We start from the raw sequence: 144,179 nt of genomic DNA, 5'->3' as shown, positions 1-144,179 counted from the left end.
AAGAAAAACTTTAAAATATATATTTTAAGTAGCCTGAATAAAAAACGAACACATTTTGGTGCAAATTGCTGCCATTGCCTGGATTGACATTTTTACACTTGCTAAGTGTGCCCAATCGTGTGAATAATTCTACATACACGCTTGAGATCTTCACACCGACTAAAACACTTGGTCCAAACACAGGATATACATCATGTTAGTAGTTAAGAGTTAAGTGGTCAAGTGTAAAGACTACAAGTGTGGGTATGTGGAAGCAGCCCAAGTTTTGGTAAACCATTCTTTGCAAGCATGTGAAAAAATAGGTCAGTGAAATTTGGCTCCCCTTGTGATGTCAGATGGGGATAAGACCGCCCCTAATCTGCACTTTCAAACCATGACACTGCCATTTAGTGCAGAGATAAACTAATTTGCATTTAAAGAGACACATATTTGCTCACACCTTCAACTCTGCAATTTTAAACATGCTATAATAAATTATCTATGGGGTATTTTGAGCTAGAACTTCACACATGTACTCTGGGGACTTTTTTATAAAAAGCCTTGTGAAATGTCCCCTTTAAATGTCCTAGGGGCGGTTTCCCGGACAGTGATTAAACTAGCTGTAAGAGCTGTCTAAACTAAAAAACAACTTGCACTGACATATCTTAATATACATCAAGGCCCTTTGTTTTGCCTCAAAATGCACACAAGTAATGTTTTTAGTAAGGCATGTTTGTTAAAACTGGTTATATTTCCTAATTAAACTAAGGCCTAGTTCTGGTTTAAGATAATCCCTGTTCGGAAAACCACCCCCTAATATAATAAAGGCGTAGTCCTGAATTAATCTAAACCCTGTCTAAGAAGCCGCCCCAAGTGTTTAAGATTAGCACAATGTAAATCACCATACGCTTTTGTAGATATATACACAAAAAAATGCTGGGTTATTTTCAATGAATTTATTTTCCATTTAAAATTAACCCAGAAAATGTTTCTATTTGACCCAACATTGGGTTAAAACAACCCATCATTAGTACACTTTTACATTACCAGGGCAAACATTATATAATATAAACTCTAAAAAAAATGGTGCTATATAGCACTTAAAGTGGTTCTTTGCTTGTAATCATAGAAGAACCGTTTTTAGTGCCATATAGCACCGGTGAAGCACCTGTGTAGAACCATATGGGGGCCATATAGCACCAAATATGGTTCTACATGGCACTATGTGGTTCTACACAGGTGCTATATGGCACTAAAATCGGTTCTTCTATGATTACAAGCAAAGAACCACTTTTGGTGCTGTATAGCACCATTTTTTATATAATGTTTGCCCTGGTAATGTAAAAGTGCACTAAAATACACTTTATTAATTAAAGGCACACAAGGCAAGTCTGAGTATTATTTCTCTACTAGCTCCCCCTAGTGTCTGGGAGTGAATGCGTTCTATATCTAAGACTATACGAGACTGAAGGACACCGGGTCGGATACAGCGAACTTGCAAGTGGGGTATTCTTCCTACAGATGGTAGGGGCGGGCGAGAGAGTCTTCATTCGTCATGTAATGAGTCATTTAACCATATACCGACTTACGAAGATGATTTATTAAAGGGGGGGTTTAATGGTATTTCAAGCATTCTGACTTATTAACACAGTTATAGAGTTGTTTCCTCATGCTAAACGTAGGCAAAGTGTCAAAAATGCAGTTGGGCGTGTTTCAGAGTATTTCTGTGCCGAATGCACTTCGCCAGGGTTCGTACAAGTTTCGGCTAATTTTTTTCGATTACGGTTCTAACTGAAGTTTCAGGGGTTTTCGATACGTATCACTTCTTTATATGGGCTTCCGCCGGAAAACTTCACCCGGAAAACCCCGCCCAGCCGTCAGTCAGCGGGAGACGCTAGAGCTTGCTAACAGCTTATTACGCCACTCAGCTTTGTTTAATTTCAAAAGTCAACAATGGCACAACAAGAAGTGTGTTTTTGGATGTAAGGAGAAGACATCCAGCCTTATGGAAACAATGGATATAGTTTATTATCCGGATTAGCAGCGGAGTTTTGCGTGTGTGTTTGATGACGAGTTACACGTGGTAAGTAAGACTTCTGTCTTATGTTGGAAATAGGCGCGTGTATATTATATAAATGACACGAACATGTAGTGAATCATAAGTTAAAACAGTGTTGTATAGTGTTGCATGACTCGTACTCGCTCCTCCCGTGTTATAACTCCTCCTTCTTCATTTTTTCGTACGTTATCGGAAAGATTCGGTAAAGCTAATCTTTCTTCTTTAAATCTGATTAAACTAAAGACTCTTCAGAGATATAAAGGATGTCATACTACTCCATAGGTACTCCAGATTAATATCAGAAATGCAGAAACAGCGTGTGTTACGTGAGCTTTAACATAAAAATGCTGCCTTGTGTCCCTTTAAAATATGCTAAGTAAATATACTAATTTCATGCACTAATTTTATACTTAATATCCAAAAATTGAATTTAGTACTTCTAAAGATAATCTTAAGGGGATGGTTTCCTGGACAGGGACTAGGCCTTAGTTAAATTGGGATATTTAAATCATTTTTAAAAGCATAATTTAAAAATAAACCTGCTTCTAGAGACACTACACTCACACTGATATATTTTAAGAGATGTCAGAGCAAGTTGTTTTCGGAAAGCCGCCCCAAGAACATCTAAGGTAGTCTGGGACTAAGCTTGAGGCCTGTCTGGGAAACCTCCCCAAGAACATTTCAGATACCGTTCATATTTAAATCTATTACTTGTTTTAGCATACTTTTTTCAAGTGCACTAAATGACGTAGAACTATACATTTAATTAGTACTTGCTGGTATTCAAGTATTTTTTTTGTGCTTAGTTTTATACTTTATTTTTACCTTTGCATAACCATACATTGTGGTACTGAAGGAGCTCATGAAAACATTAAACGTCCGATATACTGCAAATTCAAAAATGATGAGAACGAACACTATCGAACGAAAGTTTTTATTCTCTGAAAATCCTTTTCAATGACTTTAAAATAAAAACTAAATAAATACAAGTAAACTTTAATATTAAGGCACGTTGGTATTAAGATTGTCACAGTACAGTATGTGGAGTGGAGTCTTGACGAGCAGGTTTATGGGATCTTTCTTGTCCATTAAACACTGTTTGTGCATCCCTGAATAATTCTGTTTTTAAGGTATGTCTATCAGTCTCAAATGTCCTTGTGCATCCAGAAGATGGGCAGACCTCTGTTGTCCGTGTATGGCGTTTGTTCCAGAGTCTGGTTAACTGGAGTCCAAGACATGGGAGGAAGAGACGGAGGTGGTGGAGGAGAAGAAGTGGAGTTAGGAGGAAGTGGGGGTGGAGGAGGACAGAAGATTGTAGGAAGAGGAGGTGGTGGTGGTGGTGTACAATTGCTTAATGACTTCGAGGACACTTTAGCACTCTTCCTCTCTTGCTCCTCCTCTTCTTTCTCCTCATTCTCTCCTGTCCTACAGAACTTGTGTAGCATCTCCTCAGGCATGAAGGATGCCAGTGTTCCAACACTTTGGACCGGTTTAGACAGCACAAACCCCAGATGAGCGTAGAAGTGTTGCATATCGTGGGTAGTTAGGCACAATCGGGTGCAGCCCCGCCCCCTGGCATATCGTTCTACACCTTCCATCAGGACACGCCCGTATCCCATCCCCCGTAGGGTGCTACACACCACAACAGACTCCACGAACAGGCTACGACTTCCCAGTACGCGGGACAAACGGGCGTGGCCGATTAGTTTCTCATCTTGACTCCCCCTCTTCCCATTTAGTAGGAGGAGACACACAGGATAGTTGTGACTCGATTGGCGGAGGGAGTGAATTCGAGCTCCCGTGCTGCGTTTCCACTGGACATTTAAAAGCTCTGAGCACACTTCCACCAAGTCCCAGCGCTCATGAAGGGGTTCAATTCGAACAACTGCGCTGCTGGCATCACCATCACACCTGTACACACGCCAAGGGCAGGAGTCAACAGAGATCACTCAGTTTTGCTTTAGATACCACATGACTGGACAGCTAAAAAGTTGTGTAGTTACTTGAAAACTTGCTGGAAAAAAAATGTACAGTGATATTGCATTTTAACATGCACATAGTCCGCCCGTCCAACTCCAGCAGTCAGCAGTGCAGGATGCAGAAATGGATTTCAAAAACAGTCTGCAAGCAGTATCCTCAAACAATTGTGACACAATATGACACAATAGCTGTCTGTTATTTCCAAAACACAGCAGGTCAGTGATCATCAAGACATCCACGTCATTTTCAAAGGCAAATGTTAGATTCATAAAAAGGCAATTTAATCTCAAACATATAGTTAAATACACAGTGTGATCGTTTTTTTTTCACAGCATTAAAGCACAAGCAGGCACAAGCAAGATCAATTGCAACAGTTCCTTTCGTAGGTACTAGACTTTTTTTCAAACACCATTGGGCGGAGACAGAGTTTATATTAATCCAGGACTAGACCTTAGTTTTAGTAGGACATTTAAGTAGTTTTTCAAACATACTTGACAAAAAATTAATACTGGCGTGCATCTTGAGACAAAACAACGGCACTGATATATGTTAAGATAGGTCAATACGAGATGTTTTTAAATTAAGGCAACTTAAACATGCATTTTAGTCTCACACTATATGCCCCCATATAAAATACATTAGCACATTCTTTCTCATGACGTGTATCAGAGGAAACTGTGGTGTGAATGTGTGGCTGTTGGGTTTTTTAAATGTGTGATACCTCGGCTTCTATTAATATAAAATTTCATATAGCAAAAAACAACTGATGACATCTCGAAATTAAAAGCAATATAAATGACCCGATAACTTTTTTAAAGGGAGAGTTGACCCAAAAATGAAAACTCTGTCATCATTTTCTCATTCTCATGTTGATCTAAATCTGTATGAATTTCTTTTTTCTGATGAACACAAAAGAAGATGTTTTGATAAATGATGGTAAACACACAGCTGATTTTAACCATTGACTTCCATAGCAGGAAAAACTAATAAAAAGGAACTCAATGGGTATCGTCAACTTTTTGCTTACCACAATTGATCTTTTTCATCATTTATCACAATACTTTGATAATATTTGTTTTCCTACTATGGAAGTCAATGGTTACAATCAGCTTTGTGTGCAGGTAGATGCACACAAAAATAGGTGTCACGTCATATTACTTCAAACCATCTTACACGTATAAACATAAATACGATTAAGTGTAAGAACCGCGCAAGACCCTTCAAAGTTCTGTTTCAAATGCACAATGTTAAATAAACATTCACGATAAAAAAAAAAAAAACACAAATCTACTCAAGTAACACAGTGTGTAAACACAAGCAAGTGTGTGATAAATTAAATAAATAACCAGCCTCACCTGCGGAGTTCAGAGAGACAGAAATGCCAGTTAACAGTTTCAAAACTGACCCTCATGCAACTGAGGGTTAAAATCAGGAAACAGCTGCTTAAGTATAAGAATAATGATTGTAAAAAGACACACGAACACTGACCTGGGATCAGTTAAGTGAGCTTTCTTGTATTAGTGAGGGTGGTTCTAAGTCACCAATGAAAGGAAACTGCTTTTAACAGTTTTTTGTGTTTGACAAGTGTGAATGCTGACGAGAAGTTTGTGGGTTTACTTAAGTTTTAAGGCACAGTACAAGATTGTGCTGCTTATATGGTTTCTGGTCAATGATTATATGATTCATGTTATATGCTGATGGATGGACAGCCAAACACAGAGAAAAATAAATATATATTCATCTCGAGTGTTGGAGCAATACTTACATGATGTGTTCGACTTTGTACAGTGCTGCGCAGGCCAATCGGCGTATGACATCAAAGTACCGCGATAACGATTCGAAAGCTATGCTCTCGCGGTACTTTGATGCAGGGTCTGCGCAGCGCCCCATGAAGTCGAACACACCGATTCATTCGCCACAGTCCGCCTGACTAACGAAAGGGTGTTGATTTAACATTTCTAAACATACCAGACACGCATGTGCTATTATGTGCTATAAGATTGGCGTGTATCTGCGAAATACATTTACAGCATGCAGCAACACGAACACACCACGACACACAAACAATCCGGAAACCAAATTCAGAAAAGTATGCAGATAAACTAACAACCACAGCAATGAGGGGTTAAACCGATTTGGATGCTTTTGAGAGACACGTGCATTTCTATATGTGAGTTAAAAATAAGTTGTAATCATTGATACCTACATGGTGTTAAATTTCACGCAGACACAGCAGAGAGAGCTGTCTCTTCTTCTAGTAGGATTGTGAACCGCATTTATCATTGTGAGGCGCTTTACTGCCCCCTATTGCACGCGTTCAGTTCTATCCAATGCTAAAGACGCCAGTGGTCAAAATAAGTTTAACATTTTCTTACAAACTTCTGTAACACTTCTATCTAAAAAGGTCAAGATGCTGTAGCTGTCTGGAGATTTACCATAAAATTGACTTTATATAGTTTTAGCGTATTTAAGAAATTATTCAAAACATTAATTTTTAAACATTATGTCCAACAAATGAATTCAGTGTATCTACACACATGATGGTTTTTATGTGACAAAAAATCTTTAGTTTACTCTAGCAGGGTTCTTTGTTCAAATTTATTTAGGTTGTGAAAAGGAATAATAATAAACACTTACCATTATTAACCCTTTAATAGATGACCAAACAATACCACTGCATTTTACCTCACATAGTTATCTCCTTACACTCCAAATAGTAAAGAGGTCCTTTGTGCATCACCACTTTTGTCAGCAGTTTTGTTAAAAAACAAAACACTGCAGTATTTTTATGTACTACCCCTTACGATCACAATCACCCAATCAGATAAATATATTAAGCCCTTCCCTAAAAAAAACACCCATTCCAAATAAATGCAGACACTCTGATTTACTGATTTATCCAAAGTTTATTAAAAGAACAATCAGTAAATGCTATAACTAGCCAACTCTCAGTGGTGATAACCAACAAACAATAACTAACTTCAATCCTAAATGAAAATAAAAGAACACTTTATTAATAAAAATATGCTTAGTAAATATACTATTTTCATGCACTAATTTTATACTTAATACAAAAAAAATTGTATTTAGTGCTTCTTAAGATAAACTTAAGGGGGTGGTTTCCTAGACAGGGACTAGGCCTTAGTTAAATGCGGATATTTAAGTCATTTTTAAAAGCATAATTTATAAATAAACATTACTGGTGTGCATCTTGAGACACAACACTGGCACAGATATATTTTAAGATTTCAGAGCAAGTTGTTTTCGATCAAGACAATACTAACATTTAAAGCAACACTATGTAGTTTTTTTACCTTTAAGTAATTTCTCTAAAATTATTTCAGTGATAGAACAACTTTTAACTGGACAAATTGTAATGTTGCTGCAACCTGAGCAGCCTCCTAGCTGCTACAAGCACACTCTGAAAGTGGCGGTGGAGGGTAGGAAACACAGCCCCGCCCCTCCCCCTGCCTGCAGAAGAGTGTCTGATACCAGGCACTGTTGCGCTTTTCAACCACATGGGGGAGCTGTAAGTCATTTTTACATGGAAAATACATAGTGTTGCTTTAAAGTAGTCTGGGACTAGGCCTCAGCCCTGTCTGGGGGAAACCACCCCAAGAACATCTAAGTGTACTCAACTGTGCTATTTTCAGATACCATTCATATTAAAATCTATTACTTGTTTAAGTATACTTTTTTCAAGTGCACTAAGGGATAAATTACGTAGAACTATACATTTAATTGGTACTTGTTGGTATTCAAGTATATTTTCAGTGCAAAAACAATCACCCACAAAGAAGGGGCTGGTGGGCTATGGCGTTCAAAACAGTATCCAGAATGTCAAAAAAGTGTATATAAATCAAAGGTGCTTTTTGGTAAATAAGCAAAATATCAAAAACAACAATAGGACACCAAGGCACTCTTCTTAATAATAAAACCGCATTTTATATTATATATACATATAGGTATATTTTAAGTTCCATTATGAACTAGCACCTTTATTAATCAGTTTTATTATTAAGAAGAGTGCCTTGGTGTCCTATATTTTTAGTGCATAGTCTCATACTTTATTTTTTTACTGTGTATAACCATACATTGTGGTATTGAAGCTCATGAAAACATCAAACGTCCGATATAGTGCAAATTCAATCTTCCATTAAACACTGTTTGTGTATCCCCCAATAATAATTTTGTTTTTAAGGTACGTGTATCAGTCTCAAATGTCCTTGTGCATCCAGAAGATGGGCAGACCTATGTTGTCTGTGTATGGCGTTTGTTCCAGAGTCTGGTTAACAAACGTGGGAGAAAGAGACGGAGGTGGTGGAGGAGAAGAAGTGGAGTTAGGAGGAAGTGGGGGTGGAGGAGGACAGAAGATTTTAGGGAGAGGAGGTGGTGGTGGTGGTGTACAAATGCGTAATGACTTCCAGGAAACTTTAGCACTCTTCCTCTCTTGCTCCTTCTCTTCTTTCTCCTCATTCTCTCCTGTCCTACAGAACTTCTGTAGCATCTCTTTAGGCATGGAGGAGGCCAGTGATCCAACGCTTAGGACCGGCTTGGACAGCACAAACCCCAGATGAGCGTAGAAGTGTTGCTTATAATGGGTACTCAGGCACAATCGGGTGCAGCCCCGCCCCCTGGCATATCGTTCTACACCTTCCATCAGGACACGCCCGTATCCCATCCCCCGTAGGGTGCTACACACCACAACAGCCTCCAGCAACATGCTACGGCTTTCCGGTACGCGTAACAAACGAGTGTGGCCGATTAGCTTCTCATCTTGACTCCCCCTCTTCCCTTTAAGTAGGAGGAGACACACAGGATAGTTGTGACTCGATTGGCGGAGAAGGTGTATTCGCTCTTCCATGCTGCGTTGCCACTGGGCATTTAGTAGCTTTGCACACACTTCCACCAAGTCCCAGCGCTCATGAAGGGGTTCAAATCGAACAACTGCGCTGCTGGCATCACCATCACACCTGTACACATGCCAAGGGCAGGAGTCAACAAAGATCAATCAGTTTTGCTTTAAATACCACATGACTGGACAGCTAAAAAGTTGTGTAGTCACTTGAAAACATGGAAAAATTTGCTTATAAAAGTACAGTGATATTGCATTTAAACAAGCATAAAAAGTCCGCCGTCCAATTCCAGAAGTCAGCAGTGCAGGATGCAGAAATGGATTTCAAAAACAGTCTGCAAGCAGTATCCTCAAAACACTTGTGACACAATATGACACAATAGCAGTCTGTTATTTCCAACACACAGCAGGTCAGTGAACAACAAGACATCCACGTCATTTTCAAAGCCAAATGTTAGATTCATAAAAAGTCAATTTAATCTCAAACATATAGTTAAATACAGTATGAGTAAAAAAGATCATTTTTCACAGCATTGAAGCACAAGCAGGCACAAGCAGGGGCGTCAGACTGGGGGTAAAACCAGTACTGATTACCAGGGCCCCAAGGGAAGAGAGGGCCCTTAAAAAGTCTGGAATATATTATGAGGGTGGGGCATGGGGGCCCATCAAGATTGCCTATGCATAGGGCCCAAGATCTTGTGCAATGCCCCTACACTCTAAAAACAAACGGTGCTATAAAGCACCAAAAGTGGTTCTTTGCTCGTAATCGTAGAAGAACCGTTTTAAGAGCCATACAGCACCGGTGAAGCACATCGTACCGCGATAACAATTCGAAAACTATGGGAAGCCTATCTCATCAAAAGAAGGACAAAACTGCGTCACTGCGCTGACCAATTATATGCGCGGCCCTATGGACAGAGCCGCGACTGTCTGGATAGCGCAGAGATGAGTAGTTTCCTTGCGCCACCCGATGGATAGCGCAATCCATATTGCTAATATCGCAACTGTTACCAACAACCAAGCACTGCGATATAGACCATTTTGCAAGTCGTAAACAACACTGGTCGAAGCTCTTCATGTTTCAGTTTTTTAACACTAACGTTGGAATAAAATACAACAACCAACAGATCATATAGAACTGAATCAAAAAGTTAAACAAACATCTTTAAAGATATATGTGAAATAAAGAAAACAGTTAGGGGAGAGTGGGGTGAGTTGTGCCAGTTTTTACTCAAAGTGACTTCAAAGTGAGGCCACGACAGTAATGCCTTCAACTAAAGGATATACATAAATTTCAGGATGTTGTGCATCCCTGAGAACAATAACTTTAGATCTGAAATAAATTGTTTCAGAAATATAGCTTTTGGGGAAGAAGTAGTCTTGTAGCACAACTTGCCCCTGGTGCAGGGTAAGTTGTGCCTTTAGGGAAAATAAGTTGGGGTAAATTGTGCCGGTGATTTCTGAAGTAAAACAGAACATTTTTATGTTATAAACTGTAATGCTATATTCAAGCAAGACAAATTCAATACACAATTACTCAATTAAGGTTTATTTAGATATTATCACTCTATTAAACTGTTGGAATAAGTCATATTCTGTAGTTTTTGGGAAAACACAACTTAAATACACAATATGATATTTCTGAATAATTGCAGGCAATTGTATGCCTGTTGACATACACAGAACGCTGTCTGTCAATAGTGAAATATATAAGAATAAAGTGACTAGACTAATTTCTAAACATCCTATTGTGACTTGGCCACTTAAAAACTTAATAAAACTTCTCTTTAATAACATAGTGCAAACTCAAAACTGAAATCAATGTTAGCTAAATGAAACAAATGGCATAGGCCTAAGCCAAACACTGATGAGGCATGTCCATCTCCTCACTTCTCCAGATTATCCCCTGTGAGTATGTAGGTCTAGGTGGTCTGGATCAATACTGCAGGGGAATATAAACTTATTCTGTCTTATGGCTGTACCACCAAGTTTTTGGGGTGTGGGTAGTTTCTTGAGCACATCACCTCTGGCACAACTAAACCCAGGCCCTTTGGCACAAATCACCCCAGACCTACAAGTCTGAACAATTAGCATGATCCAGCAGTTAAGAGCTTACATTATGCTAACTGTATAGACTCAATTGTGTAGCTTGCTAAAGCACTAAAACATGTGTGAAATATTTTCAAACCTATCTATAATTGTTCAGAATAGTTTGTACTCATAGAAATTTTACTTTGAAAGGAAAAAACTGTTTTTGGAGCTAAAATGTTCTTACCTTTCATGCCATGTGTCTCTCTCTTTTTTGAGGATAAGTAAATAGTCTTGTTCAACTTTATGCGCCGCCGCAAGAACCGACAGGCGGATGACGTCAAAGCATATATATCTTTAATATGTAATAATATTTTGACAGCACTAACACTCTGCTAAAAACCAATAGACACCATCACAGAAATTCTATTGGTTTTATTGGGAATGTTATTGGTTCTAATGGAATATGGCCCAAAACACACTAACGTTACAGTGTAGTGGTTTAATGGTAAAAGCTATAGCTGGTTCCTGTTGGTATTTTAATGGAAAACATTAGAATTTTCTGTAATGGTGTTACTGTTTTTTCAGCAGGGCACTGTTTTGTCCCACTAGCAGAGAATTGTGGGTAAATTACTCCAGTTGGTCGCGCAGGTTTGTGGTCTGAGCAGCGCTGTCCAAATTGGTCCGCGCTGCGCTATCCATCGGGTGGCGCAAGTAAACAACTCATCTCTGCGCTATCCAGACAGTCGCGCGGGTCTGTTGATTGGTCCGGGCATATAATTGGTACGCGCAGCGCGGATCAATCGAGTGGCGCAGTTTCGTCCTTCTTTTGAGGCGATCGGCTTCCCATAGCAGAGACTGCGCAGCGCCTCATGGAGTCAAACACATCTACTAATTCGCCACAGTTGGCCCTTCTAAGGAAAGGGTGTTGGTTTAACATTTCTAAACAAGGCTGGGCATGTGTTATTGTGTGCTATAATATTTTCGTTGGTTTTATCTGCAAAATACATTTACAGCATGCAGCAACACGAACCACGAGCTCCGGAAACCAAATTCAGAAAAGTACGCAGATAAACTAACAACCACAGCAATGAGACGTTAAAACGATTTGAATGCTTGTGAGAGATGCATTTCTATTTGTTAGTTCATAATTTGAGTTGTAATCATGGATACATACATGGTGTAGAATTTCACGCAGGCACAGCAGAGAGAGCTGTCTCTTCTTCTAATCAAAATTTGAACCGCATTTATCATTACGCTTTACTGCCCCATGTTCGCGGTTAGATGCCAACGTCAAAATAAGTAAAAAAAAAAAAATTGGGTTAAAAATTCTGTAACACTTCTATCTAAAAAGGTCAATATGCTATAGCTGTCTGGCGACTTACCATAAAATTGACTTTATATAGTTTTAGTGTATTTAAGAAATTATTGATTTTAAACATTAAATAATGTCCAATAAATTAGGTGTATCTACACACAGGATGTTTTTTATGCGACAAAAAATCTTGATAGTTTACTCTAGCAGGGTTTTTGTTTAAATTAATTTAGGTTGTGAAAATAGTAATAAATACTTACCATTATTAACGCTTTAATAGATGACCAATCAATACAATCACCGCATTTTACCTCACATAAACTCCAAATAGTATAAAAAGATCCTTGGTGCATCACCACTTTTGTCAGCAGTTTTGTTTAGTAATAAAAAACACTGCAGTATTTATTTTTTAATGTACTACCCTTCATTCACAATTCATCCAATCAGATAAATATATTAAATAAGCCCTTCCCTAAAAAAACACCACCCATTCCAAATAAATGCAGACACCCTGATTTATCCAAAGTTTATTAAAAGAACAATCAGTAAATGCTGTAACTAGCCAACTCTCAGTGGTGATAACCAACAAACAATAACCAACTACAATCCTAAATGAAAATAAAAGAACACTCCATTCTAAAACACTTTCATGGTGCCTCCACTTCAAGGTTTACAAACACCAAGTTGACTCCTGACATTTAAATGGCACTGTTCATGTAAATACAGACCAAACCTTTCATTGCACGCACACACACAGGTTACCAAAATGTCTGCTTTATTTATTTTTCAGGCTGACTCGTTCAGAAAGAATAAAGGGAAAATCTGCAATATATTTTGCCTTGCATCCTCCAATTTGGGGGGGCGGTGTAACAAAAAGTCAACCTTCAAGAAAATAATATAGAATAATGATGATGATGATGATAATAATAGTAATACATTAATCAATACAACGTGGAGTTTAAATGAGAAAAATCTGTCACTGTGGATACCACCTGCAAATACTTTTATGCACCAACAGCAGGGAAGGAAATGGGTCATATTTAAACAAGAGTTTATCAAAGCTTTGCATTACCATAAAATGCTCTAAAACTTTAAAATTTTTGCACTTTTTTGCATTTTTTTATTGAAAGATATCAACTTTTCTCGTTAAACATAGATTTTTGTTTCTTTATCGCATCACTTTTCTTTGTTTTGACTGCAGGTGACCATGATGAAGGCTGAGTCCTTGGCTGGGGATTTTTGGTGTAAGTGAATGTGTGTGGGTGTGTGTATGCATACATGTCCTCTCCAGGCTGTGGTTGGTTCAGGGTCACAGCAGTTAGGTTGGTAATGCTTGTTTCATACTGAGCAGCTGACGCAATGAAAGTAGATGTGTGTGTGAGGTATGATTTAAGTGTGTGTTGGCTGGAGTATGAGTGCACATAAAAAGGAATGTGTACCTACAAAATGTTTTGAGTGTGTATAAACTTGTGTTGTATTTTGTGGGTGTGCGTGTGTGTGTGTGTGTAAGGCACGGCCAAGTCTGTCTCAGTCCCGCAGGTCAACGCTGGATCCAAACAGAGCCACCAGCTGCTCCTCATAGTGGGCGATGTTCCGCTTCATGATCTCTTTACAGGGCCCAAACAAACGCTCGAAGGCTTGTACATCGATCACTAGAACACAAGACCACGCACATCAAACTACACGCGTAACAAAAACGTGGCACATATTGTATATAGACTAAATATATAGTCAAGCACAGACTTACCCAAGCATTTGACATCCCCTATAGCGTAGGCTGAGGCAGCTCGCGGTTTATTGGTGACAAGAGCAAGTTCTCCAAAATACTGCCCTCTACTGCAACGAGCGATCTCAACCTCAGCGTTATCCTGTCTGTCTGCTTTTGTCTGAGAGAGACAGAATATAGATAAGAGTTTCAAATGAATGAACACACTATATATAGTAAATACAAATCTGAACAATTTTCACTTAACCATTAACAAACAAAGCAGATAAAGAGGTGAGCTTTAAAAGAGGTGATAGGGAAAAGGAGCAATAAAATCACTTACTTTGCTCTTCATCATAATTTTCACTTCTCCAGACTCCACAATGTAAAAGCAATCAGCCTTATCGCCCTGGTAAAGCAGCAATAATAATGATGATTAATGATACAATAGCATCAGTCAGAGCTCTTATCTGCAGGCCCGCTCGATTATTAAAGTGCTATAATTACACCTGTATGTGAGTGTGTGTGCCTGTATATTTAGTTCTGAACAGAGGATATTAAGACCTGTACCTCCCACAGATTCACTCAATAAATATCACGTTTTCACATTAACAATTGTATGACTTTATGTGAACAAAGTGTTAGGATACTAAAAACACACTTAACTCTTTTTTTTTAAAAAAAAAAAGAGGGAAAGAGTTAATGTAAAACTTTCCATTGAGTATATATTAATATACAAGTCACCTGCATAATGATCCTCTCGCCATCATGACACGATTTCACACCCAAAACATCGACGATCTTCATCCTCTCTGACACCTACAATAGAAAAGTTGATATTTGTTAATTTTATTGCCAGTCAAAGTATGCAACAATGACATTTTTTCCATTGAAAAAATGTGCTTAAAGGGATAGTTCACAAAAAAAGAAGATTCTGTCATCAATTGTTCACCGCAAAGTTGTTAAAAGGGAGATATTTGAAAAAAAGTGTTTGGGGCACCATTGACTTCTACAGTAGGAAAAAATAATACCATGGAAGTGAATGGTGCCCCAGATTTATTTGGTTACAAACATTATTCAAAATATCTTTTGTGTTCAGTAGGACAAAAAATGTATATAGGTTTGAAACAACTTGAGGGTGAGCAAATGACAGAATTTTCATTTTCAGTGAACTATTGCTTTAAAGGGACACTTCACTTTTTTTGAAAATATGCTCATTTTCCAGCTCCCCTAGAGTTAAACATATGATTGTTATCGTTTTGGAATCTTCGATCTTTGGGTCTGGCGGTACCACTTTTAGCATAGGCTAAACATAATCCATTGAATCGGATTAGACCATTAGCATCGCGCTCAAAAATAACCAAAAAGTTTCAATTTTTATCCTATTTAAAACTTGACTCTTCTGTAGTTACATCGTGTACTAAGACCGACGGAAAATTAAAAGCTGCGGTTTTCTAGGCAGATATGGCTATGAACTATACTCTCATTCCAGCGTAATAATCAAGGACTTTGCTGCCGTATCGTGGCTGCAGGAGGTACAATGATATTACACAGTGCCTGAAAATAGTCCCCTGCCATTGAAAGTATTTTCAGGTGCTGCGTAATATCATTGCGCCTCCTGCAGCCATGTTACGGCAGCAAAGTCAATCTGTCAATCTTAGTACATGATGTAACTACAGAATGAAAAATATGGAAACTCTTTGGTTATTTTTGAGCGCGATGCTAAAAGGTCTAATGGGAGCTGAAAAATGAGTTTCCCTTTAATAGTAACATGGCTATATAGCTGTAAAGTTCTGATACTCGTTCGCACATTGTCTAGCAATCACATGAATAAATGTTTTCTGTTTTACCTCTAGTGACTTGAGCAGAGGGATTGATTCGATGAAACATTCATACATCCTTCTCTTCTTCGCATTATTCTTCACTATGAGTCTACGGAAAGTTGCCCGGTCCTGAAACACACATATAGAAAGTCCAAGTGAAAAACTATTCCAAGATCTGAATGTATGCTTCTCTCAAACTCATATTTAGATTTTATGTTGGTTCGAAGTAAAATACAAACTGAAGTTCGGCTGTGACAATGTGGTAATTCAGCGATTTAACTTTATATCCACATGGTGGTGCTGTTGTACAGCAGTAAGTTGTCTTGCTCTTTCACAAACTCACCAGTCCCCACAGCGCTCCCTCCTCTTTAGCAATGATGGTTGCAGCACGTGGAGTGTTGTACATGAGGGCCAATTCTCCAAAACTGCCCTTATTATTATACTGACCCACACAGTCTTTCTTTACCACAATATCATACACACCCCTGCAAAAACACAAAAGCTTTACATGTAAACAACTAAAAATCATTTGTAAAAATGTTTCACCTTTACAAATACCCCGTTTTATTAAAACACACACACACCTCTCAATTACATAAAAGTTATCCCCATCGTCTCCCTGGTCAATGACATGCTCCTGCGGCTGCACAAGTACCTCAAACATGGCGTCCAGCACCTCTGAAAACTGCTCCTGTACAGAAAGAGGAAAAAAGGACAGATTTGCGAAATGTATCTGATGTCTATAAAGTACAATGCCAAAAAAACTTTGACAGTTTGATCTATCATTTATGAATTTACAATCACCGTCTTTATTAATATACATATCATATATGTTTAAAACTTTCAATATGTGTATATTAAACCTAGTCCTGCCACAAGTTTTGATGTACACATCAAGCGGCTCAAACAAACAACAATATTCTTATAGCACTACAGCGTTTACCTACAAACAGCTTAAAAACCCCCACAATGAACATGTTCCTGTAGCATAACTGGTAGAGCATTGTGTTAGCAATGGCAAAGGTCATGGGAACACATGTTCTGATTAAAAGTATAGCTTAAATGCACTGTAAGTCGCTTTGGATAAAAGCGGCTGCCAAATAAGCCAAATGTGATCAGCCATCAAACTGCACCAAACCTGTTTGACTGATACGACCTGGATGTCGACAGTGTGTTTACGACTTTACAGCCCTTCATATCTACGTGCAAGCTTGTACCTGATCGAGGGCCTTGAACAGCAGTATGTCCTTGCAGGCCTCTTGTAATCTACAACGCTGTTCATCTGTTTTTGGATGCACGACTCTCGGCTCAGAGTCTTCCTCATCTTCATCGGGATTAAAGGCCTCCGCACATACTGATAAAATATTTTAGAAAAATAACATTTATTGACTTAATCATTAAAAAAGTGGTAACACTTTCCAATGAGGTTGTATTTGTTAATAAATAGTTAATGCATGAAACTAGAAGTATAGTTGAGTTTTTATGCCTACACAAGGGTCTGCATACAGTACAAGTCGTGTACTGCCAGATTTATGTAACCGTGCATACAGGAGCGTACAAGAGAGAGTTTAGTATGTAGCCCAGTTGATGAATTGCATTATGTCGCAATGTGAATGTGTTTGGGCTGCATGATGACAAAAATCATAATTGTCTATGTTTCACCTTGATATTGTAATTGCAATTATTATTATTGAAGATTAATAGACTTGAATACACAAAAAATGTTGAAATGTTTTATACATTTTTAAAATCAATACACCAAAAATGTTAACAATAGTTAATGCACCATGAACTAACTTAACCTCGCAAGAATTAAGACATTTTTTTGTTGTTGGCACCATGATACTTTATTCTGTATAACTTGAACCTCTTTTACACAAATGTGGACAATTACACTGCTTCATGTTCAAAGAAAAATATTTGGTTCTTTATATTTATTGGTTCTTCATAACCCCAAATAGCTAAAAAAAATTTGATAAAAAGACAAACCAAAGCTCAGGCCTTAGGATGTTGAAGAAAAAATTTAATTTATTAATTTAAATTTATTCTGTGTACAGCACCTCGTGAATGTGTTAGCATTTAGCCTAGCCCCGTTCATTCCTTAGGTTCCAAACAGGGATTAATTTGGAAGCCACCAAACACTTCCATGTTTTTCCTATTTAAATACTGTTACATGAGTAGTTACACAAGTAAGTATGGTGGCACAAAATAAAACTTTTGTTTGGAGCCATAGCAATGAATGGAGCTAGGCTAAATGCTAACACATTCAAGAAGCGCTGTACAAAGATTAAAAGTGCACACATTGAAAAAAGACAGGTATGTATTAATTAATCTAAGTTGAGGTAAGAACATAGTAAAATATTGAAAAACGGTGGTGTTTTCCTTTAAGTAACTGTATTGACATTAACTAACATGAACAAAGATCAATTAATGCTGAAAATTTTTTTGTTAACGCATTTACTAATCTTTACTAATATAACACTATTGTAAAGTGTTACTAGTAAAGTGTTAGTATAGAAACACATTTTTAAACTTTATAAAACCACAGACCATAAAGCTGTCAAACATGCAATTTATGACACAGAGGACATAAAAAGTAACAGAGAGAAATGGGAACGAAACTAAGACTGGATAAAGTTTTTTCGTAATCAGGTGTTTGAAACAATTTGTTACACACAAACTTTAACCTTTATCCGAGTTCACAGGTGGTATATCTTGATTTTTCAATTCACGTGGGGGGCTCTGCTGACAAAGGGACTTTAAAAGTGGGGAAATTTACTGTAACATAATTGAAATGGGCATGGGGGAAAATAGAAAAAGTGGGCAATAGAGTCTGAGTGGCGACAAAATTACTATAAACCAAACAACAGGGGGAAATGACGAAAGACAGGGCACTTATCTGACACTTGCACACATTCACTTTAAACCACATGATTAGTCCAATGACGTCAAACGAAACTCACCCGACACTCTTCGGTTAAATCTGCTGGGGGGAGGAGCTACAAGGAGAAAAAGAGACAGAGTGAGAGAGTTAATGAAGGTTTAAATTCTCATGTGTTTACTGTGAGCTGTAGACCACAACTGAAAATACACAAACACACACACACACACACACACACACACACACACACACACACACACACACACACACACACAAAACTCAGACTATGTTAATGATCAAATTCAGCCTCAAAATCTCACACGTGGCCTACGGTAACAGTGTGGGTGTGATAAATATTCGGTAAGGTCAGTCAAAGGCCTGTCCTACAGGCAGTACCGGTTTCAGGAGAGGTGATTGTGTTTTGTGTGTAGTACACAATCACAGCCGAGTGCACTCGCACAACTGTCAGGAACTCAGCCTTGCAGGTCTGCACATCCCCTCCTCTCTCACTGCACTGTTACAATCCATCAGTCCATTAACTCTTTGGTGTAAAACTAGCACTAACCTCTTTCTTACGTTCATGCACTCCCTTGCTAGTGAACTATGGTCTTAATAATCGCTCCTGCTCATCATATCTAACAGCTCTATGACAAATACACATAAGCACATAGATTACATGTTTGTCCTCCTAATGTGTCTCGAATCTGACCATCATTTTTCAATATGAACCTAAATTCCTGAAACAAATATTACACAGCATTTTATTTTTCAGTACCGTGTGTGTGGCCAAATACGGTGGTGTAATACGCAGATGCGTTGGGAGGGGGATCAAACGGACGAGTGTGTATGATGAGATGGGGTTCTTCAACCTCACGTGAAGGGGATATCAAGTGGCCGAAGTTGCCATGACAACAACATACAAGAAAAACCTCCTCATCACTATAACAACTACCCCCCAAATACACACCCACTCATGCTCATTTGCCAACGAGAGAGAGAGAAAGAGAGAGAGAAAGAGAGAGAGAGAGAGAGAGAGAGAGAGAGAGAGAGAGAGAGAGAGAGAGAGAGAGAGAGAGAGAGAGAGAGAGAGAGAGAGAGAGAGAGAGAGAGAGAGAGAGAGAGAGAGAGAGAGAGAGAGAGAGAGAGAGAGAGAGAGAGAGAGAGAGAGACTGGAAAAGAGAATGAATGGTTGTACGTTTTGGTACAATCTGCTTCCACCCATCCCAGCGAAACTGCGTTTAATGGCGGGTTAGGTCTCATTAATATTACTTTTCTAATAATCGCATAATTTTGTACGATTCAATACATGTTAGGGATGTCAATTTATGCAATTTATTCCCATATTCGATGATCGCTTAAATTAACGATCAATCAAACGAATAATCGTTAACCGCAATAAGCCTTTACAGCAGTGGCATATAGCCAATGGGCATGAAAGGGTGCGTAAAAACACCAGCTTCCTCACGCGAAATAAAATAAAAAAATAATAAAAAAATTTTGTATAAATAACATGCTAGTGGGATTGTAAAATTAACCGATAAAGTTGGTGTTTTGATAAAAATCATCAATTTTATCTCGTAATGACTAATAGACACAGTATAACTCTGCCTCATATGGAAATTCCGCACTGTCGCATGAAAGTCCATGCGTCCATGACAAAATAAAAGTTTCATTATCATCAATTGTTATTTTTCTAGTTGTTCACCTCGCTTTCAGAGATGTTGATACACTGTTTGTAGTAATTATATCCAAGAAGCACATGATGGGCATTGGCCACTTTTCCCGTTGTCACCTCAGCTTAGACCCGCGGCGTACTTTCAGCAAAGATGCTTATATTATGAAGGTTTCAACCTTCCATTAGAAAACCTGCAAAAGTGTTTAGCGTGTAGCGCCTCAGCCAGTAAATAATTATCAGTGATATATGTTGCGGGCGTTCAGAGTGTAACGACATTTACAGTTTACATTTTACAGTTTCTTGCCAGAATTTAAGATTACATTTTAATCTGTTCTTTAAAAATGGCTTCTGGTCTGCTTCCCTGTGTATAGCAGCATTGCTATGCTTATTTGCAGGCTTTCCTAAAGAGGGTCTTTGCTTTCAGTATCCTAACCGTATTTGCATTTTCTGTTTCAGACCCTATCAGATCCATGTTTGGCATCAAGCATCATTGTAATCATGGTTAGTTTAACATCTGCGCGCGCGTTTCATTTTTTTTACCGGCTGTAGTGTGCTTGCTTATTTGACAATCGTTAAGTTTTATCGATTTAATTCTTATTGACAATCTATCAACCTAGAAAACGTAAAATAATAACGACCCAAATAACTTTGTTTTGGTAAACAATTTTTTGCAAGCATGTGAAAAATTACGTTGTTCAGATTTTACCTGTTGGGTGACGTAGGTAGCAAGGCCAATTACAATAATACTGCCTCTTAATCTGCACTATCCAGCCACAGTAATGCCATTTAGTGCAGAGAGAAAGAGAAAAAAACAATTGAAATACTAAATAACAAAAAAGACACTTACAAAGTGGCAATTTTAACATGTTATAATAAATTATCTGTAGGATATTTTGAATTAAAACTTCACATATGTACTCTGGGAATACCAAATACATTTTTCACATCTTAAAAAAATTCATAATATGACCCCTTTAAACAGTAATGTTTGTAACAAGTGCTCAGAATAAAGACGGCGAGGATGACTTTTAGATTTTCCATTTACAGTACGCTACGCTAGCGGTGCTCATCCCTACACATTACTGCCGTGATGCAAGGATGTTATGAATGAATGTCACTGTGTTTTGGATGGTTGCTTCCTGTCATAAGTCAAAAAGCCCACCTCCTATACGAAACCAGTCCCTAATATTGCGTAGGTCTCTGCGTAGGTTAAATCTATGGGATTTTTGTTGTCCATTTATCACCAAGCAGTCAAAAATATGTTGAAAAAAGCAAAACTAATGTTTATAGCACAGAATGTATGGAATAAATAGTATAAATATAATCTCATAGGCTACATACCTACATTCTCCAATACACGCCTGCACAACCTACAACATACCTGGGGTTTCACTGTGCGTATGTGTAAAAAGTGGACCAAATTTCTGCCTTCAGGCTTAGTAGATTATTCAAACATCTAAACACATAATAAATATCAGGTTAATATTGCTGCTTGTCTAAGCTAAAGTCATCAACTATAAACTACAGTGAACCGTGAATTACGAAACTCATCTTTCAAAGAGTTGTCTCATCTCTGTCTTTTTATCGCCCTCTATGTAATTCTTGATATCCTCATGCACACAGTCTTATCACTAACTCAATGCTGGCAAATATTAGCCAGAGACAGAGAATTGCAAGTCTAAAAGTAAACAGTGCACAAGTGTGAGATCTCTGTAATGGTACGGTTTAACTTTCTGACCCATAATGCACTGCTCTTTGACTGAAAATGAGCCATTTAGCACAACATGGTGTTTTGGTGGGATTTGCATTTGTCATTTGAGAGTCAGTAACTAATTCACAAGCACTTTACACTATTAAAAATAAGGGTACTTCACAATGATGCCATTGAAGAACCATTTTTCAGTTCCTCCAAGAACCGTTCAGTCAAAGTTTTTTTTAAAGCACTATTTCTTTCTTGCCCTTTCATAACCTTTTATAAATCACTAGATTTACTACAAAGAACCTTTTGATGTAAATACTGAGGCTGACATACTGTACAATCAATACTTTAAACATGTCACACGTACGTCGAAGTCTACACTATACAACACTGGCATATACAGTACGTCCGCCTAACTCATACATGCAGAAAGCTGTGGAGACGATTAATTAAACTTTTAATAAACAAACACAGATGTCTTCTGTTGTGGCCATGTATTTCTTGCTCCTCTGGGGTTTGCGAAGGTTTGGATTACAAGATCCCACTATCCTACAGAGCTTGCTGTATTTTCTCTCCCCATCCTGCTGTAAGCAATCAATCTTGATGTCTTTATACCCCCCTTGCTCTTTAAAAACTTTGTCTCCTTCTGCTGTGCTCCATTTCTCCCACTCTCCCTTTATCCCATATAAGGCATTGTGTATCAGTCCAGCTCAGCGCCTGTAGATTTAACCCTTTGCAGACAGACAGAGGATTAATTAAAGCACGTCGGACACAGGAGATCAAGAGGAGCAGTTGTTATTTTGATGTACATCAATTTATGTGATATGACCATCAGATGCGAGGTCACTTCTGTCTCAGATTAGACAAGGCCACCCCCTTCAGCTTAATCTACATGCTGGCTGGACAAGGTCACTGTCTGTTCTTTTAACTCCACTCTGATTGGTTGATAAGGTATTACAGAATGCTGGTCGAAGGGCAAGGCACATCCAATCAAAACATGCACCTGTGTCTTTTCATTGGTTACGGTCTTGTCCCAATGACCTATTCTTCTTGGGCCACATCTGTTAGTCAGACTGACCCGAACATAACTTACAAAGTTGCAATGTGTGTGGTGTTGTCTCTAGAAGAAACGCGCTGCTAAAGGAGATCACAAAAGTTCCCTGCTCTTTTGCCAACTAAGAGTGGGAAAGTAAAGAGAGGGAGAGAGAGGAAACTAAAGATTACACTTAATAGGAGACTAAAATAGAATGGGCAACAATGTAGATATGTACAGCATTTCCACATCCTGCCTAACCTTTGGCCTTACCCACGATGCCTTGAGACAGCTCTGCTCTGAGGACGAATGAATCTAAGCATTTAGTTAAAGGATAATTCCGGTATTTAACACTTTGAGTCTCATTTCTGGTTTGTTTTGGATGAACTACAGTGATGGACACAGAAATTTTGACAATAGGTCGTGTCTTGACTTTTTGACTTGTTTAGAAGCGTCTCTTGACTGCTTCAGAATGTAAGTCAATGACCATGCACAAACATGTCATTAAAACAACACTTAACGTTCATTTTCAAAACTGTGCTACTCACCGAGTGGTTTGTGGTGTTCGTTGATGATTAAAAACAAATATATTGGCGCAATCTATGATTTCAATCCGTGTTATTTGCTATAGTGGAACTATTTTTTCAGATACCTCACAACCGCGTATATACTTCCGCTCTATATTTGTGTCTGAAGCGTTAGCACACTCCCGACCACTTGATGGCGACAACCACTTTGCCATACAAGTACGCTCAGTGTCTAGGGTATAGACAGTCACAATCGAGCTCAACTTCAAACCTAAAGCTGGTCACTGAGCCATCAAATATGGGAAAAATTTATTCTGAGAGAAACCGAGCAAAAATACTACAACCACATGTAAACAGACCCTTTTCTGTTTCCCGGCAGCGGAATGATACATTAGCGAGCAATGAGTCTTCCAAGAGAAGTCAATGGAATTTTACAAAATGCCAAATAAAACACGACAGAAACTGTATTTCGCTACACAACTTGTTTTTAATCATCAACGAACACCACGAACCACTCGGTGAGTAGCACAGTTTTGAAAATGAACGTTAAGTGTTGTTTTAATGACATATTTGTGCATGGTCATTGACTTCCATTCTGAAGAAGTCAAGAGACGCTTCTAAACGAGTGAAAAAGTCAAGACACGACCCATTGTCAAAATGTCAGTGTCCATCACTGTAATTCATCCAAAACAAACCAGAAATGAGACTCAAAGTGTTAAATACCGGAATTATCCTTTAAATACTAACCTGACCATCTATATCTTCTTAAACTCTGCCCCATTCTTGGCTCAAAAACAATTTGGACATCTGGACATTCCCAATAACTAAATTCAGCCCCAGGGGTCTGTGTGTGCTTGCTATGAAAACACCAAGGTCTTATGACCACACTACAATGCTACAAAAATCCATGACCGTTGGTGGGAATAGCAGGTAGGTCCAGGGATTAATTGGTTATTCGCTGACAGAGACACGATGAGAAGGAAGTGCTAAAGTCTAGATTCTTATCAGAAACCCTAACAACGGAATCATACAGGTATAGACACACCCAGCATACTACACAAATAAACAATACACAGAGAAAAAACAAAACAAAAAAAAACTTGTTAAGACGTACTCTCTTTCCAAGCAGACAAAAACCTAGCAGCAAGTGTGATTTTTTTACAAACGCAAAAAAAAATTATTAACTAAAGTGAAAATTACAATTATTTATAACTTTATTATTAGTTACCAAATGTTTTCGCCTAGCTGCCAAAGCATTGCTCTGACTCTTCGTGGCATGTGAAGGCCATAAAACCTGCTCAGATAAGCACTGAACTTGCAGGATCGGGAAATATTTAAAACTCTCATATCAGGCACAAAGCCCTAAAGGTTTAAAGTTCTGAGTCTATGCCTTGACATCTGCTTTAAAATCAGGAACACATGTACACGTCTAGCAGTACAAAACACTCTTTGCCATACTTTACATAACAGTACACAACCAGTGACCACATGGTGGTTATGATGGTAAATTACCTGTCTGTAAAATTACAGTTCCTTGTTTGTGTTTTCCATGTACATTTAAACTTAATGGTTAGTTATTTTGCATTTCACAATGATGGCAATTCTAAAACAATATAATTCATGTCATGTAAGATCTAAAAATCGATGGGGGGGGGGGTTAACGGTATTTCAAGCATTCTGACTTTTTATCAGTTTAAAGGGCCGGATATATCCTTTGCCCGCACAGCTTTCTAAATATAATCGGCGCGTTCGACACGTACACAATACAAATTATTTCTTATTCAAATGATTACTCTACCAGGTCTTCTGGGCAGTGCAGATTCGCAACATTTATTGTACATTTAAAAAATTGTGGGAATCAAGAAAAATAGCAAACAAAGTTTAGAACAAGAAAACAAAGACCAGGAATCAAAGGTGACAAAAATGGTCCACAGCTTTCTGTTCTTGGAAGAAGTAAAAATAAAAGAAGACGATGGTGTTTGTGCAAATGCGGTCTATATAAATTTTTGGCAGCACGCGGATGGCCACAGACCATCCTGATGACGAAAATGGCGTCATGCGGACAGCGCATGTACACGGACGTCCCTAGTATATTTTCGGCTTAAGAGTTGGTTTCCTCGTGCTAAACATAGGCAAAGTGTCAAAAAAGCAGTTGGACGTGTTACAAAGTCTTTCTGTGCCAAACGCACTTTGCCAGGATTTGTACAAGTTCAGAAAGTTTTTTTCAAATACGAAGTACATCTTACGTATAATTTATTTTTATGGACACTACCCCCAGAAAAGCAGAGCGAGAACTGAGGACTCACTTCAAGCGACAGCTTAGATTTATACCAACACTCAAAAACTGCACACAAAAAAAAAAGAAGTGTGTTTTTGGATGCAAGAAAGCCAGCATTATGGAAACAATGGATAAAATTTGTTTGTCCGGGGTAGCAGCAGAGTTTGGCGTGTGTGTTTGTTTAATGCTAGATTTCGTTGAAAAGTCCCAACCGGGTCATGAGTTGCATGCGGTAAGTAAGACTTCTGTGTTATGTTGGAAATTGGCACGTAAGTGCATATAATGTAAATGGCACGAATATATAGTTAATCACAAGTTATCCAGTGTTGTATACAGTGTAGCTTGCCTCATCACTCGCTCCTCCCGCAGCTCGTGACTCCTCCTTACGAATGTTTATTTGCGTTTTCGGAAAGAATCGCTGGAGCTGATCTGTCTTTAATAAATCTGATAAAACTAAAGATTCTTCGAAGATGTGAAGGATGTAACACTACTCTTTAGGTACTCAAGATTAACATGAGATATGCAGAAATGCGTGTGTTATGAGAGCTTTTAAGGTTTCGTGACCAAGCGCACAGCAACATGACGTGGGCACGTAACCTCGATAGAGATGATAGAGCAAAATCTCTACCGGTTGACAAATTTCTACCGGCTTATCGCCCACCCCTAGTGCTCAGTACATTACATTAGATCAATAGGCAGAGAGTAGGTGGTCTCTTGTGGCTTCTCGGACACATCTGGTCGAATGCGTTTTCGAATTCCTCTGAATATGGTTGAAAGTGGAACTTGTGGTCACAACGTTTCACACCTGTATGTAGAGTCGTCCACTTGTCATCTGATATCTTCACGCATCTTAATACGAAGTGTAAACAGCCTCTTAGAAAGAGGGCATTTGGTTGAGTGTATGTGGCCATGCATGCACTCACACTCGTCTAATTCAGTTGCTCGGTTTGGCAAAAGCTGAAATAAAATCTACGACATCTTTATTATATAACTACAGCAACAAGCTGTTATACAATATCTAAGAACTGGAAGAACAGTCATAGCGACGGCAGTCAAAAAACATCATGATGGGATGGTTTCTTACAGTGCGTTTGAATACAGTGGAACCATGCCCCAACATGCTCTGGAATCCTCAGCTTACTTAAAATCCAGCTTACTGGAAAATCTTAAAGGGTTAGTTCACTTTATATCAATGTTTACCAGTATGTTTGTGTTTATGTCTACTTTTTGGAATTTTGAGGACAAAACCAGTGGCTTTGCATTAAATAAATCACCAAGGAACACGATTTCAGTTAAAACATTACTTTTCTGTTCTGCTTAAGAAACCCACATTATGGATGTGTTGAGGGTGAGTAAATTATCAGCAAATTTTCTGGGTAAACTAATGCTTTAACATGTCTGTCACCCATAATACATCCTTCCCTCTTCTCTATTCTCTCCTGCACGCTGTTCTGACCACTCAACTTCCTTATGATGTTCTGCATATAGCAATTTCTCTTAAATTGACTGATTTCCAACAACTGAATGATTAAAAATTTCCCCACACCTGTGTCTTCCACACACAGCTACAAGTGGAAAGAAATTAGGCGAATACGCCTCTGAAACCTTAACAGAGTCTGATGCACCTGCTCACACCCAAACCACTGAAAGGACATACAAACACGCATAGTCGCACACTGATCTGAGATCAGCTTTAGCAGACAGACTGACTGTGACATTCCCTTATGATTGAATAAAAAGTATAAAAGATACAATAAATATAGAATTACTATTAAACTAATTCAGGAAAATATGAAATAAACACCATAATCCACTCAAACCTAATGAGGTATTCGATATTACACAATCTTATCAAATATTTATGATTAAATAATTTGGACAGGTGTCAAAATCCTCCTTATCCATAGACCAGATCAATATTTTCAAAATTATAAAATACTGATGTGGCTTTCAAAACAACCTAAGTTACATCTACCAGTGAATCCTCTTAGTTCTTAATGCTAGATTCATACTATAAAAAGCACAGCTGCTGTGTACTACATGAAAGGAAAGGGGGGTTCTTTGATGTGCGCGAGCGCACCTCTCTCCATTATGAAAAATCCCTGTTAGCATTCTCAATGGCCGCTCCGCATCCATTCATACAACTAACCAACCCATACAGCCCTGCCAAAACGATTACACATCACAAACCTGCATTTAACAAGGACACATCAGTATCAATATTAAAATACAAACGTGCATCTATTAACTGGGTGTTGCAATTGTGCAGCCTACACCATCTCACATTTGCATGCATTAGGTGGCTGGGGATGCCTCTTGCAGGCTGCTGGTCACCCTGTCAATCAACCGCGTGGATAAGAGCTCGAGCGAGTACCATGGAAACAGCGCGAGGCTTTGCCTAGACCAGGCTCGTCCCCTACTCGAGCCTTTCTCACGTTACCCATCACGAGCGAAATCTGACACTCTTGTTATCAATGCAATCACACCACAGCATTCACAGCCCGCAAAATAAACATATGCACACTATAAACGTCATATTTTACAGGTGCCGCCCCGCCCACATTCATCAAAACCTGAACGTTTAATACGGTGCACTTACGTTCAAAATCTGAGTCATCGTCCTCGTCATCTTCGCCGTTCGACTCTGTCTGCATCGGCTCGCCATCAAACATCACCCCTTTACCCCCGGTTTTGGCGGCGGCTCCAGACCCGTCTTGGCTTCGGGTGTCCCGCAGGCGGGTGAAATACTGCACGGCAAACTCCACCAGATCCGGCGGTCTCTGGCGCAGCACCTCCACGGTGTAGCCTTGGAGCAGCTCCGTCAGGCCGACTGGAATCTCAATACTCATGGCTAAACAGTAGTATGGGCTTCTGCGGATATCTGACCCTGATCTATATGTCTCCTGAACTATGATACAAAAATATAAATCAAGTCTTTCCCGTATCAGTGCATGCAGCTTGTTCCGGACGAGTTGCAGCAAGAAGCACGCAAGGGACTTAATTTGGTAATGAGCAAAGGTCAGCTGAAACCAGCCCAAAACATAAGATTTATTTTCCCTAAACTAGGAATTAACAGAAAATCAGACTGAACGGTAGAAAATAAAGGCTGACAACTCTATTTCCTTCCTTCTCAGCAAGCATGCCAATGATACTACTATGTTGTACCAATATCTCACTAAACTAAAACCACTGAAGTACAGTACAAACCAAGTGTTGAATGAAAGTCAAAAAGTGCACTGTTAATAAGATTAGAGGTGCCGATTAAAGCCAGGCTGAGAGTTAGCGATGGAGCTATCGGAGTTAGCAGACGAGGCCTTGCCTTTGCACAAAACGTGCCTAGTTTATATGTTTGACGTTTTGGTGTTCACAACTTAATAACAGATATATGCAAGAAGGAACGCGACACTTGCATGTGAGATTAGACTCAAAACATGTAAATTTATAGAGCAACGTGTTTTTCTGCTCTGTCTAAGGTTAGTTGCTGTATGACAGCTCCGTGTGTCTATATCACCAGGGCACAGATCCGACTCTCTTGTCGCCGTTTTTCCACCGATCCTCCGTGTCGGTCGTTGTAAACACGATGGGTCTTCTTTTGGAGTGTGTACCAGGATGACTCTATATCGTCGCCGGGGGGTTGAACGAGGCCGTGTCGGGGAAAGTGTGCAGCCGGCCTGTCGTTAAAAGGGACACCGGGCGAACCGGAAAGTAGACAGAAGAGGTCTTGTGCTGTTCAGGAACGGAACGTACGAGTGTCAACAGTAAACACGAAATGATGCCCGCAGAGATACACCGGTACTCACGCGACTCCGAGCACGAATCTGCTATAAAAGCCCTCAGAAAACCAGGCAAAGTCCAACAACTGTGAGATGCGGATATTCACTTCGCCTGTCGCTGTCAGAGCCGCGGTCCGAAATGGATACGTGTCGTGGCGTCGAATAAAGCAAATTTCGCCATGTATCGGCTAAATTTATCGTTTTTTTGCTGTGAGAACAGACCGTTTGTGCCTCTAGTCGAGGCGCGCACTCCCTCCTTCTCCGCGAGCCGCTGAGCCTCGGGGGCGCGGTCACAGAGTTCCAGAACAGCGAGACCTGATTGACGTCTGAATTGACCAATAGCAAAGCAGTTTAACACCGTAGTTGACGCCTTTTAAAGCGCCTGTGCTAGATTTAGGAAGTAGGTGACGATAAGTTGATCAGTGACTGTAGTGGTGCGGCTCAGAACCAAATTCTGACCTCAGGCATACACTGACTGAAGCACTCGTGTAATATATAATAATATACTTTTGATAAATAAGCCCCTATTTGCGATCTTTTACGTAAAATCAGCACCACTTTTTAGTAAACCATCATGTATCATTATATAAATCTGCATTTCTTTCATAGCACAAGTTAAATCCATAATTGCGTTATTTATATTAAATAATGGCTAGCATTTAACTATGTAAGCCCAATTGTGGGATTCCCAGAAGGTCTAAATAAAAGCCGCGAAACATAGGCCAAGAGAGACGGAGTTCCCTGTTGCGTGTGTCAGTAAATATAGAACAGCCGATCTATTCTCGGGTCTTCATTCAGGTCGCAGGTAAAGCCGTTGCCATGGCCACAGAGAACCTACCCTTTAAATCCTCCAGTCATCGCTTTTTCATGAGGGTCTATGTGCGCCCTCTGCCGGGTGAAAACATCTCACTGTGACATGAGGAATTCCTTTTTTCTTTACAAATAAATACTGGGGTGGTGACATCTGACATGCCAATCGCTCTGCTATTATCAATTATAAATTTGAGAAACATGTGAAAATGACAGTCCAATGTCACTTTACACAACTTCTAGCAAAACCTTTCAACTGCTAAAAACTAAAATATTTTATGATAAACAGACAAAATATGAAAACTTCAGCTTCCTTAGAAAATTTTGTGGACCCCTACTTCAGTTTAAAATTACTGGTAAAGGAATAAAAGAAATTATTTCATAAAAGAATAATTTCATCACATCTTTTATTTTTCTTACATTTAAACATGCGGTGTAGTTGATTTGTTCAGCCTGAACAAGCTCTATAAATGGCATTTAATGGACCACCCAAATTCAAAAATAGTCCAAGTCTCTTTCCTTAGAGAAACTAGGACAGAGGTGCACCATGGGAAACCTACACATTGGAATAATAGATGTGTGACTTTTTCTAGAACAAACTGGTTACTAAAAGGTCCATAGTAGTGCATTTCACTGGATACTATAGACTTTTCCAAGCAAATTAATTCTGACATTTAGATTTGAAAGATCCTAAAATATAAGCTCAGCCCTTCAGCAACAAACATCTTTATTTTATATAGGTGGATTTTATATGCTTTAGTTTAAAGGAGTGAAACATAATTCGCGACAATATCAACAAAATCCATCTTATGATACATCACTGGCTGAGGGAAATCACATGAATAAATGAAAAATAAATAAATAAATAAATAAAATTATATATATATATATATATATATATATATATATATATATATATATATATATATATATATATATATATATGTTAAAAAGGACACTGAACAACAAAGATGAATCCAAAACCAGTTTTCAATATCCATTTAAACTTTATTGTATAGCCATAAGCATCCATAGCATTCATAAGATACAATAAGTTAAATAAAACAGTTGTTTCAATCACGTAGTATTGATTTTTATATTTAATATATTACAGCATTTAGGCATTAAGAATTTAAAAACTTTGTAATTTTAGAGCTATGTGCTAGAACAGCGCAACTTTATGAGAGGTATACATACATAAATCTTAATGTAATAATGCATTATTGCGTAATGTAAAAGTCATTACCTTTAAGAACATTGGAATACTCACACCTTCATTCACAGTGCTCCTATTTTTACAACAGTTAGAAAAACAGTCAAAGTCACAGAAAATCACTATAAAGATTTAGTTGCCTTGTTATATAAATTATCTTTATATGTTATGCATGTTTTATACAACCAAATAACAGCATATTTGACATCTACATCTGAGATGAGATTGTAAATCTAATTTGTGAAAGCAAGACTTCCTTAATAAAACTTATGACATATAAAACAAATATCCAAACTATATCACTTCTATCTACATACATTTTCCTTCCACGATGTATGTACAATATTGTGCTAGACATACCATTAATGCACTCAAATCACAGATATTAGTGTTATTCTTCATGGCTCATTGACAATATACAAAATTTTAACAATACTTGCTGTGTTTCTTCTATTACAAATGTGCCAAGTTCAGGAATAAAAAAAACTTTATTGATTCACATTCATCGATAAAATGCCTCTAATCATCGCAGGCAAAGTAACAAAAACCCCTTTTGTCTGAATCAGAACAATTCTCAGACGCCTTAAATGTTAAGCTGGTATGAAAGACTGACCGTTTACAATTGAATGTTTATTATAGCTACAAACCCCCATGAGCACCCTGGCTGAGCTCTCTTTAACCCTGAGGTCACAAAAGCTATTGTGAACATATTACAATTTTAACAGTAACTATTTTAGTTTCAGTAAGTAATAGAGCCGTCCAAACCATGGACAATAAAAGAATGGGTATCCCATAAGGAAGTAACAGCTATGATTTAATAAGAAGTGGAACAGTCTATTTAAACAGTCAAACCACAAAAAGAAACTCATAAGCCTTTTTATACTCTCTTGTGTGGGAATCAGTAACCCCTGCATAGAGATAGTCAGAGATAGTCTGTTTAATCTCTGTTAGTGCAGTGCTAAAGTTGCCTGGCAGACATTAAGGACAACACATTACCATCTCTTTAGATTCAATTTGTTTTTCTGCCAATGCATAGGCAATAAATCTTTAAGTTGCCTTGGTAACTGAGCTCAAAGCAGAATGTAATGTTGCTGTTGTCCAGCAGGGGCAGCACTGCATCTCTAATGAGCCCTGAACATGGCAAAGAGCAAACTGCAGCTGTGTTCAATAACCGTGGCAACACGCAAGAGAGCTAACTGGGTTCATTATTTTCCTCATTATGATTGCTATGTTGACACATGAGTAATGCCCTGCAGTGCTGATGCCTTTGAAGTACGGGTGACTGTCTCAAAACAAACCTTCACAGAACCCTAACTTCACCACACTAATTCTTTACAGAGCTTTAGGGTTAAAGTTCACCTACCAATGACCTCTTCTCCTAGATGAATCATAATGAGTGTAGTTTTGCTGGCATGCAGTGCAGTCAGACATCCCTTTTTTCAGTACAGTGGGTGGGTTTTAGGCAAATGTGCATGTAGTGATCGACAGCTAAGGCCCATTGGGAGTAGGCAGCCTCTCCAGAATCCAAGCGCTCACCTCCTTCAAGACGGATTCACTTGTTTCGGGTAAGTCGTGATGTAGGGCGTGGTAAGCTCCTTCATATACCTGTTCATCACAGATGCACAAACACAGATCTGTGGGTTAGCAAGCACACTGGGAAGGCACTGTACATTCAAGCATATGTGTATGTATGGAGTGAGAGGTATATTATTTTATTATAAAATAGTATAAAATCTGCAAAGTGCTTTGCTGGAATTGGCTTTAGTTATTTACTGGTGGTAGACATACCAAAAGTATATTTACATTTGGATCCATGCATTTGGCAAAGCTTTTATCCAAAGTGTTCCCTGGGGATCGAACCTATGAACTTTTGCAATGCTAACACAAGGCTCTACCAACTCAACTACAGGAACACATAACTCTGAGCTATAATTCTGCCCTAGGTATGTAAAATGTGTGGTGAAAATTGTCATATAGTGGATGACAACTTTATTGTTCAATAGTTCAATCCCAGAGATGTTTTTTTTATTAATAGCTAATATAAAGTGGTTTTCATAAAAATGATCCCTGACTCCCCACAGCTTCATTATATCTGATTGGTTTATATTTTAATGCAGGGGTGGGAAATCATGGGTCCTGGAGGGCCACTGCCCTGCAAAGTTAAGTTCCAACCCTAATCAAACACAACTGCATTTCAGACTTTGATTAGATTTTTCAGGTGTGTTTAATAAGGGTTGGAATTAAACTCTGCAGGACAGTGGCCCACCAGGACTCCCCAATCCTGTTCTAATGTCTTATGCATTGTTTTAGCAAATTTGTTGTACAATATATACACATGTGAAATGGATAGTACATTTTGTTTGTGTGTGTGTGTGTGCGTGCACATTTGATTTACCTTCAGTTTTTTATCAGTGCTCTTGGCCACATTATACATTAGATAAGAACCTTTTATGTCACAAATATTGTCAGCATCGCCATGAAGAAGAAAGAAGGGCCATGTGATGTTAGGCAGTTCTCTCTCAATGCGATCCGCCGCATCCATCAACTGCATCCCAAACGAGACGCGCACGCCTCCGTGATAATTTAACTCATCGGTGTCATATGCCTCCGCCTACAAAAGAATTCACACATTTGGTTTTACTCAGTGTTCAAGATTATAATTTAGATTTGCACAGACATTATAAATGGCAAAAAGCCATTTTGTGTAATGCTGTAATGTAAGGCAACAGATGTTTGTGTGACAATAACTGGGCTGAACCCTGAAGAAAAATTCCATTCATTGTATCGCTATGCACATGCGTCACTCTGAAAGAATAGGTTTACTGTGTAAATATTGTTTAATCAGTAAACATTATAAACATCTCTACAGGATTACGTACTTGAGCCTATTAAAACACATACTCTCAGTGTGAAATATGCTTTACACACACACACCCACACACACGTCAGATTTCTACAAAACATCTTTCACCTGTTTGGGATCCCGTGAAACCCATCTTGATTCAATTCTGCCGAGAGGGAGCTTTGGAGCCAACCGGTTTAAAATTTTAGCCACAAAAATCTGTAAAGATGGACAATGGACAGAGACATTTTCAGTTTAACAGAAGGAACAAAACTTTTTCAAGCATTAGACACATTACTGTGCATAATTAATTGCAGTTTAGAGATCATTTTTTTTACATTTGCGAAAAGCATGCATGTCATAGGATTAAATAAAGCATAATGCAACCAGAGATTACTAATACATAACATTCTCTTAACCAGTGTTTACTTTTATAATCTTTATATTTGTGTAATTAACAGTGGCACTAAAGTGTATTTTGACATTTAAGCCACACTTAAAATGCACAACTGTGATTGTATGGTTTTTTAGTAAGAACAAGTTTGTTTAAAGTGATCAAACAGTAAACAATACAGTTCATAATTGAAGACAAGTATTTAGACAATTTCTGGTTGTCAAACTAAGTAAACATATCTATGTGATTAACTACACCTGTTATGACTTTGCAACCACACCTGTGAACTCGAGGGCACATCCATTTCAGCTTTAAGGCCAATTGGTTTAAATAGCATAGTTATTTTGTTTTTTGCACATACGCTTGAATTATACACCAAACTAAATATATTGATCGAACAAAAAGAGCTGCAGTCATGACAAAAAGAACTGCTGCTGTTATTGGAAAAACTGATATTTGAAAGCTATTGTTAATTCATTAGCTCGAACAGCAGGGGGCAGCAGATCTGACTGGCAGTTGTGAGAGATAGGGTAAATTCCAGACAGCAGTTAAGCTTCCTTCAGGAAGGGGTTCGTAGCATAAACGGAAAAGAAGAAAAAGATGTTGTTTTCATTGCTCTATTCGGCAAGTGTTTTTTAATCAGCCCCAGAGACACAATTGCGCCACTCTCCCTTTAGAGTTTACACATCAGAGTTGTGATACTTACACATTTTGTCAATTAAAGACACACTGTGTAATTTTTAGGAGGATCTCTTGACAAATTGTTTTTGAGATATGATGACGTTAAAGCAGAGTTTTTCACATCCAACCCTGAAGAGCCGGTGCCCTGCAAAGTTTATCTCCAACCTTATTCAAACAAACGTACCTATGATTTTCTAGAGATCATGAAGACATTGATTAGCTTGCTCAGGTGTGTTTGATCAAGGTTGGAGCTAAACTCTGCAGGGCACCGGCTCTCCAGGGTTGAATGTGAAGAACACTGCGTTAAAGGATTACCCCACTTTCTTAAAATAAAATCCAGATAATTTCCTCACCCCCATATCATCCAAAATATTGATGTCTTTCTTTGTTCAGTCGAGAAGAAGTGACATTTTTGAGGAAAACATTTCAAGATTTTTCTTTAATAGACTTTATTGGACCTCAACAGTTTACAGTTTAAATGCAATAAAAATTGCAGTTTCAACGCAGCTTCAAAGGTCTCTAAACAATCCCAAACGAGGCATAAAGGTCTTATCTAGCAAAACGATTGTCATTTTCGGCAAGAAAAAAATGCAACTTTAAACCATAACTTCTCGTCTTGCACTAGCCGTGTGATGCGCCAGCGCAACCTCACGTAATGCGCAATCACGCTGTAAGGTCACGCATGACGATTTGTGTTTACCCAAGATCTTATTTAAGGCATTTAACCAACACCCAATTCAAAAAACGTATTGACTACTTTGGGACGAAAGAACCGGAAGTGCAAAAAAACTACCTTTCTGGGTTGTGCCTACAAAAATATGTCATCCCTGCACTTCTTTGTTAGAAGTCGAACACTGGGAAGAATGTTGAACATTAAACATCTAGGAAGAATGTCACTGGATTGTGTTTAGTTTTGTGTGTTAGTCTTTACCTTGAAGGGAGTAGCAGACTCAGCATTCATTTGAACCATGGGGGCGATAAGAACCACACCTGCAAAGTCCTGCGGCCTCTCACAAGCAGTCAGAATAGAAATGGCCCCTCCCTGTAATGACACAAACATTTACTTTTATATTTGGCAGATGCTTTTATCCAAAAAGACATTTTTTGAGCATTCAAGCTATAGATTTTTATTGGTTTGTCTGTTCCTGGGATCGAACCAATGACCTTTGCAGTGCTACCACAATGCTCTACTGCATGTTTTTTTAAAGTAATATATTATTTGTTAAAAATATTTAAAACATTGTTTTGAACACTGGTCATGTCCTTAAACAAATTGTCAGTCACATGAATGGATGAAAGTATATAGTTTGACATTTTAACAAAAATATAGTTTCCCAACACTGGTCAGTTTAAGGAAGTAGCCTCTGATTATTTTCTGCTCAGTTCCTCTGGTTTCTTCATCTTCTGTTATACTATAAACCTTATGAATATTCATGAGTGGAGAATAGGCCAGTTTTTCTGAAAGAGGCGGAGAGATTAAAGAACAGTTCCCACCACATTTCCAAAAGACTCCATTAAGAGACTGTTTTAAATTATGCACACACAAACACCATCATATTCAGTCTGGACATACAAACACACACTTCATCTAGATCAACAAAACCAAATACACAAAAACATTATATAAGACAACTGCTTTTTATGTAAAATTTTCCATCCCTGGGAGTAACTGAGAGTCAAATGACTCACAAACAAATAAACAGACCAAAACACAATTATGTGTAAAACTATTACACGGAGAATTTGTGGTAAGTGTATGTCATCACAAACACACACAGATTCCTCACAGTCAGTTCTATGGGAACTACAGACTGCATTGTTATGGTAACTTCTTCAAAACCTATGAGTGTGATTACATAACCAGCCTGAAACTAGTTCAGAGATAGCGAGTGAGAGAGAGAGAGAGAGAGAGAGAGAGAGAGAGAGAGAGAGAGAAGAAGGCAGCAGAAACTAGAAAGACGTCTCATTATTTGGATTGAGAATCTCCTCTGCAGAAACTGGAGAGGTGCATTATGGGTAGTATTACACTCTTAAAACAAATATGCTAAAATAACACATCTAATGTGTTGTCCTTAACTTAACACATCCCTGTGTTATTTTTGGAAACAACACACTGTGTGTTGTTTTAACACATCTTGTGTTGTCCATTTAATTTATTTGAACTCAAAATCAACACGAAGTGACACATAATATATTAAATTGAATAACACAAAACCATGTGTTAAAATGAACACATCCTTTCTTAGAATTAACCCAATCCTAAACCTAAGTCTAACATACACCCTTATCCTAATCCTTCGATCTGAACAATGGCGTTGATCCAGGATCAAATCTTACTTGGTGAAATCAAGTTCACCGTATTGGTCCTGGGTAATCTCAAATTTCCTTGCACACACACGCACGCACGCAAGCACGCACGCACGCACACACACACACACACACACACACACGTTGGCATATGTGGTTTGCATTTTCTACTGTACAAACTGTATATTCTCTTTCCCTAACATTCCCCAGTCCCTAACCCCAACTATCACAAAAACCTTTATCTATGAAAATGTAGCATTTAGTATGGTTTTAAGACGTTCCATTCACGGGGACAATAAACCATGTTTATAGCATAATTAACATGTCATTATACACTATTCCCCGTAAACCACATATACCAATCCCCCAACAAACACACATGCATCACAAGTATTGAACATCTTTTAGGCATTAGGCATGTTCAATTAAAAGCTGTTGACTAAAAACAAAAGTGAAGAATTCCAAAGTGAACTGAACATTGGAAATAAAATTAAACATGTGGTCTCCACCCTATGAATCACTTACAGATTAAAATAACAATGTTTGCTCATTTCATCAACAGTTTTTGGTTAGCTTTGAACAGTCAGAATTAAACTGTAACTATTAGTATGGAAGTTTCCTAGCACTCCTGAGCTATTAACATTTGCAAATTTCTTCTTAGGAAGAATGTTAATACTAATGTAGGAAAATGTAAATATAAATGTTGGCCGGCATGCTTGCACACATAAACACATGAAGGCAGAAAAGTAGTATTTTACAGCATTGCACAGACAGAAAAGATGGAATAAAAAAATGGAGGCCTGCTTTTGAAGGCAGGACTTTAAATGTATCTTACCATTGAGTGGCCAACAATGAAGACCGGCAAGTTCGGGTAACGCCCCTTTACGATGTCGATGTGTTGAAGGGAGTCTCTGATGTAAGTCTGGAAGTTTTTAATAATCATTCTCTCACCTTCACTCTTCCCATGACCAACTGAGAAAGGACACAACTAACATTAATCTAATAACAAATTATTAGAGTAGAACACTAAAGGCAAGTAGTGTTAATATGAATTCACACATACACATTCAAATGGCACGCTGCACTAATAGAGATACTGTTTAGCTCAGATGAGATATGAGATAAGAAGAGATTCATAAAAAGATTAAGAAAGTGAGAGAGCGAGAGCGAGAGCGAGAGAGAGAGAGAGAGAGAGAGAGAGAGAGAGAGAGAGAGAGAGAGAGAGAGAGAGAGAGAGAGAGAGAAACTGGGTGCGCAATGGTTTCTGTTTGATGTATTTCAATAGAGCCAATTACTCCCAGTCAAACTCCAGACAGTCAAATCACACAAACCCAATTGCTCATAACAAGGCAGATTGCTGTTTCTCTGTATGAATCATACTGAGTTACCATGGCACTGCCACAAAAATGTCTTCACTATTCTGTACACATAGCACCTGCTCTTTTCTATAATATATACTTGTTACATTTTATAAGTTATTTCTGCTTTGTAATAAACATCTGTTATAAATGACAGGAATACAGGGTGGTCGAACTACTAGGAATTTGGGAGTAAATATATTTTTTTACAATCCAATACACCCATATAAAACACGCCCTCATACAACACCCAAAACATTGCAGCACTGTTGCTACCCAACAAATCTGCGACTGGATGATGCGAGTCATTTGATCAGTAGTCTGCCACTCACCATGGTCGTGGGCGAACACCAGCATGCCATGTTGGGTCAGACTGTGAGCAATGTCGGCATATCCCCCACAATGCTCTCCTGCTCCATGGGCAACAAACACCAATGCCCTGACAGAAAGAAGCAACCATGTTAATGACAAATACAGACATGCACACACACCAGAATTACAAATTACATAATTTGTGGCATACACAGTGAAAATGAAAAGAGAAAAAGACAAAGAGAATTATTAGGCCCAAACTTCTGCCAATGCGTGGACCTCCATGCAGCCTGCATCAGTGACAAAAAGAGTCTTTGTAAATGTATAATGGCTGCACATATTCAGAGGACGGCTATGGGCGACTGACAGCGAGTAAAATCCTTAAAGTGATTGTATACCCAAAAATATTCACCCAAGAATGCTGTTCATGCTTTTTTCATACAGTGTAAGGGACTTAGGTTGTCAGTCCCATAACATTCGGCCTAACATTGTGGCATGCAAAAGACAAGTCACGTAACTACTTAGTAAGAAAATGATGAAAAAATTTGCATTTTTGGGTGGCTTAAGTGTACTTACTACCATCTGCAAAATATGCAAATACGTTTTACTTGTTCAATCTCTCTCTCTCTCTCTCTCTCTCTCTCTCTCTCTCTCTCTCTCGCTCTCTCTCTCTCTCATACACTTGACACTTGGCAAACTAAATGCACTGAAGGAACTCAATTGACCTGTTAACAGTAACAAGATGTGTGTAAATACATGTGTGTGGTTGTGATAGTCCTCAGATCAAACAGCTTTAGTCTTTGAACTCTGTCAAAGCAGAGAAACAGACTGCTGTTCGTTTTTGCTGGTGTGTTTTTGGGATTTCAAAGAAAAAAGTACAAATAAGTATAAAGGACAGATTAGAGTTAGTTTAAAAATTAAACACTATAAGCATGTGTGTGTGTGTGTGTGTGTGTGCTGTTTGACATTGCAAAGTATAAATATCCAAGTATGCTAAAGGAATTTTCCTCGAAATGTCATAAACTCAAGTTTGACCCAGTAAGACCCAATTTAGCCTGCGGACTGTGTGTGTGCCATTTTTCTGGGGTTTAATGCACAGATTATCTATTGAGCGATCTGTCAATCATTACGGGGGTCATACAATGAGCTACTGTGGTCTTTTCAACTTTCACCCACTTCTTGTGTCTCTGCTAATGTCGCAGCATCAGCACTGGACATGTATGTGAAAAGACTGTAAATAGACAGTGCGAAATGATGTCTGTACTACTGTGTGAGCAGAGCAGATCTGCTGTATGTTTATATAGGCTTCGGACTGGTGAATTTGCTGACAAAAATGTATTTTTAGCTGAAACTGTTCTTGTCGGACATAGCTTTCCTTTTCCCCAAAGGTTCAAATTCCTACAGACAACTTTCCTATGTTCGTATTTACTTTCAAAGGTTGGTTTGGCAGGGATGTCACCTGACAGTAATCCAGACTGTATAAAATAATAAACTACGTTCTATAAAATGTGTTTTAAATATGAGCAGGATAAAAATATGTGTACTACATAAACCTGTATATACTAAGCTGTTATTTTCATATCATTATACTTAAGAGTGAAGAAATTTTCATGCAGCTTATGCTTAAGATGAGTTTAGACTGACTGTTTCTTAATAAGTTATAAACAGGCAGTAAACATTCAAGCGATCACTTTCCAGAGATCAAACGCAGGCTAAATATTTCACTATAAACAGAATGACAAAGTGCAGAACTGGAGGATCCTGGTGGCTTTTTTTCATGTGTTTGAAATAAACATCTCTCCTGGGTGCACTCATGAGTATGTCTCATCACTGCATTAGCTTTCAAGTTCGCTGCTCCGAATCCTTCCGATTCAGTCACATGGGAGATATTAGATCTAACTGATGCCAAACCAAAAATAACTGCAGTTTTATTGCCTTTAACTGAGAATTGCACTGCCTGTGGTTTACTGGTTCACTCCTTAACTACTAAATATGCACATGTACAGGTGTGCATTTACACATATACACTCTTATATATGCACACATTTACACAAACACTTGTGCACAATCATAATTAGCCTAAGAGGTGGTGGTAGCTATGGTAACGACACGCTCCCTGGGCTGCACTACGGCCTCTTCAGGGTGAGTACCTGATGGCAAACCATAGGCATTGGACGTTAGGGTTTCACTCTTAAACACACACACAAATATGCAACTTTAAATACACACTGCCTGTCTGAGTGACTGTGTAAGACTCTATCAAAATCCCATGCTCAGGAACCAGATGACCTATTATTAAAGTAAAACACTCAAACACATGACATATAGAGTAAAATCGTATAGCAGATGCATACTGTGGGAATATGTTTATGTGCATATGTGGCCATTAGGGGCCATAGGCAGGGGGGTTAAGACTTCAATTCCAAAGATTTAAAAAAAACAGGGCAGCCCCAGGGAGAACTGGACACTGATTGGGCCCTTGAGTCATTCAGGACTGTGTGGTGACAAATGTCTCTAAAAAATGAATAGCAGTGTTTCTATAGCTCACTTCATAGAAATTACGTTAGCAACGCATACGGTCATGGGGTTTGTTTACAAAGAAGACACATACTGATAAAAGGTAACATCATTGTAAATCGCTTTGGATAAAGCACCTGCCAAATGCATAAATGGTAAAATGTAAATTATCTAAATAGAATTTATGTAAATCAATGTAAAACTATTGCAGCTGCAAGCAAGATATAAAACCAGTTATTCACATGATTTTAAAAACTTCCTCTCTTTCCTGAGTCTCAACAGAGACATCATGTAAGAGTGCTGACCATTTGTAGTCTGATAAAGAGGAAACAACAGAAACCACATCCAACTTACTGCTAAAGTTTATGGTATACGAACCATGTAAAATGTTGAAGCAATTGTTTAGAGTCTGGAATGAAAAGTATGCCCTTTAAAAAATGGATAGAAAGTAGGTAAAGGATGGCTCACCGATATACTCCCTGCCGATATACAGAAAAAAACATATGTGCTAAATACAGAAATGCAAATATGTCTCTCCCTGGGGATTCATTTTATGAATAACCATTGACCACGATTTAAGTTTAAAATCTTCTTTATGGTTCTACTAAAGAAACAGTGTCAAATATATTTTAGTTGGCCTGAGAGTGAGTAAATATGAACAGCCAATTTTTATTATTGAGTGACCTATCCCTTTAATGTTTACCAGCCCTATGTCCTGCTCTCTACCGGACTGTTTCCTTTATCCCAAGAGGCTAATCTCTCTTTATGTACAACTGCACATCAAAAATAAGCACTTACTTCGGTGGACCGTCGGGCTCCCAGTAATGGCAGAACAAGTACAGTCCGTCGGCATTGACGATGTGTGGTAGGTCGGTGTAGGGGACACCTTGCGGTGATCGGCGGGTTCCCTCAGGTTCCGGCATGTCCCCGCCGAGGCTCGAGTCTGCAGTAAAATAACGGAGTGCAGTCAGGATCACATCGCTGTACCAATAAGAAACAGCTGCGGCTAACAGGCAAGTGGCTATCGCGTGCATTCCGTTCGTTTCATTCATCTGACGCGGCGACCGGATTGTTTTCAATGACAGCCGCTGACGTCAGGGGAGCTGTAGAGGAAACACTGGATGTCCTGAACGCGCGCACGGACGCTTTGAAATGCGTTGGGTCGACGGTTGAAAAAACTCTGATGACAGGAGGAAAATAAAGCCGTACTGCGGGACTGTGTGACCGCCAGGAGAGCTGCCAATGCGTCGACCTGCCAAATGTATTTGGGTCGATGAAGAATCGAGGACAGCACTGACAGATACACAGCCACAGTTCTCAATTTATCACTGCACGACAGGACGCGCGTTTAGATGTTTCATGCTCTAAAAGTTTAATGTTGCTATGTTATGATTATGTATTTAAACATGTTTAACGAAGAGATGAGGTTATAATTTCCCAAAAATGCTGAGGTAATTGTTGAGTAAAATATATAGACAAATCCAACCATTAGGTTAAATTAACCCAGAAAATGTCCCTTCCTAAAATATTATTTTTTATGAAACAAATATACTCCATCAAACACATAGTTCACTCAGCCAGAAAATGTTTATTTTCAAGTCTCACGCACTTAATTAATATAGTGCAATTAATTTCATACAATATTTCATATTATGAAGAAATAGAATAGAAGCGTTTAAGTGGACTATGTTTTTTTTTTAAACAAATTTAACCAGGTGCTTACCTGTTGCCGTAATGATGAAAGATGAAACAGTCAACTTTCAAAGTCAGTGGTCCTGTAACGGAGCCGCTCGTTCACAGCGACGCGCACTCTGCCGAGGTTTCTCCGCACTGGGCTCGACCCTGATGCGCGCACCCAACAGATGCTGAATGGCCGCCGTTTGGGTGGAGAGTGAAAGTGGAGCAGTGTGAGAAACCGACACCACACACACACACACACACACACACACACACACGCACACACACACACACACACACACACACACACACACACACACACACACACACACGCACACACAAACTCTGTAACACTCTCTTTTCTTTCTCCCACTTATACAGTTGAAAACGAAAAAAAAACAGGTTTATCTTTGCATGTCAAGTTTAACCGAGTCTCGGTTTAGATGTTGTAGATAAATGTCACAAACTAGCCTACGTTACCTAAAGTGTTTAACTGACCGCTGTCTCACGATCCTCCTTAGTTTGAGAACCAAATGTGTTTTTGAAAATTAAGCTAGTTAATAACAGCTTAATGTTTTCCCCCAATCTATATCATACACATTCTTTCTTATTTACCAACTAAACATACAGTCGATACTTTGCACGTACACTGTAGTTTGTGATTATGTCATATGTAAACTTTAATGTCTTGCTTTGCACGAAACAATGCTTAGTAGTTCAGCAGGTTTTAGTAGATTCATCCTTGCTGGAAATATGCTGGAGTGCTCAGACCAGTTTCTGCTCTTTGATAACTTCATAAGAATACCCTGGAGAGCAAACCTGCACTTGCAGAAAAACAATAAGCCTACAAAGATCAGAAACAATAGGCCTACAAGGTTTTCTCAGGAAAGATCACACCCATAAAATTCACAGGAAAACAACACCCATTAATTGAAAAAAACTTTTAGATTTTTTTACATGAAGTAAAATAAATGTAAAAAATAAAAAAATAAAAAATAGCATAACATTTTATTCACATTCTTAACTTGAATGATGCTATAAAGGAAAAAATACTTTCTAATTTCAAAAACACACATTTTAAATATTGCTTATTAGCAGCTTAGACTAAGGAAGACTTAGACTTTGACTTTTTTTGTGTGTGTGTAAAAATAGTCCTTAAAGTAATAAACCGGATGTATAATTCAACATCCTGTAGCATTGAACAGACATACTCACAGAAGTATAAGAAAATGACTGTTTATTTAAGTTAACTTTATTCTTAATACACATGCAAACAAAGCTGCACAAACAGCACACATAACTTATACTCACATAAATGTAATTTTATATCAGCTATTGTCACACGTTTTTGTATACAACTTTCCAGTAGTGTGATTACATTGTGAGAGAAGTTCAATATTTGTGTGTTCAACATTACATCTCAACAACTACACATTCACATAACACTTAGAAGGTTTACAAGACATTGCCATGATCTGGAATAAGATGTCTTTATATAATTTATAACAGTTGATTTACATTATGCATGCATAAGACAACTATTTTTATATATTTCTTGCAAAACTTTTTTCCAAAACAGATTATTCTTAAAAATACCCTTTTCTATCTCACAATGAACTTAAAATGCTGTACTGTTTGCATTATAAATAACAACCCACCCAGCTTTTAACTGAACTTTCCAGTGTGTAGTAGTCTGTCTCTTGAATTATTGTCAATTTTCCGTTTTCTGTGTCATATCCTGTCTGGGTTTAAAAATATGTTTTCGGCATGTCCTGCATTAGAAGAAAGGCAATGTTTTATGTCTATCTGCTTGTTTCAGAGGAACACACAGCACACATCCAATATTAACAATTGACCAATCCAAACACGTATTTAGGAAAAAACTGTACCTCCTCATCACTTCCTTGCTGGCTGTAAAGAACAGCATCGTGTACTGATGAGAAGATAATGGATTTGGTTACTTTTTCATTGAAGAAATCGCCCTTCTCCATACTCTCTACCACACCACCTAAGAGAAGGGAGTGAGTGGAAAAAGAAAAACATGAGATTATGTGATGACTAACATCTCGACTTTCTGCAAGATGATTCTTAAGTGGAATTCCAGACATCATGGAGAAAAACATGTGGAGAGTTTTGTAGAAAAAACATGTTGATACACTGTCAGAAATTAAGGTACATATCTGTACCTTTTCTGTCACTGGGGCTGTACCCTTTCAAAAAGTACAGCTTTGCACCTAAGAATTTCATTTCAGTACCTCCGAGGTACATACTGGGACCAAAGAGAGCTTATTAGTACCTCAAAAATACATATTCGTATTTCAAAGGTACATATTGTTACTAAATGTTTACATATCTGTACCTAATGGTCCATACAATTACCTTCTTAAAGGGTGCTGCTCCACTGACAGCTAGGGTACAAATTTTGACTTTTTTCTAACAATGTAGGTCCTAAAGGTACAGTAATCTACCAAAAATTGTATTCTGTTTTTTATTCATGTAAAGGTACCAAACGGAAACTTAGGGTACAGCCCCAGTGACAGAAAAGGTACAGTTTTGTACCTTTATTTCTGAGAGTGTATCTTTATCAAAGGTAGATTGCACAAATGCACAAAACGAGTGTCTATTAGTGACTTACTTTGACAGCCGCACAAGTACACCTTTACACCAGCCTCTCCATAATCTTTGTAGATCTGCATGTAAAACATAGTCTTATGGTTCCACATGTACACAAAAAAAAGATGCTACAAAATGCCATGGAAGAACAATTTTTGCTGTAAGCTGTTATAAAAAACTTTAAAGGGTAAAAATCTGACTTTTTCCATGTTTAAGTGCTATAACTGGGTCCCCAGTTCTTCTATGAACCTTGAAAAGTTGAAAATTATCAACCCACTAACTTAGTTTTGATAAGCAATTCTTTGCAAGCATGTAAAAAATTAGGTAGTTCAGATTTTGCCTATTTTGTGATGTAGGCGAATTACAATACACTATCCAACCACGGCACTGCCATTTAGTGCAGAGAGAAAAAATAATTGACAGCACAATTGAGCTTCAATTGCAACAAACCACTATCATTACGATCAGTGTTTGCATTTCATCAGCTCATTTGCATTTTAAAGGACACACCCAAAAGAACAGCACATTTTTGCTCAGACCTACAAAGTGGCAATTTTAACGTGCTACATTAAATTATCTATGGGGTATTTTGAGCTAAAACTTCACGTAGGCATTCTGGGGACACCAAACACTTATTTTACATCTTTAAAAAATCTCATAATATGACCCCTTTAAAATTGGTACTTTAGGGACCCAAAAATGGCTCTTCTGACAAATGGAATCACTGTGAAGAACACATGTAAGCATCTTAATTTTTAAGATTGTAATAAGGCATTTATAAGCACAGATGTTTTTGGTGCCTCACATTACGTAAAGTCTTCACAGCCACTGTATCCAGGAAATTGACGGGGCTCAGATCCAGAATGATTGCTTTTGGGAGGTTGGAGTCAGGGTTGTGGCCTGCCTCCACAGTGACCACATCCTTCTGTCCTTTAACTGACAGCTCATGCATGTTTCCATTTGCCTCTTGGTCTGAAAAATCAAGCTCATCCCCATTGTCCTCTACGTCTGACAACTCTGAATCCACCTCCTATTTAAAAAACAAAACAGAAAATACAAGCGTTATCAGGATGTGAGCAAGCACGAAGGGACAATCATATGCAACTTTCTTACATATATGCATACAATCTCTTTCTTTAAATGCAGACGCTACCTGATGCTTATCGGCTTGACTGGCAGCTTGTTTAGCTCTCTTCTTGGCCTCCTTCTTTGCTTTCTTTGCTGCTTTCTTTTCCTTACGAAGTCTCTTGGCTTCCAACTTCTTCTTATGTGAGAGGAGTTTAGCCAAATCTACCCCAGTCTGCACACCAACATATATTAATGCTTAACATCCAGACTTGCCTCACATCCCAACTTGCATACTTTTTGCACTAAATAGTCTTTAAATTAGAATTAGTATGTCACAAATTGTAGTATGTTGAAATGAGTATCATTGAAGTATCTGGATGGTCTACTTTTTTGGTAAACATTTGAAGTGCAGACACTACATGTTAGTATGTATGTAATTTATATACTTTCCCTTAATAAATAAAGTACATATTTATAAAGCACAGTATAAGTAGGCTAATTGAGGAACATTATTGGAATGCATTGGATTATGCAAGCGTATGTGATCTGTTTGGTCTAATCTTATAATAGTTGTTTACATGATCTCTGCTGTAGTCTGCATGTTTGACACAGCCAATTTAGTTTTAGCTGTAATTGCAGCTTGTGTAATGCTCTTTGTGTGTGAACGCATATGTGTGTTCATGTTGGTATTTGATGACGTTAGTGAGTGTGTGTTGTATGTGGACCTTCTCGTAGAGCGCATCGATGTACATTTCAGCATTGGCAAAATACAATGTTGCAGATGAGCGGAAAATCGCTAGGCCAGGAATCTGCAGAACCTGAAGGTGTGACAAAAGTACAGAGAAATTATATTTCAATTAAAACATTGGTATTGCATAAACAGTACTGTCACAATTGGTATTAAAACAATTAAATGTAAGATTTGAAAGTAAATGGTAATGTTCTTTATTCAAGATAAATTGATAAAGATAAGTTAATAGGAGGTTTTGTCCAGCTACCTAAGTGTTTTAAAGTTATTTTCATATATTAAAGGGAAAGTATGTAAGAAATTTATATCAATTAATCATAAAATGGCCCTGATATGTCACTAGACATTAAGAAACCATTTTCTTTTCAAATACTTATATCACTGACAACAGTGGTCTGGCCAGGATATTGTCATTTAAAAAGTTGTCATTTTGTGTATTGGCCACCAGTTGTATGATTGCAGTACCAGTTTTGGCCACAATCCTACATACTGTTCCTTTAAATAAATGTTGTGATCAAGGACAAATCAAATGTTAAACTCTATGTTGGTAAGTATTGTTAGTTGAGTCCAAAGTGCCTGTAAATTAACCAATTTGTTTACCCTTTATACTAATTTCTAACTACAAGTAACTTTGCAACTACATGTCAACTAACTCTCAGTTTATGAGTAGACTGTTAGGGTTAGGATTAGTAATAAGTTGACATGTAGTCAGTACACTTTCAGAAAAAAGGTTTAAAACTGTACTAAAATAGATTTTTGTCATTCAGAGGTTCATTTTTGTAACTTTATAGTTAAGGACCTATTGTGTACCTTTAAGGACCAATTTAGTACCAGTTAAAGGCGGGGTGCATGATCACTGAAAGCCAATGTTGACATTTGAAATCACCTAAAAAAACCTACCCCTACCCCAATTGAATCTGGACCTTCTTTTGATAGACCGGCCCCACACATACGCAACCCAGGCAACGATGTCGGTTAATAGACACGCCCCTTACTGCTGATTGGCTACAAGTTTTGGTACTCTGCCCGACTCCCTTTTCCAAAGTGTTTTTCAAAAATCATGCACCCTGACTTTAAATGTTAGGGGTAGAAATCATTTAATTGTACCTTTTAACTCTTTCCCCGCCATTGACGAGATATCTCGTCAATTAAGAGAAAACGCTTCCCCGCCAATGACGAGATATTCCGTCTTTCCGCAATACCGCTATTATCCACCAGGTGGCGCCCTTCCGCAACTTTTTAAACCCGGAAGTATTGCCCTATGGCATACTGCTGCATGTCCGTGTCTGTTTTAAAGATTGCTCTGAATATGATCTCTATGAAAAGTCCGTCATAAAAATGGAATTATCTCTGCTTTTTGCTCAAAATATGGTGTTTTTGCAAAAACCTACCCATATTCAAAAGCTGATTGCAAAAGAACCACTAAAGGTAGGATGAAACGGTTTTTTTTGTTTGAAGGCAGAGGGTCTGTTCTTTCATTTGGTATATTGTATGTTTATATATTTAAAGAAGAACATTTTCTGGAAGGCATTAAACTTTGGTGAAAATCATGAAAAATGCTGGCGCTGGCTGGCAACTTTTTTTAAAAACGCTGGCGGTGAAAGAGTTAATGCACACAAAAAGTCCTTAAGGTACAGTAATGTATGCAAAAAGGTACAACACTTTGTAGTATGTTTAGTACCAGAAAAAGTACAAAACGGATTCTTAGGGAACCACCTAAGCGCCAAAAAAAGATAACGTTTTGTACCTTTTTTCTGAAAGTGTAGAATGTCTGTTTAGGAATCATTACAATAAATTCTTATAAAATATATAAAGCAAAGTTACTAATAGTTAGTAAAATGTCTAAAGTGGACTGTTGAAATAAAGTGTGACCCAAAATGTACTCAACAATACCATGACAATATCTTACATCTAAAAGCAGGTCTCAGTTACAACACCTTTATTGTTACACACAACAAACAAAACTTCACCACCCACTTGATAAAACTTATCCTTATACTTCTAAAGCAGTATGTAACACAATTATACAAAAACAAATAATACGCTTTCCTTCATATCAAGATCAACAGTTAGCATTCCACCAAGTCAAGATAAAACACACTTGCTTTGTGTTGGCAAAGTTATGACAATCGTTCATTAGATTATATCAGTCCTTTACTGAGAAATGCAGGAGTGTTTTAAAAATGTTGTTAATCAGGTTTTTTGCCATGAATCACGTGAGGCCACACGGTTCAACAGCTCAACAACAATTTTACTGCACTATAGCTGCTAGACCTGGCACAGGGATTTTTATGCATTTAACCTTGCAAAAATAATTAACTTTATTTTATTAATTTATTACTACTACTGTTATAATAATCTGAATAAGCTTAATTCATCCGGCAAGCAGTGAAGTTCATTTTCCTGTAGTCTGTTTGTAGTTGCTAGGCAACATATTTGCCTCATTAAAACAGAATGTGATATGGCAGGTGTGCTTTTATACGCATTTTACTGTTAGGCTTCAAATGAGACTCATGCATTTGAATGTGGAGTCTGTTTTTATAAATTGTTATGCTGGTGTGTGCTGATGGGTCATGGTCACCTGATTGTAGTCCTCGACTGGTTTGTAGATGTCAGTGCCAGGAAGCTGACCGAGGAGAGAGTATTTTGGTCTGTTGCAGACAGGAAACGGGTAGAGAAAAGCGTTCAAAGAAAGAAGAAACAGATGGAGAGAAATGTATTTAAAAACTGCAAAGAAATTGACGCTGTCAAGAACAGGGATTTGATTTCAGCCACAGAGCTGATGGTACATATGGACAAGCTTATAGAACTCCAAAGGGAAAACAATATGGCATTCAAAACAGCTTCCCTTGAAGCAGGAGTTACGGCTTGAACCAGCTTGGCTGCACTATAAAAGTGCTATGTTCTAACCAGTTAAGAATGTAAATGTTTTGGTCATTAGATAAATGTTTTTGGTATTGAGGTTTAAGTGAGCGAACGAGTTACTCAGAGTTCAGGGTGTGAATGGTTTAAGATTCAAAAAAGGGTGTGTGGTGTAAAGTAGGGCTGTGTATCGCCAACAATTCCCCGATACGATACGTATCCCGATACAAGGGTCCCGATACGATGCGCATCACGATACAAGACTATTTTGAATTACATTTTTGTTCAGAATTTAGTAACATTATTAGGTAACACTTTATTTTACGACCCGCAAAGTACCGCGTAATTAAACCGAATTTACAGCGTACCTATTTGTAACAACAGGGTAGGTAACCTGTAGGTATAAGGGAATAATATTTTAAGTTTGGGGTAAGGGGGTAAGAATATGAAGAATTATAAATTATTTATACTCTAAGTATTTTATAACAACAGGGTACCTATTGTAATATTACGTGGTATGTATGACTTAGTCAAGTCTATGGGGAAATTATGTTTTATTTATTTTTTATTGTGAATTTTTCATATTGACTACTGAATGTTGTATACAGTCAATGTCTACGAGCCACATCGGCAAATAAATATAACAGCATATCACTTTTATTTTAGTAGCCTATATTACTTGCTTTTAATAACAAAAGTCAAGCTGATTTAATGTGGTTATCTTTTTTTTAAGGTAAGTACAATAAAAATAGCAACTTATTCCCTATTTACCAGGAAACTCCTACATTTGCGGACATATTTGAAGTGGTGCTTTGCAATTTATTTACTGTAAACACAAGTATTTTAGCCAAATATAATTTATGCAATGGCAAACCAGAATGAAACAACAGCAGATATCAGCTCCCGCTAAAGCAAAAGACGACTACATGCGTAGGCTACTGCGCAGGTGTAGAGCGCGCGGTCGTCTGCAGGAGGTTTGCTGGAACGCGATCCTGAGGTGAAATTTCTTTAAGAGGTTTTAAAAACGTTCTACACTGTGGAGTACAGCTGCGAGTGATGTAAGCAGGATCCGCATGCTGGATAAGGTGACTGGTTTTGTTAATACATGACTCACGCATTTCAAACAATGTTTTTCAAGAAAGTTGCTAGCTAACGGTAGCAGGTTAGCTAGCACATAAGTAAGCCTAAAATTTATAAACGTAACTGGCTTAGAAAACTCTGTTTCTGTCAAGGCATAGGGAAGAAACATTTACTGAAGGCTTTCATTTATGTTTTTTATATGTAATGCAGAACAGCATTTGTGAGACGACATCAACTCATCATCCGAGTGGACAAGAACACCAACAGAGGAAGCCAAGCCGCAAAAACAATGAAAAATTGTCATGACTTTTTATTTTAAATAAAAGTTATGTGATAATAAACATTAAGTGTTGGCTCAATTATAGTGTTTTAAAGATGTTTTGAAATAAGTTGTTTTAAAATAAAAATAACAATATTCTGTATGTTTTTGGTATTTACCCTATAACATTTATTAACAAGAGGTGAACAAAGCACCACTTTAGTTTACAGCCCGCAAATATGAGAGTTACCTGGTACATACACAGAACAAGCGGGGAATAAGCCCCACTTCAATTTACAGCCCGCAAATATAAGAGTTACCTGGTACATACACAGAACAATCGGGGAATAAGCCCCACTTCAATTTACAGCCCGCAAATATAAGAGTTACCTGGTAACTCCTGTATACATATACAGATCAAAGAGGTACAAGTTGCTATTATCTTTATTGTGTGTTATATTTTATTTGCCGACGTGGCTTGTAGACATCAACTGTAGGCTATACAAAACACTTCATCAGGTAAGTAGCAAATATGAAAAAAAAACCTATTACACATAGACCATATTACCCATAGACGTAAGTCATACATACCACGTAATATTACAATAGGTACCCTGTAGTTATGAAATACTTAGAGAATAATTTTCCATATATTCTTACCCCCTTATTACCCCAAACTTAAAATATTATTCCCTTATAACTACAAGTACGTACTGTAGAGGTACTCTGTTGTTACAAATAGGTACGCTGTAAATTCGGTTTAATTACGCGGTACTTTGCGGGTCGTAAAATAAAGTGTTACCCATTATTATTATTTTTTTTTAATTATTATTTGTTTATTGTATATTGAATAAGCAGTGTTGTAACAGTTGTGTTTTTGCCATTCATTTATTAGCTATTAGAAATATTAAAAATCCCAGAGTTAGTACTTAACTTATGTTTTTTTAAAAGCAGTTTTACAAAGAAGGTGCCTTACTCTTGTCTCTCATTATTCTACATCTATGAATATATCTATAAACATGCAGTCAGACTTAATACTATTTAATAGAAATCAGATTATTAATGTGACAGTTATAGTTTGAAGTAGCTCTGTATCTCTTCTCTAGACGTACACTTTCACATGCAAATCTTTGTCGTGTTTCTTCTCAAATGCGTTAGTACTGTTTATAAGAGCATGGCTAATAAAGCCCTTTGCAGTAGGCTAAGATATCTGCGCTTTCATACTGAACTCATTGACTTTAATGTGAGCGCGAGAGAGAGAGCGCGAGTACGCGGCTCACTATGCAGACACGTGCGCCAGCGAGACAGACACGCAAAGTGAAAGTATACCCCGCCACCTTTAACTCTACGTACTCTGCGGGACACATGCGTCCTTTCCATATGGATCACGGATCAACAGCAATTCGTCACGTTACTTTCAAAAGTACATCCGAATCGATATGGAAGGTGCTGTATCGATGCGCGCATCGTCAGGCGCCCATGACAATGTATCGTCGTATCGATATTTTGAACACAGCACTAGTGTAAAGACATCATCCAAAAATGAAAATTCTGTAATGATTTTCTCATCCTTATGTTGTTCGATACCTGTATATATTTCTTTTTTCTGGGGTGAACTATCCCTTTAAAGGGGATAGGGGATAGATTGTTGATGTCCCCAGAGTATATGTGAAGTTCTAGCGCAAAATACCATAAAAATCATTTACTAGAATGTTAAAAATGCCACTTTGTTGATGTGTGAGGAAAATGTGCTGTTTTGGGTGTGTCCTTTTAAATGCAAATGAGCTGATATATGCACTAAATGGCAGTGCCGTGGTTGGATAGTGCAGATTAAGGGGCGGTATTATCCCCTTCTGACATCAAAAGGGAGCCAAATTTCAATGACCTATTTTTCAAATGCTTGCAGAGAGTGGTTTACCAAAACTAAGTTACCGAGTTGATCTTTTTTACATTTTCTAGGTTGATAGAAGCACTGGAGACCCAATTATAGCACTTAAACATGAAAAAAGTCAGATTTTTATGATATGTCCCCTTAAGGTCGATTGCGTATTAGTGAATTTATTTATTTATAAGATTTGAGGGATTTAATACTTACAGCTGAGTTCTGAATACAACAGTGAGAATAGAGAAGGCGATGGATGCGGCCAGTCCCAGATCCGGATTAAATAATATTGTCAAAATAAGAGTCATCACCCACACCACCTAACCACATAAAAAAGTGACAAATTTAAGTTGGCCTAAAGTGTAATTCACATTAAATTTTTCACTTAAAGGAAGAACATTTAAGTTGAAACAAGTTATTTTTTAAGTGTTTAAGGCATATCCAACTTTATACAATGTAGGGGTGATTGAGTCTACGTGAGTATTTTGTTTTAATATTCTTTCATTTATTGATTTGATTATGTATGTGTATTTTTAAGCTTCGCTCTATTAAACTCCCTCCCCCTGCTCTCACCATATCTACTCTGTTGGTCTTCCAGAGAGCACAGATGTCTCCAAACTGCTTCATCATGCCATGTAGGTTTACATAGATGATAGCAGCCAGCACCGCCTAAAGAAACAGCTTTCTTTACATACACACAAAAGTATTCTACAGTATATGTACATACTGGACATTTTAACACATATATCAAATTTGTCTGATGCAGTGCTGACCTTTGGAAGCTCTTCAAAAAGTTCTCCGATCTTCAACAAGATTATCAGAATTACTACAGCAGAGACAGCTCCAGCAACCTAGAGATAACAAAGTTTTGAGGTTTCCATTTTTTTAAGTTTCTGTTTTGACAAATAAATCTTTTTAATGATTTAATCTAACAGATACTTCATCCACTCAAAGCCATAGTCTTCTAATTATATATATCAAGAGGTTCCTAAAACTTTAAAGAGCAATGGTGTGCAGTTTGCCGATGTTCTCACCTGGGACTTTCCACCTGTGCTCACTTGCACCATACTTCGAGACATCGAGCAGCTGATTGCAAAACACCGAAACAACCCACCGATGGCATTAGACAGACCCAGCGCTATAAGCTCCTGATCCAGGGAGGAGACATTAAGAAAATATATACACATATATATAGACAAAACAAATAAGTGTTGGTTCTTGGAAATCACAAGTGCACAAGCACTTTTTCATACACATGTATGTCTGATAAAGTTCAAAACAATGCTGGTAGGGCTTTTTCTGGTTATATAAAAGATCCTTGCAATATTAGTACCTTAAAAAATGTAAAATCATCTTTTCACATTCTACTTCTTAAAGGAAAACACCACAATTTTCCAATATTTTACTATGTTCTTACCTCAACTTAGACAAATGAATACATACTTATCTTTTTTCAATACATGCACTTTTAATCTTTGTACAACGCCTCGTGAATGTGTTAGCATTTAGCCTAGCCCCATTCATTCCTATGGCTCCAAACAGGGATGAATTTAGAAGCCACCAAACACTTCCATGTTTTCACTATTTAAAGACTGTTACATGAGTAGTTACACAAGTATGGTGGCACAAAATAAAACTTTTGTTCAAGAAGCGCTGCACAAAGATTAAAAGTACATGTATTGAAAAAAGATATGTATGTATTAATTCTTCTAAGTTGAGGTAAAAATTGAAAAATGGTGGTGTTTTCTAGGGGTGTCAACAATAATCGATTCGGCAATGCATCGCAATGCGCACATGCACGATTCAGCATCGATGCAGCAAATGCCATAATCGATTATGTCACTGTTTATTTTCTGGAGATGACCGTGATAGACGGGTAAATAAAAGCGCACCCTTTTTCATGGAAAGTGGACATATGGGCACATTTCGGATTCTATGAAGTTAATGGGGAACAAGACTTACGCTGTGTGTACAATTCTCATCTCGGGCAGGGCTCGCAAAATCGCTAGCCCGACGTCGCGTTTCTATTGTGAATTCCTGTCGGGCTACCAAAATGTATCTCCACCCTGCCTGTCGGGCTATCTTGGGGAGGAAATAATATTTTAATGTTTTTGCTTTGTCTCAGATTTAGTTAGGTCATATTGCATGTATTTCGGTGTCCTCTTGTCAGTCATTATCCTCACGTACCAAGTGAAACTGTCAGGAAATGAAGTGAAAGCATAAATAAACTCATCCTCTAATGTGCACGTCTGATATATGCGCGCGACCCTCTGCACGCGCTTCTACCGGCTAGATTCTTCACGAGCACCTGCTTGCGCGAACTCAAGTCATTTAATAAAATAACGTCATTTCATTTTTACCTCATAGACTAACATTGTTTTATCGTATTTTTTTTCTTTCTTCAGTTAGTAACTTAAATATGTGAGAAGGAAAATATGTTTGAGTGATTTACGTCTAGCCTATTGATGTAGCTGATAGGTGACTAAACAGCAGTGGTAAGATATGTTTACCTAAAGCGAATAGAATGTGTGTTTGTCATTTCGTTTTACCTCAGAGTCTAACATTAGGGGAACATAAAGGGAATTATGTTTATTCCTTTTTAATAAATATCTGCTTTAAGTCTTCTATATTGTGTTAAAGTCACTGGTTGTTTATATATTTGATAAAATACCATGTTATCTAAATACAATGTGTGATGTGTTGAGGTATTTTTTTATAAAAAATAACCTGTGTTATAATACATTCATATAATATTTCAGTAATATAACAATTAAATTATTTTAACGTTAGGGGAACGTTAAAATAACCTAAAAATAACATTAGGGGAATGTTTATTTTCTTAAAGAAAACATTCCTGGCTAACCAAAAACCTTGGAAAATAGGGGAACATTTTGGGAACCAAATTGTTAGCTGGGATGGGCAGGAATATTTGGCTTACATGGAAATCCAGGATTTATCAATATTCTACATTAAACAGTGTATTTTTTATTCTAGCTACTTATATTCATTTTGGGCTACCAAAAATTAAAGAGTGTCTGCCCGAAGGGCTACCAGGGATTTTAAAATTTTGCGAGCCCTGGTCAGCTTTCGTTTTTGTTGAGAATAGTTGCACTTGAGTTTACTACTTGACTTATTAAAAATTTGCCTTGTTGTGTACAGTAGAATTCTGATGCATCGCAATGCATCGTAGAATCGAATTGAATTGAATCGTTACCTGGTGAATCGTAATTGAATTGAATTGTGAGGGCAGTGCCAATGCACACCCCTAGTGTTTTCCTTTAATATTTTGCAATTAACATATTTACCTGGTTGCTGTCGACTTTGTAGGCATATTTTAGAGCGAAAATTCTACCGAGTGAAATAGCAATGCCGTATCCAACAACAGCCAGAGCAAAAGCATCACCAACCATTGAACCCATCAGGTTAAATGCCGGCGGCACAGGAGCCTGCAGCCTAGAATGTAAGAAGGAGAAATTAGTGTATTTTTTTAAGTTTAAGAATTTTTCTGCGACTTGCAATTTGTGTTGTATAGCTGTATACATGAGCGTGTGTAAATTTGTCAGACTGTGCAGTTGCATGCGTGCACAGCTAGACTCACCCTGATGGGATTTCGCCAACGACTTCCACTTTGTATTTGGCATTTAGATTAAATTGCCATGACACCACAGTCGCTATAATGATCTGTATATGCAAACAAAACGAAAGTTTAAGAAGCCAGTCACAATGGTAAATAAACAGGACTGTAATGATGACCCGTTCTGATATATTACATTTATTACTTAGGTAAACAATTACATGTAAACAATTAAAGAAAAAGTTTACATGTACAAAAAAATGAAAATATTGTCACTTACATTGTTGAAAAAGTGACAATATTTTCATTTCATTTTCAAATTAAAACTGTTCATGCTTGTGTGTGTGTCTGTGTGCATGTGTGTGCAACTGTAACTGTGTGAAGTAACTCACAGTGATGAGTTCAACAGGAATAGGAATAGGGATTTTCCGGGCTGCCAAGGCGCTGAGTTCTTTTGCGATGATCAAACCAAAGATGGTTACAATGCTAACTACCAGAGTACCAATGTTAGTTTCTCCAAGCAATGAACAAATGTCTATGATTGTCTAGAGAAAACAAAATAAAGGTCGGTATTTTCAGTAAGAAGTCAAAAAAGCCATAATCCCCACCACTAGGGGACACTAAACACAACATGCACACAAGAAGAGGAGTGAGATTGTTGTTGTTGTAGGTGTGTGTTCATACTCACATATATAAGTGACAACGGTCCACTGTATCGACTTGTATTGATGCCAAAGGTATATTTGAGCTGGGAGACGATAACATGGATGGCGGCCGCTGTCGTATAAGCTCTCACCAATGGTTCTGACAGGTACGTCACCACGAAACCAAACCGAACCAAACCCAGGAGCAACTACACACATGCATAAACACAACCACCACAGAAAAACACTTTTACATTTCATTAACATTCACAACTTTAAAGCATACAAAGTTCTTGAGAACACACCTGAAAAATGCCGGATAAGAAAGTTACTGTGGCCGCGATCTTCACCCTCTCCAAATCACGGCTGTTAGTATCTAAACTAGTGCTGTTGGTGTTGTTTATCTGCACCATGAAGTCTGAATCTGGAGCCAAACGCTCTGTCACGCTGCCAATCATAACACTCATTACTGCATATGTACCTATAGACACACATCAATGGAAGAGTATTTGTGCAGGTCAAAAAAAGGTCAATAGCTTGACAACAGATCAAATGGAAACATTCATCATGATATAGAAACAGGTTTGTAAGTGTATCTTTGTATGAGTGCTTACCCACGGAGATGTGTTTGGATGTTCCAAATATGAAGTAGACAAGAATGGGATAGAAGGAAGAATAAAGACCATACACTGGAGGAACTGCAGCCAGTAAAGCATATGCCATACCTGCGCACACACACATTTAAATTTTTACAATTTTCACCTAAATCCTCATAATGGAGTTGTGTATAAATAGCACTAAGTGTGAAAATCATGCAATACATACGCCAAATTCCAATTATTGGAAGTTATTTTTCATTTGCACAACTAGGAAAATTACTGATCTCTTTCAAAAGATAACAAATGTGATTTTGCACCTCAGTATTTACATTAAACATATTTTCGTGGTTTCTTACATAGATTATACCCATCTCACGAAATGAAAAGTTTGGGAGTTGTCCTTTGTATGCAGTAGTAAGGAACTGTGCTCTGTGTTTTTAGGTTAGGAAATACAGTTGAGTTTTTAAAGGGGAAACATCATGAAAATCTGATTTTTTTCCATGTTTCAGTGCTATAATTGGGTCTCCAGTGCTTTTATCAACCTAGAAAATATATAAAAAAGATCAACCCAATAGCTAGGTTTTGGGAAACCATTCTCGGCAAGCATGTGAGAAAATAGGTCATCGAAATTTGGCTCCCCTTGTGATGTCAGAAGGGGATAGTAACTGCCCCTTGATCTGTACTATCCAACCACCATTTAGTGCAGAGATCAGCTCATTTGCATTTTAAAGGACACACCCAAAAACAGCAAATTTTTGCTCACACAAAGTGGCAATTTTAACATGCTATAATAAATTATCTGTGGGGTATTTTGAGCTAAAACTTCACATACGTACTCTGGGGACACCAAAGATTATTTTACATCTTAAAAAATTCTTGTGAAATGTCCCCCTTAAGGTGTATCTAGGTGTGTCTTTGGTAATACAGATGTGCATGTGTTAAACCTTGTGGCAGGTGCATGATTCCAACACTGACTCCGGATATCAAATCTCCAACAGCGTTTTCTTTGAATGGGTATCGTGGCAGCCATGACAGGAGAGGAACAAAAGAGAAGAAACAACTCTTAAACTTTGGACCTGTACACCTGATACAAAAATAAAGAAAGAGAAGATTACATTACAGAATAAGCTCTTTAATAGGCTTAACATAGACCTAACCGTACAGCCATAATCAGAAATCAGATACTGTAGCAATTACATATCAACAGTACTAATCTGAGATAACTACCTTTCATAATAATTATCAATACAGAGGGGTTTAAGAGTCTTACATGTGAAAACTTTATCATTGACAATAAATGGAAGTATTTAAAACATTTTAACGCAAAATTTGTGACATTATGTTAACAATGTTTGTACAAAAGTACATTTGTTTGCTTCAGACTAGATCAGGGGTCTTCAACATGGTGCTCACAGAGAGACTGTAAGGTGCCCGCCAAAGCACATTCTATTAATAGTCTCAATTGTAATATTTATTTATTACATATTTTTATATTATCTGGGCTTCTTTTATGCATGTTAACATTTTAAACAATACTAAAACATATAAACAAGTCAAATAAAAAATATCAACAAGTAAAACAAAAAAAGTTTTCAGTAGACTATATCAAAAAGTACCCCTCCAGACTGTTTTATCCATTGTGGTAGACCTTGCTCACAAAAGGTTTGGAGACCCCTGCATGAGATCATTTAAACCTGCATAGTCATGTTAGCACAAGTGCATGCTGTCAATAAAACCAAACGCATCTCATATCAAGTACTAACAAATGCATATTTTACACTTCACTGAATATCATTTAAAATCTGGTTTTGCAGGTTAAAACCGTTTTCACACTTAGACTTATTAAACCCCTCACTGTGAAAATAATGCGGTAAGGTTAAAACAACTTGGTTTTGCAAGTCAGTTCAACCTACGATTTTAAGTTTTGACTTGTGATAAGTTAACATAACTTATAAAAACAAGTTGAAATGGTTCAAATTAAGCTATATGTTGATTTGATATCACTACCAGTGCACATAATATGTTATTATCTAAAAATTAGATCAGTAGTCAGACTCTTAAATGAAAGTCGCATTGACAGACCTGACAGCATCTTTTAACTTTTCTTTCATTGAAACATTGAAATTGGACTTCTCTGCCACTTCGTCAACCCCGAGTTCATCCAAAACATCTCTCTGGACATGATACTTCACTCTTTTCCTGGGCTCGGTTTCCTTCATCTCTTCGTCCATTTTGAATCACCTTTACCATCCAAATCTCTTCCACTTTTACGCTTATTCCAAAAATACGGTGTTCTTGAGTGATCTTGCCTCGTAATAAAAATTCAATCCATGTGATGTCTGTCTGGCTTCTTAAGTGAATTCAGTATGAGAGCTTCGAAGGTTTGCTACAAGTGCTAGACACAGTGGACTGATTCACTTTGTCCTCCAGTTGTGTTGCAGGCTGTTAATGTGTATCGTGTCCCATCTGATGCTTATTTGATCCATTCACACATTCACTGATAGAATTCGAATGTCTTCATATGGTGAGCAAAGTCCTGTTGGGGGAGGTGAGGGGTACTTGAAAGCTGAAGTGGGGCACTTCCATAGTGGAGTCCTTCGTCATCTTATCTTGGTCTGATTAGATAGGAAACTTCATGTTCCATGTGATTTTTGCATGGTTTATCATTAGGGTAAATGAAATAAAAACTTTTAAAAGTGAAAAGATTCAAACATCATCTAAACAAAACTACACCAATAGGTGTGTGTATGTACTTAGCTATAGGGAATGTGTGTAAAATTCAAGTAAAGCTCTCAGAACCTGCTTTATAGAGATTTGAGGATGTCCTTTTAATTTAATCTCAAACTCAAGAAAAAAATTACAAATATATATGTATTTTGTATAACATAAGAATGCATTGTATGTTTGTAGCAATAATCAGGACAGGTATGTTAAACTATTAAATATTAATGTGACCTCTCCCTAGTTCCTGACTGGTGAACAAAGTCTCTTCTAATTACTTTCACGGTTAATAACACTGGGACTTCAAACAAGAACATATCAGTCATGCCTTGTTTGATTTTAACACATAGTAAGTTTGTCAGTGCAGACTGAACTGCACAGAACCGGTGCAGTTTATCTATGTGTTAATCACATTTATATTGTTAGATATTACCATATACATTTTTTACAATCTGCAACTGGAAAGATTTTATAGTGAAGATCATGCAGTGTATAATATAAAAAACATGTTTTTTCAGTGTTTGGCACTATTTTAAACAGCTTGAGTGTCAGTCAACTCTGTTAATATATATAGAAAGACGATTAAACAAGACAAAATTAAATAAAACAAAACAAAACAAAATTACATACCAAAGAAAAACAGCTGACATCATCACCAATCACATTCACATGAATATTCTGGGCATGGTGTCAAGTGTAAATATACCATAATAAATAAACTGATTGAATAAGCCTTGTTCATAGCCACTGTGAAGCATATACGTACACCTGCACATGAATATAATGAATATTACCTTAAATCTCTATAAACAAATTTTGATTTGGCAGAAAAATTTAGAAATGTAAGTAATAACTAGTGTTAGGGGTGTAACGATTAACCGTGCAAATGCAAGTTTTCTCAATGAATGAATTTGAATGAATTACGGTGAAATCCCGCCACATGCAGAAACTCCCTTTTTGCCACAGAAGAAGCATTACAAGCCAGGGATGTAACCATAGATATGTATAAAGGCTAGATGTCTTACGGCGGAGTCTCTAACGTCCTCACCTGGCGGCCATCTTACCTCAGACAGCTGGCTCACTCGTAGCATTGAGTTTAATGTTGCAGGTACTTTTAAATGACCATAACTTGCTCAATTTTCTACCGATTTTCAAACGGTTTGGTTTTTTACAAACATTATTAACGTGGCTATAATTCTGGATGCTTTAACATGTTTCATGAATTTTTTATTTATTTTTAGTATAAGTATGCTGTGTCATAGGTACATCTTGACGTTTATAACAAACCAAACCGTTTGAAAATTGGTAAAGAATTAAGCAAGTTATGGTCATTTAAAAGTACCTGCATCATTAAAACTTAATGCTACGAGTGAGCGAGCGCCCTGTGGTAAGATGGCCGCCAAATGCGGACGTTCCACTCAATTGGCCAGCAGCGAGGGTGAGTATAAATATAAATATTCCTGTAGACATTTCCTGGAATTGCGTTTGTAATGCTACTTCTTCTCTGGTACAAAGGGAGTTTCTGCACGAGTGCCCCTTGGCTTTTGGATGTGCCGGGATTTCACCGTAATTCATTCAAATTCATTCATTGAGAAAACACGCATTTGCACGGTTAATCGTTACACCCCTATTACAAATGCTATTTCAGGAAATATCTACAGTAATATTTATACGCTGTTCTTCAAATTGTTGCAGGTATTTTCATGATAATAAAAAATATTTTGAATGATTTTTATTTAAAGAGTGTTGCTTTTTTAAATGCACGTTATAAACGACTCCGACTCATAATGATTTTAGATTGATAAGGACTTCCTACTGACCAAATGCCATAGTACACGCACAAGCTGTGCATGAAACAAAGAATCGTATCGTAGCCTTGCGATTCAGAATTGATTTCAGACCCCATTTTAAATGGGGACCGCGATTGAATCGTTACATCCCTAACTAGTTTATTGCTGTAGCTATTGCTTATTAAAACAATAGGTCATATTCACATGAGTTCAAGGTTAACCTTTAATGTTAAATATTTTGCTTATCTGAGACCAAAATTCATGAAGTGGGGACCTGATAAGGGTCATAGCTCAGTAACTTCCGTGCCTGTGTTCTGTAAAGAGATAATAAAAACAGAAAAAGAAAATCAGAAAACAAACATACTCACAGCACAGCATTTTAAATGTATACACACCTGTAGTCCCTGGTAATACAAAAGAGCATGGTGCACTGAAGGGAAAAATGAAGAAAGAGACAGAAATTCTGGAACTAAATTATGATTCCTCATCTGGGACAGTAAACCATCTAGAGATACATAAGTAAAACATAAATATGTAAAATAAGACAGTATGCATATTCATATATTAAATAACTGGTGGACCTGATTTTGCCAAGTAAGATGTGTTCCTGAATCAACATCCTTTACTAGTCCTCAAGCAATATTTAACTTTTAAAATTTAAGAGCGAGTTAATAGGTTAATATGCATACCCACTGAACATAACTTTAAAACTAATTGGTTCACAGGAATGTTGTTCCAGGACTTGATTATATCCAGGAACATCTCCTACTTGAAAAAAATCATGTGCACTATATAAGGAAATATGTCTTTATTTGACCTGGACAAGCGGCACAGAGAAACGTGGTCTGAGTGTTCCCAAAATCTCGAACGACCTACGACCCACAGACACACAAACTGAGTAAGACACAAATCTGCACACAAACACGAGCGTCACGCAGAATACAAACAGTTGTTTATTAGTTTGTGATTAAAAGAAGGTCATTAACAGGTAACATATTTGTGTTCATCTTCTGTAAAATATCAACAGGTGTACGTGTTCTAAGTGTGTTTCACTAACTGCTTTAAGGGAACAGATGGCCACCGAGTCCATGAAGGTGACTCCACTGAGCTCCAGAATGACACAGTGCTGAGAATGTTGCTCTGGAGATCTTCCTGCTGGATTCTCCCCTATATCTTTACACACAGCCTACATAGACTAATCAAATATACTCAGATTCTGATATTTTGAGAGTTAGGAGCTTTAATGGAGGTTGTACCTGTCTGAGTGATGCGAAGGTTTGGTCTGCATTGGCGTAGTAAAGCGGATTACAGCAGGAGAAAACTGTAATTCCAGGGATCTGCTGTGCCTGAAATCACACAACAGAGTCGGCTATATGCACTCGAGCAGTGTGAGTGTGTTTTCCTGCCAAAAACCCAAACTGAACCAGCTTTGGATGGCAGGTTTAAGTTTGTCATTTACAATCATTAGCTGGTCAAAACCAGTTTATGTCGTAGAGCCAGATCTTGGTTAAGCTGGTTAAAAATGTCCAAAAACACAGGCTTAACAGTCTGAACAGCTTGACAACCTTATGTTAGTAAGTAGTATAATATGGTTATAACTTCCATCACATTTATGTATACACTGTTAAAAAAAATTATTTGTATCAGTCACTAGGGCAGTTCCCTTAAAAAGGTATTAATACTGTACTATAAACAAGGTACAGACATTTGGTACCCATATGTACTTTTGAGGTACTAATATGTACTCTTTGGTACCAATATGTACCTCTGGGGTACTAATATGAACTCTTAAGGTGCAAAGGATTTTCTTTTTGAAAGCCGGTGACAGCTTATGACAACTTTTTTGACGGCGTATGTGTGTATAAGTTTTACCTTTGAATATTTCTGCAGGTCTCTGTAACAGTCTGTGCCTGCAATATGACCAAGAACAGCAGATTTGGGCCTGCAAAATTTACAGAGGGAAATAATAAATGTTACTAGAAATTGAAAATGAAATAAATAATAGGCATGGCAAAAAACTCACTGATGCATCCTGAAGACGACAGTCAGGAGAGAAAATGCAATTGCAACACCAAGCCCGAGATCCAGGTTAAACACCAAAGCACTGAGAAGAGTAACAACCCACACAACCTGTAGCGTAAATGGGGAAACACCATGAATTAGAGGTCTATGAGAATTTAAAATATTTTTAATGAATTACTTTTCACTTAGAGGGCACTGAATGGTTGACAGGAATGCTGTTGTAGAACCAAACATTTTGTTGATTTATTATAAATCATAATAAATAGGCAAATAGATCAATATATAGGTGATATGATGTGATTAGGTTGGTTTCCTGAGTCCTGAGTTAACGTCCTTTATTAAAGTGTAACTAAACCCCTGGTCAGAGCCTGACTCCGCCCACTGGCAATATTTGAAAAATGCAAGAAAAGTGGGAAGATCCCAACGGAGATAGAGGGGATGAACTAAGCTCCTACCAAGTGTGTGGTGAGATCGTAACAAGGGCGTGGTAAGCTTGCTTGAATCTGCTTACGTCACGAGTCATTTTTTGGACCCAACATCCAATAGGAAAATTCAACTGCAGTAGCCACCGTTCAACCTGAAGAGGGCAGCACTCAGTCGTTTTTACACCATATATATTGTAGTATTGAAACACTTTATATCCAAATGTCAAAAAACTTACTAAAATCAATGAACAGCACTAATAAAGCAGCATTCTTACCGATCATTAAATAAAAAAAGTTGGTTTAGGGTTTAGTTACTCTTTAAAAGAAATGTTGGTGGAGGAATGTTATGTCATTAGGTCAATCACATTAAGATATGCATGAGTTGCTCTCACCAGGTCCAATCGATCGGTTTTCCACAGTTTAGGTAAATCTTTGACTTGTGCAAAAACCCCTTGAAGATTCACCAGAATAATGACAGCCAAAACTGTCTGTAACAGGCACACATATACATCTTTTAAAACCACTTTTAACTCCCTAATCTGTTTAATATATTCTTGTAAGGATGGTTTGGGACCTTTGGTAGCAGTTGAAAGAGGGGACCAAACTTCACCAGAATCAACAGAATTATTAGCGCAGACACCAAAGAGGAGACCTGTGAGAAGACATTTTTACTTTAATGCTCTAGACCGTGTTGTAGTCGCCGCCTAAACCTAAATTAATTCATTACAAAATTGTTGTTCAGTTTCTTATCACTTTTTTTGATAAGAATGACATAGATGTTTACCTGAAACCTAATAATTTTTCAGATGTGACAAATTTTGTTGATTGCTGGAATGAATACAAGTAAATGGCTGCAGGTGTTCATACCTGAGTTTGTCCACCTGTGCTCTCCTGCACCATACTACGAGACATGGAGCCACTCACTGGAAAGCACTGGAATACCCCTCCAACTGAATTACATAGACCCATTGCCAACAGCTCCTACAGTAGAAGATCTCGTTTATGATGTAGTCACGAGGTGGATTGCTTTGGTGGATTGCTTTGTGACTTTTTTATTGCTCATGCACTGTATGAGACTCACAGAATAACACTCAGATAATATCCCACATTAGTGGTCGACCGATATGACCGATAGAGACCGATATGTGGCCAATTGGATGATATGAGGCAGATAAAACACAAATGTAAATGAGAAACAAACAGAAAATCTGATTGGTTGATTTAAATGTTGTCCCAGGGTCAACATAATGTTGCCCTGAGGACATCAACCACTTGGCAAAATCAGGAGAGCCATATCGCTCTATCACTTTAAACTATATAATTGTATATCACCATAAAAAATTGTAACGTGTAATGCCAATGCTTAATTTGTCTGTTACCTGGTTGCTGTGAAAGGGGTACCCATGTCTACGAGCAAACATCATACCCAACGAAGCTTGGAAACCATAGCCCACCACTGCAAGTGCAAGAGCTGACAATAAGATTTCTTGAGAGAAAGAAAACGATGGAAGGGAAGGAGGTGAAAGCCTACAGAAAATCAGTGAGAATAGGTTTTTTAAGATAAATTTAAATATTTAAAAAATTTGAATTATATATAAATCTATATTTTGCTGACCCGGTTGGTATGGATCCAATGATTTGTATTCCATACTGACCAGACAAATCAAACTGCATTGAAGATAGAGTGGCAAAGATAATCTAAAGATATGAAAGAGTTACTGTTGCAGAGAAACACATGTGAAAAAATCTTGCTTGACAACCACAGTCACTATTTACTTACATCATATGAAAAATGAGCGTGTGTTTGTGTATATGTGTGCGCGCTCTCACCAGTACTAACTCCCATGGTATGGGAAATCGAGTGCTCCAGCACGAGTTCAGCATCTTTCCTCCAACTAGTATCACCACAGAGATAATAGAAACAACCAGTGTTGCTGGCAATACACTCCCCATTCCAGACACAATGTTTGAAAACATCTGACACACACACACACACACACACACACACACACACACACACACACACACACACACACACACACACACACACACACACACACACACACATAATACATACATAGATTCAGTATCTGGGATAACCAGAGTCTACAACTCAAAACATACAGATCTCATGCTCACCCAGACCACAGAGAAGATGCCTCTGTATCTGATAATGGAGATTCCCATCAGTAAAGGCAGTTGGTGAACAGTCACATGGACAGCAGCTGCTGTAGTGTACCCACTAACCAAGGGCTGAGACAACCAGCGACACACCCCTCCACAACGCAACACATATAGAAGAATCTGCATGCAAATAAACAGTTAAACGTAATACATACTTTTTGTGTGTACAGGCTTGACTTGTGAAGAAATTCATAATTTGAAAGGCTTGAAAATGTCTATGATTTAATGTCAATGGTGTTAAGGTAGTGTTAGGATTAGGATATAATGGGAAATATTATTTTTGCCTGTGGAAACCAAGCTAAAGTAACATCTATGTGATCTATGTGAAAATCATGCATATTGTAAAGAACATCCTGTGAAAATATTTAATATTGAGTAAAATCCTGTCAAAGATTGACATTATTGAGGGAAATCAAATTAAGGTTTATTTTACTCCTAATCTCATTATTAGATTATTATATTTAAGCTTGGATTTCACAGCCAGGGTCACATAGTGATCCTTACTTTGTTTCTTACCTGCATCAGTCCACACAAAATGGTCAATTGAGCTGCAAATGCAACCCTAGCGTTTTCTGCTTCACTCTCATCCATCTTTGCTCCGCTGCCTGGCAACACCGCATCACCTGTCACAGTACCAACCATGATGGAGAGGACAGAGAAAGCACCTGTGAATCAGACAGATCATCAGCCATCAGATCATTCATCAGATCTAATCTAAATTGCATTTTATGTTTTCTTAAAAGGAAACCGCTTTTCAATATTTTAACATGTTACTATGCAGTAATACTGACGGAAGTTTGAGTGAGAGGGGGAGTAGTCGGGAGTGATGATGTTACTGCGTGCCGAGGTCGAAGTGCTGAAAACTAAGTGCTCTTCCGCCACTCGTCACGTTTTATTTTGTGCCACCATACTTACTTGTGTAACTACTCATGTAACAGTCTTTAAATAGTAAAAACATGGAAGTGTTTGGTGGCTTTTAAATTCATCCATGTTTGGATCCTAAGGAATGAATGGGGCTAGGCTAAATGCTAACACTTTCACGACATGCTGTAAAAAAATTAAGTGCATGCATTGAAAAAAGATAGGTATGTATTAATTAATCTAAGTTAAGGTAAGAACATAGTAAAATATAGAAAAACGGTGGTGTTTTCCTTTAAAAATTGGCATGACAACTTTGTATGCACTTGGAGTGTATCTTCTACGAGTGTTTACCTACAGAGATGTGTTTGGTTGTTCCAAATATAAAATAGGTAAGAACGGGGTAGAAGGAGGAATACAGACCAAACACTGGAGGAACTCCGGCCAGCAGAGCATTAGCCATCCCTACAGAGAGAGAGAAAACATCAGATTCAAACAATCCATGTCTAGAGGAGTGCTTGTTGTTTAGTACAATACAATTAGTCACTCCATTCAATGTATTTGTCTGGTTTGGCTCTGTGTCATCAGTCATAGTGCATTGTGCATGTGCTATGAAAATTATTGGCTGCCAGGCGAAAACAGATCTGTCGATGTCTTGGATGAAAAAAATGAGCAAAGAAAATCACAATGGACCCATCTTATTCTGGTCAATAGCACTGTCTTCACTCAATGATGATGATGATGAACAAAGAGAGAACTTTTCAAATCTGCACCAGCACATCATGCAGTTACCTGTATGTAAATTAGGTGCATGATGCTATAGCTCAGGTAATACAGGTGTGTCTGTTGCATTGGTAAGACATATGTGCACGTGTTAAACCTTGTGGCAGGTGCATGATTCCCACACTGACTCCTGATATCAGATCTCCAACAGCGTTTTGTCTGAATGAGTATCGTGGCAGCCATGACAAAAGAGGAACAATGGACAGGAAACAGTTCTTTAACCTTGGACCCGAACACCTGAGACACAAACAAAGAGATTAATGTTTAATGTATGTATTTGTTACAATTTGTGACTATTTTTAACGTTTATAAGATGACTATGGTGACTCATTTCCTAAGAAAGAGAAGTCTGGGAAAGACGCTACAAAAAGCTCATTCACCCCCTCCCAAAAAAAGCCTTTAGTTCACATCGCAGCCATTCACTGTAGCAAATTATTAGTGGACTTACAGGTATAAATAACCTACTAGACAGAAACCATCCATACTCACCAGATTTCTGTCCTTAGCTTTTCCCACACCGACCGGGACTCTATTTCACTGTGCTGCCCCAGGATATCTAGTTGTGCTTCATTCACACTACCAACGTGATCAGGATTGAAATTCTCATTCTGTGAAAGCCTCTGATTCTCCATCTGTAAGAATAAAAAAGAATTCAAGCACTCTTATTCCATATAATAACATTTAAGTCCATGTGTTTTCCAATATATTCTTGTTAGAAAGAAACAATATTCTCCAATAAAATAAGTGTGCGGGATTGTTTTCTGTGTGGTACAATATGGAAATGTATGGATTTACATTTTAAAACAACAATTAGAAGACAGATTCGTGCATTTGTTAGATCAGTCAAATGACTCAGAGGAATGAATTTACCTCTGGATTCGCTCTGTTCAAAGGTTGAAAGATTTCAATCTGTCACTGCTGACAACTGAGAACATATTTCACAATATCCCACAGCTTTTGTAGACAGATCCGGTACTATTTTTGCTTACTTTCAGAAGAATGATTACATGACTTCCTTATTGCAGGACGTACTGTATTAACCAATATACAAAGTTATGCAAGTCTGCACCAAATAATGTAGTTGATAGTTTATTTATAGTTTGTGGTACCGCACACACTGAAAAGAAAAAAACTGGCATGCATCAGTGTATTTGCAATGCTTTATTTATTCTGATGTATGAGTAGAAACAAGTCATCAACAAACAGATGTTAAACAATAGAATAGAGTTTTCAGACGTGATTAATACACAACAAACTATTTAATGAATGCATGTGAAATAACCTAATGAAGACTTAAGTCTTTGATATGTTTGTATATGTGGGAAGACATAAGCAGCCACAGTCAATGCTGATAGCACATCAAAGCTAAGATTTCTTATCTTGTAGAGACTTCAATGATTTCTGTTATATCATTCGACAAGGATATCAGGCTGTTATGACCTCAGGTCATAACATGCATTTCATTTAAATGTCACTCTTAAAGTGTTATTGATTGTTTTTCGTTATTTAAGGGTCTCTGGTATCCCCGAAATGTGTCCGTAAAGTTTCAGCTCAAAATAAACCACAGATCATTCATTATATGATGTTGAACCGTATGCAAAGTATGGGGTAAAGCGCTTACACATGTGCTTTGGACTACATCAAAACATGTCTCTACTCAAAAAAATTATTCAATGGATTAACTCAATAAAATTGTGGGCAGGATTTCCATCCAATGTGAATGTGTACCCCTAACTCATAAAAAACTGCTTTACACAATAAAAATATATTGAGTTAGTCCAACTCAATTTAAAGTAAATGGCAATACTCAATTAGATGCCTCAACTCAATTTAGTGTAGTCTGAATAACTCAATTTAGCGTAGTTTGAATAACTCAATGTAGTGTAGTCTGAATAACTCAATTCTGTTATTTAATATAAAACGTTTTTATGTCATACTAATTAGCATAAGCACATATTAGCATGCTAATAATAACATATGATACTTTGGATGAGCATTTGGGAAGAGACTGATCTCCAAAAAGGCATTAACACAGTTAGTGCTCATTGAGAGAAATACGTCACATCCACAACCTAACCACAAGCGCCACTCTTCTACTAGATGGTAACCAAACAATTTGAAAAAATATAACACAAACACTTCTAAATCAATAAGATAAACAGACATTAAACACTATTAAGTCTTTCTCTTTACTTAAAATAACACTTAATTAAAAAAATTACTCTCCAAAGCATGCTGGGAAATTATTTTCCCAGAACCCAAACTCAAACTAATTGTGTTAACGCAATTAAAAAGAAATCAATAAATTATAGTACATATTCATTTTGTGTTAGACTAATTAAATATATATACTTATTGCTCTTAATGAGGTATTTTAAATTAATTGAACACAATTTTAATCATTTCTAAGAAGGGCTTGAATCATTTTTTTAACTAGATGCTCATAAGGTGGAGTCTGTGAGTGGTCATGGGTGGGGTGTAACAATGTGACATCACATTGACAGGGGATCCCCAACAGCCTGTTTTGTTTGACTTTTGTGGTTAAAAGGAGACTACACAAAGATGGATTTGTATAATTAAAAGATGTTTCTGCACACACACTGGCAACTCATTTTCAGCTTGAAACACATTTAAAAGTGCATTTTCTAGGATAGGGGGGCTTTAAAGGAAACATTTTATAGCATGGACTCATATAACATTTACAACAATCCACCAAATATACAAATCAACATTACTCTTCCCAACTTTGTGCTCTACTGGATAACTTACCAATGTGTAACCAATAAAATAGCTCTGTACAAACACAAACCCACACATTCCCTATATATACACATGTAACATTTAATTTTCATGAATCTAATATCAAACAATATTTTAAAGCCTGATGTGTTTCCTTTTTGTTGTATAAAACACAGCAGGGCATTGCACATTTATTTATGTTACCATAGAGAAGTAGGGAGGGAGAGACCCTGACTGGGACTTTACCTCTAAAAAAAGTTTTACATACTCGCATAACAGCACTTCAAACAGGAAAGCAAAAACTGAATCCAAGATCCAAAAAAAACCCCATACATTTACCCTTGGGTTCAATTTACAGTACAGTACAGTACAGTGAATTTTTACCATGTATTTCAGAAAATATAATCAACCAAATTTAATTTACCGTGTTTTTCCTCAGTACTGGACAACATTAGTACTGAAGCTGCTTCATATGAACGGTAAGATCTTTGAGTCTCTCCGCTCTGCTCTGTGCAGACTGATGAACCGGCAGCTCAAAAAATGAAAACGTGAAGCTACGAGAGAAGCTAAGATTTGTGATTTGCCTTAAAGGGGGTAAACGTGGAGGTCTGGGTGGGTGTCTTGGTGGAAGAGGCTTACGTTTTATCATGACACCCTGCTCATTCTCTGCCAAAGTATTTTTGATTTGAGAAGGGGGTGGTGGGGGGTGGAGCTCGGGCACTAAGATTGGCTTTTTAGAGTGGGCAGGGGGTAGGGGTGAAAGTGAAGGAGGGAAACTGGCAAAGGAGGACTCGGAGTGGGAGGAGCCTTCCCAGGATGCCATGCCATCAGGGAGGGCAGCAGTGGACATAGGGGGACGGCTGCGTTTTCTTGCCCCAACCTGAGGAGTGGATGGAACAGGCCTAGCTAGAGACAAAAAAGGCAAATAAATATAAAAATAAATATTTAGGGAAAGATGGATAGAGATCTAATTCTGTAGGCTATCTTTAACATTATCTCACAGTTTTGTTCAATTCAAATTATCTCCTCTCCTGACATGTCCCATTATGGTATATCAATAATAGCCATTTAATTAGGCACCTCCCTTGTGTTTGTACTTGCATTGTCTATAGATGAGCTCAGGTAACATTGTGTGGACAGGAGAAACAAAGATGACACACTTTATACTGTACGTCACGCACAAGAGGTTTTATCAGTATTATTTCACATGCAATTCCTCTTGTACACATGATATCCTGTCAGTTCAGCTATATTATATGGCATTCAACACCATGCTGTTATATACGACAAAAAGCTAGCATGTTGTTATATTAATATACCACACACCTATTTTTTGGTTTGCTCTAAAACATAAATTATACAGTGTCATACCTCAAACATGAATTTTTAAACCGCTGTACGCCTTAAGTTACATGAGGACTATAATAAACACGAGGATGTCAATTTACAAACTTGATGAATCGGAAAATCCTTGTTGTCTTGAAAGTCCTGGGTTGTTTGAAGAACAAAAGGTACAAAAAGGTACAAAAGTTGTCACTGGGAAGTACACTTTTGCACCTAAAAGGTGCATATTGGTACCTTAAAGCAGTGGTTCTCAAACTGGGGTCAGGGGCCCCCAGGGGGGGGGGGGGGGGGTGCGCGAGATGGTGCCAGGGGGCCCCAGTTTTATGACATTTTATAAAATACATTAATTTATCATGAATTCTGTGTAATTAAACCTTAAAAAATAAGGCTACTAACCAACAGCACCACTTTGTATAATTTAATATGTTTTGTTTAATTAAAATGTTACCTTTTAGAACAAATTTCTCGTACATTCTCTTTGGGGGGGGCCGCAAAGGAATGCACCGTACACAAGGGGGGCCGCACACTGAAAGTTTGAGAACCACTGCCTTAAAGGGATAGTTCACCCAAAAATGAAAATTCTGTCATCATTTACTCACTCTCATGTTGTTACAAACCCGCATAAATTTCTTTGTTTCTGATGAACACGAAGGAAGATACTTTGAGAAAATTGAACATATTAGGACATTTTAAAAGGTACTGTTCTCAGTGACAACTTTTGTACATTTTTCTGAGAGTGCATGGATGAGTAAATGATGCGACTCTGGGAAATCCAGGCTAAAGTCTAATTATGCAATTATAGGATTAGGAGCATCAAAGTTTGATTTTACATTTAATTCAATCTTTAATATTGACTGAGTTAGGTCATGTCAAAGATAACAAAGTTGCATGTAGAAAACAGTTTGACATTTGTGATGTTTGTTGCACGTGATGTACTGTATTAACTTTACCTGCATTTCTGCCGCCTGATGAACCAATCAGAGGAAGCCTATCTCTTGACATCATCCTTCCACTGCCCTGCAAAGTCATAACAAAAAATTAAGATGCGGTTTAAATGACTGTTATTAAAACTACATTGTATAATCACATAAACTTAAATTATTAGATGCATTCCTGTCTTTGTAAATGCAGAATTATGGTTGGGACTACCTTACCTTCTCAACTTCAGCATCTTTATTCTTTCGTTTTTGAGGCATCTTGTGGTTCTTCTGATGTGTCGTCTTTAACAAGCTCCCCAGAAATGTGACATCTCTAACCATGAATCAGAACACAGTGCACCCAACATCATTTTAAATTAGCACTTTTACATCACCGAAGCTGTTCTCCAAGACAGTTTATGAATTCCCCTGGATTTAAATACATGACCTCAGTAACCAGTTATAGTAAGATTAACTGCACAACATTCAGACAATTCATTATCATTGCTAATGTAGGATAGCTCAAGAGTTATTCCATACTTACATTAGTCTTCAATCCATTCATCTTTTCACAGAAAACTTTTCATATTGCATTACCACTTTTCACACCAATTTAATCCAATTTCTCTTATAACAATATTAATCAGATTTAAAAAAAATAATCAGAATAAAAATAGCATTTATCCTCTTTTATATTCTGGAAACTCTATAGAGGGCTTTTAAAGCTTTTATCTCTCTGACGTCTTCTTTCTCTCTCTGGCTTTCATTCGTTCTGCTGTGGATTAAAGGGGTTGGCCATCGAGCAGCTAAGATTAGGAACAAAAGGGAACTAGAGAAGGAGGTGAAATATTTATACTTTGTTACACACCCAAGCCCCCCAACACTGTGTACCCTCTCTCTCTCTCATATGCATATTTACCTGCTGGCCTGAAGCCCAGAAAACCAGTGACACATTATACAGCTATGAATAAACCTACAAGTCATGGGACACACACACGTAAAAACGCCCAAGTGCAATTTATATACAGTACATAACAAAAAAGTAAACAAAGCTTTATATTCATGTAGCTTAAAGGGATAGTTTACCAGGCCAAAACTAAAAAAAATCTGTCATCATTTACTCTCATGTTTTTACAAACCTTTATAAATGATGAACACAAAGGAAGATAATTTGAGAAATGTTTGTAACCAAAACGATCGTGGACCCCAATTTACTTCCATAGAATTCTTTTTTCCTACTATGGAACTGAATGGAGTCCACGAATGGTTTGGTTACAAACATTTCTTAAAATATCTTCCTTTGTGTTCATCAGAACAAAGACATTTATAAAGTTTTGTAACAACATGAGAGAGTAAATGATGACAGAATTTTCATTTTTGGGTGAACTATCCCTTTAATGTAAAAATGTCCTTTTTCAAATTAAAAAGTGTTCATAAAAAAATTCATAAATGCATATTCGTATAAGTTGTTTACTAAACTAATTTGAGGTATTTAATTGTTAAAAATATGTACAGTAGATCGGGTTGACATTACTGAATCTATTGTGTCCAAACCTCGATGGTACTGTTTTGATCTCCATTGAGTAGCCATGCTGTAAATTAAACAGACCCCACAAAAATGCAAACCAAACATATCTTTCCACACTGAAGTAAAACAGTAAAAATGTTAGACATTAATACACAATTTTTATTTGAAAAAAAGATATACTTTACAATTAAAATTCTTTGTTTTTTATTTATTTATTTATAATTAATTTAAATTAAAGCCAGCATCAAGTCCTCGAAAAACAATGTGAAAACATCACTTTCCTTCTCTCATCATCTTTATCCCTCATGTCAACAGTTTCACCTGTCTCTCCTTGGCTCAACTTAAACAGCTGTAAGCCCTGTCCACAAACAACAACCCATGCACCTCCCACTGGCCCAGCCCCTAGCCACGCCCATAAACCAGCAGCATCTGCAATGTGTGAGAATGTCACCTTCTGTGGGCGTAGCCCGTCGCTGCCCGTTTTCCACAAACACATGCGTTGGTCTGGTGATGTGGACGCCAGTAGGGTGGGGCTTACCAAACATAAACCAGTGAGTGGGGCAGAGTGTGCTAAGGGAACAGACCAATGAGAGAGTAGCTGTACAGACATGCCTCTATTCTCCTGCTGTTTATGCTCCACCTTGATATAATGCAGAGACAGCTGTCCGTCATCCCCACCACTGGCCAATGAAATGAGGTTGTCCTCCATTTGTTCAGGCATTTTCAACTGTGATAAGGCGAGAGAATTGACTCCACTTTGATGAACAGGTATGGAAAAGAATGGGGCAGATGGACCTAATGCACACAAAGGAACATTAATATTAGCATACATGTAGCAAATGTTTAGCTTTAAAGCTAATTTTTAGGACTTTAATGCAGAACAGATATGCATAGATAGATAAGACAGACATAGAAAGAGAGAGAGAGAGAGATGAATAGATCTGACAGATAGAAAAAGACAGAGATGGAAAGAGTGTAGCTGATAGGATAGAGTGATAGATAGTGTGTTACTGGTTAACCCCTTTTCAGACAGAGATTACAAAAAAAATATACAGAAAATGCATCCGTGATTTTTCTGGGATCATTTGATTTTTGGTTCATTCACACTGCATGATTTTCCAGAATTTGTGCGTGCATTCACACACATACCTTTACGATCACGTAAAGACAGGTGATGTATTTAAAGTCCTGCACAGCGTCTGAAGTTTGCCAATTATCTGTGATTTCCACACGCGTGCATTTTTGTTTATGAAAAGATCATAAGGAGCGCGTAATTCATTGTTCTGTTATGCTAGTGAATGATCTCAGTTTCAGCGTTGATAGTTATCTATGTTTTAGTCTGGTTTGGCAAAATTTCTTGTTGTGAATGGTGATTTGCATTTAAACTGAAGTGCTGTGTGGACAGGAGATAGACAGACATACAGAGGGTTGTTGTGTAAACATAGCCAGTAAGTTAAGACAGTGTCTTAAGAACTAATCTGAGAGAGCGAGAAAGAGAGCGAGAGAGAGAGCGAGAGAAAAGAGTGATAGATGAATAATGCGTGAAAGAAAAAGCACACGAATCAGAACATCACTTCTTCACATACATAAATCCTACAAAACTGAAATAAAAATATTCACTTCAAAAATTCAAAAAGCGGTTATGGTCTTGTGTGTATGTATGACTCACCCTGCCAGCTGACACTGGCCTTACTGTCCAAAACTGCTGTTAAATCCCACACAGATATACAACCATCTGTAGTGCCACTGAACAGCAACAAAAGCCTGAGAAGGAGAGAAAATATGTGTGAGGAATTTGTTAAATATGGACTTACAAATTTTTAATCAAAGATATTTGATAAATACAACGTGTTTTCTCACCTTTTGCCCTTGGAGTCCTCCAGCATGTAGGTGGCGACGCTGAGCACACACCTCTTATGATAAAAACACTCCCATAGCATCTCAATCCTTCTGCTGCTCTCAATCACACTGAACAGCCTACAAAAACAACACAATATATTAAACACTAATGCTAAAATGCATTTTATGAAACTCTTTCTTTAACTCATATGCTTAAAAACCAAGTCACCTCACTGCACCATCACTACAGCCCAAAGCCAGCAGGACACGTTCAATCCCATCATGCACCACAGCCATAGACATGTACCTGCAAAAAAAAAAAAAAAGATTTGTACATATTAAAATGCCCTTTAAAAGGAAAATCACCACAGTGATGAGTATTAAGATGCAAGAAGGTACTTAAGTATTGTCTGACCTCTAGTGTTTAGCGGCTGATAGCAAAAATCCCTTAAAGGGATAGTTCACCCAAAAATTAAAATTCTGTCATCATTTACTTACTCTCATGCTGTAATAATCCTGTATACATTTCTTTGTTCTGATAAACACAAAGGAAGATATTTTTAGGAACGTTTGCAACTGTTTATGAGCCCCATTTACTTCCATAATATTGTTTTTCCTACTATGGAAGTGAATGAGGCTCATGAACAGTTTGAATCTCAAAATATCTTCATGTTCATCAGAACAAAGAAATGTATACAGGTTTGTAACAACATGAGAGTGAGAAAATTGGTGAACTATTCGTTTAAAGGAGACATATCATGAAAATCTGACTTTTTTCATGTTTAAGTGCTATAATTGGGTCCCCAGTGCTTCTATCAACCTAGAAAATGTGAAAAAGATCAACTCAGTAACTTAGTTGTGGTAAACCATTCTCTGCAAGCATGTGAAAAAATAGGTCATACAAATTTGGCTCCCCTTGTGATGTCAGAAGGGGATAATACCGCCCCTTAATATACACTCTCCAACCACGGCAGTGCCATTTAGTGCAGAGATCAGCTCATTTGCATTTTAAAGGACACTTTGCATTTTTCCTCACACCTACAAAGTGGCAATATTAACATGCTATAATAATTTATCTATATGGTGTTATGAGCTAAAACTTTACATATGTACTCTGGAAACACCAAAGATTTATTTTAAATCTTAAAAAAGTCTTGTGAAATGTAAGTTTAAGTTTAGATTACACTTATAATCAAAATAAGGAATTTTATAAATTTAAGCAATATGTTGCATTAATGTGACAAAAATGCCTCTAGGTACAAACCTAGTCTCAGGGTCCATTTTGACGGTCTTGTGTCGGTTGCGCTTCCGTTCCCACTGCTCGTCCAATCGATGACCAGCAATCTGAGTCACCTGACAGACTGGCTGATGCAGCTGCTCATCCAGACGAATCAGGAGCCTGTAACACTGGAGCTGTGCCCGCCCTCCGGCTGAAAACACCAGAGAAGAGAGGGCCGAGGTTCCTGTGCTATCATCCATCCCACTTTCATTAGCTTCTCCTCTATTGACAGCAGCCAGAGTGCGGACATTTGAGATGTGGTCCGTCAGAACGGCGAGCACCTTCACCGCTCCACTTTGCGGTTTAATGGCAAGTACACTGACAGTGGTATCCTCCCCACCACTCACAAAAACTTCCCAAAGTTCAGACGACGATCCAGTGTTTGCAATACAACCAAGCCGACAAACACAGCTGATGCCTCGTCCATGAAGCCCCTCCTTCAGTGTGTGTCCATTCACATCGGTTTCTGCGGACGCCAAGGAACGAGACGCAATGACGGCTCCTTGCTTAATGAACACCAGGGTTCCCTGTGTGAGCTTGTGTGTCGGGAGGCTGTACACCCAGGATCGATGGCCTCCTCCACAGGTAACCGATAATAGCTTCTCTTGTCTATGAGGGTCCCATATAACAAAGTGTACAGAGTGGAAGCCAACCATGACAAACCGAGCCTCAGCTATGCTTTCATTCTTTCTCACCTCCGCAATCTCTTTTTCAATGTTTCTCTGATTCAGCCCCTCTCCTTGTAGTCCTTCGGAGTCCAAAAATAAAACCTTCTCCAGCCATTCCATCCCTTTGCATGCCCGCTGAACTCTGCGTACTGTGAGAACATTTTTTTCAACAGTTAGTATCCGTACGCACCCATCTCGACCTGTTGTGTAACACACACCCTGATGCTCACACACAGAAGTCACACCCTGCTTTCCATGGACACCAAAAAGGGTGCTTATGGGAGACAGAGATTCAATGTTTTCAGTTACAGCACTCTTGCTTCCTGTGTTCTTGTCAGGTTTCTCTTGGTCTGCTCCCAAAGGCCTGTTTTCAGTTTCAGTGTCATTCCTTTCCATTTCAGTGTAGAGAAGCAGTGACCCTCTGCGATCACCACACAGGTACAACCCCTGACTGTGGTGTGATAGGGTTATTGCAGCAGTCAGCCATCGCTTTGCACAGGGCGGCAGTAAAAAGGGAGAAAGCATTTTTTCTTCTATACGCAGGCCTTCTATCACATCTATTTTCCACCTATACACAAGCCCTTCAGAGCCTGACACTAAAAGACACAAACCCCAGCACCCATCAAACAGGCCTTTAACCCAAAGCACAGAATGAATTTTACCCTGACCAGCTTTTAGCAACACACCCGCATCCGGCTGCCCCACGGGAAACACTTGGACCCCTCCATTCAGATTACCAACTGCACACACCCATACAACAGAACTGGATTGCTGAACTTGTATACTTGTGACCTCCATTACACAGTAAGACTGGAATTCGGCTCCCCCTTGCCAAATGACATCCCATGTTTGACTCTGATTTAGACACACCTCTCCCTGATCAGTACAGGCCAGAATTGCATTCGATGTATCCTCACCCACTAATCTGATTACTTTAGGGCAACCTTGTGCTTTAAACCCCAGATCCACCTGAGACTCCGTCTGAGCTTCTTCGCTTTCTTTATTCTTCTCCTCTGCCACTCTCCATACTCTTATCTCACCATCTGCCCCTCCAGTTGCCACCAAGCCCCCTCTACAGCTCATATTTCCCTCGCTGACAGCCAGAGCCCTCACTCCACCTGACCTATGCCCTCTAAAAGTACGCCCCACCTTTCCTTCACCTTCCCATTCCCAGAGTAAGCATGCTCCATCTTCGCCTGCGCTGAATATGCGGCTGCGCGTAAGCCTGACACAGAACACCCGCGCCTGGTGCCCGTACAGCACCCGCAGACACTCGGGTGATTCCTCTCCACAACCTGCATCTCCACCCAGCCTGCCAACTTTCCACAAACGAATGCTGCGATCATCGGAAGCAGATGCCAGACATCCAGATTTTTCAAGGTAGCAAAGGCTAAAAATGACTCCACTGTGGCCCAGCAAACGGCGTTCTACCTGGGATTGGCCATTAGGTTTGGTTCCTCTGGGCCTCCAAAGCACAAGCTGGTTAAAAACAGTTCCACCCACCAGCACTGAAGAGTCCCAGCTTGAACCAATTATAAGTGCTGAGTAGAGAAGGCACGTCTCTACACAAGAGTAGAAGGCAAGTATGTTACAAGAGTCTGCGTCTAGGAGCAGCAGGGCATTGTGGGCCAAGGATATAGCCAAAAGTGTATGGGCCTCTGCTTCTAGCCAATGAATGTCTAGCACCCAATCTTGTAGCTCCAAGAGAGGGCCAATCGGCTTCAGGCACTGCCCACTAGAGCTAAAGTTGATAAGCCGCACTCCTTTTCCTCCAAAAACAATTAGCTCTTCTTCCTTGTCCCAAACAGAATGTTCAGATGAAATTATGTTGTTGGTTTGTTCTCCAGATTGCTGTTTCTTTCTAGGTCGTATTCCATGGATACGGAAGTTATGGAGAACATTCAAAGATAAGCATTTTGTTGGAGATCCTTGAAGACTGTACACAGAGAGGATTGGTCCTTCACCTGACAATTAAAAGACAAAAAAACACTCATAATATACAATATACACATTTCTGTATGCAGTATTGAATATAACACATTCCAGAAAGTGCATTTATATAATGATATAATTATATTATAACTAACTAAATAAACTAAATTATAACTAAACACAACTAGAATATCCACAATCTGTGCATATAAAAATGGTGGTAAGCATTCTGTTTGGTGGAAATTACATATCTTTAAACATTTAATGTATATAGACTTTGTTTTGCAAGATGAAAACAGCACTGAACCAGAACCACTTCATGTTTCAGTTATTTAAAACTTCATAAACGTTGGGATTAGTGATGCACTGATGTATCGGCCGATTTTTGATGAATTTGAAACCATCGGCATATCGGCAATAGCACGAGAAAGGCCGATACCGATTGTTTATTAATTAACTGCATAAAGAAATCCATTATAGGTAAAAAATGAGTTAATGTTCTTAATAAAAGAAATGCTGAATAGCAAAAACCACCTTTGAAGGTTGTCATGTTGTCTTGTTATATTTGTTTTAGCTTAATTTGTGCCTCTCTTATTACGTTGGTCAGTTGAATGTTAATTAGATCCAATCCATGTTCAGTAAAAATAATTGGATGTAGAAATAAACTAGCTAATAGACCAACTGTATAGGATTGTACACAAGTGTTTAATATCGGTATCGGCCAGAAGTTGTCTGTTTAAATCGGTATCGGCCCCAAAAAATCCTATTGGTGCATCCCTAGTTGGGATAAAATACAACCAACAGAACACATCGAATGGAATCAAAAAGTTAAATAAAAACATCTTTAAAGGGTTCCCACAGCTTAGTTAACTTCAAATTCAAGGACCTTTCAAGGACTTTCCAGGTCCAATACCATCAAATTCAAGGACACATGGGGGGGACACATTTCAAGTGAGAGCAAGGTTACATCATGTTACCTTTTAAGATACATTGTTACAGTTCCCTTTCGAGGGAACAAGCGCTGCGTCACTGCGTTGACACTTTGGGGATGCCTCCAGGGGTGAGTGCGTCTGAATGTGTACATCAAATTCAACCAATGGTGAGGCTTAACAACAAAGACAGGGTGACACAGGAGCCAGAAAGTATATCGCTATCTGAAATATTGCCAAAGACGGTGTTACAGGGACGCAGGAAGTATGGCAAGGGAGACGCAGCGTCTCGTTCCCTTCTCAGGGAACAACAATTACATACGTAACCAGAGACGTTTTCATGTGTCAAACACAACAAAAAAGCATTTTGGTATGAATTTGCATACAGAAGATATGGATTTTTTTCAAGAAAACGTTTTGCATAAAAAAATTCAACCACTTTCAATGACCTGTATCTATGTATGTATGTATGTATATTTTCAAAAAAATTCCCAGGGCTTTGAATTTTTCCCACAGATTCACAAACTTTCAAGGATTTCAAGGACCCGTGGGAAGCCTGTCTTTAAGATATGTGTGAAATAAACAAAAACAGTTACAAACTGAAACAGGAAGTTATTCTGGACCAGTGTTGTTAACATCTTGCAAAATGGTCTATACATACAAGATACAGCCTATACATTAGATCTTTATACCACATATTGTATGTTTAAAGACTATTTCAGAAAGCTGTCCAATAAACTGTAATATAGTTGTCATCACCTGTCAGCAGGAATTCATCGCCCAGGAATTCCAGAGCAGTCACTGGAGCAACAAGCACTGCAGACTCCACAGGGAATGCCATCTACGCATCTAACGAAAACTTCAAGATCAAAACATTAAATGTATTATTGTACAGTACAGTCTATTTAAGTATTATTTGTACAGGTTGAAGCATTATAAATAAATCTATTTTAATACACACAGTTCTTTCATGTGAAATTTGTACATAATCAGTTACTTTTCATAATATAAACCCAGTGTACATATTCAGACAAATTAAGTGTTGAACTTGATTTCACTTAACAAACACAATTAAAGCAAGTTTAAAAACCTTTTAAAATCACTTCAAAGCCACACCTCCTCATATGTCACTCTCCACTGAGACAACATTTTGTAAGCTCGACGTTTAGTTTAGTTATGCAAATGCAGATTCATAGGTTGACAAAGACATCCTTATATCCTAAATATATATGTTAAAATTGAGACTTTGACTATATTTGACTATTAAATTACTGACTATCGGGATGTGGGAAAACAGTATAAAAAACTTAATGAAAAACACTGCCTACCTTAGCTTTAACTGAGCAAACCTTGTATTACCCTGTCTAATTCTCCCTTTTTTAATTATAACGCCTTCTTTATTAGGGATCCATTTTACTTACGCCTTCCCTGTAGAGATCGTGGCTTTATTCGGGGTTGAGATTAAACGAAAAACGTGTATATACTCTCTCATGTCATCTTCATCATGTTGTTTCTCACTGCACGCATGTGTTCTCGCTTCCTCGTTGACATCGAGCTACGTCCAATCGCGCTGCACAATGTAGCACACACCGCACCATAGCGCATGTCTATTGGACGACACGATCCGCTCTCTATACTGATAAAACGCAGACATTGGCGCATCTTGCCTGATGCATAAACCATATGTACACATCAGAACTCATGAAAATTGTATACAAATCATATAAAATGCCCAGACTACTGATCTGCCAATTTTATACGCCCGGAGCGTCATTTTGCGCATGTGTCTCCTGTCTGTTGTTTAAATTTGTTACAGACCGCTCAAACCCAGGGGGTGGGGAAAAGTGTAACATTTTCGGAATAAATCTCTGGGCTGATGATTACATGTAAGTAAGGCCATGATAAAATATAATATAATATAATTTGATAGACAGTTATGTAAATGCACAGGAGATTTAAGAGCTGTGAGCTCGAGCTTTGGTCTAGACCGCAGCTCGGGTTCACTTCTCTAGTGCGATGCACGGGTTTAGCGCGCTGGCTAACACGCGGGTGTATAATAATAACGTTAAATCCATTCTTTAACATGTGCACCTGTGCTTATTATCTTACTTGAAATAATTTCAAATTATTGCTGTTTATATGTTGATTCTCTCGCATTAAACCAAAGCGCGTTATACGTGTAAATTCTTGATGGACAGCGAGCCCATGGAGGCTTTGTTCCCAAAGATCTATTATAAACTCCCCCGAGAGGTGGAGCAGAAAATGGATGGTCTGAGTATTTGTCTTCTGATCCTTTGAAATTTCCATCATTTTTTCTTTTAAATGCTTTCTATCTGCTACATCACAGACTGCACATGTGTGCCCGGTGACCCTTTGCGCAGCAGGAGGACGCATCTGTTGAGCACCGATGACCAAACGACCTCACACACCCACATTTATGTGTGGAATCCAAAGTTCAACATATCACTGGAACACTAAAAAAACACGACAAAACCAACCTCATCTTACAGTAAAATGCTAAAACTAAATGAGAAAAAAATGAGACAATGTAACAAAACCAGCCAAGCTGTTTCAAATGTTACCACATAAGACCACACCACTGAAAACTAAAAATAGACTGTTATTTTTTTTAACAACATTGTGTTTTCTTAAGAAATAGTATTATTTTATAGATTTTTAATAGGTCAGTACTTAAGTTAACCAATTACCTCAACACAAGCCTTCAAATAGACATCATCTTTAGTCACATAATCACACATACTGATGCTGACCACCATGACGTACCGCATGCCAAACTTCACCTTGGAACAGAAGCTGTTCCTGCTACAAAGGATCCATGCGGTGGTGGACACAGTTCAGGACTTTCGGAAAGACACCAACACCACTGTGCATAGAAACGCTGTGTGGGCAGAGCTGGCTCAATCCTTCAATGCAGCGTTCCCTAGTCGACCCCCCAGTAGCATTGGGTCTCTGAAGACACTGTGGAAGCGACTGAAGGTGGAATGCCGCGTGGCTCTACAGAAACGACAGGAACAGCAGGCTGCTGGGCTACCCGTGTCTCCACTTACACAGGTAAATTCACCCTCTACTGGAATTTTCCTTTTTATATGTTTTGTTATATTCTCCTGGCATTCCAAGAATTTTCCATATTTTTCTTCTGTCTTGCAGTTGCAGAGAGAAGTTATTACACTGATACCAAACCTGATATCCAGTCTCGAAGAGGTAGATGGAGATGGCAGCTTTGCTTCGGTTAGGAGTGGATCACCTGGAGTAGGTAATTAATATTCGTTTTTTTTACAGGATTAAATGCTACCGCTCTTCCAAGCTGTCATCTCTGTAATTATAGGGGAGATTAATTGAGTCTTTCTCTTCTGTAGTGTCGGGGATCTCGGGCACTAATGGAAGTGAACACGAAAATGCTGAGCAAAGTCAAAATAGTGTAAGACTAAAATACCCCTTTAATACCTAGCTGATAATTTTTTTATATGTAAGATTTTAGAGCGTGTACTTGTAATATTGTATATAATGTTGTTTTACCAAATAATGAAATGTTAATAATACAATCTGATAAACTTAATGTTAAATGTTAATCTTACATTAATTTTACATGCACATTAGAGCACTAATCCCCCCACCAAAAAATGTACGTTATTTGCTATTTAATATAAAACTGTAGTTCTGGTTAAAACAAAGCTCCTAGTATCCTAAAATACACAATATAGAAATATGAACACTTGTTTATACACTATTTATTATTATTTCTTTGTAAAACAAGCTTCCTTTTTTACAGGATGTGGACAGCAAGGAGAATTTAGCCATCGACCTTGGCCTGGCCTTATCTACACGTACACGAATCAACTCTGGGATTCCCCCTGGCCCTGCCTCCTCCCCACCCCCTATGCGGATCCGGTCACATTCCATCACTTCCAGGTCCAGTCACCATAATCTCTTTTATCCTGGTCATGCAGGAAGCATCTCGGGCCAAGCATCAGGGACCCATGTCTTAAATTCTGACACCGTACACAGAGATTCTGCAGTCCCGCCTGCTGCAGGATCAGCTGAGAATTCATTAACGGTGACAGATTCTTATAACACAAAATGGGAGACACGTCGACAGGAACTGTTCGAACTGGAGCATCAGCAGACAATGAGCCTGTTGCTTCTGCAACAGTGTGTGTGGGAGGAGAAGAGGAAAGCTGTGAGACAGAAAGAGAAAGCCGCACGGGCCAAGAAGAGATATTATCGAGCCAAACTACAGAAGATTGGTGCAGAGGTTCCACTCTCCAGCAGTGAAAGTGAGGACCTAGACTTTCCACATTTATGAACTCAGATGTTTGTCACATCTCTTAGCTCTGTTAACTTTCTTTTGGAAAGGCTTTTTTAGTCAACTGTTGTTGTTGTTTATTACCAAAACAATTATTTTGTCATTTTGTTTCGTAATGTACCATAAAACACTTTGTTTAAAGGAATATTCCATTTTCTTAAAAGAAAAATCCAGATAATTTACTCACCACCATGTCATCCAAAATGTTGATGTCTTTCTTTGTTCAGTCGAGAAGAAATTATGTTTTTTGAGGAAAACATTGCAGGATTTTTCTCATTTTAATGGACTTTAATGGACACCAACACTTAACACTTAACTCAACACGTAACAGTTTTTTTCAACGGGGTTTCAAAGGACTGTAAACGATCCCAAACGAGGCATAAGGGTCTTATCTAGCAAAACGATTGTCATTTTTGAACAAAGCACAACTTCTCATCTAGATCCGGTCCAGAGCGACCTTATGTAAATGCGTAGGGAGGTCACGTGTTACATATATAAAACGCACATTTGCGGACCATTGTAAACAATAAAGTGACACAAAGACATTAATTAGTATCAGTTGACATACAACAACGTAGGAACGGTCCTCTTTCTCAACACTAGTAAACACTGGGGCGGAGTTTCGCTTTCGCCCTCTGTGACCTCTTGACGTCATTACGTATTGCGTGGGGTCACGCTGGCGCATCACGACCGGATCTAGACGAGAAGTTGTGCTTTAAAAGTGTATATTTGTTATTTTTCAGCTCGCCTAGAATTAAACATTTGATTTTTACCGTTTTGATTAGATTTGGCTGATCTCCGGGTCTGGCGGTACCACTTTAAGCATAGCAGTTTAGCATAATCCATTAAATCTGATTAGACCATTTAGCATCGCGCTCAAATATAACCAAAGAGTTTCAAAATTTTTCCATTTAAAACTCGACTCTTCTGTAGTGCCCAAAAATAGTCCCCTGCTATTGAAAGTTACCAAGGAGACTATTTTCGGGCACTGTGTAATATCATTGCGCCTGCTTCTAGTCCTTGATTATTATGCCAGAATGAGAGTATAGTTTCTAGCCATATCGGCCTAGAAAATCGCAACAAATTTTCGGTCCTAGTACACGCTGTAACTACAGTAGAGGCAAGTTTTAAATAAGAAAAATATCTAAAATCTTTGGTCATTTTTGAGCGCAATGCTAATGGTCTAATCAGATTCAATGGATTGTGCTAAGCTATGCTAAAAGTGGTACCGCCAGACCCGGAGATCAGCTGATTGAATTCCAAAATGGTAGAAATCAAATGTTTAACTAGGGGAGCTGGAAAATAAGCATATTTTCAAAAAAAGTGAGTGTCCCTTTGAGTTAACAGTTTGCCAGTAGCATAGGAAGCATTACAAAAATTATTCTTAATGGGGTTGTTTTCCAGATAGGGCTTAAGTCTAGTCCAATTTTAACATATATCAGTGCCATTGTTTTGTCTCAAGATGCACACCAGTAATTTTTTGTAAAGTTTGTTTGTAAAAGCAACTTAAATGTCGTAATATAATGTAAGGCCTAGTCCTGAATAAACCTATGCCCTGTCCGGGAAAGCGCCCTAATATCTTAGATTAAATAATTAAAGTTTAAGGATGTTTAAATATTTTTACTGGAAAACTAAACAAAAAGAAAAACATAGAAGAATAATACCCAGAAAATTATTGTTCCACTGTGTGAAGGGAATCAGGTTCTCCTAAACCCATCAGAGGTCTCATCTCTTGTTATCCTCCCTGTCATCAGCACTAATGCTCAGACAGTCAGGCCACAGTTGCAATAAGGATTTGAAATCAGGGGAGAACAATTTAAGAGATCTGTAATACTTCCGAGAATATTATTTAATGCTTGTTTCAGGATCATACCAAAGATGGATTGTGGTCCTCTGAGGCACCAGAGACAGTACCCTCTTAAAAGATATTGCTTATTTTTAATTTTTTTAATAAAATTATATCGTAAATATGAAGAATATAGTTTAAATTGCAAGTAAATTACCAGAAATTGAATTGCATTCATGAGAATGATCTTACCATGTGTGTCAAACATGTTAATCCTAAGGAGGGGCCAAGCAAGGTCCATAATCTGTCTCTGGATCATATGTGTCTTGAGGGCAATTACATCAGGACCCTTCCTCTTAGATTCAATATACTGTTCATTTATTTATACTATGCAGATTTTTCAGGTGAAAAGGTGCTTCTCATTGACTTTCTGACTGTATATTTAGGCTCAGTGATTTTCATTCACTCATCTTAATAAATGTAAAATCTTGCATCATTTACTCACCTTCATCCCTTTTCAAACCTGTGTTCAAAGTCATACAGGTTTGTTATTACATGAGAGTGAGTAAAAATATTTATTTTGAGCAAAATTATCTTTTAAGAAATGTTAGACTAGTCTGGATATAGGATTGTGTACTGCAGATCACATAAACAAAATGTTAGAATGAATAAAACTAGTGAAAACAAGAATGTAAAACATTGTACCTTTCGTCTATTTGTGTCTTATGTATTCACAAAAAAATACAGGAGCCTGGTAGCATTAATCTGTTTTATTAACAACCACTGGGTCTCTGGTCTTATCCCCCACTGGTAGCAGATTTTTTTGAACCCCCCCTAGCATACAGCATGTCTTATAATAAACATGTTGACCAATTATACATTCCCATTATTCTCTCTTCCACCAATCAATCAGCATCTTCCACCTCTCTTTCTCAAAGCATATTTGTTGTTAACAGAAGAGAGGGGGTCATATCAGACAGAAAATGTACAAAAAGTTTCACACATAAAACATTTTGAAAAGATGAAACCTCGCTTTTATAAAAACAAAGCTTCCACACACGCTTCTTAAAAAAACACTCTATAAAGAAATATGAATAAGATAAATTAACGTTAATAAATATTAATAAATAAAATAAATTAATCTGATGTCTGTACAGATAAAGTTATGCAATAATAAATTAAATATAAAAAAGGAATATAAAAAATTCCTGGAGCACTTTTCGGACAGGAACGAGGTATAAGGGGTGACACAAGGGCACTCTTTTGGCAAAAACTCATAATAATACTGTTTAAGACAAATGAGATGAAGTCATACGAAGCGTGATTTCGCTTTGAAACAGGAGCCTGATGTTCTGAATGACTGCATTTAGTTTATCTCAGCATGTTTCTTTCCCCGAAGCACCAAGATTATTTAATACTTCACAGAGATTTTGCTGATATTTAGATATGCTCTCTTAGTGAAAAGAACTCACACATGGATTAAATACGATCACCTGAAAAGCTCATTTGGAATCCGTTATCATTCCTAAAGCAATATTTGATTTAAGATAAGTCTGGTAATGAAAGAGGTTTTGATTATGCTAATAAGTCTTGAATATGCATGTAGGCTAGTTACAAAAAATAATTATGCATTCATTATAGTCTCTTCACACAGTTTTAACAAACTCCAATGTATGCCTTTTTATTATTTCGGAGAGCACTCTAGTCTACAAATGTGCAGCGTTGAGACCGGAATGTATTTTTACACCAAATACCTCAGTTTTTTAATCTCGTACAGGCTGAGTATTGGAGTTTAAAATGTGTGTAGACTAACCCAAAAATCTCAAGTCACCTGCCTTAAAACAAAATCTCTTGATTGACAATCATTACGGTCCAATCATGTCTTTTGTTTCGTAATTCCTTATAATTACAATCACAGTCTCTTGGAATTCCCCCAATCCCATGTTATGGCCAAAATCCAACATCTCGTTCATGTCGACCAATCCTTTTTCCGTAGACTCGCTCCATGTCTGTTGGCGTGTCTTATGTTGCATAAACACAAAGTTGGATAAGGATTGGAATGGGGATGTTTAGGAGTGTTTTGGCTTGCAATGGGTTTGAAAATGTTTTTTGATTCTACCCACTTAAACACATATCCACACAATCTTCAAAAACATCACTAGAGAGTTTCTCTGATCTTTTATGAAAAAGATACAAAAAGTATAAAAAGTGTTATTTACAGTTTCTGTCTCTCTCTCTTTGACCAGACCTCTCCGCTCTCGGTCTGCAATTTGAGGTTTGTTGTTTGGATAAAGGATAATCCTGGGTGATATCTCAAGCCCTTGATGAATAAATTCAGTGTCAAGTCTTAAGTGTTCCCAGGGTGAAGCAGAAGTCCTGAACACTCCGGTAGGCTGTGTCCTGTATTCCTCTGGAGCCCACCTGCAAAAATGCATTGTAGGGCTGCGAGGACATCATCAAGATTGTCCATCACTTCTGTGAACTCTAAAACAGAAAAAAGTGAAAATAGTAAGGATGTCAACATCCTGAGCTGTATAGGAACACAGGAATACATGTGCACCAAAATTTTCACCAGATGTAGCCATCAAGCCAAATTCATACAAAGAAATCAGAATTTATTATGACTCAACTTGTATACTTAAATGTATACTTAAATGTTCTGATTTCTTTGTATGAACTCAATATTTGGCTTAATGGCTAAATCTGGTGGAAATTTTGTGTCAATAGCCCACTTAGAAATCCCCTTACTGATAAAAATGCTGATGTGTCATAACTTATTTTCCCCGCTGTATAAAAGGGAAGTGAACTCTTAAACCCCACTGTAAACAGACAATCAGTGAGAGGGCTTGACTTACTCAGAGTCAGGTGACACTTCCGAGATGCTTTGAGAAGTTACAGAGTGAGCAGGCGGGGAAGGGGAGGGGCCTGCCGCAGCAGAGTGTGGGTTTGGAGGCGGGGTTAAGACAGAGGAGCTGAAGGAGGCCAGTATGGAGGAGAGGATATCCAGGTGTTCGCTAGAAGGTGGGCGACTAGATGGAGCTCCGGGCGCAGCTGCAGATGTAGGGTAACCACATGTAGGGGCAGAGTCAAGGCGCCCACGGTGAGAGAGCATGGTTTCTTGGGGTTCCTCTGTGATTGGCGGAGGAGGTGAAGAGGGTGGGTGTGGCTCGGGGTGCGAAAGCTGTCGAGGCGGCAGGGTCCTCAACCACTCCCTGCAGGGTTGTGCCCCGCCGTTAGACTCCAACTGCTCCCGAGAGCGACTGCTCATGAGAGCTCCTCCAAGGTGCTCTCTAGAGGACTGTTGCCTTGTTAGAGCGTTGAGCTGCGTTCTTGAACCACTTAATGAACCCTCCATTAAACCTGTCAGGCCACCCCTAGCCATCAGATCCTCCCTGGAGGCATGGATGCTGTGAACAGGGCCCAACCTTTCTCTTGATCCACCCAGGTGTTCGGCACCGAGCTCGCGTCGCCGGGGTAACAGGTCAAGGTTATCACGGGAGCGCTGTCGTCTTGCAAGCGAGTCCAGGTGTTCGCGGGAGGAGTATCGGGAAGCGGGCTGGGACAGCGAGCCAGTGCCAGAGTACATACGACCGTAGGAAGCAGCCGGGACGCCCCGGTGACCTAACGTGGAGGTCCTGTACCATGACATCTCACTGGGAGCACGGCCCACAGCAGAAAGACCCTGCAAAGCAGGCGGGCAGCCTAGACGATTCTTTAGGATTCCTGTGAAAAGAAGGAAAGGATGTTTATTTTTTAGCTGTGAATTATTCTAATGCTGTCTGTGTGATTTCGCATTATGGCATTATAAAAAATAGGTCTGATGTAAGACTGTTTGGGCGGGGAATACAGACATTTGTATTTACAGTTACTCTGTAATTTGTAGTTTATCATGCATGATATGTTTTTTCATGTCAATAATGTGTCTTACCCTTACGGTGTCTGTGTGTAAGCCCATTCTCATCCCCACTAGTCAGCGCAGCTTCCTGCTGGTTATTATTAGCGGCATCCTTGTTGTAGTCGCCCCCTAGGCGGCGCTCTGAGCCCCATTTTTGTAGAGAGTGAGCCTCACACCCTTCCAGCGCTGGCCAATAGGAGAGCAGATCATTGCCATCCAGATCTGATACATAAACAATTCCATACACTAATAGTAGGGTATTGCACAACTAAGTTGTTTCAGATCATTCCTTTAAGACCGTCATTTCATGCCTTTTATGAATTTATGAATAAAGTTTATTTTCAAGGATGATGATCCACTAAACACTGGGACTCTTAAAACTCAATTATGTTACTCATTCAGTCATCCATTCAGCCGATCTCATCTAATAATCAAGGACTTTGCTGCCACAACATTCTGCAGGAGGGGCAATGATATTACGCAGCAGCAGAAAATGGTCCCCTTAGTAACTTTCAATGGCAGGGGACTATTTTCGGCTGCTGGGTAATATCATTGCCCCTCCTGCAGCATGTTATGGCAGCAAAGTCCTTGATTATTACGCCAGAATGAGAGTATAGTTCCTAGTCATATCTGCCTAAAAAAATCTTAACTTTAAATTTTCTGTGGGTCTTAGTACACAATGTAACTACAGAAGAGTCAAGTTTTAAATAGGAAAAATATTGAAACTCTTTGTGTTATCTTTTAGCGCGATGCTAATGCTCTAATCAGATTCTATGGATTTTGCTAAGCTATGCTAAAAGTGGTACCACCAGAACCGGAGATCAGCTGAATGGATTCCAAAACTGTAAAAATCAAATGTTTAACTCTAGCGGAGCTGGAAAATTAGCATATTTAAAAAAAAAATAGTGGAGTATTCCTTTAAGTGCACTAGAATTTTGTGATAGTGGAATAGCCATTCTCTGGCTACAACACTAAGCAATGAATTGTGACACAACCCCAGATAATTGGAAAAGATAATATTGGTACCTTTTCCACCATTGTGTGTGGGTTCCGTGAGTAAACGTTCGGCGTGAGCGGTACGTTTAAAGCGCCGCTGGATGCGTCCACGCAGACGAACGTTGTCCTCACTCTCAGAAGATGGAATAGACAAACTTCTTTCCTCCTCCAATGAGAGATCAGAGTCAGAGTCTGAGTCCTCACCTGAGAAAGACACATAGGGACAAAGAGACAGAATGTGCTCAAGACCAAAGAAAAAAACAGATAAAAAGCAAAAAATGTGTGCGTGTGTGTTTATATATTTATACATGTACATGCATGCGGGTTATTGTGTGTTAGTGTACCTCTGTTGCGGTGGAACATGGCCACGTCCAGGTCAGTGGCCCCCGTGTGAGCTAAAGTGTGCTCAAGAGCCTGCCGTGCCAAAAGATTCTCCCTGAGAACCGATATAAATAATACATTGACAAGCTTTTAGTTTATCAATTCACAACAATGCACACAGCTTTTAGTGTTTTAACTTATAACAATGCACAATGTGTAACAGCATGGCTGTAAATTTGAGTACGAACGGTAGACACTTACAAAGTTATTTTTAAATAGTAAAGGAAAAAGTTACTTCTGCAAAGTCTTAAAGGGGTCATGTCAATAAAATCTGACTTATTCTTTGTTTAAGTGCTATAATTCAGGTTCCCAGTTCTACTATCAACCTAGAAAATGTGAAAAAGAACAACCCAGTAACTTAGTTTTGGTAAACCATTATCTGCAAGCATGTAAAAAATAGATAATTGAAATTTCGCTCCCCTTGTGATGTCAGATGGGGATAATAACGCCCTTAATCTGCACTATCCAACCACGGCACTGCCATTTAGTGCAGAGATCAGCTCATTTGCATTTTAAAGGACACATTTTGTCACACCTACAAAGTGGCAATTTTAACATGTAATAATAAATTAGCTAAATGGTATTTTGAGCTAGAACTTCACATATGTACTCTGGGGACACCAAAGATTTATTTGACATCTTAAAAAAGTCTTGTGAAATGTCTCCTTTAAAAGCAGGCATGCAAAAGTTATTTCTTGTTGGCGTAATCACCACCAAGGAGAGCACAGACATTGGTCTGCAATGAGCATTCACATGTACTTAACTACCCAAACAATCATTTGTTTAGTTGTATGTAATCAAATGTTATCAAATTTGTGATGTTTAAACCAGAAAATCATTAAACTTGAATTTCAAACAAATGTCACATTTCAGTGATATTGTGGTCACATTGAATTTCTGCTTGTAAGTCTTAACAAGTCTACAATGTGCTGTTACGTTCACAGACCTTGCACTGCTAACCGAAGAGATGGTTGAAGTTCCCAGTGTGATACGATGTAATCCACTCTGCTCCAGCAGGGAGGCGCTGTTGTACGGGTTTTGACCCTGCACACACATACAGCAGGTTAAAAAGCCCAAATGCTTATCATCATCACTCCATGAGGTTAAATATAGGTTTAGGTTGTGGTGTGGGGGTTATATGTTTGTGTTCACTAACAGTCATCTGTGGAGGTCTGGCAGGTTCTTCACCGGGGCTTTTCTTGCCTAGGCAAGCCAGTTTCCAAGCTTCCTGCACCTCTGAGTTCAGCAGTGTGAACACCAACAAAACAGCCATACCCTGAAACAGACACACACTTTCATTAATATACTTTTACATTATTTCTTGTGTTATATTTGAAGAGTTCAGAAAAGTCGTTAAACGTTTAAAATGAGATAATGATGCTCTCTGCATGTATTATACGCTTATCAAATATTTTCGCTTTTATCCGCTTTCCAGCCTCAGGTCATTCAGAAATACTGCTTTGTTGGCAGAAATGCCATGGTCCTTTGTCCAAGTCCTCTAAGTGCACGGAAGCAGAATTAGATGAACAGCAGCATGCATGTGATTTCAAGTGTCAAGCCTTTTATCTTTATTCAGAAAGGACAGTAAAGAGTGACTAGGAGAGAAAGGGTGGGACTGGGAAACGACCGTGGATCACATTTAACCGTGTTCTTGGACCTGAACATGAATTAGCCAAAATCACAGCTCCACTGGATGCACTATAAAACCTAAAAGTTAACTCAACTCAAACCATTTAAGGAAACCGGTTGCATTAAACCATTTAATTTTTAAAACGCATACATTTGAGTACTGTAAACTTAAACAAATTGAGTCATATGCAGTAATGCACTTATATATTTAAGTTCACACTACTTAAATATAAGTGCATAATTGCACATGACTCAAGTTCACAGTACTCAAATGTATGTGTTTTAAAACTTAAATGGTTTAAGGCTCTGGTTCTGTTTATTCATTTTAACATTTTGAATTCTGATTTTCTTCATTTGCACTGTTTCTACTTCTACATCTCTAATGATTTTTCAATTATTTACTGTCGTCACATTTACTAAGTCAATGTGTTTACTATGTGCAAAGAAGTAAATTTAGAGGTTTTAGGCAGAAAAACATGATTTTTTTTGCAGCGAAAGAGTCAATGAACAATGAAAACGACTGAAGTGACATTTGTGAGAATAAGGCATTTCATTTTCTGCCTAATAACCTTTTCATGGCCATTAAAATTAAATTACTGAAAATAAACCTGATTAAAAAATGCTCATATACAAGAGCACTTAGCACTGTAAAAAAGGTCTGCAGAAATTACTGGCACCTGTTTGCCAGTAACTTACTGTAGAATTAAATGCATATAATTTACTGGCAACAGTTTGTTCAACGTTAAATGAACATTAAACATTAACAAGTCTTTATCTCTACAGAGTAAAACTAAAATAACACCCTCATGCAAAAGAATTCTGCTGACCAAAATCTGAAGGAAAAAACAGAAAAGGATTGTTGAGGATTTCTGGTTCCCAGAATGCTTTGCATGAGGCTGTTATTTTATAGTTTTATTCTGGAAAGACAAAAAACTTGTTAAGTTTAATGTTCATTTTACTTTGAACAAACTGTTGCCAGTAAATATCATACATATAAATCTAAAGTACGCATAACTATATATATGTGCGTGTGTGTATGTGTGTACCTGGTAATTATCACGTTGTGGGGACTTAAAAATGTAAAGTAGCTGAAAGTTTTCTGTGATGGTTGGGGCTAGGGTTTGGGGAAGGGAATAGAATATACAGTTTGTTTGTACAGTATAAAAATGCATTACGTCTATGGAATGTACCCACAAAACATGGAAACCAGAATGTGTGTGTGTGTGTGTGTGTGTGTGTGTGTGTGTGTGTGTGTGTGTGTGTGTGTGTGTGTGTGTGTGTGTGCATGTATATGTATATGTATGTGTATAAGATATATCTAAACTTACCTGTATGCAACATAGGACGATGAACAGGTAGTGGAATGCCAGGACACTGTTGTTAACAGCCATCAGACCAAATAACCAAACGCATGTACTCAACAATAACAAGAGAAAGGCACTGCGGATAGTAGAACTGTGAGAAGCAATAGACAGAATTAATGTAAATAGAAATAATCTAAATGTAAAGTCATTCACAGTTTGATACAAATATCACTGGCAACTGCATCTCTTATTTCGTGTGAAGATGTGACTATTGTTAAAAGACAAGAATAAAAATTACACCTTAAATTCTGATAGAACACACAAACATTACCAGAATATATAGTCTTTATATAGAAGAATATAACGCTGCATGTACTCACATCACAGGCAGCTTCTTTATCTCTTTCTGAGTGGGGTTGCATGTCATACGCAGGACCATTAAAAACATTCCACCATTCATCTATAAAAGAGAACAAGAGTTACTAACTAGCTCCATCATTACTGTACTGAAAACTAATATTTAACTCATTATTCACTAAACTTCCCCTCCATCAACTGTTAACTCAAGAATCACTGTGACCAAAAATAAGGGTTAGGATCACTCATCATTTAAAGATATAATTTTACATCTAATGTATTTTATTTATTTATACCATAAAGTTCCTAATGAGATGCAGTACACTGTAAAAAGTAAGATTTGTTGGTTTAACTTAAAAAAGTAAGTTGTCGGGTTGCCTTAAAATTTTGAGTTAATTTGACTTAAAAATAATAGTTAAAGGAAAACACTCTGTTCTTACCTCAACTTAGACAAATGAATACATACCTATCTTTTTTCAATGCATGCACTTAATCTTTGAACAGCGCGTCGTGAATATGTTAGCATTTAGCCTAGCCCCATTCATTCCTTACGATCCAAACAGGGATGAAGGGCTAAAAGCTAACACACACTTTCACATGTTTTATTTTAACTCAAAAAAAATTTAATTGTTGTGTCAACTACTATTTTTAAGTTGAATTAACTTAAAAGTCAAAAGACAACCAGGTAACTTACTTCTTAAGTTGAACTAACTGTTTTTTATCAGTGTATCTCTTCTACCAAAATGTTGTGGTCAAGAAGAGGACCAAGAGACGAAGATTCAAATAACAAACATAGTACATAAAACCAAAATATAAATAAACACAAAAGATATAATGTAAAATATTCTAATGCAATTCATAAGCAGCTTTTTAAAGCATTAAACATTGTCATTTAGACTGACAAAGCCACACACACAAAAGAGCGTAATACCAGTATGACGGCGCTAACTGGTCCCGCAAAGCCCCACATAAGCTTATCATACATGGAGATCCAGCAGAAATCTGGGTTTCCGTATCCCTCTGGATCCAACCCCACTGCCAGGCCTGCAACACACATACACATGACAGACCATGCCTATATGTATACATAATCATTTGTGTTTGTGTGTTTGTGTATTCACATACCTGTAATGATAGCGGGAACTCCCCAGCCTATAGCATAGTAAAATCTCATGGCACCGTAGTTGATGTTTCTCACTTCTGTCTGCATACGATAAATATGTAGAGCTTCCACAAACAGCCACGCAAAGGATGACATGAAGAAATAATGGAGAAGGATTGCAACCACTGTGCACAGGAACTGCATCAAAGAATAAACCAAATGAAAATTTAGGACAATATTTATCTTAACATATATAGGAATTGTATAAACAGGAGAGACAGATCACTCAAGGATTTACCATTCTGAATATCACAGCTTTTAGTTAAAACAGCCAAATCACCTTTCTGATAGAGGCAATACTTTAACTGGATTAACAGGGAGATAATATTTGAGCTAAAGAACTAACAAACCTTAAAAAGACTTATTTTTTGTTTCCACCATGAAAAGTTATGGCCTAATGGTTACTGGATGTACTCTGTGAGCTCAATAAAATGGGGTGCTCATTAAGATGTCGGCAATTTAAATCCACCTCATAAAACCTATTTCACAACTTGTTGCTGTCATTTCCTCTCCATGATAAATATTATATACATAAAAAAGGCAAAAAGCCAAAAATGGGATTTTGAAGACTGAATCAATGGACCAAAGCAAAACTGAATTATGAATGAACGCATACTCTATCCCAAACACCCACATCCCCGCACAGCAGTTGAAATTAATGAACTCGGCAGTAACAGGCTTTTAGTGTGAGTGGTTTGGACTCGAGAGAATATTGTCTGTTATAGATGGTGTTAACCTGCTTGAGAAAGAGAGATACGTCTGTGTGAATCTGTCTGAGGCGGAGAGATATAGATAGAGGGAGGCTGAGTTTGAATAAAGTCTGAGTCCCAGCTCACAGTGAGGTTAACGTGGCTATACAACCATGTGCTAATGGCTGTAATGACAGTTTTTGAATGACACAAGTCATATTTAAAGCTGCCTGGTACTTATCCCGGCAATAATCTTGCTTCCTACTGAGCTATTCATAATCTTTAGTATCCGTTCTCACACTTGACTTTAAAAGCTACTAAAGATCTTTTCTATTTAAACCTTAAATAAACCAACCACTGCAGGACCTAAGACATTTTGGAGATTAATTGTATAATAACTAAGAAATATGGCAGATTCTGCAGTTCCAGGGTTTCCATGAATTAACTTTAAATTCAAGGACCTTTCAAGGAGTTTCCAGGTCCAATACCCTCAAATTCAAGGACACAAGGGGGGACACATTTCAAGTGAGAGCACGGTTACATCATGTTACATTTTAATATACATTGCTACAGTTCCCTTTAAAGGGAGCTCGCCCTGCGCCACTGCGGTGACACTTTGGGGATGCATTCATGGGTAAGTGCGTCTGAATGTGTATATCAAATTCAACCAATGGTGAGAACTAACATACGACAAAGACAGGGTGTAAGCAGCTAGGAAGTATCTGAAATATTGGCAAAGACGGCTTTACAGGGATGCAGGAAGTATGGCAAGGGAGACGCAGCATCTCGTTCCCTTCTCAGGGAACAACAGTTACATACGTAACCCGAGACGTTTTCATGTGTCAAACACAACTATGCAAAAAAGCATTTTGGTATGAATCAACATTCACATACAGAAGATATAAGCAAGTCTACAATTTTTATGATATTATCCTACACTACACAGGGAATAACATGGATTTTTTTCCAGAAAACTTCTTGCATAAAATAGATTCAAGCACTTTGAATGACCTGTATCTATGTATGTATATTTTCAAAAACTTCCCAGGGCCTTGATTTTTTCCCCCAGATTCAAAAACTTTCATGGATTTCAAGGACCCGTGGGAACCCTGAGTTCTCAGGATACGAATTAAATGTAAGTGCATTTGTTTCATTGATCATTTTAACATGTACATTGTACAAAAGGTCAGATTTTCTTGCTTCACAAAAATCAAACCACACTGGGCAAACATAGATCATCAGGTTAAGGTCAGAAATATACAGTCCACACCAGCTCTAATGAAAGCTATGCTGCTAATATAATTTGTAATTTGACATTTTTTATAAATACAGTGCAATTTGTGACCTGAAACTTCTAGACCCCATTATAGTTATCATCTTAATACTGAATGTAAATTGTCTCAGTTTGACCGTGCATGTAATACACACAGCAGACAATTCTGGGCCAGATCCGCACCGGAGCTGCTGACTTTGGCGCGGATCCGGCCCAGTCATCTGCTGTCTGAGAATCTTTTATCTTCACACCCACCCACAGTTTCTTTGCTTCCATCAATAACCCACCCACACACGCACACACACACCCAAACACACTTTATTTTATTCTGACCTGTTGTTCAGTCTGATTGATGCCCAGCAGATATGTGAGGTGTGAAAGTAGAGTAGCAGCAGCCATGTTGGAGTGAATACTGCGTGTGTTTGATTTCAGTCCTCTCAGACCCGATAAAACCACCACCGTTAGCAACAATGCCACCATGGAAACTGAGAGTGAGGAGTATGTTACTATGGCAAGGGTCTCCAGGTCACCCTCCAACTGCTGCTCAGGAAACAATGAAAAACAGTTTAAGCAATAATTGGTGATTAATGAAATAACATTTAATTACTAATTGTTAATATAAAAAAAACATGAACTGTCTCACATGTGTAGTATGTATAAAATGTGTTTGTGTGTGTGTGGGTTGGTATACATGGTTTACAGGGACATGAATAGTGTATAATGACATGTTTATTATGCTATAAACATAAATGCTATATATATATATATATATATATATATATATATATATATATATATATATATATATATATATATATATATATATATATATATATATATATATATATATATATATGCTATAAATAGGAAGTGTCCCTGTAAACTAAACGGCTTAAAAACATACTAAATGGTACTAAATGGTAGATTATAGACAACAGGTTTTTGTGATGGTTGGGGTTAGGGAATGGGGTAGGTTAGGGGAAAAAATATACAGTTTGTACAGTATAAAATGCATTGCGGTGGCATAAACCACATATGCCAACATGTGTGTGTGTGTGTTAATGTTACCTCTCTTTGTGAACTGTCCATCAGGACTCCAAACGTTCCCAGTCTGTGACACTGACATCGCACATGTGATGTGTTTCTATAGACCACACTGCAATCTCTCACAGTCCAGCAACCTCCTGCTGATACACTACACACAAACACACAGAAGTATGTGACAATCTGTACTGTCCAGTGGTATTGTTTAATGCAATAGTGCTTATGCTTTAGACTGCAAAATTTACAATGAAATTGACATGGGTGTTGCAACACAGCACCAAAATGCTTTTTTTTATAAAAAATATTCAAAAATGTCCCTTAAATGTTTTTACGCAACAGCATCTACACACTTATCTTTCTCACCTTTTTTATTGCACACTGTATGAACAAGTGGTCTTTAATTGTTGCCATGACAACAATCTGCGAGTTGATTTTGACACTTTTCTCATTCAATCAATACATATGTATGCATTTACACTGTGCATCCAGATTATTAAACATAATAATTCAATTGCATTTTAACAGTAAGACATTTCATAATATTTTATGATTTTATGATGTGTGGTGGACCTTTAATAACATGGCTTTTGCATGTAATTAAAGGATTTTGTGGGCGTTGTTGGTTTGAATTCATCAATGTGAAGAAAATAACTTTTAGAAATTATTATTACTATAAAATACTGTAGGCGAATAAGCAAACAATATGAATAGCTCAGATGCAAAACCTGCATGTTTTCTTTTTTTTATCATGCATTTTTTTTATCAGACTTGGTATTTCTGAATGGTCTGAGGCCGGGATTAAGCGTATTTGAAGCGAAAGTATTTGATGAAAATATAATATGTGCAGAGAGTATTCGGTTAGTATCATTATCTCATTTTTGATACACGTGGCATTTGGCGGCTTTTGCATCTGAGCTCCTCATATGCAAATTATTACATATTAACAAAAGCATGCTGTGTGCATGTTGAAAGACAAAAAATACAAACATCACACAGACTTACGGGCTGCTGTGATTCCACTGCACACACAGTGGTTTGCTGCGGTTGCTGGTCTCCAACAGACGAAACTCCAGCAGAACCGGCGTGTCCAGAAAACCCTCCACAAATGTCTGATTGTTATATACAGACACACTTACTACAGGGGAGTTCAGCACAGGGTGTCTAGGTAACCTGTAGGAAAGAGACGTGCACACTCATGTATATTACCTTATATTATCTGACACGTGAATGTTTATCTTTACCTCAGATGTGCACATGTTGACTCTTACCTGACGCCTCTGCGGTCCGTGTGGTATTTTGGGGGGAGCGCAGCCCCCAGGCTTCGATAAATAAGGAGGATGACGATGGTGATAGGAGCCTCTTGCAATGCCAAAGAACGTCGTGCTGCTGTTGCTTCCACCGTGTGATTGGCCAACAGGTTTACCGGGCTGGCTGGAGATGGAGCTAAAACTGGAGCTGAAAATTGAAGTCTTACACTTTAGTTAAGTAACAGACAAGAACCACACATTGCTAGTCAGTTGAAGGTGGTTTTGGATAAGGGACATTTTCATTTTAAAGAGCATCTGACTGACTAAACATTGGTTAAAATGAGTCTTAACTCTTTCGCCGCCATTGACGAGATATTTCGTCTTTCCGCAATACTATTATCCACCAGGTGTCGCCCTTCCGCAACTTTTTAAACCCGGAAGTACTGCCCTATGGCAAGCGGCTGCATGTCCGTGTGTGTTTTAAAGATCGCTCTGAATGGAATCTCTATGAAAAGTCCGTCACAAAAATTGAATTATCTCTGCTTTTTGCTCAAAATGTGGTGTTTTTGCAGAACCTACCCATATTCAAAAGCTGATTGCAAAAGAACCACTGAAGGTAGGATGAAACGGTTTTTTGTTTGAAAGCAGAGGGTCTGTTCTTTCATTTGGTATATTGTATGTTTATATATTTAAAGAAGAACATTTTCTGAAAGGCATTAAACTTTGGTGAAAATCATGAAAAATGCTGGCGCTGGCTGGCAACTTTTTTTTTAAAACGCTGGTGGTGAAAGAGTTAAGGATATCTATGGTACATCGACAACATTTTCAAGATAAGCATTCAATACTTAGTCACTCACTTTCACCAATACAGATCAATAGTTTTTATGATATTATTCTATACAGTTTTAAAATGGGGAGGAGTCACTCAATATGCCCCACCCTTACTTCCTGTTTTAGTGGAAATTATGTCAACACATCGGAATAAGCTATGCATTTCAAGGCACACAAGTGTAACTTACATGGGTTGCGTTGTGGTACAAGTGCAGCAGGGGGCAGCACAACATGTGTGTGAGCATCCCAAAGCGCTTGACCTCGGAAGAGAGTGCTGCTGTGATAGCGTGGAAACCGTCTCCGCACATGTGTATGGTTTTCAACACGATCCAGAGTCATGACTGCAACACACACAAACACACACACATGCACTGTGTGAACTACAGCGATCTTGCTTTTTATAGCACAGCAGGTGTTGGTCTCACGTGCATCTACACATTTATCTCTTTCATCTTTATTGCACACTCCGGTATTTCTGGCTTTACTGTGAGAACTGAGAAGCTGGATGATGGTGGTCTTTAATAGTACAATGTTGCCATGACAACAATCTGTGTGGTGATTTTGACACTTCTTATTCATTTGATCAATACATATTTGTACATTTATACTGTGCATTCAGAATATTAAACATGAACAGATCAATCGCATTTAAAGAGCAAAGCATTGCATAATCTTTGATAGTTCAATGATTCACTGATGTGTGGAGGACCTGTCTGGATGTCTGGCTTTCACTTTTACCACCCAGATATTCAGAGCACGTTTTAGGAGCTTGAAAACACAATTGCAAGGGGATAAAAGACCCAGTGTCACTTAATTTTACCTGGTGATGTTGCTAATAGACACTGTTACTTTGGAAATATTACATTAGTTACATATTTTTTTAATCTTTCTATTCAGTTTCTTATCCATTTTTAGGAAGGCACTTCATATCCTTAAACCCCTACTACTGAATAAAACCCCAGCTAAAACCAGGTTTTGCTGGTTTTAGCTGGTTTAAGATTGTAGTAGCCGGTTGAAGCTGGCCCTCCCAGCCTGGCAAAGCTGGTGAGTCAATTGGTCCTTCAGCCAGACCAGCTAAGTCCAGCTTGACTAGCTCATTAAGTGACTAGCTTAATAACCAGAACACATCTAGACCAGGTTGCTACACCAACTAAACCAGCTAAAACACAGTAAACAATGAAGTGTCCATTTGTAAAACACTGTTGACCGTGTGTTCATGTATAGATATAGTATAGTGTATAGATACTGACCAATATTTGGAGCGACGAGTGCCACAGGATTGAGGTAGGTCTGTTTCATGTTCTGGGCAAGTGTGCGGGAGTACTGCTCCAACAGATCAGCCAATCGCGCCGCTCCCATCTGCCCTGAACTTTGACCTCTCCACAGTGTAGCGCTACCCGGACCCAACAAAACACTACAACCTCTTAACACATTCTGAGAGAGGGCATGAGAGAGAGAAATTTGTAAAAAAAATCTCATCAAGATCAATAACATTTGAATCACAAATATACTTCAATTTATCACCTCCCTAAGGTATTTCATACCTCATTAAAATGTGCATCCTGAGTGGCTGTCAAACCAAATCCTGACTGGAGGCTCTCGAAGGTCAGGAGGCGGGACAACAGGCGCTCGGCGATCTGAAGGTCATTGCCATAAAGACGGGTTGTTGCCTCTGTGACATCACGAAGCTGATGGGCCAGTTTTTTCTCAGTGATTGTTCCGAGTTCTGTCTCATTTCTTTCCAAAGCTTCCAGCTACACACACACACACATTAAGAAAAGAGTTATGTAATGGACAAAAGCATTTCAACTATTTATATATGAAAAGTTATGGAGCTTTGATTATAGTTTAAAAGTTTTGTTTATTAGATGAGATACTTTTTGCAGAATCAGCAAGATGTTAATTAAAATAAATATAAGAGCAACAGATTGCATTTGGTTTTTTATCCAGTACTGACTGTTTCAGTTATTATGCTTCTTCTTAGTTCAGATTTTTTTTTAAATTTCTTTATTTGAAGTTAAACATCATAATGGGACCAGGAATTTCTAGGCACGTCCCAGAAGCAAGGGGTGTATAAACCTATGAGCACAATTGTATATGTTCATGTGTATGTTTCATGTGTACTCACAGCTGTGTTTAGCTCCACAAATGGTGGAGAAGTGCAGTTGTACAGATCAGGGTCCAGCCAGCCTCTTTCTCCATCACAGTGACGAATTGCAGTTCCTTCAGGAGAGATAAAATTTTGAAGATTTGAAGATTCAGATACATATGCAGAGAAATAAACTTACACACGTACCTACTGATCCTTTAGGACAGGGAACAGCTGCAGGCAAGTTGAACTTTGTTCTGGGCCACCAGATTCCTGATGTTATGGTCTTAGGACAACCATCATAGATCACTAAGAAAAAGAGATACAAGGGTGAGAAACAACACAGCAAGTTCAACAATCGATAGATGGATGGAAGGACACTTACCTTCACAGCCTGTTTGTGTGACTTCAGCAAACGGGTTGTCACACATGTTGCACTGTCTGCCAATTACGCCAGGTCTGCACTGGCATTGTCCGCTTTCTGTGTCGCATGATCTTGAGAAGGAGCCCACTGGGTAGCAGTCACACGGAAGACAAACATCGCTGCCTCGCCTTCGGTAATGAAACTCCTGACACACACACAAACACACAATATACACAATCACACACAAATAAATATATAACAAACAAAACAAGATATCAGATATGCACATATAGGTTAGAAACATAATAAATCATCTTATGTAAATGAAAACAATATTTTTAAAGGCTGATAGGTTCATATGTTTGCATTTTCCTTTGGGATTTGCGCAATATACTGTGAAAATAATAAACAGGGCTGATGTAGTAAAGTGTGGGGTAAGTAATGCTTTATTTTACAACAGCACCCCAGAGTAAAAAAACACCATCTTTAATCTCCCTTAATTACACTTAAACACATGAACCCGCACAAACAAACCAATTACTGCATCCCAGACCTGCTGTATCTCCAAGCACAACCTATAAGTGAACTCATGGGATTTTAAAGCTGGAGTCAGGTCTGTAGTCTGGCGGTCTATGCATGTGCTTCAACGCATGTGATGTGATTATCTTGCATGCAAGTTCAAGTTTGCATTCACAACACCAACCCCTTCCCATCGTATCTCATTTCTGTTGTGTAAATGTATTTTTACCATGCCTGATGTAAACTGTGCATTTTAAATTTTCAGTTCAGCATGGTGTCTTGAGGTGGTCTATATGCTTAGTAACCATTTTCATTTTCCAGGAACTCTGAGATTGACAGGAACATTAGGTTTTCTCAAGACACATTTGAAGAGCCTCAGGCACAGTGACTTTATGCAGCAGCTGGTTGTGGGTGCTGATTTTGCATCTGCTGCTTGGTTCTGAAGTAAAACATGGCAATGGTAGTGCATTTGCTTGTAGACAGGTCTGAACGGTCATCAGAATTTTATGTTACGGACTATGGTCAAAAATCTGGATTAAATATCTTTGGATTAGGATTATGATACTATTAGTGGCATTTGTATGTGTCTAAAATATTTCTGTATCTGTACATAATGATTACATCACAGAAATCCAGGATTACACCATATTACCATCTCTGATCTGATAAATATGCTGGTTGTGTTTAGGCTCATTGTAGAGTGAAATAATTGATGGCACTCTGTACATGTTTGCTAGTGTGAGGTGAGCAGAGACCATAGTGAAGAAACCACACGTTTTACATTTTACTGACATCCCACCCCAAACTGGAAGCAAATTTTGCTGTTTACAGTAGGGCTGTGACGGTGGCAAATTTTTACCACCGCGGTGGAACCATCAACAACAACCGCCGGTGTTGCGGTGGTGGGGTCCATGGGGGGGGGGGGGTCAGGGGGGATTAATGGTGAAAGAAAATAACGTTTCACTAAATGCGCTTCCTGATGCGCGCGACTTTAATCTTTAATTTGGTAAAAAAATTATTTCACGACAAAAGACAAACGTGATGTGTATGTATTTCACTGTCACTGGAGACCAATAGAAACTAACGCAGACGCACAACACAGTGACATGGCTAAACTCCAACGTGCTGAGTTATGCTAAAATCCACCAGTTTAGTGGAAACGCCATACATGGTAATGTAGCGGAGAGTTGTGTATTAACATAAAACAATGTTAAAAATTTGTATCTTAGGCTATAAATTACTGTACAACTTTTGTTATTATTATTTGTGTACAAAAAACTGCAATTTTTACTTATTATTTTGTTTAATCATTCACCTGATATGTGACGTCACACAACCGCCGGTGGCACTTCACCACTGCGGTGGCATTGCACCATCGCGGTGGTGCGGTGGTCATGACAACCGTCCCACCCCTAGTTTACAGACTACAATGCAAGGCCAATTTCTTAGGGTACCTAGTTTTTTGATAACTGTTATTTATTTGCCTGGTATTCCAAATAAATCACTTACACCCTTTCTCACCATACACAATCATTATATGGACCAGGGCAATATTCCCAGTGTACATAAGTGTGTGTACCTTGCAGTGACAATGTCCAGTGGTCTTATTGCAGTCTGTGTCAAAGCCCTTATTCGCATCACAGTGGCAGGGTCCGCATGTTGGGCTCCCCCACCAACCACGAGGGCATTGCTGCTCTACCCTATAAAGACAAAAACAGATATGATCAAATATCTCTGTATCTGGGGCAGGTCTGACATAGAGAAAGAGACAGAGATAGAGGTGGAGCTGATAAACAGATTAAAGAGGACAGATGACATTGCAGTTGGGAGGGATTTGGCTGAGTGTTTATGTGAATGTAAGGTAGGGTTGAATTAGTTTCACATGACTGCAGAACAGAAAGAAGCTAAAAATAAGTAATGCATTATAACAATACAAACGCTGAAATAAATATGTCCAAGAAAAGCTTGAAAATGTATCTTAGACTCATACAATAGATCAGAATAAGAGCAACAACTTGGGAAGAGGCAGACTGATTGTGTGCCTATTTAAATACTGCAGGGGTGCGCGGGGCAAAAACTAACGCGGGGTTAGTTGTAACACGGACTGTTTACATTGTTGCGCAAGGTTGAGCGTTTTGGTTTTCCGGTATTTTTTTCATGCTGCCAAAAGACGATCTCCCACAAATTATTGGAAATGTATAATGTTTTTCCAGAGAGTTATTGATGAACGAGTGTTTTGGTGGCATGTATGTACATTTTTTCATCATATGTTTTTTTCAGTTTCTAAGTTGGGTGTGTAAGATACCAAATCCAATGCTATGTCATCTTAATCAGTGTCTTGTTGAGTAAACATAGCATCGTTTTGAAATATGTCTGCAGCTCTTAGCAACTTTTTTGGTGGGCTTAAAAATATTTTGACCCAGCGGGGTTAATTGTAACGCTGTGTTACAACTAACCCCTCAGCACTTAAGATATGAAAACGGATAACGTTAGTAATTCTTGCCGTTGTTTTAAATAGGCTACACACGAATGATTGCTGGCTGCCAACAAAATAAATGTCCCTGTCTTTTTAAAAATCTATCAAAAATCGTGGGTCAAATTTATTTTTGTTCATATCTTTAATATTGATTGAATAAGGTCACGTCAAAGATTGAAATCATAATAAAAAGAATTACTTAAATCAGACTTTGATGCTCATTACCACAAAATTTGATTTTTAAAAACTATGGTTATTACAAACTGGGTCACATATAAAAAAAATTTTTTGTCACAATTGTGCTGCTTTTTCTCACATATTTAGACATTTGTATCCACTTATAATTTAACTATTGTTAGAAAAGGGCTGGATGAATGAATACAGTGTGGATACCCGTCTATTATAGACAGATATATAAACAATATCCACTTCAAGTATATAGACAAAATAGTATTGAAATATTTGCCTGCAAACTTACTTTTTAGCAAGTGTTACAACTAACCCCCTCCCTGTTACAACTAACCCCCTGCCTGTTACAATTAACCCCACCTATGGGGTAAGTTGTAACGTTTGCATTTCTGTCACGTTTGGTGTAATTGTCCAAGAATGGTAAGTACTAGAAACAAACTTCAAATGGTCAGATGGGTGAGATGTGCGTGTTGCTTGTGTAAAAATATAATGAATCAAACTCAAATATATTTTTAATTATTGAGCCAAAACCAAAAAGCGTTAGGTTGTGCCCCGCTCTCCCTATTGGTGTAGCAGTGTGTACCTGTGTTGGCAGTACTGTCCGTAGTGACTGTCCTCACAGTCACAGATATATCCATGAGATGAGCTGGGCTTCCTGTGGCACTTTGCTTGATTTTCACATGGGTTCAGCTTACATGCATCCATACAGCCCTTGCCATAGAATCCTGTTACAACACAGAAACCAGGTCAAAACCACACAAAGGATTTATCTGTAAATGTAAAGTGTGCAAGGCAGGCCAGTCGTCTGTGGGAGTGTGGGTGTTAGCACAAACAGTAAAAGTAATGTGGATTGCTCAGGTAATCTTTAAGTGACCTTGAAGTATGTAAATATTTTGTGCTGCTTTAAAATAATCTATTACAGAAGAAGCAGTAAATCATCAAACACAACAATTAACCAAACAACAACACCACAAAAACATACAGTATACGTTTGCACACATCACAAACACATTTATGGATGTAGCTAAAGATGAAAAAAGCATTTTCTCTCCACTCAGGCTAACCAACAAAACAAGAGCACAACCTTGATCTCTCCATCACTAAAGAGTCACAGAAAAGCCTCTATCTGCACGACAACTGATCAAAAGATACAATAAACCCATTTATCTCTCTGTCTCTCTCTCTGTCTCTCTCTCTCTCTCTCTCTCTCTCTCTCTCTCTCTGAGCAGAATGATGTTTAAAGTATAGAAACAGCTTGTGCAAACCCTGACTTCATCATGCCATTATGATGAATGGAGAAACGCTCACTAATCTGAAATGGAATGCAGCAATAAAGTATTTGCTTGTGATACACATAATTTGTTAAATAATTACAGTTAAATAAAAAAGAAATAAAAAAATACATTTATCCAACATTGTACTCCATCACGCATTCAACCAGTTTTCGCTCTTGATACACATACAGCAAAAACTGAATTACAGCCTTGAACAGAATTACAGTAAAATAAAAAAGAAATAAAAAATAGAATTACAGTTAAATAAAAAAGAAATAAAAAATACATTCATCCAACATTGTACTCCATCACGCATACAACCAGCACTATGCAGTACTGAGAGCATTAATACAGTAGATACGTACATTCAATTATGCATAGAAATTCAACAAACAACAGACAGAGGAAGAAAATATATTTTGTGGTGAAATGTAGTGCGTGTTATGTGTGTGGTTGTACAGTGTGGGTTTATTCTACCAGGAGGAGCTCTAACCAATTAATTCAGAGTTTATAAAGGGAGTCTTTCATATATCTTACAGCACAAGCACTATTAATAACACTGAGGCTGATGCAACAAAAGCAGCATAATAATGAAGTCAATGTGTCTGTGAGCATCTTTATTTAGAAGTGTGGAGAGCTGATACAAGATGATGGGAGATCTTGCTAGGGGCCAAGCACAAAATGAATTGGCACACTGATTCTGAAGCATCCAAACAATCAAAATGAAATTACAGTAACATCAGCTTAAAATTACACTTATTCTCTATCTACTGTGCTAAAAAAACAATCCCATTTCTGTGTTTGGTGTTTTCTAAAACAAAAGTCACTAAAATCCTACTGTAAGTCTTTGTCCAACTAAAACATTTAAGAATCTGCCTTATTTCTAGATCATTAAACAAATGATAATTGTGATATTGACCATGTTAACCCTTAGTACAGAAACTAACGCTGCATCATTAGGTTAAAGCAACACTATGTAGTTTTTTTACCTTTAAATAATGTCTCTAAAATTATTTCAGTGATAGAACCACTTTTAACTGGACAAACTGTACTGTTGCTGCAACCTGAGCAGCCTCCTAGCTGCTACAAGCACACTCTGAAAGTGGCGGTGGAGGGTAGGAAACACAGCCCCACCCCACCCCTCCCCCTGCCTGCAGAAGAGTGTCTGATACCAAGCACTGTTGCGCTTTTCAACCACATGGGGGAGCTGTAAGTCATTTTTACATGGAAACTACATATTGTTGCTTTAATGCAGAAATGCAAAGATGTCAACATAAGCACATAAATGCTGGTTCCTAAATGATGCACTTCATGTGGACTTGCGGTCTCATGAACTTGCAATGGCCACTGCATGCACGTGTCCAATAAGTCCACAAGACCGTAGGGTGTCCCATTGTCATTTTAGGTTTCAAAAGAGTGCTCATGGGCTACCCCCCTTTTTGATCAATTTGCGCCCTTGATGCTTCCCGACCGTCAAAGCGACGTAACATCATGAAAGTGCAAAATTGTTGGAAGACTGGGAGTGTTTAGGGTGCCACTTGGCACAGGGCCAAAATCCTACCTGGCTCACAAACGCAAGTGTGTCGATCCCATTCGTCAGTGCAATGGCTGTGGGCGGGGCATGGAGAGGTGTTACATGGGTTGCCAACATTACAGCCAACCTCCACCTTGATTGTTTTGGATGGGCGGGGCAATGCAGGGGAATCAGGACGTACACCCAGACGCACTCCCTGAGTACACAGGCAAATAAATGCATTTCAATTCAACTCAACTCATCGACAAAATAGACACTAAGACAAACATATTCAGGATCAGATCAAATATTTTGTAATCCAATAATGCAATAATACTAATAATTTCCATCAAAATAATGATTATACAATTATAACCATGTGTGGTGATTAACTGTGTAAATGCTTTTCTGGTTGTATAAGTAACTTTATAATCCCTGTTCTCTAAGTTGTCATTAATTATTCATCAAACTATTGACTCCATAAGTATTGATGGCTACCAATAATTCATACATGTAAGCACAGGGATTAAAATGAGTAGTTTAAGTAAAGGTGAAAAACATGTTTTTAGCAAATATGTGACAATGGCACACCTGAATACAGCCACGAATGCCATTCTGCACCTCTCCTGAGCCGAAAACTCCACCTATGTGCAAGTGCTTAACCTTTACACCATTAATCTCATTTCCAACAATTACTGTTCCCTGTGAAAGAGAAAAGCAGAGGAAAGAATGAGATGTAAATTAGTTTAAATGACCTATATCCTGTAGGTTTGTAGATAATCTTTAATGTTTGTGTTTGTTTGTAAACAGTGAAAAATATTTACAGTCAATATCAATATACCAGTGATCCGTGTATGATCTATCGTTTAATCCATATAAGATTAAATGATGACATTTCAAATAATGGATTATAATCAGGATTATAGCAGTGGACAGAATGGGGGTTAGCAAACCTTTTTTTGTGTGCGTGTGTGTGTACCTGATACAGTCCAAAGTCCAATCTGACCGTAGCAACATATCGAGTCTCTCGACCGCTCCTTACATCACGAAGCTCCAGCTGTAGATCATGCCAGCGTCCATCACAAACCTGAACCTGATCCAGCCTCAACCTGACCAGCCGAGTCGAACCTCGAGCCACAAAAAACACCAGCTGACCTGACACTACCTGGAATCAAGCACATACATAAAACAGCCACATCAGTCACTTAAGTGACTGGTTTATTACTAATGAGAGGCATACAGTATAGAAAGAATCAATGTGTGTATACCTGAAATATTAAGTTGGTGTTTTGTCCAGCTTGAGCCTGCAGAAGAACTCCTTCTTTCGATCTGGTGCGAAACACAAGCCCCATGTACCAGGGTGTGCTGATGGTGAAATCATTCTTTAGGTCCCACCACAGTGCGCTGTTACCAAGGAAACGATGCGGGTGGGACATCACTGCGGAGGAATCGTTGCAGCAATATTATCATCAACATTTATTTATAGTTTCAGTTGATAATGTCATAATGTTGTAAGCTATAGCAGAAGAAGACTGAAATGGTGGCATTTACAGTATATGTGTTTAGTCTAAAATTAGCTTTAGGCCACAGTTGCCAATGAGGAAACATTTAGAAAATCTTTTTTTAATATTTAGCCATAAATATATCTTACCACCTATGAAAATGAATTTTGCATAATTTTAATTCAGTTTTTTGACCCATGACAGGAACATTTTTCTATTTCTCCTGAATATTTGCAAAAAAAAAACGTCATCAGTCATTGCATCGCTTGCAGCATATGCAAGATTAGCCAGATGCTGTCTTGCAGAAAACTGCATCTGTCATAAAAATGTCAAGAGTTAATGTGATTTTGTTCTGGTTTTGGTGATTTAATGTGAGGAAAATTTCCATGTGTGTTGAAATTTGTTCATGTACAATCGCTCACCGAGGCTACAGTCCTTTCCTCCAAATCCAACAGGGCAGTCACAGGAGAAGGTTTCCCAACTAACCCTACATGTGCCTCCATTTTGGCATGGGTTTGATTTACAGAACGGCAGCTTGGCACTGCAGCCTAATGAGAACACAGTTTTATTAGACTCTAAATGCTGTCAGCAAGTCACAAAAAACAGACAACACAGTCCTTAAAACCATAGGCCAAGAATATAACAGTATATCAATATATTATATTATATGTATTAGCTGCAATAAAAACTACACTTAACTGTTATAAGCAGCAATGAATGAAAACATAAACCTCAGATTTATGCTAATAAAAGCAAAACCAAATGTATAAATGGATTAAAAAAATAACTAAATGGAATAGTTTACCAAAAAAATAACTTTAATGATGTATGTATGTATGTGATATTTATAGCATCGCGTTGATATTTTGCTTTAATATTAACACAATGTAAACACAAACACCTGGTAATGTGCCATTATTAGCAATGAATCCTGCCATGTCCACGGGGCTGTTATCAATGTGCAGGTCTTTCATACAGCCAATAAATTCTCTCGTACTGAAAGGAAAATTCTCCGGCATATTTGGAACCCCACCCAAAAACAGCGGACCTGTCAGATCCAAAGACCTGTGGTAGCAAAAACACAGATGGATCAAATGAGAGAGATATTAAACAACAAACCCTGTTTCCTATTTAAATATGTGTGTGCATGCTCACTTTTTGCTGCTGGTCTGCCTCCCCTGAGCGGCACAGCTGTAGTTCCCGAGCTGACTTCCAAATCTCAAAGAAACAGCCGAATCGCAGTCGTCGACACTCAAGACTGCAACCTTCTCATCAGACGGACCTTGAACCTCACCACTCACACTGCGCTTTGGCTGGATACACAAAGAAGCGAGCAAAGAGAGTTTAATATATTCACATTACATCTTCACAATCATGTACTCGGGGATACTCTTTTTTATTAACAGGTTGAATAAGCATCTTAATTCCAGAGAAAACAAATCTTTCCTCTACAGCAGGGAAATTCTAGATCATTCAAAAATGGCAAAAGTTTGGACAGGGCACTGATTCCTTAATGAACTTGTGAACAAACGGAGGTCAATAAAGAAGAGATTTATTCAATCTTGTTTAAACGAAAACTTGATTTGACTGCAGAAAGCCAGAGCCAGAACAACAACACAAGCCACCACACCTGACCTCACTGATGTTTTAGTGTCTGATGGGAACAAATTCCTTGCAGCCTTCCCAGAAAGTGAACTGTTTGTTGCTTGGGATGACCAATTACCTATTAATGCCTGTGGTTTTAAAATAAAATGCTGATCGAGCATACTGTATAGGTTTGAGTGTTCACCTCTGGCAATTTAGTGCAAGACCCTTTATTTCCAGTGAGACAGTAATGGCTAACAGTTAATGCACACTTAAACAAAATGCAAGTAAAAGGTTTTTATGTGATCCCAGGCAGAAACGAAAATAATCCAAACCATGCATCAACGCCATTATGTAAAAACACACAAAATTCTCACCTTATTATAGTAATGGATGTGAACAGTGTGCCAGTTGCCATCACTCACTCCACTGGGAAGGTATGGACTCACCTGAGTAGATGACTCACCTGTTGCAAAAGTTATATTAAAGATATTACTGTAAAAGAAAAAATTCACATATTCATTTGTTCATTCGTCATGCTAACTGTTTTTACGGTACCTGTAGAGTATTTAAGAACCACTTGTCCATCTAATATCTCCAGAGAGAGGAAGTCATGTTTCTCATTAAACCGACCATTGTAGAAAAGTAAACCATTAGTTTCCAATGTGGCAAACCTATGAAACATTTAAACATACATTTAAAGTTCATCAAAGGTCTGCGATGAGTCATTACTCGTCCATTTGCAGTTAAATGATGTCTGGCAGTGGTTTTAAAAGTGCACTTGGCAAAAAGTGATTGCTAAAGCAGAATTAGAATACAGTCTGTTTCTGGTAAAAAAACAACACGTTTTTGTGGAATCAGTAAACATGAAATCTATTAAAGATTTTGGTATTTTATCATCACAGCAATATAAGGCATACATTTAGTTTAAGGTATAGCGGAAGATTTTCTTTTTCCGGGTGGATCATCAAGACTATTGGTCATCCCAGTTGTCAATCATTCTGGTGATATGTTGATGTAAGGCCGTCGTACGTGCTCATCCCTAGGTTCGCTTTCTGCACATGCGCACTTTGAGGTGTATATTTGTGGTGGTCTAAGGTTTCAGCCATTCATTGAAGCTCACGTTCTCAGCATGTTTTTTCAAAATGTCTGAGGGTCGCAAGAGAAAAAGCGTCTATGAATTGTATGACAAGAAGAGAAAGGCCTCTAAAGAAAGAAACAAGACCAGAGTGTTTTTGGGAGAATATTTCACACGCTCGCTTGCGCTAAAAGCACAGGTTGGGCTTCCCACACGAAGTTTCTACTCGACAGGTAAAGTTTGGTGTGCTATTTGAAGAAATCCATTTAAAATCACTGCTAGTAAAAGTTGATGTAAGCTATGATCAGGGCTTTGAACCAGAATTTTTTCCCAATTGGTTTGTTCCGAACAGAAACAGTATTTTAATGTTTCCGGTTTTCAGTTCAACCCTAAACTTGACGTTCCTGAACCGGTTAGAACAAAAAAATAAAGTTCCCGAACTAGTTAATAACGTTCCATGTCAGCTGTGGGACATATAAATAAGTAGGCTGATCAGGACATTTAACTTAAATTATTAGTCTACATAATTTTCCTTTAGTCTCTATTTTGTCATCAAACATTAAAAAAGGTTACATTATGTAAGCGGCATAACTGTAATTCGGAAATTCCTACATTTGTTGAGTGCACTTAAACACACGCACACACATAGACGGAGGACGAATTCCAAACGGCACTTCGGGAAGAAGATGCAGCATAAACAGTCGCGCCGCATGCTAGCCGAACTGTGGGTCGTGAACTGTATGGAATGGATCACGGATCAACTGCAATCCATTACACCACTAATTAGTATTAAAACAAACATCTTGAGATACTTGGTAGCCTACAATATTTACCTCTTATTTTTCAGCATTAGAGACTTGGGCTTGAGTAGGCTACCATTATTTTCAGTAAACGGTTCTGTTCCGGAACATATATTTTTGGAAAGTTTCTGGTTTCGTTTCTGTTCCTTGCAAAACATCAAAAGTTTCTGGTTTTCGTTTTCCTTCCGTGAACCGGTTCAAAGCCTTGGCTATAATTAGCGATGCTAGCCCTCGCACAAGTCACGAACTGCACAGACACGGTAAACATGCCAACAGCAAGAACTAGGTTCGTGCATGCTCCCTCTCGTGCACACGTTTATAGGCGTTCCCTCTCGGAAGCAGATAGTTGTTGTTTTTTTAAGTGGAGCGGCGGTTCAAAAATTCAGCTGGGTTTTCACAGACTGGGTCACGAATGTATATGAATTTCAGATTTATATGTAGTATGTTTTAGTTACAGCATGCACTTAAGAAAAAAAACTCAATGTAAGAATCACTTATGTGAATAGATGACATGCCCCTATACTTTACTCGCAACTGCTTTTAGTTTGAAGAACAAAGCTGAGCCATTAAAAAGTTTCCTCTGTTTTATGCTCTCTCAAGCAGAGACTTTTAGTTTAAAAGAGTTTTATAGGCCATTGTGAGTCAGTAATTTTCAGTGCATTATTGACAGCGATGCTTTAAAAGAGAGCGAATGGAGGAGGCTTGATGATTTGAGTATCTAGGGATATGAGAGGTTGTGCCCTTTTCTGGATGTGTTGATATTTGACCATGTTGATAAATAAAATATCTCCGTTTCAGTCACTCTGGAGAATATAACATACAGTACATCCATTATATTACCTCTGCTTCTAACCAACCCCTGACCGATCAAAATACATGACAACAATAGAGCACTCACAACAGAGAAGATACAGATAAAACAAGACAAGATAAAGAGAAGAGAACAAGAGCGCTGAGGAGCTTTTTTAATGATCTGAACCTGAATGACAAAGCAGAGCCGGTATGAAACACATCAAAGAAGAAAAAAATGATCTAGCTTATAATAAAAGTTGAGTATTTACAACATTTGATTCAATGTCAGAGTTTTACTCACGAGAGAGAGACTGAAAGGTGAAATCGCTGACGAAGGCCTCTGAACATGATGAAGGATTTTGGTGGGAAGGATCTGGTGGTGACAGAACAGTAGGGCTTCTCATAACCTCCTGCAGGACAATCGCACCTGAAACCACCTCCAGAGAGCTCACGGCACGTACCGCCATTATGACAGACGCCTGCGCCACACCGACCAGAACGCCGGTCAAACTCACAATGCTCGCCTGACATAGATAGAGGAAGCAAGACATTAAAAACACACAAACGTGCAATTTTCAATAATTTGAATAACAATCAATTCATTTTTTAAGTAAAACGCATACAAGCACACACAAAAAAAGTGTTTAACACAGTGCAGACAGTATGAACAAATGCACACGTTGATATACAGAAATAATTCACTTTTGATTTTTAGGAAATGTAGAAGATTGACTGCAAAAATATGCACTAGCATTAATACAGGCAATACTGGTTATAATAGAGCTTGGTCTGTCAAAAAGAAAATAAGTGGAAGCTCAACCATATATCTTAATCAAACGGTATAACACATTTGAATATATTTGAAAAGAATAGTCTTGTAATATAAAATGATTTTATCAACAGAAAGAGTCTACTGTAGCTTAGATGTTAACACAAGAGATCTCTGAAAACAAATAAGCACGGATGTGCCTCAATGGACCAGTACCACACACGCACACACACACACACACACACACACACACACACACACACACACACACACACACGCACACACACACACTCATACATAAACCCACTTTTGTTTGGGTTTTAAAACACCAGCATATCCTGCCCTTAGGCTTTTTGATACTGAGCCAAATGTGATCCAGACTCAGGCACTGTGATGTTCCAACATTATGCTGGTGAGCCTCTGGCAACACTTAAATACAACACATTAATGTGGAAACCTCTGACACAGACTCCCATGTAGACAACACCATCTCCCTTTAGTGGGAGTGTGAAACTGCAGTTTTACAAAAACATTTCAAACTTCGACCAGGCTATAAAAAACTGACATACAAATGTACCTTTAAAATGCCTTAAGATATACTACATGGAAACAACTAACAATATTTAAACTACCATTGGACAAGTGCAGTCCAGACACACACAAACGCGCGCGCACACAAACACACACGCACACATTCCCTGTACACCAAAACCTTCAAAGCAAATTTTCTTGCATATATTTTAACAAAGCACTGCCTTTCTTTTATTGGCTATGTAGACTTGGAATTATTTGCATATTTAACATTAAATTAAAGCATTTGCATATTCATTATAGCTTACAAAGATATCACCTGGGGAGCACATGGTTCACGGACAGCACCAGTCCAAATCAATATTCAAAAGCCAAATAAAACAAGCTGCCAGTGCGGAAAAATATACCTATCTAACCATGTATATTGCCAATATATTACCCAAAATTAAACTTAACACAAAAAAAATCATAAATCATCTGTAGACAGATTCTAAAGAGACACCAGCAGCAGCCTCAGGCTAAAGAGAGGAGAGATATTTTATTGGTTTAATTGGGTTGAAATCACTGCTTGAAAGATTTTGAAAGAGTTAAGCTTAATTCAATCAAGACTTTTAAAAATAAAGCTTTTAAAAGGTTTCTATGATTCCATGAAAAACGTTTAACCTTCAAAGAACCTTTGTTCTGCAGACTATACAATGGTAAGAAATTTTTCTTATACAAATCATTTGGGAATCAAAAATGGCTCTGAAGAACCCTTTATAGCCCCTTTAATTTAAGAGTGTAGTTTGATGTGGGCAAAGCGATCAGTTAAGAAGATTCTGACACGCTTGTGTGACTATGACCTATACTGTAGCTTTGATAGACACACAGGCACACTTAACTTAAAGGGACACCCAAAAATGAAACATCTGTCATCATTTACTCTCATGTCATTCCAAACATATAACTTTCAGCCCCATAACATTGAAGCAATGTCTAAGCTGCACTTCTTTATCGTCAGATAGTGGATGGAGACCTGACAGTCATGCATGGAACACAGCATTATGAAGAGCACCATTCCTACTGTCTCCATTACTGTTCAACAATAGAAAGAAAGCCACACGGCATGGATAACGATGACATCATTGCTATTTTTGGTCGAACTATCCCTAGAGAGACAGAGCAGTATGAAACCTTATAGACCCTCTGACATGAACACACAAGCAATTTTAAGAAAACATTTCACACCCACTGACTGCGCCTGTTCACAGATCCATTACTGCCATGCACATATACACACACTTACTCAGAGACCACCAACAATTGTTTTACATGATGGAACAAATGCATACGATCAATATGTAGAAAAAGATAACATGTTTTTGTTCTCTGTAGACTCTTAATCTTATAAAAAACAACAACTCCACAACCACAAAAAATACAAGTGATTACAAACAGAGATATTTACCTAAAGTACAAAAAGAGCATTCAAACATGGTTTTGATAGGTGAGCTTTTAAATACACAAATGCTTTTACACAAATCACACCTAAACGAATCTCTACTGATTCCTCTTAGATTTAAAACTGCATTAGAATGCTTTTAAAGCTTTCAATAGTGTACTATGTATGTTCTTACCTCAACTTAGACGAATTAATACATACCTATCTTTTATCAATGTGTGCACTTAATCTTTGTACAGGGCGTCATGAATGTGTTAGCATTTAGCCTAGCACCATTCATTCCTAGGATCCAAACAGGGTCGACCTCGGGCGCAGTAATATTGACCTCGGGCAAGTAATATTTATGAAAGTTTGAGCGAAGGGGGAGTAGATGATGTTACTGTGCGCCGAGGTGGAAGTGCTGCAAAATAAGTGCTCTTCCACCATACAATATAGTTCTCATTTTATCTACTTAAAAAATTGCCACGTTTTATTTTGTGCCACCATACTTACTCATATAACTACTCATGTAACTAAAATTTTCTTTAAATAGGGAAAACATGGAAGTGTTTGGTGGCTTCTAAATTCATCCCTTTGGACCTCAAGGAATGAATGGGGCTAGGCTAAATGCTAACAGATTCACCACCCGCTGTAGAAAGATTAAGTGCACGCATTGAAAAATATAGGTATATATGAATTCTTCTAAGTTGAGTTAAAGGTGCTCTAAGCGAATTGAAGCGTTTTAGACCATAAAACATTTTTTGTTACATACCGGAAACATCTCCTCACTATCTGCTTGCTGCCTGTCCGCTGATCAAACTGTAAAAAAACGCGATCTCTGTAGACAGCCCAGGCTTCACAAACGGCAATATCAACAAATGGCCAAACCTAGCCAGCACAAAACAAAACAAAGTATTCCAGCCAATAAACAACAAGAAGGATTTGGGGGTGGGGGTTGGGCGCGTTCATGAAAGCACGGAAGGGAGGGGGAGGGGGAGGAGTTAGCTACGCTCTGTCTGTTTGAAAACACTTCAAACATCAACAGGAAGTGACGTCGCACATTATTCGCTTAGAGCGCCTTTAAGAACATAGTAAAATATTGAAAACAGTGCTGTTTCCTTTAAAACCCCTTTCCATATCTCTGCACATATCTTTAAACTGTCTCTTTGTAGTCTAGATAGATTGTCCTTATGTATCTATGTCTTGCGTTCTTTCCCTTTTAAAAAAAAAACTTCTGAACTTCCTGACTTTCTATTAGGAGCACTTCATTCATTTTATCTGCTTTCTTTCCTTCCCTCTCCTGTATCCCTCCATCCCTTTAGAATATTTGATGATGTATTCTCTTCCCCTTCATTCACATCATGTTTAATTCATCAAAGCCATTCTTCTCCTCTTGGGCTAAACCACCTTCTCTAACCATCCACTCTCTCTGCCCAACCCCCAAATACAGTTCGACCCTCGGGGATCCTGCATCTGCCTCTGCTTTCATCCTTCCGAACTCTCTCTCTCTATCACATGGCAGCTTTGTTTTCTAAAAGTAGCTCATTTAGTTTCAAACTGCTTGTTACGAGTTTAAATTTGGTTTACCACACAGCTACTGGGATTGGTAAGCATTATAAAGTGTTATCACCAGTCACCACCATCTAGTAGAAACATCAGATGGCACACCCACAGACGGCTCACAGCCTGTTCACTGACCATCTGATGTATATTTCACAAACAAGTGTGAAAAACAGCGTTCGCAAACTGCCAAGCTCCAATCCGGCTGGCTGTTACACAGTTTCCCGGAGTCTTCTACATGTTTGCAATTTTGGGTCTGGCACTTGTAGGAAGAACTAGTTGTTGGATTGGCAAGTCTCCTGACATTAAATGCTTGACAGATATTCGAGAGATTCATCTTACGCACCTTGTAGAAAATAACTAGGATACCCTTAAGGCAAAACCGCTATACTTTCAGAACTAAGATGTATTTTTGGACGAAACAGAATTCTTGATACAGGTAGGTATGTTTATACTGATTTCTTGTTGGGGCTTTCAGTACAATGTTTCTCAAAGACTGCTGCATCATTATTTTAGATATCTTTATCAACCCGCTCACTTCAGTGCCATAAAATAAGTAATTTCAGTTCCATAAAGTAAAAACAAGCTGCTGTTGATCGTTTTTTTTAGGCAAACTTATAGTCTAGGGAGCATTTCTTACTGAGGAATGAGTTTGCAGTTTGTGTACTCCATACACACACTCACCTGTATAGTCCTCTCTGCAGATGCACGTGTACCCTCCCTCTCTGCGAGTGCATACTCCTCCATTCATGCAAGGGTTCGAGTAACACAGGTTAATCTCAATTTCACAATAATCTCCGGTAAATCCTGCCGGGCATCGGCAGCGCAGGCCTGTGATTGGATGGATGGGCCGGAACAGTGTGGATGGAGAGGCAATAAAGGGGGCGGAGCTGTTGAAGCGGAGAACGCTGATGCACTTCATATAGTTCTGGCATGGTTCGCGCAAGCACACGTTATCATCGAATGGGAGAACCTGCCAGAACACAAAAGACAGTGTAAGAAAAGATGTGTTTTTTGTGTGTGTTAGTTAACCATAATTTTGGTAATATCATGAATCTGTGTGAACCTGAAGAACGTGATGTATTCACAAAAAATCTCATTTTAAACCTGGCTGGCAGTACATGTAGTTAATTTACAACCCCAGGTGATTTAATTTTTCCAAATATAGCCTACATTGTACATTATGTGTGTGTGTTTTACCTCCATATGTGCAAGAGCATTAAGTCTGGGTCTGTTGAGGTAAAGTTGCTCCTCCAAAGCCTCCGATGGGAAGAACTGACCTCCAGGCAGCGCTGCAGAGAAACTCACGTTGAGCACCCGCCCTGCATCTGCATCCGGCTGCACATTAAACACAAACACATCATCAGGAGACACTGACAGCACCGCTGAGACCCCTTCCAGGAAGTGAGTGAGTAGCGGGGACAGGAAGTGCTCCTGGGACATGTTTTGCAGTCGCACGGTTACACTGCTGCTAAGCATCTCCTCTGTGATAATGAGAACCCGCAACACACACTGAGCGCTGATGCTGTGAATGCCATCTAAAAACGAAACACATAAAGAGAGAAAGTGATAAATTAAAAAGAGATACGTGGCTTGAAAATTAATGCTCTGATCTTAATGAGCTCATGAAAGTGCAGTTATGTCTCATCATCAGTGAGGCATGATTTGCAACTTGCTAACAATGTAAATAACATATGTGCAATGAAACAAATGAAGAGCTCAGATGCAAAACCCTCTAAGTGTGTCTGACATGTTTTCTTGTAAATGAGCATTTGTTTATTAGACTCTAAATGGATTCTGACAACAATCCTTTTGTTATATTCTACTGCAGCTTTTTATCTGATCTCAGTCTTATGTTGTAGCTTTCCTCAGAGGTCCATCTCAACAAGTCAGGTTTGTGTCAGTACTATCCGTGATGTCATCCTCAGCTCACTGACTGTGAAATTAGCAGCATGGTGAATCATGCGTGGTCACTGACGGCACACAGATCTTATTCTCATATACACACATGCACACAACCTCACACATACTGTACACAAAAGGTTCTAGTTCTGCTGTCCATCCTGAACTTTTAATAGGAAAAGAGAGAAATCAGACAAGATAAAGAGGTATCATGCTCAAAAAAGAGTTAGAGATATTTATCTACGCACAAAGTGTACTGGTGATCCTTGCAAAAAGATGATCTAGCCACATTTCACATTGTTATAAAAAATGTTGCATTGTTACATTTTTCATTTAATCTAAATGATTATAAATACAAAATTACCTAATTTTAATACATTTTGGTAACACTTTACTTGAAGGGGTGTGTATAAGACTGACATGACACCTTTATAATCATGACATGACACGTGTCATGAACATAAAGGAGATTTTATGCACATTTATGACAACTGTCATTAAGTGTCATTTGTTTAATTTAATGCAAAGATGACATTGTTTGAGATGTCTTTGTTATGACAACTTGACATAAACCAATACATCATAACATCATAAATCTTTCATAAACATGATATAGCAGAATAATTATTAAACTTAAGAAACTACCTAGCTTTATGGGTTAACATTACATTAAACTGCCATTAAAATGTCATTAAGGGGTAATACTCATGAATATTTTTCTTGACCTCAACTACATTGGTACAAATTGAACTTGTCATTAAAATGTGTTAATACTATGTTAAATAATTCTAAATACCATAACAAAATGCAACAGACATGTCAAAAGATAATTCTGAATATTCGGACATAGAAGAAAAAAACAACAAAACATTTAATTAATTTAATTTTATGTAATTAACTGTTTTCCAGCGATATGGACCCAGACTGCATGGCTTAACCCATAGTTGTACTGTTTTCATTTAATTTTAGGTGAATCGGTCTCCAAATGCAGTTAAATATAATTTTATCAAATTTTATTATTATTATTATTGGATGATTGATTTTATATCTTAAACACCTGGAGGAAACCTAAAAAAAACATTATGAACTGGCAAATATTCATGACGCTTTTATTAAACTATTTGACAGAGTATTAACACTAAATGACATTTCAATGAGAAATTATATTTGTACCACTGTAGTTGAGGTCAAGAAAAATATTCATGACGCTGTTATAAAACTATATGACAGCGCATTAACACTTAATGACATTTTTATTACAAATTCAATTTTTATCGCTGGTAAAAAGTGGTCAGTTATGTTGTCTTGGTAATGTCAAGTTGTCATGACAAGTTATGATGTATTGGTTTATGTCAAGTTGTCATAACAAAGACATCTCAAACAATGTCATCTTTGCATTAAAGGTGACATAATTGAACGAATGACACTTTCAATTGATTTCAAATGTCAACATTGGCTTTTAGAGTTTGTCTTTAATGACAGTTGTCAAAAATGTGCATAAAATCTCCTTCATGTTTATTGCATGTGTCATGTCATGATTATGAAGGTGTCATGTCAGTCTTATAAACACCCTTTTAAGTAAAATGTTACCTAAATTGTTTTGTTGCATTACAATGACTATAATGGATTTCATAATTACAGTAATAGAAATAAAGAATATGCTTAATTGTTACACTCTAAGAAATGCTTAGTTGTTTCGGAGCATGGCTTGGTAAAAAAATGCACAAACCATATTGTTACCTAGAATAAACCTAGAAAATTTCCCCATTTGGCCCAGCTTTTGTATTAAAACAGTCCAGAATAAGTGATTTAAACCCAATGACTGAGTTTGTTCATATTTTACCCATCAATGGGTTGAAACCCAGGTTTTTTTTTATTATAATAACAAAATACTGTCACATACTAAATGTTTGCAATGTTTGTTAAATATGACCTGAATATGTTGCAGGTTTTGTGTGATTCACCAATATACCTCAATTTATTCTATTCTATACAATCATTCTGTGGGTTTACATTTTTCAAGTGATTTATAAGTAACTTCAAACCCACCACCTTTGTGGTACCAACACACTGCTCTACCAACTGATCTACAAAATTATTGGTTTATAGTAAAACACCCACTGTTTCAAATATTAAATTTAGACTTTGACACATACACCCAAAATAACCACCAATACACCATTATCATTGAAGCATGTGATAGTGTTGTTAGTAATGGGAGTTTGATGTCTCAGTACCAGTAACAAAAACAATGCCAAAGCGTTTCAGAATATATATACAACACTATTGACTGTTTCACAGTAGTTTTCAATTTTCTTTCAAACATCCTGTGAATACATTTAAAATGCTTTGCCAATAAATGGCATTCTGCATTAAGTTTCAGCAGTGATTTTAAATTGAGTAAAAGGAAATGATTCAGCAGAAAGAGAGAGAGAGAGAGAGAGAGAGAGAAAGAGAGAGAGAGAGAGAGAGAGAGAGAGAGAGAGAGAGAGAGAGAGAGATGAATGGATGAATTTGGAGTATGGGTCAAGATAGCTGGTTGCTGGTAAAGAGGAGAGATGGAAAGAAATAAAAGCATTGAGGATAAATGGAAGTGGGGAGGTGCGGTGAAAGAGAGATGTTAGATCAAAATGTCAGTCCTTTAAAAGTCCAACCTTTGGTGCTGATAAGCTTTTTATTCATTATATTCCTCTTCCATCCCCCTACCTCTCTCTCATACACAAACAGAAACATGATTTCTTCACAACAACGCCTTTTAACTTAAAACCTGAACCTCAACTAAAGTCCTTACAGAACCAACAATCCTCATTTGCTCACCATACCATACACAACGACTGTTTGCATCGATTGTTGAGATCCAAATATGTTTGTTTTCATGCTGAGCGTAAAATTATAGTTGCTACTGTATAACTAAAGTTGTACTATAATCAGAGCGGTCAGTTTAATTTGCACAACTCAGGTTAAAATTATAAAGATTGGTGAACCCTTCCCAGAACAAAATTGTAGGTTGGATCCTCCCTGGGACAAAATTACAGTGCCCTCCCCCATACACTCGCCATGCAGGGTAGATGCACGTTTAGTGTCGTATTTGTCATTCGGTGCCTACAATGTGAATTTTTTAATGTCACTGGATGTCTCAGTGTCTAAAGAGATTATATCCTCCTTTGATGAAATGCCACCCAGAGTGAGAGAAAGAGAGAAAGCAATAGGGAGAGAAAAAAAAGAAAGGGTAGAGGCAGAGAAGCAGAAACATGGAGTGTTTACATTGACGACAGAAAGATGAAGGCAATATCTAACAGACAAGAGACCCGGGAGAGTGTTTGTTTGCGCGTAAGACCGAGATGAAGAAAAGACTGATGGAGAGGAGGAGTGGGAGGTAAAGCAGAAGTGGGGGAGGGGTTTGAGGTGGCAGCTGGTTTGATTATAGGATTATAAAGCAGTGACTCCCTCCCTACTGACCTCCCGAAAACACTCTCCCTCTTTAACACAACACAGCCATTAAAAAGCCCAATGGAAATGCCTAGCGAGCAGAAAAGCATTTGTTGATATATTATTTGCTGCTTTTGTGATTGTGAATTTTAAAAAATTATATGCTAAAGCTGACATTGTTTAGAAGTGCATGAGCATATATAGCCTAGGTGTGAACTAAAGCATTGTCCGAACAACACTGTAGCAATTGCAGAAAATTCTCAATTGCTCCAACCCAGCAACAGTACTGCAACAAAACTAAACTAAATAAGTCATTTTTTACAATGATAAATGTAGCTTACAGCAGGAAAATACTATTATTAGTCATACTGATTAAATTAACACATCCAGTATCCCACAGAGTGTAAAATTACAAATGTTTTTCCTAATTATTTTTTTAATACCTGTTACTGTGAAATCTGTAAGAGACAAAGCCATGTTGAAAACACAAGAGCAGCTAATCGCAGCTTCTGTTGTGTTTTGGATGGCGGTGTCTGTATTAGGCTAATAGCTTTAACAGAAAGTGCTTCACCAGACAGACCAACAAATACAAGCATTAATGTGCATTAATCAGGCTGGACCAGCATTACAACTGCATCTGTATTAAGATACTCTTGTGAGAAGCTTTCATGAATTTGAAATGTATGTTTTCTGGCTTAGTATGAAAATGCTTCACAACTTCACAAAATACTCATACACTCTAAAAAATGCAGGGTTGTTTTCAACTTTTTCCGTCGGGTTAAATAAACTCGGGTTAAATAAAATTTTTATATTTCACCCAACAATGGGTTAAAACAACCCAGCATTTTGGGTTGAAACAACCCAGCATCAGTTAAACTACAACTACACTGTAAAAAAAATTGCTGTAATTATGCAGCTGGTTTCCAGTAACTTACTGTAGAAGATAAATATTTTATGTTCATTTACCTTTGAACAAACTGTTGCCAGTAAATAATATAAATGTAAAATCTACAGTAAGTTACCCAGTAATACTGTAATTCCTACAGACTTTTTTTACAGTGTAGGTTGAAAACAACCCAGCATTTTTAGATAGAAGATATTAGCATTTAAAACTTACAGTCTCTCACTTCCATCAGTGTTTTTAATGAAATCATTTTGCACTTCAGCTTCTCATCAGATTCCAGGCTGTGGTTGTTTTTGTGGTGTAGCAGGGGTCCAATTTTTGCACCGTATTTTATTTCTAAGTATTTATTACAATAAAGGACAGGAAATAAAAAAAATATTCTAGGCTGTGAGGTAAATTAAATGCTATTGTTCATATGCTACACAATAACTTCTTTTAGCTATACCTACAGACTTTTATACTAGGGCAGTACATGAATCCGTACTGAACGGAATGGACACAGTGCTTTCAGTGCAAAATACACAATGACATGAATGATTAAATGGCTTAACGTGGGCAGAACCTAATATGTCACATCTTCTTCTTTTCTCTGCTGCCACACATATAGTGGAGTCTCAACTATTTCTTTTTTTTCACCTGAACATGAAAAAAATTGAGAAGTATCTTACAAGAGCACATCTTCACCCTAACACCCCATTCAGACAGCCAATGACAAGCAGTAGCAGAGCGACGCGATCTCATTCATTTCAATGGAAACTGGGCGACTTCCGGCGACACGAGCTAACGTGACCGTTGGCGACAGAATGTAGGCGCGATTAGCGACGGAGTCGCGCGACAAAAGTTGAGAAAAGTTTAACTTTATGCAAATTAGCAGCGAGTTTCACGAGCGACTACCAATGGGAGTGAAGTAAGTGGAGCACTGATTTGTTGTTTACAACATGGGGTAACGTCACACTACTACGCAACCAGAAGTGGGAACGCCCACAAGCGACATCAACCACCAGCGGCAGGCGATGAGCAGCGATAACATCGCTGGCTGTCTGAATGCGGCGTAACCCCTCGTTCAGACAGCCAGCGACATTATCGTTGTGTGTCGCTCGTCTCTGACACCCCACTCACCCCTCGTTCAGACACCCCTCGTTCAGACGCTTGTCTCTTTCAATGAGGCGTTTCTAAATCTTCTTGTCATAAACAAATGATTACCATCCACGGCAGTAACTGACGAGAGAAGGATGACGTGAACTCCACTGCTTTGTTCTCATTGGTAGTCGCTCCCGAAAGTCGCTCTACATTTGCACAAAGTTAAACTTTTCTTAACTTTCTCGCGTCGCTGGACAAGCCCATACGGTCGCCAACGGTCACTTTCGCTCGTGTCGCCGGTAGTCGCCAGGTTTCCATTGAAATGAATGAGATCGCGTCGCTCTGTTACTGCTTGTCGTTAGCTGTCTGAATGGGGCGTAACGTTAACAAAAGTTTAACTTTATGCAGATGTCGAGCGAAAAAAATATGCCAATAATCTAATCCACTGTACATAAAAAATAAACAACTTCAAGGGCATTCTTTATAGTCCGTTGTGTACAAATGAGGACATTCCAATTGTTTGGCAGGTTTATTAAATTTAGGCACACGCACACACATATATGCACACACAAAATAATCCTCTCCAAAGCTTATTAAGAGTTTCAATGAGTGCAATTTTCCATTTCTTTCATCTAAAATAATTTCCACTTCAACCATTTACAGGCAAGACTTCTCTCTAAAACCCGAATACGATTATTTCCTCTCTCAATCACGAGTCTCTATTCTTCTAAATGTTTTGTATCCATCTCTTTCCTCAATCTACTTTACCTCATTTCATTCCCTAAACTCTTTGAGCTTTGCAGAATTCTAAAATTCCGCTTAAAAATAACAGCTCAAAAATTTTGCATGCAGATTACATGAGTAAAAGGCCCCATGTCTCACGGGTCCTGGTGAAATGCTTAGGTGTATATGCCCTTCATAGTTCAAATTATTCACCTGGAAACTTATTCTACCCCCATCAGCCATGAAGCAGAAATAAACCGACTGCACTTAACTACTGATATTAGCACACTCCCATAAACTCACTGACTAACACACACCAACACACAAATTGTCACGTAATATGCTCAAACAAACCCAGATACAGACATAAACTATGTGGATGCCATGAACAAATATCTATGCTCTGTTTGTTTCCAAAGCAAGGCTTCCCCTTAGGATGTCCTATATCACTACAAGTAAAGTAGAACAGGGAGAGTGAGAGAGAGAGAGAGAGAGAGAGAGAGAGCATGCAAGATAAGAGGTCTGCCTGTAATCCTCTATTAAACTACATACTTTACAGATGTGTACAAACACGGATGAAGCACATTTATTTAATGATGCATTAGGCCTACCTCTCAATGTTGCTTTGGCCTCACTATAATGTACATTAAATCACACCATAATGGGCTTTTATGAAATAAGCACAACAAATCGCACATACACATTTGCTTTTCTTGGAGAATAACAAAAAAAAAAAACAATGTTAAACGTCAAACTTTGTCATTTCTCTTTTCAAAATAATGAAATCTGTGCTCATTAAGAAACTATAACTGCTGCTCCTCTGGGTCAATTAGAATAAAAAGGGATTATTTAATGGGAAATTTCTTCATATTAACCCTCTATCTCCCTTAGGACATCAAAACAACAAAAAGATAAAATCTTACAACAGAGCGGAAAGCAGCTCCGCCTATTTAGATACATAAACACACACACATACACTATCTTTATTCATTTAAAGTGTATGAGAGAAAAAGCAAGATAAAAGGAGAAACAGAGCGCAAACAAAAAGGAATGGGGGGTGGAGTGAAAGACGAGTAAAGAAGAGTGAAAGAGTGAATTTTACCAGAGGGAAACTGAGCTGTCTAACACTAACCTCAATGCCTTACTCATACACTTAAGCTTGTTTAACTATATTAGTAAAGATATATTAGACCAAAAATGCCAGATAATTATGAGAACATATCCACAGGTAAAGCGTATACACACACTAAACATCATAAATACTCATCATAAATCCAGTTGACCTTAAATTATGTATTTTTTTAACCAGCGTAGACTATAATAAGTAACACACATAACAGCCACAAACCCACAGTCATCATGTTAAATTTATCATTTTAGTCATCTGTAAATAACAAATCACCTTTTATATCCTTTCAAAAACCACAATTATATAAGCTTTCCAGCAAACACCATCCACAAAACCAACTATTGTAACAGTGCAGCGCCTCCTTTTAGCCCTAATTCTATCTCATGTTACCACCGAAATACCATTAAAGGGTATTGTTACTGGCTAATACCAGTAAGAAATCATTCCAGTATAAGGTAATTCACATCGATCCCTAAACGTTTTAGAGAAAAAAGGCTTGCCAGTCAATCAAGAGTCAGCTTTCTCTAAGGATATCTTGTGATTCGTTCCTTTTTATCTTTAACCCTTTAACACAGACACACAGCCTTCAGCTAAATTTCATAATAGAGCACTGAGCCATTTACATGGCAGAAAAGAAGTAGCCAAACTAATTTGAAATGATTTGATTTCATCCTTATGTCTTAATAGCCCTTGCCTCATTTTCCCATTTCCTCCTTTTTTCCATCCACCCTCACATTTTTCTCTCCCCCACTTCCTCTTTCTCAAAAATCTGGTTCTTACCAGTAACGGTGACAAGCATGGGGGCCACCAGCGGTCGGTTATTATCCAGTTTTCGGCTGAGCCGGATCTCTCCACTGGTGTGGTTCAGCAGCAACAGATGCAGCTCGTTTCCTCTGTCAATAGTGTAGTAGAGACGGTCTGAAACATCTGGGTCATGGGCCGGAACCCTGCCAATAACGCCACTTGGGAAGGTGTTGGACCGATTGGATACAAAGTTGTTGAAGATGATTTGAAAGTCCTGCATTTGGGGCCCATTATCGTTCTGGTCAACGAGTCGGATCCGCACTGTGGCCCGGCTTACTAGCGGCGCTGATGTGGCCTGGACGACGATGACATACTCATTCCGTGTCTCATAGTCGAGGTCAATTAAAGATGTAAGCTCTCCTGAAAAAATGTCCATCTGGAAGATTTCTGGAATATTGCCCTCTACAATCTGATACATAATCTGAGCATGTGGGCCCTCGTCTGGATCCGTCGCTGTGATCTGTGCTACTACAGAACCAACAGCACTATTTTCTTTTACTAGAACATCAAAGTCATCAGCAGGGAACACTGGGGCATTGTCATTCACATCCATAACACTGACTTGAATGTGTACAGGTGTCCTTTGAGGTGGAACACCACGATCCACAGCAAATGCTGTCAGCTCGTAGAACGGGACACTTTCGCGGTCAAGTCTCCTGACCGTCCGGACTATTCCAGATGTCGGTTCGATGGTAAAATCACCATCCCCGTCCTCTCCATTCTGGAAGGTGTACTGGACACGACCATTGGCATGAGCATCGCGGTCTGTAGCGGAGATCTGTAGTACGCTAGTGAAGGGCGGGGCATCTTCACTGACTCCACCCTGATACCTGGGGCTTAGGAACTGAGGTGCGTTGTCATTCACATCATTAACATTGACCTCTACATATGTGGTGTCAGACTTTTGTGGAATTCCGTTGTCACGAGCTGTGATGGCAAGCGTGTAGGTCATCTGGTCCTCATAGTCCAGCTCAGCTTGTAGTGTGATCGCTCCAGTTCCTGGATCTATACGAAACTGTGGAATGTTGTCCTCTAAGTAATAAGTGATGCGTGCATTTTCTCCAACATCTTCATCTGTTGCACTTATAACCACCACAGTGCTACCAGGAGGGCGATCCTCATTTATGCTTACTGAGTAATGAGCGCTCTGAAACACAGGACGGTGTGTGTTGGCATCTGTGACGTTAACGTGCACTTGACAGGTGTCGTGGAGTGTTCTGTCGGATGCAGTGACTGTTAGCACATAGCGACGCTCTTGTTTGTAGTCCAAAGGCAGGGATAGAGACACAAGGCCAGCTCCACTGGCTGTGCTAATGGCAAAACGATTACGTGTGTTTCCACCGGTGATTTGATATGTGACCGCGCTATTTACATCTCGGTCAACTGCAGTTACACTGACCACGCTTGTGCCAACGGCTGCATCTTCGTTTAGTCTGACGTAATACTCTTTTTGTAGAAATTCTGGCCTGTTGTCATTAACATCCATTACTGTGATGGTAACACTAGCTGTGGCGGAAAGGGGCGGGGCACCATAATCCCGTGCCTCTACACCAAAGAAATAGTGCTCTACTGATTCACGGTCAAGCTCTGAGCTCACAGTGACCCAGCCAGTGGCGCCATTAATAACAAACGGTGTATCTGTGCCAGTTCCCGTTAAACGATATTCCAGTCGTGCGTTGTCACCATTATCTGTGTCAATAGCTTGTATGTGGAGAATAGAGTGACCAATGGGAGCGCTCTCCAGCACTGTAGCCTGAAAAGGTGTGGACACAAAGATTGGTGGATTATCATTGACATCTGTGACCTGGATGCTTACAATTCCAGTGTTGTTGGACAGTGGTGGGCGCCCGTTGTCCTGAGCCCGCAGACGTAGTGTGTATTCACGTTCGGTCTCAAAGTCTAGTGGGGCCACCACCTGGATTTCTCCAGTAACACTGTCAATAGCAAACTGTCCTCTGCTGTTTCCACTAATGATGTTGTAATGTACAGCTGCATTCACGTCTTTATCCTGATCCGAAGCACTAACTCGAAGTATTTCAGAATGGGGACGAACATCCTCTCTAACAGCAACCACATACCGCTTTTGACTGAATTGGGGCACATTGTCATTCTCATCCAACACAGTTATATGGACGCTAACAGTAACCGACCGTGGCCCCGGCTCTCTCCCCTGGTCGCTTGCTTCTACGAGCAATGTGTAACGCTCATTTACTTCTCTGTCAACAATGCCTCGTGTTGTGATCAATCCCGATCGTGGGTCGACCTCAAAAGCAGAACGTGCTACAGGTGCACTTTCTCCAATAAATCTGTAACGAATGTTTGCATTTGCCGGCGAGTCAAGATCTGTTGCGCGTAACTGTAAAATGGGATATCCCTCTTCTACATTCTCTCGTATCGTCTCACGGTACTCTGTTTGCTCAAACACAGGAGAGTGATCGTTACGATCAGCCACAGTGATGGTCACCATAGTCGTTCCAGAAAGACGCGGTGAGCCATGGTCTGTGGCAGTAACCCTGAAATAGTGCAGGTCCATGTGTTCTCTATCCAGAATGTGTGTGGTGGTGAGAAGGCCAGTAATTGGGTCAATTTGGAAGTAGTCCATGGATCTGCTGTTCATTAAAGGGGCCATGCTGTAACCGAGTCTGCCTGCCTCACCACCATCAGGGTCCTCGGCTGTTATAGCTATAACTGATGTACCAGGAGGCTGGTTCTCAGCAACCTGAACCTGATAGTTATACTGGGAAAAATGGGGATGTCGATTAGCAGCTCTGCGGGAGCGCCCAACAGGAGGGACACCTGCCTCCCCTTCAACAAATTCCTGTTTCTCTAGTCTCTGCAATTCATCACTCTTTCCCTCATTTTCTTTCTCTCTATACTGTTTGTTTTGTATATTTTCTGCCTCATCTTCACTATGTTTAAGCTCATCTCTTTCAGTCCATATTCCCTCATATTTATGCCACTTTTTGTTCTTATCATCTTTAGTTTCTAATTTCAAGGTGTCATTACTTTGAACTGTATCTGTTTTATCCACCAAATTCGTGCTTTTATCCACTGACTGTTCCTTTGTGTCTTCTGCAATCACCCACTCTACGCTTTCATCCCTTTCTCTCCGTGCACGCTGTCTGTCTCCCTTCCCACTCTCCTCCCCTTTGACCCCGCCTTCTCTCTCTTCCGGCCTCCTACCGCACTCCTTTCGCTGGCTAACACCCTCAGCTTGTAATGACACCCGTTTACCCGATTTTAATTGCTTCCGCGTGGCTCCCCCATCGGCGCTTAAACTCTCGTCGTCGCTGTCGTCATCACAGTCTGCACGCGTGACACTAGAGCAAAGATAAGGTGAGTTTTCCTCTCTTGTAAAGTCGATCTCTTCACTGGCAGAAACATTGTGGGTTTTATTTTCTTTTTGGTGATCAGAACTACCGCTGTTGCTGTTATTATTGGGCTTTTTTGCGCAGTTGTTGTTGTTACTGTTCCAATTCCACAAGTGAAAACTTTCAGCAAAGTTCACGGAGTTTGTGTTAGGAGCTGTCCACATGCGTGGTGCTGAATCTTTTCTCGCGCTCTCTGTATGTCCAAGACCTCTCGTGTATGAGTGTGAGTCACGAGGTCTTTCAGTAAAGTTGAGCTCAACTAAGAGGTAGATATGTGATGCCATATGACCCCTGTTCTCCACAGCAGATGAGTCAGAGTTGTGCTCATCACTGATATCCAAAGATGTTGCAACAGGAGAGATGTCTTCCCAGTCAGCCTTTTGCATTAAATCCCCTGTCGTTTCGCCTAATCCATCAGTGGGTGCCCAAGAGGACATCTGTGGACAAATCCTGTCACACCTTTTACACTTTACGCTTTCCAGATCGTTTGTGTTACTCGTCTTAGTAATTAAACATAGTGAGCTGTTGTATGATAATACAGTGATTGGATTTTCTCCACAAACAGCATAGCTCGTGCGCTTCAGAGAGATGTTGAACCGGTGCCAGTCACTGCTGTGCCATCTTGGTGTGCGCACGGCAGCAAATTCCGTGATCCGGTGTGACTCGAGACAGCTGTTTGCTTCGCCTGCTTGTTTTGGAGAGAGGAGCTGCGCGCACGGATCCGAGCATCCCCGGGTATTGCCAAAGTCCGTTTTAAAAGACCTATTCAAGCCCTCTCTGCTGAGATCGATAACATTCAGCGGGCGTGAAAGGGGACGGTCCGATGTCGCTTTGTCTAATTTATTGGCGTCCAAAACACTGCAAGCCACATTAGAATGAGAATAGTATTGTAGTAACAACCTGGATGGTCTCGTGGCACCGGTAAACTCCTGCTTTGAGTGACGCGAGCAGTGATCAGGCCTTTCCACGGTACCACTTGTATCCAACTGCGAGCCCAACACCGCGCAACACAGCACCCGGTGCACGCTTCGTGCAACGACCCTGTCCGTGGTGATGTGTAGATGTGTTTGTGGCCGTCTAGTCCTTTGTACAGTCCTCTTTTTGTCATACTGAACAGGAGAGTCGAGAACGGGAGAAACAACGCCCTTCTCCCCGCCGCCACCGTCACTACAAACTGGCTGGTGATGACAGCGTCCAGTGTGTATAAATACTGTCCGGTTATTCGGCCACCACGAACACGCAGGTGGCACTGCACTGTACCGTAAGCATTGCTCGCACACTAGACATTTTATTAGCCGGGTCCGTACATGCTGGATATTCCAGTTGCCCCCAGCCAGAGCCCCCGTTAGCGTTCCTTCGGGTGAGCTTACGCTTTGCGTGTCTCCGGGGGCTGGGTGGGAGCGGCAGCACGGCCCTGCTGCACACACCGGGATAACGGTGAACAAAGAACTGAGGAGAAGGTGTAAGAGCAGCGGCGACAGCGAGCCCAAGTCCGGTAGCAGTGCAGCCATTAGTGTAGTGAAATCCTTTCTCTCTCTCCCCCGTTCTCCCCCTCTCCTTCCCAGTCTCTCTGTACTGAAATCTTTCTCTCTCCAAACGCCGGTCAAGTAGCCAGCTCATCCACCACCGCCCGACTCCTTCCGCCGTGCTCCCGGGTCGCTCGGTGATCCCGGGAAGCTCGCATCTACTCTCGGTGTTTGCTGGAGCTCCGGCTAGCAGCGGCACGGGCGCAGCATCTCTCATTCACATCCAACATGGCTCACAGCGAACCCGGTGATACCCTCACTCCTCCCCCTCTCCCTTCTATCTTTCTCTCTCTCTCTCTCTCTCTCTCTCTCTCTCTCTCTCTCTCTCTCTCTCTCTCTCTCTCTCTCTCTCTCTCTCTCACACACACACACTTGAAGACTAGAATGGTTTGTTCCAGTGTGCGCGAGGCTGTTGCTCAGATGCTATGTCCACTGGAGGGATTCAATAACGTGACAACCTATCAATATCAAGGTGAAATCATGCAAAGAAACAAAACCCACAAAATCAAACTACATGCTTTGCACAATGAAATAAAACAAAAATATAGTCATCTTAAATATGTATCAAAAAAGAAATAAACATTTAATTTATGTAAATTCTATTGATATTTGTTGAACAAAAAAAAAAAAAAAAAAACAAAGTGGAAAGATAAATATTTTTTGTATATTATTGTAGCCTGTTCTTGAATTTAAAGTATATTTGGCCCGCGTAAAGTATCTGGGAGCGCGTGGTGACATTGTGTTGCAGATTTATCAAACAGTCGGAGTCTACTTGTGACGTCATGTTTTAAGAAACATGTCCCGAGGCGGTATTTCCCTCCATTCAATTCAGTGCAGGCCTACTGAATTCGTATTACATTTTCTTTCTCTCCTCCCGTTCCCATTCCTACTCAGTAGACGCTGTTTTCTATGTAGCGTTTGACTGCAGGCGTATATATTTTTTGCTATTTTCATTATATTTTAAATCATACTACATGTGGGTGAATCCTAGAGCCACGTGTCACAGCCCTGCATGGCGGATGTAAAATCCACGCTTAGTCAGAAATAGACTTGCGCTTTACAAAAACCAATCTGTGTCTCACACAGTCTGTCTGCTACTGACATGGTTGGAACGAATCCACGGATGTTGAAAAATTCATAGGTCTCTCTCTCTCTCTCACTCTCTCACTCTCTCTCTCTCTCTCTCTCTCTCTCTCTCAGTGTTCTCAGTGATGTCTAAGCAGAAACAAATCGTTTGTGAATTTGTTTGTAAGATTCATGCCTGGTCTTTAGTGCAGCATGTGTGACTGTGTGTATGTCTAGATGTTTGATGGTATTATATATCACACAGTTACGGCAGCCCTAAATCACATTAAATGAGAAGGAGAGGGATTCCCGTAACTGAAAGCCTTCCCTGTGAAACCTGTCTGATAAACTGACTGCTAACACAGATCAGCCCGCCTGCAATTCAGTGGCTTGCCAAACACCTGCTGGGAAATGCAATCATATTTAGCGTTACTCATCATAACCCAAATAAAACGCAACCCATAATTCGCATAATTCTTGCGTGTCATGAAATGCTTTTGCTGAGGCCTACATTTCAACTCATTTAACTCCGTGCTTATTCTGATTCACCAAAGTCAAATATATCTCACTTTTAAAGGAAAACACCACCGTTTTTCAATATTTTACCATGTTGTTACCTCAACTTAGACGAATTAATACATACCTATCTTTTTTAATGCGTGTACTTTTAATCTTTGTATAGCACCTCGTGAATGTGTTAGCATTTAGCATAGCCCCATTCATTCCTATGGCTCCAAACAGGGATGAATTTAAAAGCCACCAAACACTTCCATGTTTTTCCTATTTAAAGACTGTATGAGTAGTTACACAAGTAAGTATGGTGGCACAAAATAAAACTTTTGTTTGGAGCCATAGGAATAAATGGGGCTAGGCTAAATGCTAACACATTCAAGAAGTGCTGTACAAAGATTAAAAGTGCACGCATTGAAAAAAGATATGTATGTATTAATTCATCTAAGGGAAAATATTGAAAAACTGTTGTGTTTTCATTTAAGCACTGTTAACATTTGGGTGCTGTTGGAAAAACAAAGTAACGTTTTTATGCTGCACCATTTGTAATTCGTCCTCCATCTGTGTGTGTGTGTGCACGCGCGCATTTAAGTGCACTCAGTAGTGCACACATGGAGAGATGCGTTTCAGAAAGCAAGCGAACATAAAATCTTTCTGTTCTTGACAGGGCATATATAAGCAAAATGATCTCCACAGTACTCTTTTCCAATAAAAACATTTGTTTATGTCTTAGGTTTATGTATAGAAACCAGGTCCGTGCATCTCTTAAAGAGACAGTAACCTCTATTTACCTACTTAAGTCTGTGTCATTAATGCTAATCAAACAATCCAAGACGAGAGAAAATCACTTCTGTAGCTCTTAAAAATAACAATTATATTTAATTCATACAATAAAGACAGTGTTATGATTTATTTGATTCGATTTCTGTACCTAATGCTAATTTTAGCCCTTACTTAATGTGCAACTTTTCTCTTTCTATAAATGTTTGTAATTTCTTTATTTTTTAATGAAAAATTTGGTGGGAGGGGGGCCCCAAACAAATTCTGCTAAGGGCCCCCAAGAGGCTCAGGCCGGCACTGCTAAAAGATTCTTTGTAAAAAACAAATTAAAAATGGAGAAAGAAGTGGTTATTTTCAGAAAGTTGACCACCAAAAAGTCCAAAGTCTTTAAAGCACCTTTATTTTTTTAAAGAATGTACACAGTGCTCTTATCAGGGACGCGAATAGAAAAATTAACTATATATATAACTTGAAACCCATACAAAAGTCTGTACACAACACAACACGGCGGCACCCTGTTGTAAGTGTTGCTACTAGTTCATTTCAGATCCTCCAGAGCCACAGCTACTCATTGTCCTCTATAAAGAATTGAGCTCTGTCTCTTGAGCTCCATCTCTTCAGTCTTAAATGCCTTTTGATTAAAAGGTGTCAATGGATTTGAAATTGAAGTTCAAAGTAAGTGCATGAAATGTACTTTTATAAAATGACTCAATCCATAGCAATGAGAAGCATATTATTATTTTCGTACGTGAATGATTTTAATATCATGCACAATCTTGTTTTATTCATCCCTGCATCAGCTTTGACAGGCTAAATATAGTGTTGAACAAAATTATTAATCTGCTGTCTGTTCCATACCGAAACCAAGTGCGGTTTGTGTGTGCGGTTGTGAGATAAGAAAAGAGGTCGGGAATGAGAGACAGAGAGAGCCTCTAATGGGCTGATTTGAAATCCCCAAAAATCCAGCCTGGTTTACTGCGCCGCACACTTCACAGAGCACACCTAGGGCACCCTTAGTGCACACATACACTTGTACTTCACACGCATACAGGTAAACTCTCTGATACAAGGCCATAGCTATTCAAAGGTTGGAGTTACCATGGGAACAGAAAGAGTAGGGGGTATGTTCCATCAAGAAGAGAGGTTCGTGGTTGTGTGTCACAGCCCAACACTGTTGCTCTGTAATTGCGCACATTCACAAAAAACCAACCCCCTATACGCACACACTTCTGATCACCCTGCTAACCTCTCCCTGTAGACCCAGCAGCAGGTGGCCTCTACCCAGTGAGCATCTGTCATGGGTCGAAAACGGGCAGGAGGCTATAATACATATTCACAAGGATAGGGCTGGAGGAAGACTGACAGATAAGTAGCACACCTACTGTGACGACCATCTTTTGTTCGATGCCTTTTCTTAGTGTGGGTGTGTATATAGACACAAAACAGGCAGTAAGGTATAAATAATGCACTTTTATATACTTATACTGAGAAATTGTCCTCAAGCATTCTCTTTTCTGACACCTACACACTAATATTTTTGTCTTTTCAAGACACACACACAGTCTGTTGAACATTGCAAGATTGTTACTATAGATGGTGTGTGCGAATTAATTAAAAATGATGTGCACGTGTGCTGAACCTGAATATCCAATGTGGTTCCACCACACCCAGTGTGTAAAAGCAAAGTAAGCATAAGACACCCCACCCCGGATCCCCCCTTCTCATAACACGGTTGTATGCATAAGCGCTGCTATTGCCTGGGAGCAGGGTGATGTCATTAGTAATTTCGGAGGATTATGAGATTATGAATGCTGTATGTTCATTATCTGCCACATAGTTATTGGATTCAGAAATCGAGCTTTCGTAATTTAACTTCTGAATGACTCTTAGGAGTAGACCTTGCTCTCTCTCATTCATTTGCATGAGGTAAATATGGAATTCGAAATTAGTCCACACGTGCCCACACACACACTTCAAAATGTCTTATCATTGCATTACATTTGCAGTCCAATCAAGCAAAATCCCACTAAAGAAAAGTGTGTAAAGGGGTGGAGAATAACAAAGCTGGATAATTAAACCTAATAATTATGATAATGATTATTATAGTAATTCATTTTTAATCACGCAATGATAAAGTAAAACCTGTTTTTATACACAAAAACAAATTATCTGTACATAAAAGAGACCCATAAAGAGATAGGATAACAATGTCCAGTTCAAGCAAAAATATCAGGATATTGCTAAATGTGTTTATATTGAACAAACCTACATTCTTAAAAATAACACAATGCCATAAATTAACCATTTTTGGTTCCCCAAAGAACAATTCAGTCAAAAGCACTAAAATTATTATTCTATGGCATCGTAGAGCACCTTTATTTTTAAGAGTGCAGGAAAGGGACTAGGGTAATGCAGCCGTATCATGTTTTTCATACTAAACACTTAAAGGGGTCATAGCATGAAAATCTGACTTTTTCACGTTTAAGTGGTATAATTGGGTCCCCAGTGCTTCAACCTAGAAAGATTTTGCCTGTTTTGTGACGTAGGTAGCAAGGCCAATTTCATTAAAGGATGTTAATTTTCTTTAAAAAGATCCAGATAATTTTCTCACCAGCATGTCATCTAAAATGTTGATGTCTTTCTTTGTTCAGTCAAGAAGAAATTATGTTTTTTGATAAAACATTTAAGGATTACTCTCATTTTAATGGACTTTAATGGACCCCCACACATAACAGATTTAATGCAGTTTAAACTTGCAGTTTCAAAAAAGTTTCAAAGGACTCTAAATGATCCCAAACGCGGCATAAGGGTCTTATCTAGCAAAACAATTGTCATTTTTGACAAGAAAAATAAAAAATATGCATTTTTAAACCACAACTTCTCATCTATCTCCGGTCCTGTGACGCGCCAATGCGACCTCACGTAATACGTCATCAAGTCAAGAGGTCACCAAAGATGTATTGAAACTAAGCCCCAGTGTTTACAAGTGTAGAGAAAGAGGACCGTTCCTTCATTGTTGTATGTCGAAGGATACGAATTAATGTCTTTGTGTCAGTTTATTGTTTAAAATGGTCCGCAAATGTGCGTTTCATATATGTAACAAGTGAACAATACCTGTTTGGGACCGTTTAGAGTCCTTAGAAAATATGTTGAAACTGCAATTTTAAACTGCATTAAAACTGTTATGTGTTGGGGTCCATTAAAATGAGAAAAATCCTGGTATGTTTTCCTCAAAAAACATAATTTCTTCTCGACTGAACAAAGAAAGACATCAACATTTTTGATGACATGGTGGTGAGTAAATTATCTGGATTTTTTTTTATGAAAATTGACTAATCCTTTAATACCGCCCCTTAAACTGCACTATCCAACCACGTCACTGAGAGAAAGACAGAGAAAAAATTATTGACGGCACAATTGAGTTTCAATTTTAACAAACCACTATCAAAGATTTTAACTATACTAGTCAACATTTGAAGTGGATCAAAAAAGTTTATCAAACTTGTCCTAAGACAAGAACAGGTATCAGTGATTGGTTTTATGTAATTTTTTATTAAAGGTTTTGATCCACTTCAAATGTTGACTAGTGTATTTCCCTGCCATTGACCAGTTATCTCATCAATTAAGAGAAAACATTTGCATAAAAAAGTGTTCCTGATGAGTTTTCATGTTAATCTGTAAAACCTCGATTATCCACTAGCACACTTACCCAATTTATTAAAAACTTAGAGTTTAAAATTAGTAAATAATTTTTTGCTTGTTTTGATAATCGTTCTGAATCTGATCTCTAACAAAATTACTTCACAAAAACGCAATTATTTCAGCTTTGAGTTAAAAAACTATATTTTTAAAGAAAAATACCCATATTTAAGAGTTTATAGGCAGAGAAAAAATATAGATAATGAAACGGTTTTTCCTGTTTTTTTTTGGTTTGTTTATTGTTTGTTTGAAAGCAGAGGGTCTGTTCTTTCATTTGATATATTTGTATGTTTATTTTCCTGGAAGGCATTGTGTGAAACTTTTGTGAAAATTACAAAAAATGCTGACAGCCAACTTAAAAAAAGCCTGGTGAGGAATGAGTAAAACGACACATCCAAAAACTACACATTTTTGCTTGCACCTACAAAGTGGCAATTTTAACATGCTATAATAAATTATTTTTGTGTGTTTTTTTTTAGATAAAACTTCACATATGTACTCTGGGGACCCCAAAGACTTATTTTACATCTTTTAAAAAATCATAATATGACCCCTTTAAAAAAGTTCCCCTCAAAAAGTACAGATATTTTAACCACTATCCAATGTAAAGAATGTGTTATATTATTATGTGTGTTGTTATTTTGATCTGCCTCACTTAATATATTTGATCTAATAAGCCAGAACATCTCAAAAATATTCATAGTCTATTTCTACATACAGAAGATGACAGTGTGATTCACTCATGAGGCTCAATGTTCTAATGTTGTTTAAGGGAGGACGGTTGTTTGTAGGCCAACTGTGATTTGTCTCTTAGTCAGGCAGTGACCTAAATCAGAAAATAAAAATACAAGAATAAAATATAGGGGAAAAG

The 144,179-nt window shown here is 38.4% G+C and overlaps 10 protein-coding genes across 17 annotated transcripts in view; 1 reads left to right on the top strand and 9 right to left on the bottom strand.

Moving 5' to 3' along the window:
• hyal3 (hyaluronidase 3) overlaps positions 1 to 6,206 on the bottom strand; it is an 8,720-nt gene extending 2,514 nt beyond the window's left edge. The window contains exon 1 of the mRNA XM_065247109.2: positions 5,374 to 6,206. The gene's annotated coding sequence lies outside the window, so the exon portion shown is untranslated. The remainder of the gene's footprint in view (positions 1 to 5,373) is intronic.
• Positions 2,957 to 6,270, bottom strand: LOC135729440 (N-alpha-acetyltransferase 80-like). The gene is made up of 2 exons (XM_065247110.1): positions 6,225 to 6,270; positions 2,957 to 3,949 (listed from the first exon to the last, which is right to left on the bottom strand). Coding segments are annotated over exons 1-2 (768 nt in total). The 5' UTR covers positions 6,227 to 6,270; the 3' UTR covers positions 2,957 to 3,183.
• A 698-nt stretch (positions 6,271 to 6,968) lies between these two features.
• Positions 6,969 to 12,157, bottom strand: LOC135729438 (N-alpha-acetyltransferase 80-like). The gene is made up of 2 exons (XM_065247108.1): positions 12,079 to 12,157; positions 6,969 to 8,991 (listed from the first exon to the last, which is right to left on the bottom strand). Exons 1-2 carry the CDS (start codon positions 12,153 to 12,155, stop codon positions 8,235 to 8,237), a joined length of 834 nt encoding a protein of 277 aa, XP_065103180.1. The 5' UTR covers positions 12,156 to 12,157; the 3' UTR covers positions 6,969 to 8,234.
• A 571-nt stretch (positions 12,158 to 12,728) lies between these two features.
• prkar2aa (protein kinase, cAMP-dependent, regulatory, type II, alpha A) lies at positions 12,729 to 29,895 on the bottom strand. Its single transcript, XM_065247107.1, has 10 exons — positions 28,437 to 29,895; positions 18,708 to 18,743; positions 16,962 to 17,098; positions 16,329 to 16,435; positions 16,088 to 16,229; positions 15,772 to 15,873; positions 14,666 to 14,740; positions 14,265 to 14,330; positions 13,964 to 14,102; positions 12,729 to 13,868 (listed from the first exon to the last, which is right to left on the bottom strand). The coding sequence occupies exons 1-10, from the start codon at positions 28,684 to 28,686 to the stop codon at positions 13,744 to 13,746; spliced, it is 1,179 nt and encodes a 392-aa protein (XP_065103179.1). The 5' UTR covers positions 28,687 to 29,895; the 3' UTR covers positions 12,729 to 13,743.
• A 1,935-nt stretch (positions 29,896 to 31,830) lies between these two features.
• mgll (monoglyceride lipase) lies at positions 31,831 to 43,953 on the bottom strand. Of its 2 annotated transcripts, XM_065247106.2 has the most exons (8): positions 43,768 to 43,953; positions 42,843 to 42,987; positions 39,548 to 39,654; positions 38,693 to 38,829; positions 36,482 to 36,592; positions 34,605 to 34,694; positions 34,029 to 34,244; positions 31,831 to 33,238 (listed from the first exon to the last, which is right to left on the bottom strand). In XM_065247106.2, the coding sequence occupies exons 2-8, from the start codon at positions 42,965 to 42,967 to the stop codon at positions 33,122 to 33,124; spliced, it is 903 nt and encodes a 300-aa protein (XP_065103178.1). In that variant the 5' UTR covers positions 42,968 to 42,987; positions 43,768 to 43,953; the 3' UTR covers positions 31,831 to 33,121. The 2 variants fall into 2 exon arrangements, with proteins under 2 accessions (XP_065103178.1, XP_065103177.1); XM_065247105.2 differs by lacking the exon at positions 43,768 to 43,953 and having other exon boundaries at positions 42,843 to 43,482.
• Positions 43,954 to 44,941: 988 nt separating this feature from the next.
• On the bottom strand, positions 44,942 to 62,654 carry slc26a6.2 (solute carrier family 26 member 6, tandem duplicate 2). Of its 2 annotated transcripts, none has more exons than XM_065247096.2 (19): positions 61,133 to 62,654; positions 59,995 to 60,134; positions 59,066 to 59,176; positions 58,757 to 58,932; positions 58,496 to 58,660; positions 58,200 to 58,352; positions 57,832 to 57,914; positions 57,539 to 57,686; positions 55,268 to 55,381; positions 55,007 to 55,084; positions 54,807 to 54,902; positions 54,447 to 54,553; positions 50,732 to 50,801; positions 48,128 to 48,220; positions 47,488 to 47,634; positions 47,140 to 47,364; positions 46,357 to 46,411; positions 45,611 to 45,729; positions 44,942 to 45,493 (listed from the first exon to the last, which is right to left on the bottom strand). In XM_065247096.2, the coding sequence occupies exons 1-19, from the start codon at positions 61,279 to 61,281 to the stop codon at positions 45,470 to 45,472; spliced, it is 2,253 nt and encodes a 750-aa protein (XP_065103168.1). In that variant the 5' UTR covers positions 61,282 to 62,654; the 3' UTR covers positions 44,942 to 45,469. The 2 variants fall into 2 exon arrangements, with proteins under 2 accessions (XP_065103168.1, XP_065103169.1); XM_065247097.1 differs by having other exon boundaries at positions 59,995 to 60,054; positions 61,133 to 61,275.
• On the bottom strand, positions 61,537 to 75,993 carry slc26a6.1 (solute carrier family 26 member 6, tandem duplicate 1). Of its 4 annotated transcripts, none has more exons than XM_065247104.1 (21): positions 75,071 to 75,993; positions 74,867 to 74,933; positions 70,323 to 70,465; positions 69,931 to 70,070; positions 69,405 to 69,515; positions 68,709 to 68,857; positions 68,148 to 68,312; positions 67,839 to 67,985; positions 67,624 to 67,706; positions 67,388 to 67,535; positions 66,876 to 66,989; positions 66,583 to 66,660; positions 66,401 to 66,496; positions 65,585 to 65,691; positions 65,434 to 65,503; positions 64,818 to 64,907; positions 64,619 to 64,747; positions 64,379 to 64,433; positions 63,957 to 64,066; positions 63,836 to 63,875; positions 61,537 to 61,665 (listed from the first exon to the last, which is right to left on the bottom strand). In XM_065247104.1, exons 2-20 carry the CDS (start codon positions 74,870 to 74,872, stop codon positions 63,846 to 63,848), a joined length of 1,971 nt encoding a protein of 656 aa, XP_065103176.1. In that variant the 5' UTR covers positions 74,873 to 74,933; positions 75,071 to 75,993; the 3' UTR covers positions 61,537 to 61,665; positions 63,836 to 63,845. The 4 variants fall into 4 exon arrangements, with proteins under 4 accessions (XP_065103176.1, XP_065103174.1, XP_065103173.1 ...); XM_065247102.2 differs by having other exon boundaries at positions 61,547 to 61,665; positions 63,815 to 63,875; XM_065247101.2 differs by lacking the exon at positions 61,537 to 61,665 and having other exon boundaries at positions 63,468 to 63,875.
• A 504-nt stretch (positions 75,994 to 76,497) lies between these two features.
• On the bottom strand, positions 76,498 to 84,568 carry wdr6 (WD repeat domain 6). 2 transcript variants are annotated; one of them, XM_065247094.2, is made up of 7 exons: positions 84,430 to 84,568; positions 83,768 to 83,867; positions 79,465 to 82,111; positions 78,430 to 78,507; positions 78,222 to 78,338; positions 78,031 to 78,125; positions 76,498 to 77,156 (listed from the first exon to the last, which is right to left on the bottom strand). In XM_065247094.2, the coding sequence occupies exons 2-7, from the start codon at positions 83,847 to 83,849 to the stop codon at positions 76,606 to 76,608; spliced, it is 3,570 nt and encodes a 1,189-aa protein (XP_065103166.1). In that variant the 5' UTR covers positions 83,850 to 83,867; positions 84,430 to 84,568; the 3' UTR covers positions 76,498 to 76,605. The 2 variants fall into 2 exon arrangements, with proteins under 2 accessions (XP_065103166.1, XP_065103167.1); XM_065247095.2 differs by having other exon boundaries at positions 84,337 to 84,545.
• A 163-nt stretch (positions 84,569 to 84,731) lies between these two features.
• LOC135729431 (uncharacterized) lies at positions 84,732 to 88,518 on the top strand. The gene is made up of 5 exons (XM_065247093.2): positions 84,732 to 84,894; positions 85,356 to 86,080; positions 86,177 to 86,282; positions 86,386 to 86,447; positions 86,799 to 88,518. Exons 2-5 carry the CDS (start codon positions 85,772 to 85,774, stop codon positions 87,330 to 87,332), a joined length of 1,011 nt encoding a protein of 336 aa, XP_065103165.1. The 5' UTR covers positions 84,732 to 84,894; positions 85,356 to 85,771; the 3' UTR covers positions 87,333 to 88,518.
• Positions 88,519 to 89,873: 1,355 nt separating this feature from the next.
• Positions 89,874 to 137,420, bottom strand: celsr3 (cadherin, EGF LAG seven-pass G-type receptor 3). 2 transcript variants are annotated; one of them, XM_065247091.2, is made up of 36 exons: positions 132,334 to 137,420; positions 123,587 to 123,924; positions 123,071 to 123,359; positions 118,408 to 118,630; positions 115,995 to 116,110; positions 115,814 to 115,902; positions 115,008 to 115,165; positions 114,754 to 114,917; positions 114,275 to 114,400; positions 113,619 to 113,788; positions 113,330 to 113,515; positions 112,942 to 113,052; positions 112,399 to 112,567; positions 110,147 to 110,288; positions 108,478 to 108,598; positions 106,401 to 106,584; positions 106,223 to 106,324; positions 106,055 to 106,149; positions 105,471 to 105,680; positions 105,177 to 105,360; positions 104,115 to 104,267; positions 103,117 to 103,303; positions 102,851 to 103,018; positions 101,873 to 101,999; positions 101,138 to 101,344; positions 98,806 to 98,980; positions 98,612 to 98,724; positions 97,704 to 97,783; positions 97,348 to 97,474; positions 95,547 to 95,666; positions 95,337 to 95,434; positions 94,354 to 94,445; positions 94,040 to 94,213; positions 93,047 to 93,235; positions 91,974 to 92,841; positions 89,874 to 91,602 (listed from the first exon to the last, which is right to left on the bottom strand). In XM_065247091.2, exons 1-36 carry the CDS (start codon positions 137,237 to 137,239, stop codon positions 91,575 to 91,577), a joined length of 10,989 nt encoding a protein of 3,662 aa, XP_065103163.1. In that variant the 5' UTR covers positions 137,240 to 137,420; the 3' UTR covers positions 89,874 to 91,574. The 2 variants fall into 2 exon arrangements, with proteins under 2 accessions (XP_065103163.1, XP_065103164.1); XM_065247092.2 differs by having other exon boundaries at positions 93,047 to 93,199.
• Positions 137,421 to 144,179: the final 6,759 nt, after the last annotated feature.

Source organism: Paramisgurnus dabryanus, chromosome 11, assembly GCF_030506205.2.
Source record: "Paramisgurnus dabryanus chromosome 11, PD_genome_1.1, whole genome shotgun sequence".
NCBI lineage: Eukaryota > Metazoa > Chordata > Actinopteri > Cypriniformes > Cobitidae > Paramisgurnus > Paramisgurnus dabryanus.
Note: the sequence above shows the minus strand (reverse complement) of the source record. Positions and strands in the feature narration are given on the sequence as shown.

What these genes read in the sequence shown, in the direction of transcription:
- LOC135729438 (XM_065247108.1), bottom strand. Translation starts at nt 12,155, where the DNA reads ATGATAAATGCGGTTCAAATTTTGATTAGAAGAAGAGACAGCTCTCTC. An exon ending in TGCGTGAAATTCTACACCAT is followed by an intron (nt 8,992 to 12,078) that starts GTATGTATCCAT and finishes GCATGTGTACAG; the next exon opens with GTGTGATGGTGATGCCAGCA.
- wdr6 (XM_065247094.2), bottom strand. Translation starts at nt 83,849, where the DNA reads ATGGCATTCCCTGTGGAGTCTGCAGTGCTTGTTGCTCCAGTGACTGCT. An exon ending in AAAATGGACCCTGAGACTAG is followed by an intron (nt 78,508 to 79,464) that starts GTTTGTACCTAG and finishes TTTTTTTTGCAG; the next exon opens with GTACATGTCTATGGCTGTGG. An exon ending in GAGGACTCCAAGGGCAAAAG is followed by an intron (nt 78,126 to 78,221) that starts GTGAGAAAACAC and finishes TCTCCTTCTCAG; the next exon opens with GCTTTTGTTGCTGTTCAGTG.
- slc26a6.2 (XM_065247096.2), bottom strand. Translation starts at nt 61,281, where the DNA reads ATGGACGAAGAGATGAAGGAAACCGAGCCCAGGAAAAGAGTGAAGTAT. An exon ending in GTCAAGCCGATAAGCATCAG is followed by an intron (nt 47,365 to 47,487) that starts GTAGCGTCTGCA and finishes TTTTTTAAATAG; the next exon opens with GAGGTGGATTCAGAGTTGTC. An exon ending in AGCAAGGAAGTGATGAGGAG is followed by an intron (nt 45,494 to 45,610) that starts GTACAGTTTTTT and finishes CTTCTAATGCAG; the next exon opens with GACATGCCGAAAACATATTT.
- mgll (XM_065247105.2), bottom strand. Translation starts at nt 43,096, where the DNA reads ATGAATGAAACGAACGGAATGCACGCGATAGCCACTTGCCTGTTAGCC. An exon ending in GAGCCCGACGGTCCACCGAA is followed by an intron (nt 39,655 to 42,842) that starts GTAAGTGCTTAT and finishes TCTTTCTGTCAG; the next exon opens with GGCATTGGTGTTTGTTGCCC. An exon ending in AGTCTGCTACTCCCTTCAAG is followed by an intron (nt 34,695 to 36,481) that starts GTAAAGACTAAC and finishes CCATCTTTACAG; the next exon opens with ATTTTTGTGGCTAAAATTTT.
- prkar2aa (XM_065247107.1), bottom strand. Translation starts at nt 28,686, where the DNA reads ATGAGTATTGAGATTCCAGTCGGCCTGACGGAGCTGCTCCAAGGCTAC. An exon ending in CGATGACTCAGATTTTGAAC is followed by an intron (nt 18,744 to 28,436) that starts GTAAGTGCACCG and finishes TTCTCCTTGTAG; the next exon opens with CTCCTCCCCCCAGCAGATTT. An exon ending in AGGGGATGTCAAATGCTTGG is followed by an intron (nt 13,869 to 13,963) that starts GTAAGTCTGTGC and finishes CTTGTGTTCTAG; the next exon opens with TGATCGATGTACAAGCCTTC.
- celsr3 (XM_065247091.2), bottom strand. Translation starts at nt 137,239, where the DNA reads ATGGCTGCACTGCTACCGGACTTGGGCTCGCTGTCGCCGCTGCTCTTA. An exon ending in TGGACTTTGGACTGTATCAG is followed by an intron (nt 113,053 to 113,329) that starts GTACACACACAC and finishes TCTCTTTCACAG; the next exon opens with GGAACAGTAATTGTTGGAAA. An exon ending in CCAGACCTCCACAGATGACT is followed by an intron (nt 95,435 to 95,546) that starts GTTAGTGAACAC and finishes ATGTGTGTGCAG; the next exon opens with GGTCAAAACCCGTACAACAG.
- slc26a6.1 (XM_065247098.2), bottom strand. An exon ending in ATTGGATCCATACCAACCGG is followed by an intron (nt 67,536 to 67,623) that starts GTCAGCAAAATA and finishes GATTTTCTGTAG; the next exon opens with GCTTTCACCTCCTTCCCTTC. An exon ending in CCTTCGCATCACTCAGACAG is followed by an intron (nt 64,748 to 64,817) that starts GTACAACCTCCA and finishes TAGTCTATGTAG; the next exon opens with GCTGTGTGTAAAGATATAGG.
- LOC135729431 (XM_065247093.2), top strand. Translation starts at nt 85,772, where the DNA reads ATGCTGACCACCATGACGTACCGCATGCCAAACTTCACCTTGGAACAG. An exon ending in GAGTGGATCACCTGGAGTAG is followed by an intron (nt 86,283 to 86,385) that starts GTAATTAATATT and finishes TCTCTTCTGTAG; the next exon opens with TGTCGGGGATCTCGGGCACT. An exon ending in CTGAGCAAAGTCAAAATAGT is followed by an intron (nt 86,448 to 86,798) that starts GTAAGACTAAAA and finishes CCTTTTTTACAG; the next exon opens with GATGTGGACAGCAAGGAGAA.